Source organism: Hemibagrus wyckioides, linkage group LG16, assembly GCF_019097595.1.
Source record: "Hemibagrus wyckioides isolate EC202008001 linkage group LG16, SWU_Hwy_1.0, whole genome shotgun sequence".
Lineage (NCBI taxonomy): Eukaryota > Metazoa > Chordata > Actinopteri > Siluriformes > Bagridae > Hemibagrus > Hemibagrus wyckioides.
The window spans coordinates 12,157,218-12,301,396 of NC_080725.1; the positions used below are offsets into that span (position 1 = coordinate 12,157,218).

At 40.9% G+C, this 144,179-nt stretch overlaps 4 protein-coding genes across 21 annotated transcripts in view; 3 read left to right on the plus strand and 1 right to left on the minus strand.

Annotated features, from left to right (window-relative positions):
- Positions 1–3,813: 3,813 nt before the first annotated feature.
- myo18aa (myosin XVIIIAa) lies at positions 3,814–69,307 on the minus strand. Of its 8 annotated transcripts, XM_058411221.1 has the most exons (44): positions 50,483–50,614; positions 48,952–49,722; positions 48,245–48,316; positions 46,166–46,237; positions 45,431–45,518; positions 43,999–44,105; positions 43,528–43,704; positions 43,227–43,437; positions 42,853–42,995; positions 42,678–42,778; positions 41,723–41,786; positions 41,487–41,631; positions 40,232–40,243; positions 38,426–38,593; positions 36,288–36,378; positions 35,508–35,703; positions 34,206–34,292; positions 32,672–32,813; positions 32,416–32,575; positions 31,992–32,178; positions 31,702–31,906; positions 31,503–31,612; positions 30,397–30,462; positions 28,425–28,553; positions 23,292–23,435; positions 22,575–22,664; positions 22,261–22,380; positions 21,812–21,926; positions 21,313–21,440; positions 20,633–20,787; positions 19,596–19,719; positions 19,020–19,220; positions 18,810–18,920; positions 18,619–18,723; positions 18,322–18,468; positions 18,053–18,166; positions 15,902–16,018; positions 15,728–15,811; positions 14,056–14,193; positions 13,330–13,515; positions 12,999–13,138; positions 12,375–12,419; positions 7,835–7,957; positions 3,814–5,240 (listed from the first exon to the last, which is right to left on the minus strand). In XM_058411221.1, exons 1-44 carry the CDS (start codon positions 50,597–50,599, stop codon positions 5,117–5,119), a joined length of 6,132 nt encoding a protein of 2,043 aa, XP_058267204.1. In that variant the 5' UTR covers positions 50,600–50,614; the 3' UTR covers positions 3,814–5,116. The 8 variants fall into 8 exon arrangements, with proteins under 8 accessions (XP_058267204.1, XP_058267208.1, XP_058267205.1 ...); XM_058411225.1 differs by lacking the exon at positions 46,166–46,237; XM_058411222.1 differs by lacking the exon at positions 40,232–40,243.
- Positions 69,308–71,781: 2,474 nt separating this feature from the next.
- Positions 71,782–94,096, plus strand: vezf1a (vascular endothelial zinc finger 1a). Of its 4 annotated transcripts, none has more exons than XM_058412337.1 (7): positions 71,782–71,915; positions 82,655–83,430; positions 85,696–85,765; positions 86,403–86,568; positions 87,963–87,998; positions 89,947–89,982; positions 90,504–94,096. In XM_058412337.1, the coding sequence occupies exons 1-7, from the start codon at positions 71,883–71,885 to the stop codon at positions 90,875–90,877; spliced, it is 1,491 nt and encodes a 496-aa protein (XP_058268320.1). In that variant the 5' UTR covers positions 71,782–71,882; the 3' UTR covers positions 90,878–94,096. The 4 variants fall into 4 exon arrangements, with proteins under 4 accessions (XP_058268320.1, XP_058268322.1, XP_058268323.1 ...); XM_058412338.1 differs by having other exon boundaries at positions 71,823–71,915; positions 82,658–83,430; XM_058412339.1 differs by lacking the exon at positions 87,963–87,998.
- Positions 94,097–96,370: 2,274 nt separating this feature from the next.
- cuedc1a (CUE domain containing 1a) lies at positions 96,371–120,909 on the plus strand. Of its 5 annotated transcripts, none has more exons than XM_058410974.1 (12): positions 96,371–96,530; positions 111,303–111,705; positions 111,789–111,986; positions 114,279–114,409; positions 114,829–114,955; positions 115,680–115,878; positions 117,509–117,580; positions 117,817–117,906; positions 118,598–118,691; positions 119,137–119,195; positions 119,282–119,351; positions 120,046–120,909. In XM_058410974.1, coding segments are annotated over exons 2-12 (1,149 nt in total). In that variant the 5' UTR covers positions 96,371–96,530; positions 111,303–111,597; the 3' UTR covers positions 120,047–120,909. The 5 variants fall into 5 exon arrangements, with proteins under 5 accessions (XP_058266957.1, XP_058266956.1, XP_058266958.1 ...); XM_058410973.1 differs by lacking the exon at positions 96,371–96,530 and adding an exon at positions 102,858–103,143; XM_058410975.1 differs by lacking the exon at positions 96,371–96,530 and adding an exon at positions 102,858–103,139.
- A 4,998-nt stretch (positions 120,910–125,907) lies between these two features.
- ksr1a (kinase suppressor of ras 1a) overlaps positions 125,908–144,179 on the plus strand; it is a 29,815-nt gene continuing 11,543 nt past the window's right edge. For 3 of the 4 annotated variants that reach the window (XM_058411703.1, XM_058411704.1, XM_058411705.1), the window contains exons 1-4: positions 125,908–126,322; positions 140,518–140,658; positions 143,018–143,165; positions 143,451–143,931. In XM_058411703.1, the coding sequence (XP_058267686.1) occupies positions 126,173–126,322; positions 140,518–140,658; positions 143,018–143,165; positions 143,451–143,931 (920 nt within the window). In that variant the 5' untranslated portion in view covers positions 125,908–126,172. Of the gene's footprint in view, positions 126,323–137,875; positions 138,349–140,517; positions 140,659–143,017; positions 143,166–143,450; positions 143,932–144,179 lie in introns of those variants that run through there. The other variant, XM_058411706.1, reaches the window with a different exon arrangement.

A 144,179-nucleotide genomic window follows, 5' to 3' on the forward strand; every position in this document is an offset into this window, starting at 1 on the left:
GGGGAGACTAGTTAATTAGCCCTGGGGAGTAGAGCCCCCTTCCAGGAGATAAGCGGCCCGACAGGTATTACTTTAGAAGATTCTGGAAAAGGGTGACGGAGGCTGCTGGGACTTCAGAAGAGACACACATTATTCTAAAAAGTCTGAATATTGTATAGGATCAAATAATGCTTTCAGTATCCACTTCATTAATGCGTTCCTCACTTGCTGGAAATAACTGTCACCTAAATGTCATCTGCTTTTCTCAACAACAGAGTTTTGTATTGCAAGCATGTGCACTGAGTTGGCAGGTTCTGTGGAGGGGAAAAAGAGCAAAGGAAAGCCAGAGAACCATATATCTGGGCTTTTAAGAAACACCCTTAAATTCTCTATTGCTGAGGTAATCACTTTGACATGTGTGAGTACTATATAGCAGGGCTCAACTGGTAGATCATATCAGGATGTGGACCAGGAATAGTGTTTCCAGGGGGCGGGGCTTACTGTAGTAAAGCCAATGAATGTATTTAGGTGGACGAAAACAGTTGCAATATTAGTTGCCTAATATACACAAGTAATGTTAACTAAAAAACCTTAAATAAAACGTGGAGGTTGGCAGATCTGGTGATGCATCAGATGTGATCGTACAGTTGTCCACATACTTTTGGCCATGTAATCAGTGGAAACGTTACTGGAGATCATGTAGAGATGACTCCATCATAGTATCTCACAAGGCTAGTCTTCATCGTCTCAGTTTTGGTTGAGGGCGTGTGGTTTTGTTGGTTTTAAGAAGTGTTCTTTCCTCCTGATATTGCCGCAGAGACTCAACATTAGCGATCGCAGGTGAAGCAATTGCTGTGATGATTAAGCAGAGACTGCCATGGTGAGGCTGATTGTTGTTGTGATTATTCATGTGAAAACACATTACAGGCCTATTCCAATTGGTTATTTATAGAAGTGGTGTTATTAGGACATGTAATGCTTGTTGATTGTTTGGGTACAGGTCTAAGAGTCTCAGTGATGGCCTACATTTAGTAATCAAGAACCTTCTCTTATGTTCCCACTCGAAAGCATTAGCAGGCTGGAGGAAATGCGTAAAACAGGCACGGAGCTGTAAAGAGATGATGAGGAGGAAACATTCACGCTGGAGAGCCACTGAGCCATGTGCTTTAGGGAGCTGAAAATTTCATCAGCTGAAAATTTCATCAGAACGCAGCCGCCTTCTCTCATCTCTCATGCAGAGAAGGAGAATTAATGAGTAATTTCATGATTCCAGCCCTGGCAGTCAAACAAAGAAGAAACAAAGAGACAAAAAGTGAAATCAATATGAGCTGCAAGTCTCCACCCAGCACGGCATCAGAGTGGTTGCCAGAGCGGCAGCCTGGAAATCTGGAACAATTTAGACTTTGTGCATATACAGAACATATTAAAAAATGATTTCCTGAGTCTACAGTCAGATTAGGATGTACGACTAGGTGCTTCCTCTCCTACGAAATCGTTATCGACGCTTCCATCCACTCGGCGTCAGAAGTCACACTGCCTCTTCCACCAGAGCGCATCGCTCATTAGGGTGGAAACAGTATGTGCAAACAAAGCTGAGCTCAAAGCAGTACACAGAGTGCTTTCTGAATTGCAAATGAGAAGTACTTCTTTACCTGCTCGCTGTAGGGCTCGCAGCTCTCCCAGTCACACCGTTCTGACAGGCAGCAGCAGCCTGCCATTACTGAACCCAGTCAGGCCACTTTTCATTCAGCAGTGACCCTGAATTAGCTCTTTCAACTGCCGCTTTTGAGGACCGGCACACATGCAATTTGGACTTGGAGATTAATCACATCTCATGGGTTTTCTATCTTCATTCCCCTCGCTCATCACAAAGCTCTACTTTTTTTTCTTTTTTTTTTTACATTTTCAGCGTACCTGCGCGATACAGAGGTAACGGAAGAAAGCAGCAAAGTGAGGAGCATGATTTTCTCACATCTGTAACAAAAACATATATAACCATCTTGTCATGTACAACCTCTTATCAAACATGTATAGAGTCAATAGCTTTATTAGAGGGACCTGTAAAGCTGTTCATTAAGAGCAATGCATAAATAAAATCATGCAGGTACAGGTAAGGAGCTTCAGTTAATTTCACATCAAACATCAGCATGGGAGGATGATCTAGCCATCTAGGGACTTTGATCGTGACATGGGTGTTGGTGCCAGATTTTTCCAGATATTTTCACACGCCAACAGAATAGTGAGAAACACCTTGATGATGAGAGAGGTCTAATGGCAAGGTTGGACATGGTTCATTGGTGTGGGGAGGTGTGAAAGCATCTCAGGACACACAACATCTAAGCTTTAGACAAATGGACTACAGCAGCAGCAAATCACACCAGGTTCCTCTCCTGTCATCTTAGAACGGGAATCTGAGGGTGAAACTGAAGATTAGTTAGACTGGTGATTTTATTTATTTTCAATCTTCTTTCAAGCAGCTGTTCCTCATACAGTGGTCAGTGTGTGTACATGAGTGTATATGTAAATTGCTACAAAATGCGACTTCACAAAGCGGCCTATTTTTTTTTTGCAGTAGCTGCTTCTTTATTCCCAACCGGCAAATATTTTTGGAGGGCATGTAATAAAGAAGGAAGAGGCTTTTAAGACAACCCTCAGAAGACAGGAAATAAGCTGCATGCCACTCGAGCCATGCAATCCATTAGGAGAGGAGGTTGAGGTCTGGCGCAGATTAAATGCCAGACATCTTTAAATCCTTTTTACTGATCCTCCTGGTAGAAATTGTGTAATCTCTTTGAAATGCAAACTAGGTCAATTCCATTATATTCTGTCAGATAGACATTCCTAATTGGTTGCATCTATTTATTTGAATGTTTAATAACATGTTTTATTCAATAGCCATGTTTTTGAACTAAAGAGCACTAGGGTAGCTGGAATCTTGCTTTTTTTTTCTCTCTTTTTTAACATTTCTTTCTATTTTTTTCCTCTCTCTGGGACTGCAACCCTCCAGAGAGCCTCCTTTGGCTTACAGATATAACAATGGAAAGCTCAGTCTCTCTAAACACAGATATAAAGTATTAACCTTCGTAGGAGTCTGGATTTCTCTTGGTAGTGCTATTTTGTACCAGTTCCTGTAGACACACTGAATACACTACATCACGGGTGAATTTTGGATTTTGATTGGTGTTGACTGTTCTATAATAGCAGCTCTGACATGTTGCAAATTAATAATAATAATAATACCCTCGTTGTCGTTTCTATAGTAACAGCTCTTTCACAGCAACTTGTACAGCAGCCACGCCTCATGAACATGTTAAACACTGTGTATGATCATTGATATGGTCAAGTTTTCGGTAAAGAAATGTTTGTTTAGGAGTTTCCTGTGTCTGTGCTTTAAGTTTTCTAAGCTTATAGCTGGTTTTAACACTGAACTTGTTTTACAGACATTCCACTATGTTCGATGTAATCAAAAAGTGTTGTTCATTATTAAATTAAAATCTAAACGCTAATAATACAGCACCGGATTGCAGTGCATTCTGGGTAAGTTCTTCTCCTGATTTTTTCCACTTCCTCCCTCAGGCTTCCTGTGGGTCATCTAAGAAAGTTCACAGCTAATGAAGTATTTAATTTGGCCTTGAGAAAAGCAATGGGGATTTAAACAAGGGATAAGAGGTTGACAAGGGCGTGTTGCAAACCCCAGGGCTTTGGATTCTCCACTTAATAATTTCTTTTACTCAAAATCAAAGCTCAGGTTCATCTGCACAGCAATGGTGAAAGGAAGTGGTACACTTTTCTTCTGTCATGCAGAAAAAGAAAATATCATTTGACAAGACAATGTAAACAATCACAAATATTTTATTTACAATAAAACTAATCCCAGTATCATTTAATGTTAGATAGATAAGCCTTCTCGAAGATGTATTAAATATTTTCGATATCGCTTCTGGTTTATTGCATAAGCCACTACAGGAGCGGAGACATTGTCATTTCACGCGCTTTCACAATAAAATGTACTGATGCATAGGAAACATGGATGAGGGAAACGAAGCAAAGCTGCACTAACAGCTTGTCCACTCAACACATTATATTTTTCCCCATTTCACGCTTGAGCACACAAAATTACCGGTAATTTGTGCCTGTAACCGGAGTGTGTTTTCATATATACGCTTCTGAACACCTGTCGGTAATTAATATTTGGCAGATTTACAATATTATTAAGAACAAATCCTTATTGCAACAGTTCACATACATGAAGAAGGGCCAGAAATCCGATTAATTCCAGGTAAAACTATATTTCGACGACATCCCAGATATTTTTTGTCAAGTGCATACGTAGGCATCGCATAATACCAAGTCATTAATCAGCATAGAATCCTTAGGCATCATCATAATCCCCAGCAAAAAGAAAAGAGAAAGAGGAAAAGCAATATTTACTAAGATGAGAGACAAAGAGATACACAACTAAATAAGATCTCAGAGCAAGGCTTGATAAGTGAAAAAGATTAAAGGCAAAATTCACAACCTCCACACAGCAGCAGCTTGATGATCCAAAGCAAAATTCTTTTTAAAAAATGCTAAAGATTTCTTTTCTCACAATAAAAATAATAGCGAGCAGGGTTTTTTCCCCTCGGAGGCTGATGATGGTAAGTGTTTCCTATAGAACATGTATTGATCAAGCTAAAAGAGAAAGGTGAGGAGCTTGTAGCGTTGTGAGACAAATCAAAGAATTTGCCACTAAAATAAAAATCAATCATCATATGGATGATTATGATAATCTCTTTACTTTGATCATATATGTGCCTGAGCTTTAGTTTTCTGGTAGCTAGCTTAATAACTGACTTAATTTCCCTGGCTGAGGGAAAGGTCAGTGTGATCGATGTGATGTAGGGTTTAGGGTGAAGAGAAGTTCATAGTGGAAAAGAGGAAGCCTGCAGACTTCGCCTTTTCCTTTTATGTTTATAGATCCTTAATTTAAAACTCCTATAAAATGAAATAACTGTAATGATGTATGCTAGCGTTCTCTTTCGGCTACGTGTGGAAAAGAGGAGTAAAAACATCTAGGTCACGGACTGAGAGTCTGAAGGGGTGAAGATTATTTCCCCCATGGGCATGATCCAGTGCATGTGGTGATGTTTCAGAGCTACGCTGTGGTCTCTGAAAGTCTGGTTTCGCTGTCTCCATCTGCAACAAGGGTCTGCTGGAGCTCTTTCTCCTCATCTTTCTCTTCATCGGTCCGGCTTAGGCGTCTCTTATAGGAAGAGGGGCTGGAGGAAGGAAAGAAACAAACAAAAAAAAAAGATCTTTTAGCTAAGGCGCACTGCAAAATGAGCAATGAAGCATGACCTTTCTGCTCTTGGCTGAAGGTTGAGCGCACACCCACAGTTTTGTCATACAGTCGCATTCGGAAATCAATACAAGCACTGAGTTTGTGCAGTGATTCCCTTCAAAAACAAGCAAGAGATGTTTGTAGGGAAAAAGCCTTCTCCTTACTATTACCACCACTGCACTCATATACTAATAAATATAATTTCTGGTTAATCCTTTTGTTTTACTCTTCCTGAAATGTAAATTGTTTTAACTGTATAGAAGAGTATCATCAGGGAAAAGAGCGTGCATGCTATAGAGGTCTTGGTAAATTAACTTCTTCAGAGCTGTGCTGTTTTGCTGCAGTTGAGTCATTTATCACACCAGCCTTTCACTGGGAATTAGTATGTGCACTCGCACCCACAGAGCTCTCTAAATAAACTGCTTTCTCAGGAAGAAGCGAATAATTAGACGATAACCCCAGGCTTCATGAGGGGACTGAAAAGAACCCATGAAGCAAACCATGCTCTTCAACTCAAAACAAAAGGAACACAGGTCATTAATTTCAATTTCCTCTCAAAGTTAAACTTTAAACACTGTTAAGAGTTCATAGCACAAACTCAGCCTGGAAACCGGTCTCAGGAGCTCTACAGGCATGCCGTGTTATGATTAGTTGTTATAGCAGTGTGAAAACTATCCTATAGTCTGTCAGTAGGCCTGCTGTTGTTGGCTAATGTGTTAGTTTAACACCATGCTGCTCTTCCAGTCACCTGCTGCACCTCCTGTTTTAATCACTATCAGCCCTGTAAAGATACTTCATCATCAGACTGTCCACTTTCTTCTTCTTCTTCTTCTCTTCCTTCTTGCTCGGAGGTCTCTCTCCTGCAAGACCATCTAGCTCTGCATCCTTGTCAGAAACTGGTGCACCTCGACCTGGGCCCTTCTTTATGCTGTTGGAACTCCGGTAAGACACAGCAGAGCTGGAGCTGGAAGACGAGTCGGATGACTCGGATTCAGATGACTCTGACTCGCTTTCCTTCTTCTTTCCTTTCCTGGACCCCTTTTTCCCTTTCTTCTTAGAGCCCTTTCTGCGTTCGTCAGCTGATGAGCTCTCTGATTCCGAGTCTCGGTTCTTCTTCTTTTTGGCTTTGCGGCTGCTGCTTCTGCTGCGAGAGCTAAAACTGCTGGAAGAGCGGGTGTAGTCCAGGGCAGAGCCAGATGCTGAACGCTGAAGTCTAGATGTGCTTCGATGCAGATCAAGATCATCATCATCGTTGTACTGCAGAGAGCTCTTCACACTTTGTATGCTCTTCCTGTCATCCTCCTCTCCTTCTGCTCTCTTCTCTTCATCAGAATCCTCCAGACTGCGGCGTTTGAACTTAATGGGCTTAAAGCTGAGAACTTCATTGATGGCTTTTTCCAGATCGGGGTCCAGGTAGTTGCGGTGGCTGACTGGTTTGATATCTGTGTCATCAAGTGCTTCACCCCCACTGGTGCGGCTCTGGGCAGGGCTTGAAAGGCTTCGGGCTCGAGAGCGAGGACTGTAGGATGAGATTCCACCTTCGCTAAAGGCCACACTCATAGCATCATCGTTGTCTGCAAGGTTAACCCCGAATTCACTAAGCCGGCTGCTACGTGCCAGTGAAGTACGTGAGCTGAGGCTGACACTTCCAGGGCTTCGTCCTCCTGAGCGGCGGCTTAAAACAGGACTGACTGCGGATCCACAGTCACTTCGGGTATCGTCCATCCATGATGTGCTTCGGCGTATACTGTAGCCGCTTACTGTGGAGCTAACATCATTGTCCTGGTCCAGTCCACGCCGCAAGGAAGTCCTGCTTGGTGCCACTGAAGACACGACAGACTCCTTGTCGAACTCCTGGCTATTCTTGGTCCAACGCCGTTCCAGACCTTTCCTAGCTCTGCTGGTGGCTTCTGAGTAAGCCTGAGAGATGACAGAGCCCCGGTCATCTAGGTCATCTCCGGCTTTCTCATTTGATTTGTTCTTAGCTTTGCGGAGTGACGAGCGGTCCGGGGTGTCTGGTTGCTCTTTTAGGGTACTGAAAAGGGAGCTCTCGTCTCCAGTGCCTCCAATGGAATCCTTCAGGTTGGAACGCTTCCTGTAGCTAAGCGTGCTCATCACAGACACTGATCGATTCAGCTCTGTATCTTTGCCATCTTTATACCCTTCTTTCATATCCTGACCTTCTTTACTTTCTTTCCCTTCTTTTATGTCTTTTACATCAGCATTGGCTGCATTAGGATATTTGAGGCTTTGATGAAGGAACAGATGCAGACAGACGGGATACAGGAGGAGAGAAAGATAGAAATCAACACAATAGTGAGTCAGCGTAAAAATGAAAACTGTATAAACGTCACAATTCTGTAAACATCTAGCCATTGGTGTACCCCCTTTAAAACCAGCGCTCCACTGCAATATGCCTTTAGGGAAGTGATAATCATGTGAAATGGCTCCATACCACTCTGTAACCATCATCTCAGGCAAGGAGCCCAACATTATAATTTTAGGCTTAGGAAGAAGGTGATCCATACTGACCTGGGCGCCTTCAAGTTGCCATCATCTGATAAGGTCTTAGTGGAGCCCTTATTTTTTGATATCCAAGATTTCACCCCATCCACACGGTCCTCCACCTCAGAGTCCATATCAGAGTCCTCTCCACTGGGGAATGTCACAAGTTTCAAGCAGTGACAGGAATAAAAGAATAAGGACAGCAGGTTTGTTGGTAACTGGCTAAGACAGGTAGCAATGATAAAAACAATGTCAGAAATGAACATATATAAACGGCAAACCATGCGAACATTACTAATGTGTGGATTAGTGAATCAAATAGTAGGTGGACCTTGGAACATTTTCTCAACTGATATGAAATCAAACCTGGAATGAGGGAACGATTAAGAGTCAAATAATAATAAAGGCCATAATTATAGCGAAATGCAAAATGCCAGTACTGCTTTTTGAGCAGACCTCTTCACTGTAGGAGAAAAAGAGACTATGACAATGACGGAGCTGGACTTTAACGGCATTAACAACTTCCTCTGTTAGATCGGCTGCATAATTGAAAACATTTGCATAATAAAGTCCACTTGTGATTGTGATGCATGAAACAGGAGGCAACATAATGCCACAGGGCTTTGAATATCTTAAAATGGTCCTGCCCATAAATATGAATGTACCTGCGTGTTTCCCTCTCAGCTCTTAAGATGTAAAATAAGTTCGGATGGGAATCTGTCGAGTGAAACGGGTCCAGCCTCTGAACAGAATGCAAATTACCTCTTGAAGGCACAATTAACTATGTTAATGGTTATGTTAATGCTTGTCTGTTTCCCTGCCTGTCTATTTCTAATGATTGTAGCTGAAGCTTGGGTACTGAAGCTGTGCACCTCAGCCCAGTCAATAACACAGAAAATGCATTGCAAAAAGAGCGAGAGAAATGTCGGCCAAGTCATCTCAATTCGTTCTTCTTTCTCTATCACGGACTCATTGACTGGCATTAAAAGCCCATTGCTAAAAGTAAGCAGGAAGACAACACAAGAATTTCAGTATATTATAAATTGGGGATGGAGTGATACTTTTTTTGTTCCAGACCGAGTCCACCTAGATGTTTTTGGGTATTTGTCAATACCAATATTGAAATGAGCAACATACTTAGCATAAATCAATCAGGGACTACAGGGAGAACCTTCTATTTAGCTCTGTTTCTGTTTACATAGAGGCTCACACATGTGCTACTAAGCTTGTCTTCTTCTTTACAAGCTTCATTTTAGCTGAAGTACTTTAGCTAGCTCATTTGAATTGAGTAGGGTTGCAGTAGAGAGTGGGTGTTGGATCACTTCAGAAAAACGCTTGTGTACAGCTGTAGGTAAAGTACACATTTGCTTTTCTTTGCATCATGATCCCTCGTTGTAAATGACCAATAGCAACTTATCTTCGAAAACATCGTACTGGCTAAGAGCTAGTTATTTTCACCTAGACAATTTGTCCTCATCTGGTCAGCATTGGTTGCTGCTTTGTGCTGCTACCAGTGAACTCCTTCAGTTGAGGTTTATGCTTCTGATGTTTTATAAGGTTACTTGATATTTTCACAGGGCACAGTCTACTGTCTGCTATGATTGCAGTCATGAAATAATTCCAGATCAGTCACTTTGTGTCAATATTACACTTGGTAGTGTATTTCTAATTCCTTTCTATTTAATAAGGAAACACTAGCTTTCTTCTTATTATTTTTTCCCAGTTTGACTTCTGAGGTTCTTTCAAGTTTGCTTTTTGGGCAGATTTACGCAATATTAGCATAACAATATTGCACAATACCAATGAAAATCTAATACTGTATGTTCTTGAGGTCTTATCTACGTTATTGTAGACTTGGGAAATAATTTTTCCAAACACAAGCCTATTGTAAAATAAAACAAAGAAAAATAGCAACAATTTACTATTTAGGATTCGACATTAAGCCACTGTGCTTGTACACACTATTACCTCTCACTCTGGTCGAACAAATCCAAATTCTACAGGGGGAATGTTGTTTTTGCCCACCTGCCAACCTTTGTACTTTCTTGCTGCATAGCCTCAAACTGACAAAAAGCTTTATCGAAGGTGTTATTTTATATCTTGGATTATATATGGTGAAAGAAATGTTGCTTGGCGTGTGAACACCTGGCTGTGAGGCTGACTTTATATCTTCATACTCGCTCTAATTTAGCTGTCAGGATCGTTCTTTCCTTTTTCCTGTGGGTGTTTGTATGCATACTGAGCAGTTAGAACGTGCCATATTGTGCTTCTCTGTTTGACAGCATAGACTCCAGAGCTCAAATATTTACATGAGCAACAGTAAAGTGATCAAATAAAGCTACTGTGGAACTGAGCGGAGTTGTTCTCTGGTCAGGTTGGTGCTCAGGTGAGATGTCGTCCCTGTCTGTACACTTCGTCAGTAACAGTTTAAACAGTATGACATTTACTCGAGAAACACGCATCGACTCCTGCACCTGTGGTCAGTTTGTTTTCTGTACATTAGCTCCATGCACAAAATATTAGTTGCCCATGTCATTTGTTTGCTGGTACATGGCTACACTTCTCCTCACATTATTACCAGCAGCAGTGCTGTCAGGTTAGGATTGCACCAGTGTCTTGAGACAGCTCCTGTCAATTTTTTCTACTCTTACACCAATTGCTGTAACTCAGACTGTGGCCTATTTTGGTAATGATTTTTTTTTATTTTTTTTTATTATTATTTAATATCAGCTGTCAAAGATGTTGTAACAGACAATGAATCAATGCTTTGTATCCAACTAATCAGATTCAAGAATTGCTTGAGTATCGTGCTGTATGTGGGAGATTTTGTTTGTCTGGGGAACTTATTATCCTCCCAGAAAATAAAATTCAAATGTGTATGGACATGACACTACCTAATGGAGCACTATTTATGTAATGGCCCTAAATTTGCATCCCAGACCTTAGACCACTGGCGTGGAGCTCACCGGGCTGTGAGCACGGCGCACAAACACACACAGCCACATCACAGTCTGGACATTAATCAGTTATGACAACATCATCCTATTGGTTACATATCTCTGTTCCACCCAATTAGATTTATCATTAAAGCTCCTGTAGAAATTCCCCAAACCAGTCGACATTATTTGTACTGCTCAGTCATCCACAGCCCAACTCCCACACTGCATTATCCTCACACACGCTCTGCATTAATCAAACCACGCAGCTTAAATACGCATTACAGACTCGTAAAAAACATTTCTAGTTAATGATTCATGGTAAGCTCCACTTTTTTCGGTGTGCCATGAGAGCAAAGGCTACGTTTATATTACAAAGTACTTCACAAAACTCTAATGTTTGGATCTGTCTACTCTGATTTGGTAGGTTCCTTCTAGTTTTGCTTGAATAGATTCCCACGTATCAAGTAAATCCCCAAAATGCTTTCACAGAATATAGCCAATACTCTTGCCAATACGTGCTGGTTGTCCCCCCCCCCAGCAGGAGAATCCCATTGATATGTGCATGCACATTAAAGTGAAAGGGAAAATGCTGCATGAATTCTGATCTCACTGATCTCATTCAGGTTACATGGCCACTTCCTGGATCTATCCAATCTGAAAAACGTATATAAAAGTCTGGAAAAAATGAGTTCACATTAAGGCAGAAAGTCAGAATTTGTTTCACTTTGGGAGTGTTAACTTGGCCAAAAATACTCTAGCTTCTAGTTAATATCCCAATTTTCATCCGGGTGGAAGCTTCCTAGGTAGACACAATTCCTGAGTTCTTATAATAAAGCCTGCCTCATTTACATTTTTACATTTCTGGCATTTGGCAGACGCCCTTTTCCAGAGTGACATTTTATCATTTTATACAACTTGACTATACAACAAATTGAGGTTTAAGGGCCCTGCGATTCAAACTAGGCTAGCCTCACAGCCTCATTTGTAAGGCAGTATGAGGACAGCTAACGCTATGGCCCAACCCAACTGATAATACTAATAAATGCTAGTTTTATGCTGGATTGCTACATTTTTAAGTTTCATTTTATATATAGATATATATACACTAGCCAATAATTGGCACATTCCTCTTGCCTCGCATGGCGCTCCTACAAATCATATTTAGAAGCAAATTGATGTCTCTTGACATTTTGATTTGTCTAGAAATCAATTTGTCCATTATTGTTAATATTACCGCTGTGGCATAAAGATAAAGCGACGTGCAGGAGAATTTGTCGGGCATGGCTGGAGCTGACCCTCCACTGCAATCAGTTCATCCAGTTATTTTTATCAGTGCACTGACGGTGTTCAGGAATCAAGAAGTTGTTAAATGCAATGAGGCATAAACATGCTGGCTGAATGGACACGAGGCAGACGTGGCGTGTTTGCAGATTCATGCACATGAGTTAAAATGGCTGATGGATGCTAGACGCTGCTGCTGTTAGCACGTGAAGTGAGTGTTGTAATAATCAAATCTTTACTCTCAACATGCACACTTTTAATACAGGTTTTTTTTTGCCATGCTCATGGGCTGATGTGCAGTAATGTTTGGATGGAGATCAAACAAACGGTATGTTTCAGGTCCTCACTTTTTGTTCTTCCTTTTCTGATACTTTGTCACCATGTCTTGCAAACTGTCGCACACAAAGTAAGGTGGTAAACGACATGAAAATATGAGCTTCAAATCATGGAAGAGGTTAATCATTGTTCATTGTTTCAGAGGTAACCAACAGCATGAAAAATTCTAACCATTTATATATCTTTATTTATTTGTAGGGTCTCTCTAGGTCCTAAATATTTAAGAAAACCTACTGTATGTGGTCTTACGCTGAATATTGTTTATATTAAACACACACTGACTCTGCATAATGTTCTGCTATCTTTAGCTCGAATAGCAGGCTTCTCAGAAGGATACTAAACAAGAGGAAGAAAACAACAACAACAGACACACAGACAACAAGCATGCTCCAGGGACACCATTACACCAGGCTGATACCATAAAAAGGCAGGAAACACTGAGCACATTTAACATACAAGATGGAAAGGGGGAATAAAAACCAAATCAGAGCTTATATGGAAGCATGGCTAAATGTGACGTCATCTAAAAGTTTGTGATTTTATAGGTGATACAAACATCACATCAAAAGATAAAAGGTGCAATACATTAATCTGAGAACTGTAGCAGGACCAATCCCAACCAAGAGCGTACGCACCTATTGATGAGGTCGTCATTGTCGTCACTCTCCATCTCGTCCTCGATGGCGGCTTGCAGGTCGCCGATCCTCTTAAAGGCCAGCTTGAGGTCCGCTTGCAGGCTCTGATTGGCTGCTTCCAGGCTTTCAATGTCCATTGCCTGATGAAACAGGAAGTTCTGTTGTTAGTCATGATTTTTGATATTGGAGTCAGTTCAATAGTGTTCATCAATCTGATTCGATTGCAGCACAGACCGCTTTGTTTTTTTTTATTATGCTAATAAGTTGTCACACAATAATATCTGAAGACAGAATTTCTATCCAGTTTGACAGAATTCCCGTTGTTGCTTACCAGTTCATGCTTTTTGCGGCTGGCCTCAGCCTCCTTCTTCGCCAGCTCGGTCATCTCTTCCTTGAGGTCGCGGGTCTGCCGCTGCATGCGCTTGTTCTGCTCTTTCTCACGGTTCTCAGCGGCTGCGCGCTGGTCCCTCTCCTCAGTCATCTTCTCAAGGTTCTCTTTCAGCCGCGTCACCAGGGCCTGCAGATAAGAAGTCACGAAACACATTGAGAATGAAGAGGCCATTGAATATTGCATCTCACATACAAAGCATTGGCTGGAAGGATATTTTGGTGTGTGGTGGTATAGTGATAAGAAAGTCTAATGTAGTTATACAGCTTATCTGGATAATGTTACAAAGAAAAGAGGAATCATGTCCTAATTAGGGATTCGTGTCATGCAAGCATCAGAGTGAGGAAAGGGACGTGACCCAAAGTTTGAAGGCAGAATAGTATGTTGATAGCATTTTACTGCATCACCAAACAATCACTTAGCTGTAAGCAGACATCATTGGGATATATAAATATTCAATTAGACATTTTTACTCTGACAAAATGTAAGGAAACTTTGTCTCAGAAGATGCTAGAAGCTCAGTGGACAGGTTGTTGAATAAAAGGCTATGGCTCAAGTGTGTTCCTGTAAAAGGTACTGATTTATTTTACTCAGCTGCTTGCTCAATGACTTTCGGATGGCCTACTACCCTATCCACCCACACACATTCACCATCCCTCGCTCTCTCACCTCCAGGCGTTTGATCTGGGTGCGCTCATACTCCAGCTTGGTCTCCAGCTCACGAATCTTGGCTTCCTGCCTGCTGACCAGAGACTTCTCCACCATTGACTGCTCCTGGAACTCCAGCTGGCTCTGTACAGACTGGAGCTGTGTGTAGAAACACCATGCTCTTCATTTCAAGGGTCATCAGACACACACATACACACACACACTTAACAATATCTTGTGTATATCTCAGTATAGTGATCTTTTCAGACCTTATCATATCTTAAGGGGATATGGATTTTTAACCTTCCATCATGTCTAAAGGGAAGTGTTTTTCTGTTCTAAGAACAACATTGTTGGGACGCCAGACACTGTGTTGTAAACTGCAGATTCTGCCATGATTTATTGTCATTCTGGCTAAACTGTGTATAAATCATTTGTCGTGCAGTGACAGTGTGTGTATGTAAACAATGCATGATATACAGCTGTGTGACAAATTTCAGTTAAAAAAAAAAGCCTCTATTATGATGAGTTAAATTTATTTATTTTTGCTGACATAAATTTGGATTCGCTTAGAGAGAAATTCAATATAATCCAACTGATCGCCTTTATCCTGTCATAAAAAAATTTCTATCCTGATGGCCATGGCCTTTTCCAGGATGATCTCGCCCCCATCCACAGGGCATGAGGGTTCACTGTGTGGTTTGATCAGGATGTAAATCATATGCTATGGCCACTTGCCAGATCTCAACATAACTGAACAGAGTTTGGGGACGAATTCTTACAAAGAGTGTTTTTTTCCCCCTTCAATCTCTCACCCAGTTTGGACCCAGGTGAAAAAAGCAGCAATAACTGAGCAGTGGCAAAAGCACCCATCTGTGAATGCTTAATCCTGTGCTTCTCACTTACTGTAGCATTTCATCACATTAAATTGCAGTGTGTCAGAGTCGAGCATCACCTGAACATGTTTTTGACTCAGGTGCTTAGTACCATCATTGACGTTTAACTTTCATTGAGCACCTGCATCATCAGGCACTGCTGTATCACCTTGAGAGCAAAAGTTAAATTCTATTTCTCTCATGGTACAGTGAAAGCTTGGCTTCAGGTCTCTCTTATAAATGAGTAAGTGTTGTCTGTTCTTTTATAAGTACAGAAAAACATGTTACTTGTTTGCACCATAGACAAGCTCGATAGATATTAGGTAGATGATATAATATTTGAGTAATATTTCTATTCAATTTCAGAGTTTTCTTTCAGATCAGCAGTAAGTAAATGAAAGCCAAGCCAGTAACGAAAAACAAAATCTGTACTTTATTTCTGACCTTTTTTAGTTAATACAACCTCTTCTTAAGCTCTTAACCCGTAGCAATTTAAACATGCTTGGAGAACCATTATCACACGTAAGCTCCTTCTGTACATCCAGCGCATAGATTCTATAATTAGGAGCTTTGCATCAGAAAACGACGGGTTTGTTGAGCTCCCGGTTTGGTGTCATTAAAGCAAGCGAAGTTGTGGAGAGCAGCTAATCACTGAACTAGATTTAGATAAAGATCAGAAGATCTAAGCTCTTTAGGGCTATCGTAATGCCTCCGCTGCCACTGAGGCCCGGAGCATGGCTTTGTGCATGATGTTTCTGTTTGAGCCACACAATCTGGATCAGTGCTGTGATTTCAGAAATTCAGCCTTGTTGCAGTACCTTATCTTGGATCTCCTGCTTCTCCTTTGCGACCTCCTCCAGCTGAGCCTGCAGGTCGCTGATCTGAGCCAAGTCCCTCGTCGACTACAATCAAAAACACACACAGACATGTTATTCTGCAAAAGTATTCCAAGGGCTCTAATGTGGAAAGTGAGACAGCAGTCTGTGAGGAACCTGAGCCACAGCTGCCTTGTGCTTCTTCATCAGCTCGTTCATGTCCTCCTGGTCCTCCTCCAGACGCGACTGCAGGTCGTTCTTTTCTCTCTGCAGTCTGCTGACCTGTTCCTCTAGCTGAGATACACGCAGAGGAAAAGAGAGAGAGATTAAATCTCACTGATATCCACCTGCTCTTGAATATAATATCGTTAAGGCGATTTGTAAAGCTGGAATTGATATAGACTTGTAAGAAAGGGTTTTGTGCTTTGTCCCTTTGGAGGAACCCTTAACGGCACTTCATCACATAACCAATACACTGAAAATGACAGTTCATTTCCTGTTCCCCCAAAATACACACACTCACAACACAAGCACACTTCAAATTAGATAGACTGTCCCAAAAGACCAAAAGGAAGGAGCCATAATTAAGTACACCAATTAGCAGCTGTAAGCAGACCAGCATATCGTCCCACAGGAGCACAACTGTCATTTAACTGCCATTATTATAGACACTACTCCAAAGCCACAGAGGAAAATGAAAGTCAGAAATTCTGTAGCATCAAAATGAATGTAATAATAATTAGCTGAGAATAACGGACATGCAACAAACTCTCATTTGTATCTTTCATTTGTGCATGTAATTTTTAAAACGATTATATCACAAGTCTGATTGGTCGGATGGTGTTGATTTTTATAACAGCGGCACGGTAGAATCTGGCAGAAATTCAAATCACAGGTTTCTATTAACCCTAATATATATTATCGTTCTAATTTGCATTGGTTTCTATAGTAACAAATCATTCACAATGACTTGTTTGGCAAACAAGTGCACATGTGGTATTGTGTGAGGAGACATTTTTAGAAGGATTTCCAGTAGTTTTTCCATTACAGAAAATTGGACTGGATTATAATGGATTGGATTATAAACTGCTGGTATACCTTACTTATTTTTTTTGTTGTTGTTGTTTTTACGTTTTAAAGGTACAGTAGTGGTCTTTCGATTGGATGAATTGCTTTTGCACTAAAATGATGTACATATAATTAATATAAGACTTACATAAGAGACACAGTGAACATTTTTGTATTTTTCCTGTTTAAAATACCATGCTTTAGTTCACATTTCTCATTACTAGCAGGTATGCTTCCAATATGGTATCATTGTGTTGTAACATTTTTTATATCTGCTTCCTTTTATATAAATTTGAGCATACACTAGTAGTAAGTGACTCTGGTCATGTGACCATTTATACCACTCGCAATAAATTTCTCATCTGATAATAAGACAACCTTTATTATCAATTTTCTCTATAGTTTGCTCTTTAGAGATTTAGACATCCAAATGTAGGAATGATTGGACTTTTATATAACAGCTACTCATGCTTCTGTTGCGTTCTGATTGTGCAACGGAAATCAATATACACCATCTATAGCTGGGGCGAAGCACTCTGTAAGTGAAAGGAAGGTTAGAGCACACAATGTGCTTTATCATTTTCCTCTGTGGCAGAACTGTGCTTTAAATGTGCCCTTGCTGACTTCCCCTTAGGGGACTCCTCATTACCGGGTTAAAGGTTGCTCCAATGCTTTAACTGGCTCAAAGATGTTTGTTGGATGTCAGAAAAATCTAGTCAACATAGTTATAGATTTTATTTTATTGTATGGTAGAAACGCTTACAATTTGAATCCGTTTCAAGACTGTGATAATTATGAAATATAACAATTAATAATTTATTTGATTAATTGATTATAACCGCATTTTACGTCTTCCTGCAGCTAAAGCCAATAATTTACATCGTCAAAAAGTAAAAATCTTTGCCTGTAAAACACTGCCACTCTTTTAATGACCATGGTTCCACCATTTTGTGGTAAAAAACATGGCAGGACAGAACACAGTAATTACACAGTAATTGCATGTTGTTGGCTCAGGGAAAGACGAGGAGATTACATGCTTTTACTTCACACGTCTTCCCCATAACTGCTCACAATAACCCTACAATAACGGGCCACACGGCTCATCAGAGCACAAAGGCTCTACCTGCTAAAACAAAGGCCACACCCAGCACACACACAAAAATCTTTTCAGCATTAAAATTGCAGAATGCCTATAATCGCAGCTGCAGCAGCTGTGGCTGTATTCTATGGAGTGCCCTTGTGAGCAAAGATATAACTCACCGACATCTTGGCCTTGGAGATGTCCTCCATCTGGATGTGCAGGTCCTCGATCTCCAACTCCATGGACTTGCGAGCTTTCACAGCTGCTGCACAGTTGAACTCTGACTCTTCCAGCTGCCAACACACACAATTAAACATCCACATGAACATACCTGCAAATTGTTCACTTTGCCTTCCCCTTGTCTACCCTTCAATCGTAGACAAAATGCACCCTGAACACTCTTGAGACATCAATTAAAAGTTATAAGTAGTAAAGTGGAACGTGAGACCTGGTTCTTGAGCTGTGAGATCTCTCTCTTGCTTGGCGCGTTGCTCTTCAGGTGATCCAGCATGAGCTGAGCGTCAACCAGCAAGGCCTTGGTGCGCTTCAGATCCTTCTTCAGACGCTTCTCCATCTCCACGTCCCTTTGGCTCACCTGACGAGACAAAACATTTAATCAGTTACGATGTGGTCACTTACAGTCGGATTAGTGTTGCAGTTCAGACCTTAATGTGGGTTTATTAATCATGATTTGTTTGGATGATGCTCTGCTGTGATTGGTTATGAGTCATGTAGTGGGCTGTACCTGGTCCTGAGCATTCAGCAGTTTGCCCTCCAGCTCTCTCCGCTCTCTGAGAACCTTCTGCTTCTCATCATATTCCTCCTCCAATTGCACTTCCATCTGTTTCAGCTGTTGAAACACCAACATGGCTCAACACGAAACCGCAATAGAGTTTATATGTTCAAACACGAGGTTAAAGAGCTGTGACTTATTACCTTCTTACTACATGACTGTCTGATCTCCTCTACATCTTCATCTTTGCTTTCAAGCTCCTTTGAATGCATCTGTCTCAGCCTTTCCATCTCCATCTCCAGACGTAGCTTAGCCTGACCACACACACACACATTCTTGCTGTTTGTCACCTAGTTTCTGGCAGGAGCATTTCATTTACTGTCTCAGTTTGGTCCTTATTCTTTGTTTCCTACCTGCTCCAGCATCTGGATGGTACCAGCCTGTTCATCCAGTTCCTCCTCCTGATCTTTGACCTTTGCCTCAAGGTCACGTAGCTGCTTTTTCAGCTTGGCCAGCGATGCTTCGTCCTTTGACTCCTGAGAGGAGAGATCCTGTAGCTCTGCCTCCAGTTGTTCCAGCTTTACATTCAGCCCACACAGCTCCAGCTCCTTATCCTAGACACACACACACACACAGCCCCAAAGTCTCTATCCGCTTATCTTGTAGTGTTTTGTTTTGTTTTGCACTGAAATTTCACTTAATATTTTAACATGATTTAAATATTGGCACCCTTGGCTTTACTTGCCTCTTTGTGTCTGGATGACGATAGGGACTATATGATGTCGACATGATCACATTTACAGTTTAACATAATTTTATCTATAGGCCACTCAATTTCAGCATTAAGGAAATTAATTGTTGACTAATCAAGAATTGATTTTCTGTTAGAACAACTGTCAGTGAATGGGGAGTGTTATGTGATGGCTCACAGAGGTAACATAGTGAGGCCAAGTCTATGGGATGTGTTACACACACGCACCCCCCCTTACCTGCAGTTGTTGTCTGATTGTAAACACTTCTCCAGTGAACACATCCTTTTCTCTCCCCAGTTTCTCCCGCTGTGTCCTCTCTCTCTGCACTTCATCCTGAGCCTGGTTCAGCTCCAGATCAAACCTATGACACACACACATCTCTTTACCCCATATCCAATAGGACTGAAGCCAAACTGTGAGCCACCAGCCTGATCCTGTGTCTGTGAAATCCTTTAACGACATTCATATAACCTCAACAGATAGAGGCAGAGAAATGTTATGAACACCTTACAATACTTCCTCCATCTACTCTTCTCTATCACTACAGTAGCCATATTTTCTCTGTCTATCCCCTCTCTCTTCTCCTGAAAAATTGGTTTCATGTCAACGCTCATTATCAGTGCTCACATCTGGTGTTAACAGCAGGCTCTTCATTTCAAATTGCACATTGATCATGATCATGGTGTTCTGTTCAAGTGTCCAGTGAGCGTCAAGATGCTCGAGTTTCTCTGAACAGTGAAGAGATGCTCACATGTGACCTCTACTTCCACCTCTCTTTTCATCTCTCAAACAGGTCTTGAGTGGCTCTCGCTGAGCTCCTCAGCTGTAATAAAGGAGCTGTTGTGTATACCCCTTGAAGATGGTCCATGTCAGATTTCAGTCAAATGAGAGGTCCAGGCTTGGTTTAATGTAATCATTTAAAATTTTCCACGTTGGAAAGAGTCATGAACAGAATCAGAAGGGTCATGCCATACACTGTTCTCAAATCTGGAAGCATTCACCCTTCTATTAAAGATTAAAATGAAAAAATAACGGGCTGATGGGTAAAAGGATTATTAGAATACATTGCGTTTTAAATACTTTTAGTTAAATGCAGAAATCGAAGTGTTCTCTAAAATCATGAAGTAACAGTAACATGATCTTTGTTACCATATACTGTGAATTTCTAATAGCACTGCATAGCTAATATACATTATTCATACTGTATCTAGACATACACGTGTGCATTTCCTGAATGAATTTGAAATGAGAGGCTGAACACAGCATGTACTCACTTCCTCTGTTTCTTCTCCAGCTCATGGTTGCGGCTCTGCTGGTTCTCCAGGTGCAGTTTGGTGTCCTGGAGCTCAGCCATTAATCTCTGGCATTTCTTCTTTGCCTGCTGTAGAGCGCGCTGGGTCTCCTCCTGATCAGCCTGCAGGTCAGCAAACTGCACCGAAAGAGAGAAGATGGAGAGACAGAGATGAAAAGAAGCAGCCTCATTTAGAAGAAAAAACTGTATCATGTACATCATGGTACTTGTACTGCTCTGGAATGGATGTTCTTGTGAAAAAATAAAACCTGCACTTTCTTTTTGGAGATGATAAATATTCTGGGTTATATCAAAAAGATACAAGTACATGCCTGTATTCAAAATAAGACGTTACTGACCAGAATGATAAACAATGTTAAGTTGAAAATGACAATGTCAAGTGTGAAGACTGCTGTTGATGCTGTGTATTTGGAAATCTTAAAATGAAATGAATAGGGTATATTATTTTAGGAAATCCCTTACTAATTATTTATAAACCCCGAATTAAATATGAAATAATATATGACGTAAATTGAAATGGGTGTTTGACATAACATTAATGCTGTTCAGAATTTCTTGAGAAAATAAAAAAGCTGGGGTTTTGTCTGTAATTAATGGTTAATGCTGAGGTCTGTTTTAAAATAAAGCACACAGTAACATTACCTTTCTCTCCAAAAGCCTCTTGTTCTGCTGCTCTGCCTCCAACTTGTCTTCAAACTCCTGCTGTAATTTCTTCTTGGTGAAGTCTATTTCTCGGACAGCTCTGTCGTACTTCAGCTTCCACTCACCGCCTGGAACACGTAACCAAATCATGCACAAGTCACATATATAGTCCTGTGCTTTTTTTTTTTTTTTACAGTATGGTAAGTGTCTACTGTGTAAAAGGTGAGGTGATGAAATGTAATTAATTGGACCTAGTTATCATACCGGGTTTTACAATGCAGAGTAGTTAAGGTGAAAACTACAAAGATGGTACAGCAGTATTTGTTGTTTACTTGGAATTTTCTAGATGATCATGTACTTGCATGAAAACCGTGATGCTGTATTTTGGGAAGCTGACTAGTAAGTAATATGAAAATTAATTACCAGGTAAATGTCAGCCTTGAATGTTGAAAAGGAAGATTATAATATACAATTTGAGTACGGAAGTATTCTATTTTACCCGTTTCATCGTCTTCGTCTATCTCGCCGTTAAGCTCAGTTGCTCTGAGAAGCCGTCCCTCCATCACCTCCACCTCCATGCTTCCCATCTGCTTTTTCATTTCATCAAACTTTGTCTGGATTCAGAGCAAAAACATGCACATACACATGAATGCATTATCATTATTATGATATGCATTATACATGATTATGAACAATCATGATGTCTTGTTCACTCCAGCTTGAACAGAATGTTTTTCAAATCTATTTATAATCAATTACATGTGTAGCATACGTGTGATTAAGACAAACAATCGTTTTGTAGCAAAAGAACAGAAAACTTGTCCAAACTCACTTGTAATAGGAGCTTAACTTTATAAACTACTTTTCTTTTTATCATCAACTCTAGAAAAGCTAGTAAGCACCGGGCCACAGTGCAGATGTGAGTCTAATGTATTGCTCAGTCATTACCTGCAGGTCCTTCATGTCCTTCTCCAGACGCAGCCTTTCAGCCGTCTCCGTCTCCAGCAGCTGGGATGCCGACTCACTGGTGTTCCTCTCATCTGAGAGCTCCGTTGATAGCTCTGTGATCTAGAATCAATAACACATTCTCCTTCACTATTCAATTCCCTCTGTCAGTCCTGGTGAAATAAGCAGAACTGCTAAATTTGTATAGGCTAATGAAGGCCCATAAGATCTGGGCACAATAGTGCACAAAAGAAATAATTTTGTCATTAACTCGATTAAAATGGACACGCAGATGGTGTGCGCTAGTTTTTTCTTACCTTGCTCTCCAGTCGATCTGTGTTCAACCTGAGCTCATTCCTCTCCTTCTCCACCTTCTCGAGCTTCGATTTCAATTGCTGGATCTCCTCCTGCAAGTACATAATCACCACGCTGCTAATCAGACTACAAGTAAAACAAAGACTACACAAGACCTTTGACCTGAGATTTTTGTGTGCTGGAAGCAGAAAAATAAAGATCTGCAGATAAGCTTGATTGATCAAAACCATCTCGGTTAACCCTCCGCTCTCTCGCCTACTTACACACGACATTACCACAAACGATAATGGCAGTTCTGTTTAATCATGCGGCTCTGTCTGGGCTCGGATTTTCTGCATTTTAGAAGAGCATACCGCTGGGAAAAGAGCCACAAATGTACACTTTGCCTCATGTCTAGGGTTTTGAGTGCAGATCTGAATCTGGATGTCAAAGAAGTGGAAATCAAAGAGTTGTCTCCTTCTCTCCACCTGATCCGGAAACAAAAGCCGTTAGACCATGTCAACCTGAAATCAAATGCTGAGGGATTCAATGCACGTGTGTGAGAGTGCCTGTGCATCTTTGTAGCCGTCACTAGGGCCGAAAGCTCAGGTTAGACCTGATAGGAAGCTCAAAATAAAGCTTTCAATCTGTGCTGCCGGGCCAGGAGGCAAGACTAATGCTAATAAAGACTGATGAGCAAAAAAGGCTAGGTAGACTGATAGGAAGGTGGACAGACTCACATCTTTGCTTCGAATCTGTTCCTCGCTGAGCTGGACTTCGACGAGAGGACGCACGTTGGTGAAGAGCTTCCACCACGGCCAGTGCTTCACACCTCGGTTCTTCTTGATGTTCTTTTGGATGCAGCGGATGGCCAGGTCCTGGACCTGTTCAGCAAAACATCAGATAGAGAGAGAGAGAGAGAGAGAGAGAGAGAGAGAGGGAGAGAGTATGACAGAATGAGAGTTTGTGGGTGGCTCATGGTTTCACCGAGATCTTTTTTGGTACTGCAGAGGAGGAGATCTTCGATTACTGCAGAAGCACTGCAACATACTCTTATACAAGGGATTCATGAACATTTACACTGGGTATATACATAATGTAAAAAAGCCACAAAATAACAAATTATATGATCCAACATGTTACTACACTACGAGTTATCTTGTACCAACTTGTCCGAACAGTCTGAAAAAAGAAACTGTCCTAAGAGAGATTGTAAACAAACATGCTACTGTATGCAGACTGACCGATACAATAGAAATAACATGATCCTCAGTTAAAAATTGAGACTTTTGTGGTTTTATTCACCCCATTGTCTTCTAGTCTGGTCATTTTCCAGTTCTGTCCCTCTCTAAATCTTTTCATATTGCTGTTCATGCTACATCAAAATACAGCTAAACTCTGGGAGGGAATTGAGGTCATATATATACAGAAGAGGGTATACAACAAAGATGCAGATGATTAGTTAGTTAAAGTATTGACTACCATCCCACTAGACTCTTTAATCCGTATTTTTTTCCTAAGTGCCATTCTTTCTGATACGAGACTATAAAAACCTGCATGGCAACCAAACAATAACATAATAATAGACATAATAAGTGTGTGTTTTGTCTGTGTCTACTTGTTTGTGTGCATCTGAGCTTTATTTTATCAGGACTGTAACAACTGCCAGAAAAAAAAATCCATCAGCTTTTCAACACACACACACACACACACACAAAGGCTGGGAGCTCTTTTGATTAATTAAATCAAGCATCCTGGCAGACAGCTAAGGATTTTGTGGTATTTACATGCGGCTTGTGCATCTGTAGTGGCAACCGGTTTTGTGAAAACCCAATTAAAGCAGCACACTGCTAAGCATCAAGTGGTTTTTGCCCTGAAGGCCACCTGTTTGGCCAATTATAATTTGTCGTGGTATGAGATTCTAGAAACACACACACACTTGAACAGTGAGGTTAAATGACCAAAGTAGCTTGGTGTAGTGAAGTCTCGCAAATAATAAACAAAGCCAACAGCAGCCTAAGCAGATTGCAGGACAGGGCCATGTGTCACTATAATCTAAAGGAACCTGCACAACGGTAAAAAAAAACCTTATAATAATACAAAAAAGTAGCTTCATTCGCACTGGAGAAAGAAAAAAATGTGGTAAGATCTCCTCCCCAGACCTGAGATAAACTTTCTTGGTTACTCCAAGGACAAACAGGTTGTAATCCTTCTATGCCTTATTACAAAGCAAAAAGGCAGAACACAAAAACATGAAATCTGCTGCTTCTTCTCATAACAGATCCGTCAAGAATCAACAACGCTCAACACTTCAAAGCCAATCAACATTCTTCCATAAATCCAACACCAATGTTATCATTTGGCGCTGTTCAAAAGATTGGCTCACAATTTTGTCCCTGCATGCTTAATTGAAGATGGAGGATGCTGGAGATGCGTGCTGGAGCAGGATAATCAAACTGCGTGGATTGAATGACAAATGAGGAGCCACACAAGGGTTTTATAATGCCACGATCCCTTCAAGTGCTTTCTTCTGGAATAGCACTCTCTCAGCTCTGCTTCATGTCGACACACAAAACGAGGGACGCACACCGTCATAATCAATTAACCTCCACTGTTTGTTCTTTTGGATATAAGGCTGTCTTTTGCGCCCTGAATTGACTGACTAGTTACTGGTGTGCTCCAGCAGAATACACAAGAAATACATTGTACATTTCAACCAAATGTTTGCAAACTTTCCAGATAATAACTCGCTGTGGAGTACGAGGCGAACCGCTTAACATATTCAAAGCTTCAAAAAAAAAAAATTTACTTTGCAATTATATTAATTGCATTAGTATTAAGCTTTTCATTTTAGATCATGCTGGAACTAGACATCAAATATATTTATACAGTATTTTAAGTACAGCCTTACAAAAACTTCACATGCTATAATTACTGATATTTGACTACTGAAATTTCTCCATAAGCACCTTTGATATTTTCATAATCATTTTACCAGAATAGGATGTTTGGTGTTACACTAGCACCAAGTTAGTGGTGGTTAACCCTTAGCTAGAGTAGCGCACACACAGACATCGAAATATACCAGATTAGTCGCATTGTCTGCTAAATCAACAATGACAGTGCAAGTCTTGCAGTCAAGAACATATGATGCTGAGAAAAGCTTAGACTGAAGACAATACATTTAAAATATATGCATCATATTCCAATTTCATAGAATTCAACCTCTGAGCCCAAAAGACGTCTTCGTATGTTTGGAGAGCATTAATGAATTAATAATGTCAAGCCTAATACTCAGCTCTAACTAATGTAATAGGTAGACTTGATAGATAAGATAAGATAAGATAAGATAAGATAAGATAAGATAGAACTTTGTTATAAATGTATTCAAAAGTTAAAAAAATTATTCAAAAATATAAATTACATATAAATGAAAAATAAATGAAATATTCTATATATACAAAATGTATGTATAAAAGTACAAAAAAGTTCATGGTTCCTTCCTAACACCAGTATAATAACTGAGATCTTAAACCTATTAGTTCATCCTAACCAGCTCCAGTCATACATACAGCAGTCTTAAATGCCTTCGTCTTCTATAACAGCACACTCAGACTCAGACCGAAGACAGAAGCATCCATCACCATAATGGAAGTGGCTCCACAACGCATCCTTATTCCTGCCTTTTCAAATTTGTAAACCTCCCCCAGGCCAGGCTTACCTTTATGAGGAATGGCCCTGTTCTCTCCCTGAATCTCTATTCCAGCTCCGTGTCCATTATTCACAAGCTACTTACACACTACCGCAAAGGTGAAAGGACACAAAACACATAATAGAAAAATCAATAGTGGGAAAATTACTTACAGAAGAAGAATAAAACTAACATACAAAGAAGTGAATCCTGGGCATGCTCACCCACTGCACAAAACACACTGAAACTGATAACATGCTCTTGTGTAACCGGCGCTACACTGTGGTGTTGCATTTCAGACCCTGCTACACTTTTCAGCTGCAGCAGAACTTTAAACTAATGAAATCTACCAGTTTTACAGGATGAAATTTCAGAAGCACATCGCTAGGCTTTTCAAAATGAAGTGAAAAAAGTCCAGATTGAAAAAGAAATATTTGTTTGCTTTCGATTTTTCTATGTGAAAGTTTATTTTACATAACTATTTCCAAAAATGATCTTAATATAACAATTGTTTGTAACTGGATAAAACGGGGAAAAAAAAACAGCTTGGGATTTCATCCAAAAAATAAAAAGTGCTGGACTTGCGTCTGCATTTATCTAATTTTCTGATGCTTTAGTCCGGTGGCTTTTTGGCATTTGGAATTTAAACAGATGATTTCACACACAGTATTTACTTCTTAAACTCTCAGCATTTCAAAACATCTTTCAAAAAAAGTCCAATTGTTATATAAATCTCCATATAAATTGTTTTTCTCTCTTATTAACATATGCTTAAGAATGATGTCTTTGATGACTGTTGTGTATGATAAAGTTAGAAACATGGTAGAATTGGCAGCAGAGGTTTTCAGTAGGTGTTTACAACAGTAATGGATTAAACCTAATAAAAAAAGGCTTTTCAGAAAAGTCGTGTCCCCTGTGTGGGGGAAAAAGCAGAGGCTGCTGTAATATGATTAATTTAAGTCTAGAGGAAGGGCGTTGCAAACTTTTTGGGGACGTCAGAGCCAGAAACAAAAGGCATGAGAAACAGTGGAGCTTCATTAGGTGAAAAATAAAATAGCTGTAAATGTTAATTAGCTTTAAATGTATCACTTTAATCACAGTCTGATTGTCCAACCCACCTCCATCAGGACCTCCATCAGACAGCCTGTGTTATTGTTTTGAGAAAATCAGTGTTGAACTAGCCTTAGCATACATGATGACCAACCAAGTCAGCGTTCCTGAATAATTCCTAATAGTTATCTACTTTATGGTGAATCATCAGGGTTCACTGCTGATTATTATACTCATGATGAGAGGTCTTGACTGGCCTGGCAGCAGTCCAGAAAAATGCACAGGAACTCAGGATGTGTACATAAGAAGCGAGTGATAAAAGACACCCAGGTGGCATTTTAAAGCTGTAGGTCAATAACAGGGCTGTGTGATGAAGGTCTCTGTTGGAAGATCATTAGAGACCTTCATCAAACATACATTCACAACTATTCCAGATGGATGTTGTAGTCTGGGATCAGAAAGCTGGTAACAGGGATGATTTGAGTTACAAACCTTTTATTATAAAGTGCTCCAGCTCCCAGCATTGCTCTACTGCAACATCAGTACACCAGGTTCGATCTATGGATCAGCTTATTGTGAAATAATATAGATATTAACCTAGTAGCAGGAAAAAAAATAGCTAATGTAAATAGCCAAATTAAAGTAGCTCTTTAGATAGCTAGGCTAGCTCTCCATCTGCTATCCATCCCATACGCTTTATCCATTTATTGTTATGTTTAATACTCTAGAATGTTCGCTTATGTTATAGCAGCTAGAAATGACCGCTCCCTCACATCCTCTTGAAGTTAATAAGACAAAAAATAATGTCTGTTACTAAAAGCCCTCCTCTCTGAAGACTTAAAGTTACAACTGATACAAAGTGCTGACACTGGAGACTCCTTTCACAAAATAAGTGTTTCCTCACAGAAACCTTCACCATTTCAAAGATTGAATGATTTTAGAAAATTAGGGACAGTACACTAATATAGAGCTTGGAGTTGGCACTGCTGTTATTATTCAACACTGTCGGACCAATGAGTTAAAGTTTAAGCCTTTGTTCTTAATATCAGACTTTTGGGCTTTATTGTGTATAAAATCACTGTTTGCCTGTGTGTGTGTGTGTGGTTCATTGTGTTCTTGTTGCGGTGTTTACCTTCCTCTTCTTGAAGGCCTGGCGAGACAGATAACCCCTGCAGGCAGCCTGGAACAACGTGATGTTGCGTTTGGTCTGCTCATCTCTCTGCTCTTCTAGCTTAGCCAAAGTTCCCGCTCTGAAAAACACCTAATACACACAAACACACCGAGTGCATCACTGCACTGTAAACTCTACAATTTACCTCCTGAGTTGCACTTTAACTGAAAATGATGCAATCCTGTTGCAACACAGGCTTATATGTATTGTCATATTCTATTGTTCTTATCAGGGCCTAATGTTATTTTCTTGCCCTGCTTGTGTAACTGCACTGTCTGTATAGAGCTTAATGAAAATCTCCAACTGACTAAGCAAAAAAGAAAAAGAAAGAAAAGAAAAAAGTAATCCATTGTACTGTACACTGACCCAGATATACACAACTGTTCAAAAGTGTAGGATCAGCTGTCAGATTTTATTCAGCACTCATATTTTATTCACTAAACCTTACCAGAGTGCAGATTTATACAATGTTTATATAACAATATATCTTAACAATATCTTCTACAGTGTTCATAACTTCCATTTTCTAGACGACTATTTGGTAAGTTTCCTCAAAGATTCAGCTAGAATTAACTAATCTATTGTGATTTAAATTTACGTACATGAACAATAGTTTCAAATGATTAGAATAGTCATGACGTCCAGTGACTCCAATTGTACATTAAAAGGCATTATGTCTCTTATGATTTTATTTCTTAAAAAATAATACTATTTCTGTTAAATATTAAAACCAGGATGAGATAAATTGTACCCTAGAACACTTTGTACATTCACATAATCACACTGGACACTCAAATGCTGATGTATGTGAACATAAAATCAAGTAAAATACTGTATATTAACGTCCTATAGCATTTGTCCAGCTGGTTTGTCACAGTCATTTACAGATGTCCATCAACCGAAATGCCATTTGAAACAACGCTGTACATACATTAGCATACACAAAACTTTCTGTGCACTTTAAAGTGAATTATAAACATCGTGATTCATAAGCACAGTGTTCAGAGTGATTCACCTCATCATTACAGTCTTCTGAAAAGTCTTAGTGCTTAGTCTTGAGTGCTTTTATCACCTTTTAGAAGATTCTTTTATTCCTGAAAGCCATTAAAAAGTGAAATCTAAAACATGAGTTGTTTTTAACAAACAACAAGAAAAGTTTTAACTGGAAGAAAAGACAAGAATATGAACCATTGCTCAATTCACTGGGAGGGTGTGGTCTAATATTCTAATAAGCATGCTTGATTGACAAGCAGAACTAAATACAACAGTGCAAGCAGAGTGAATACATGTTGTATAAAGTTCCCCAATTACAACAAGTTCTGCTTGCTAGAGTCGCTTTTGCTCGCTTGTTAGCGAAATCAGATTTGCTCGCCGAGTTTTAGGGTTTTGAAGAAGTGCAAACTAGAAGATGCTGTGTGAATGTTAATGAAAATCTCTTAATCTATACCTGCAAGGGGTCTGGTTTTCCCTCTGCACCTGCCAAATAATTAACCGTTCATTCCAAAGTCAATGAATCCGCAATTGTAAGGAAGTGGAGGAAGCTGAGATTGTTTAGGCGCCGCCATGTCTCTGTGTTGTCTCTGCCTCCCTTCCAGTTGATGGGATTAGATCTCTGCTAGGAGACTTCGGGTTTAATTTGTGATTAGCAGGCGAGTGTGTCGGAGCGAGATGCACTTAATAACCCGGTCACCTGGCAATGATGAGCCAAACAATGACTTTGACACAATAGGCAGATGCCTCTTTTGTGTTGCTGTTGGTCGTGTGCACAATTCCGATGCTGATTCACATGAGTAGTGTTTTGTGGCAGTATTTATTTATTTATTCATTCATTCGTTTATTTTTTGCACTACGTAGTTGTCTGTTCTAGCTGTTGCTTCTAGTAAGAAAGGAATAAAAGTCTATGGGTATGATGTGGAGTCGAGCAAGTACTCACCCTGCTCAAGCCCATGTGATAGCTGCTCTTCTCCAGGTCCAGACACTCCAGCAGCTCCTCTACAGCCTGCAAAACACATGAAAATTTTTATATCAGTGCTATCACTTACAATCAAATAGGAGACAATCCAAGCTCTAAACTGAGATCTTGAGGGTCTTGTTTGCTTTCCAAAAATCATTCCAGAGGTTTCCAAACATTTAACTGCTGAATTATACGGTACCTCTGTAGACCAATTTCTGTTTTATGTGATGCTGCGTCTATAAATAAACAGTTAAACAAGACCAAAACTAACCAGAGTTGAGCTGCTTTACAGTCCCCAAGCGTCCTACTAATGCTCAGCTTCAGTGTCATCTCTCTCTCTCTCTCTCTCTCCCTCTCTCCCTCTCTCTCTACTCTCTCAGAGTAGGACAGGTCTTGAGAACGCGATCTGAAAGGCCCCATCTAGATTACAGTGGACGAGGGGGTGGCAGCCAGCAGCACTAAAGCGCCATTGTTCCAGTCTGTTTCCACAGAAACCCATCAGCGAGACGCTGGCACAGGGGAAATCTGCTTCGCGCACTTTTTCGCCTGCTCTCTCCTGCTAAGACTGGCTTTTGTGCTCTCCTCCTTCTTCCCACCGTTTCATTTCTGCGAGGCTTCATCCACAGGGAATTCAAACACAATTGACCTTCCTTTCTCTCACAATTCTTGTCAGGATGGAAAAAAAAAGTCTTCACGCTTATTTTCTGCCACACAAATTCAACAAAGTCGTGCAGCTCGGGAGATTTCAAATAAACCTATAGTTTTGCAAGCGCCAGTCCCACTTTCCTCTGCGAATCGTTAGGTTCAAGATGGCAGCCACATTTTTCAGAGTTGATAATTGCTATAAGATTTTTAGGCCATTTTCCAAGCCCTAAGCCCCAGAGCAATTAATATATTTCTCCTGTCTGCACCCTGTATTGATTCGAGCGGGAAACACAGCTGGGAAAGCTTGATTAAGCCGTCACAATGGGCACGATTAACTCAGCTCTATTTCTCTGTTACAGGGGCACAAAAGTAAGAGATGAGTGCCAGGCTTTGTCTCATTTCCCGTAAGCCTGGAGCACTTTATCCCTCTCGTCACTCACCCTTTTCTCATCCTTTACAATGTAGTTACGGCCAAGCTTTTTGGTCAGGTGTGGAGCCAGGACGTCGAAGCGGCGCCGGAACTCTGAGAACACCATGTGGTCTGGGTAACCTGCGATAAAAAAGGAGGATGGTTCATTTAGTGAAGGAACACAAATATATTAATTTAAACTGAAGTGTGACCCGTGCTTTTCTCCACACCTTGTCTGTAGATGCGGAGAGCGTCTAGCAGTTTGGAGCCCCGGATCTGAGATCTCAGCAAGGACACATCCAGCTGCATGAGGCCTGGATCACAGCTCTCACCCTGGAGCTCAGCAGAGCTGGATCTCTTTACAGCATCCATCTTGGGTAGCAGGCAGTGTACAAAGTGAACCCTTGACCTCCTGACTGTGTCCAGCAGCGCATCCTATAAGAAATCAGATAGCATGAGTGAGCGATATATACATCACCATTCCTGAAGTGACTTTCATCAGTTCAGGCAATATTCTCACCACTTGGAGCTTGATCTGGATGCAGAGGGATTTCTTCTTCACGGCAGCCACGCCGGTGGTGAAGGTCTTCCTCATGCTGGTAGCACGGCGCAGAGCAAGCTGAGAGCCACCCTCCAGCCCAGCAATGGAACCCGACAGCACCGTTGCACTGCTGGAGCGGCCCATAAACAAAGCGCTGATGTTCTTCCTGTTAAATAGTAAGGCGAGGAAATGTAAGTTACTGACTTCACTTAACAGTGATTGCTCCTCAGCCTTTACATACAGACATCAGTATTCATTAGCCAGACTGACTAGAGCCATATTTAATAATCTGAAAGGTTTGTGCTGTAATCAATTAATTACATATTTTTTCTATTGCACTAATTATTAAACACACTTTAAAAACACCTTTGTTCACTCAGGTGTGTGTCCTTATTTGTCTTACTTCTGTGAATTCTGTAGCAGATTCACTGCGTTCTGAGAGGCGGGGTTTTGCTTGACATGGTTCAGCCAACCATGGGTGTCGTACTCCACCCAGTCTGTGCCATGGTTGTGGGCGAGCAGGAAGTGATGCGGTCGCTCACTCTTCAGCAATATTTTGTGGCCTGTAGTAAATCCAAGTATTTATAAGCCTCTGCATATGTTTAAATATGTGTGTGTGTGTGTGTGAGTAAGAGAGAGAGAGAGAGAGAGAGAGAAACCTTTGCTCTCTTCTTCTGCAGGGCCATAGTAGCTAAAGAGTCTCTCCATTAGTGTGTCCTCTGATCCAGCTGGGTGCAAGGCCTCCTCTTCCATCAGCCAGAGCAAACCCCTTGCCTCATCCGTCCTTGATGGTGTTCGCACCTGACAGACAGACAGACAGACAGGCAGGCAGACAGACACACACACACACACATACACACATACATAATTTACTCAAACATGACAGGCTGCACCACAACTCCTTCACTGAAACTAATTGACACAAAGGCCACACCCCCTTTATTGAAACTGACAGGCACATAGGCCACAGACTTCAAAAAAGAAACATTGCGCCAAAGGAAACTTACTTTATAACCTTTAGAAATAAAAGCACTTGAATAAGAAAGTTAAGTTTACCTGACTTTTCCTGATCTGCACTTTATTTGGTGAAGGTGTAAAAGACTAACCGATTCAGAGTCTGCACAGCAAGAAGCCACCTTCCTGCCAGCATGTAATAATCGCCAGTAAAGACTCAGCAAGAGCCCAGCAGGTTATTGACTTATACACACCAATGCACTCTGCTAGAGAGACTCTGCTCACCTGCACACACTCACACTCGCAATGCTCTACTCGCCCTTTCTATACACGAGCATGCTGCAAGCTCATCGCAATAACGTACAACGGAACCAACATTAATAAATTCACAACAGCAAGCTGAATTCAGTTTACCACCATTGAACTTTTAATTTCATGCTTTATTGTACTCTATCCACCATTAAACAACAACAACCCTGTCCAAGCAATTATCATGCTCTTGAGTGCTTTAAAAAGGCGTAAATGGGCCGAGCAGTTTGCCGTGGCGTTCTTGTTCTGAATCAAAGGCGATGCCTGTGAGCAGGGCACTTGCACAATTATTGGAAAAATAGCCTCTGTTTTGTCCCTTTGTCTCGCTTAACTCTGGGTTTAATGGAGGCTACAATAACAAATGCTGATACACGAGATGAAGTGATTAGCCTACATCGATTCTCAATTCAAGCCCTACAGTTCTAACCACAGCATCCCAGTTGAAAAAGATCAGCTTAGACAAGCTAGAATACAGTGGTGGAACATGATGGTTATTGCTGGTCTGGTGATGCTAGCTGAGTAGCACAATCGAGCTAACGTGGTGAAGACAGCTTTATAAAACAGTTATATGATACGCTTGAATCTTCTTTAAGCCGCTTAGGACAGGACCTATACAGAAGGTAGCTAGAGAAAACTGTAACATGTGTTAGAAAGATACATCTTAGACTATAGCAAATATAGGAAAGGCCTTATTAACAACATTGTTTGCTTGATGTTTGTTTTGTTCTCGATTCTGATTGGTCAAAAGTAGCTCAGACAGTCAGTAAGTTTGGGCTATGGGAAAGTTTTCAGGAAGATAACTTTGCAGATTTTGGGTAAAAAGAGAAGATTGTTTTTTTTGCCTTATAAAAATTTAGAGAAAGAAAATAGAGAGTGTAATGGAAAGAGTTTTTTTTACTAGCTATAACGTAACAGAGTGTGTGTCCTTACCAAGGCCTGACTGGACGCCTGGTCTACAGCAGCGACAGACAGCGAGGAACTTGGCTCCATTTCGTCTAAGGTGAGCTCAATGTTTTCCTAAATAGATGCAAAAGCGTGGTTAGTATCCTAAATAATATTTGGTTCTAGACAGAAACATCAAAATGAAGCAGACACAACACACAGCAAACAGAGAACAAGATTACAGATCAAATTTCTGTCATCTATTGAAGGCGTGTTTTGGTTTTCTGGCTGAATGTGGAGACTGCAGTGTTTTATTAACAGCGCTTTTATCACAATGCTGTCAAATTTAGACTGGAGCAGTAACATAACCCTCAGCTGCTTACAGCACTTCACACAGAGGATATACAGAGGCCCAAAAGATTGTTACTTAATTTCTGATGTGTGAAGTCACATCATTCCTTTACATCTTTATGATTCCTTGGTCTCTAAAATGGGGGCATTTACCTGCTGGGAGCATATTTTGTTAGCTTGTGACTTTGTTAGCTCTCTCAGCATGGGGCGAAAAAAATAAAATAACGTATGACAGAAAATTCGGAATTTTCTTCTGCAAGGTGCAAATGTTTTTTACTTTCTTTCTTACAGCACTCGTTTCGTTTTCATTCATATTCTATTTCATTGCTATTCCGTTTCATTTTCTTTGGTCTGTTGCAGTGGCAGTAATTAAAGTTTGATTCATGTACAGAATAAGGTAGCTTTGGTTTCATCCACTGGGATTTGAAGGGTTTGTGAAAACGCTAGACTGTGGTCAATCATGGAGAACAATTCACTAGAGGAGGCGACGACGAGGCTGCTGAAGTTGCTGCTTGCTAGCCAGTATCAACATACTGTAACAGAATAGCAAAATTACTTCTTGAAAGATGGCTGAGCAAGAAGGAGGAAAAACATGGCATGATTGGTTATTTTTTGCTTTATTAAAAGACGATGCTGTAGTTTACTGGAAACTCACTAGCTACATGTGAATAAGAGCAATGTAAATATAAATAAATAAACAAATAAATAAATGGCTTTTTTGTTGTTGTTTTTTGTGCAATAATGTAAGAATGCAAGGACAGGAATATTTCACTGTATGGGAGCATTTGGCAGAACACCATAAAAAAATATCATTATTTTATTTATTTATTTTATTTATTAATTTTTAGATATTTATTATAACTGAAAGACAATAAAATGAAATGCTTCCTTCTGGTTACAAATGGTAAGGCTATTAATAATTATATCTGCACAGGGATGGTAAGTCAGTGTGTGTGTGTGTGTGTGTGTGTGTGTGTGTGTGTATGTGTATGTGTGTACCTCCTTGTAGCGCTCCAGCTCTTGCACAAATGTGCGCTCGTGAAAAAGGGCCTGCAGTCTCTCCTGAGCGTAGTTGTGACAGAGCTCCTCGAAGGTAGCGCCTCTCTCCATCTTGGCCTGCCGTGGATTCTGGGAGCCTGGAGTGTCTACGATCAGCACAGAACACAGCGAGTGCTTCTGCGTGGACTTCAGAGCTCTGAGAGAGACAAAGTGAAACACAGGACATGTAAGACATACTGAAGATTGTGAAAACTCAAACCATTTCTTAATTATAAAAGAAGCCAGACAAATATCTATTACATTAAAAAAGGAAAATTGTTAATCTTGAAAAAGATTTTTTTTTTTCTCTACAGTAATTTTATGTCATTAAAAAAGAGAACTAGCTTATGTTTATCACTCAAGGTTAGGACGGGGATTTAAGCTGTCTCTCTTTATTTTTATTTTATTTTTCAATTATTTGCAGTGTTTTCAGTTTAATAGTAAGAGACGATGTGCTAATTTAAAAAAAAAACAAAGTTATGCTATTCTAAAGGTAAATGTAAACAGAAAGATGAACACAAACACATTAGGAAACAGAAATATCACTGCAGATGTGCCATGTCTTCATTATTTGGAAATGGCCATGTTTAAATTTGGCTGAATAACTATTCTTATAAACTGTTCTCACCATTTTCACTGATAATTTCCTTCTGATTATTGCTGGTGGTTTAATGTGACTCTAAAAATACATCAATAACCAAACAAAAATGCTTTCCCAATCTGAGGTGATGATGGGCTCACCTATTGATGAGGGAGATCAGGAGAGTGAAGATCTCCGAGTATAAACTGGAAGCCATGGCCTCCAAACACTCCATTGCTGTGGCCTTGGACCCTACACCCAGCACACATACACACCGTTTCACTTCTAGACATTTCAACTGTGTGAATGTAAAAGAACCATCCTGAATAATAAATCACAAGTTCCTCAAGGACCGATAAGGATGAGTAGGAACTTGAGCACAATAAAGTAAAGTGGCAGTGGAGAAAGCGCTTTCATCACTATGATGCGTTCGGCATTGACATTAAATCTGAATATGCGCATTGGGGATGGAGTGACTCAGGCTTGTTGAGAGAAATCAGACTGCAGGCGCCCACACGCATTCCTCCTGGTACCCGCTAAGCATTTCTGACATCAGATGAATCTCGCACCTGCAACCAAGACGCAGCCACACATCCAGACACACCCTCAGGAGACATGGGAACGTGTCTGAGAACGCGTAGGCGTGGCCCTGGGCAATAATCCCAGCTCACGCAATCGGAGAGAAATAAACACACTGGCACTTATTCCAAAACTGTAGGAGCGCACGTCACACAACTTCTTGTTTTAACAAAGACGAATGAACACTGTGTATGCTGCAGCCTGCAGAGGGCACATGAGCAAGACTTAAAGAGGATTAGTCTCCTTCCATGCACGTTCAGGTGTGATATATCAATATAAAGAAATTCGGCCTCATGGAGGAAAAAACTCCTGATGAGTAGAAAATGATCACTTCTTCATGGACACAGTGTTCACTAAAACCTAACAAAATAGTGCATTAAGTATGTTTTCCTCTACAGCCCAAACAACTGGAGAGGATTTCTTTTAACTGTCTACTTTTAACACCCAATTTTCTCATCAAAACCTGCTGAACGTGTAATCTTAACCATGAGAAAAACTGTTAAATGTGTCTTTAATACCAACTATTTCCTGGAAGGATCTATTGGGAGTGTAAAAAGAGGAGAGGTGACTATTTCTATCTGGGACAAGGAGTGTTACAGGAACAGGAACTACTGTTTCACAGAATTACATGTAACCTTTTAAATGTTTGGTAAATTGCTGTGGTATAAAATGAATTTAAAAACCTGGAAACAGAATAACACACGACAGATTGTGCTGTAATACGGAAAATAACGCACACCGGGGGGGAGTGCCATGACGTGCAAGTGGAGGGGTATTATTTTCATATAACTGCATGGTCTGGAGTGTTTTATTTCCGCTTATACGACAGCCATTTGCCAACGATTACAACTTACTAACGAACATCATATCGCACATTTAAACAGTTTATAATTCAATACAATGCTGTGGAATGTCTAAAAGATAAGTTTCTGGTCTTTTTCTCACATTTATTCCCTCATCAGCATCTCTCTCTCACTCTCTCTCTCTCACACACACACACGCACAGCCTGTCACTTAATCAAGAAAACTGAGAAAATGGAAAGCGTAACAGAGACTGAGGCATTTACACATAAGACTCCTTCCATAAATGTTAAATAAAAAACTTCTACATATCAAGGACTGTAAGAATAGCTAAATTTAAATCTGTTTATTAGCCTTAGGTTCATTTGAGCGTCCTTTTTACAAACCCCCGTATATGATTTGTTACTACAGAAACCATATTAAGAACAAGTCCATTTATATAAACCCACTGTTCGTGTTTTTTGGTCAGTCTTTAAAATGATTGCAACCCTGGATGCTGACTGTAGAATGGGAGAGGGAAGCTGCAGACTTTATTTATTTTTATGCTGATGGAGTTCACTACCGAGAACAATCAAAGAGATTATAATTATTATTTAGGAGTTATATTATTCTAATTTATTATTATAAACCAAATTCACTGTCTAGTTTTTAATTCATTTTTAACTACATATCTTAGATCTACATTTTTAATGTAATTTGGTTCTGTGGGAGAGAGTTAATGAATAAAAAGCTTTAATGACTATAGTAAATATGATGGTAGGTCTTGCCGTGCTGTGGCTGGTAGAGATCTGTTTACACTAGAGAACTTACTGACATAGAAAAGTAAGGAAATGCTTGAGATTTAGATCAAAGTAAAGAAAAGCCTGGTTCTGTTTCTTTTACTGAATTTGAGAATGGATGTGGTTGTGCTTGTGCTTGCCTGAGCTGTCTCCGGGGTCCTCGGGCCCCGGGCGGACACTGGAGGTTCGTGACAGCGTTCCCTTTGCCTGCGGTTTGAAGATGGATGAGGAGAGCTCTTCCAGAGTGCAGCCCAGGAGATACGCTGCTTTCTGAGCCCATTCGTGTCTGGCAAACTGCTTACGGCCGGCTGAGGAGCACAGAGAGAGAGAGAGAGAGTTATTAATAAAGAAATAAGGATTGATTTTACACTTACTGCATTTTCTATTTACATTTATTCATTTAAGGAGCTTTTACGAAAAGTGGCATGACTGTGAAACAAGAGCCAATGAGATTCAACCAAGTGCCAGCAAACAGAGAGCAGAAATCAACACAGTGTTGATATTATGGATTGTCAGAAAGGAAAAATTATATATAAAAATGATACAAATTCCATCATCATCTCTAGAGCTGTTCGAAAGTCATGTCAGATTTCTTGTTGAAAAGGTTGATTTTTGTTTTGTACCTGATGTTGCTGAAGCTTACATACTAAGCAGCCCGCCTCAAAATATACTGTTTTGCAAAAAAAACGCTGCATTCAAAAAGTGACTACAAAAAAACTCAAGTTGGAATCCAAATTACTTCTAACCTGAATCTGATGCAACAGCAAAGTGACTCCAAACTATCAGTGCAAGAAGAAAGTGATTCCGTGTAGAGATGGAGAAAAGACAGTTTTCAGCCTTGGGACAAAAATCCCTTTTTTTTCTTTTTATAGATAACAGTGTGTCAGTGTCAAAAACCACTCAAGACTGCTTTCACACTAGGTTTTTATTATTTATTTTTTTAAGAAAAGCTCCAACTGGAGATCTTTTTGTGGTGATATGAAAAAATGTGACGTCCGCACTTCGACCATAATAAAACTAACTTCCCAGCCTAGCTTGATATCTATATAAAAAAAAAGTAAGCAATGAGAGGAAAACCACATGTACTTTATGTTTTATTTATTATTTATAAGTTCATTCTTGTGCTCTAGGCATTTTCTCAGGCTCTGTATCCCAGTTTTACGGATTGTGTTCAACATATTCGGATCAACACACTGCCTCAAAATATTCCCTATAGATACCCTATAGATATTATTATCAGTAATGCAGTGTGGCAACTGGGGATGAGGAGGTTGTTTGCCTCGACAGGAAGTCAGAAGAATTTGAAGTTTGTATAGTTAAAGTGGGACGTCAGCTCATGTACCTGTGAATGATTATCATCATTGTGTTCGTTTACTAACGGCACCTTGAGCAGGTCTGCTGAGCACAATAAGCTACTCCACCAAGCTGTCTGAGATAAGTGTGTGAAATTTGTTCACGGTTAAAATGGTTGCTATAAGCTTCTGTTCATTGTTAGCTACTCTATAGTTATCCTGGCAACTGTCCTTGTAGCTGCTGGGAAGTGAACCAAAGTCACAGAGCACTTGTTGGTTAGCCTGAAAAGGCACATGCGCTTTAACATTCTCAAAAAACATCTCTTCAATTTCTCCAAATTGACTTTAATCTGCGAGACTGAAGATCAAACAGCTTGGATAGTAGGGAGGTTTTCCCCCCTCACTGTTTTCTGTTATTCTTACACTCCAGCACACAGATTGTTAACAGAACTATGGAGGAACATCAAACAGAGCAGATAGGCACTTTATCAGCAGCACAAGCCTACTGCTTTCCCTCACTGAGCAAGGATGAAAGTATGAGAAACATGGAAGCCCAACGCCATTAAAATGCTAATAAAGTCTCTGCTATCAGTGATTAAAACACACACATACGCGCACACACACACCACTGAATATACAAGAGAATGCATTTACCTTCATCTGACTCTGGGTTACGGTGCGATGCAGCGCCGGCATGCAACATCAGCATTGTGAGTGAAAAAGAGAGGGGTTAACAAACACACTGCAATTCTACTGGAGAAACAAATCTCAAGAGTTAAGGTTCATGTTAGCATGCAGTCTCTCACACACAAAAACTCTCACACACACACATGCATGTGGAAGTTAAGAAAAGGATACAGGCCTTGTTCTAAACGCATGAGACCCATTAGCGAGCTCATTACCCGAATCTCAGTAGAGCAGTGAGTGATGAGCCGCTCGCTTAATGTCATTATTACCATTATCGCCCACTTGCATTAACCCCGTGTCACACTGCACGAGAGAAGCTGAGGATTCGAAGAGACGCAGGAGTCATGGGGCTCGAGTCAAAACATAGCCAAGTGCCTTTTGAATGACTCTACTGCCACAGAGTGGCTGCATGTGAGAATGCGGCGGGGTGAAAAGTCAAGACATGGCGATTTATTGCATGCTTCATACAACAACAGGAGAAGTTATGAGCCCGGAACAGAATATATGCTGTTTAAAAAAAAAATCGAGGGTGACACTTTTCTATAAAGTCAACATACACACTTATAATGCCTGATAACTATACAGAAGTATATTTAATTACTGCTTGTTGAGACACAAGCATGATTACTCATTAAAACTGATGATGTTCCATTAAACACTTTTCTGAGATTATTGCAATTCAATCAATTCAAATTGTTTTCATTTTGGCTAAAATGTTCATGCATCACTAATCTGGACTCTGTAGAAAGTGTAACAAAATTGAAAAAACGATTAAAAAGAAGAATGAAGCAAAAGTCGAAGTGCAAAAGAACTCTGGAGAGCTCTGACAGACAGAAGAGTGATGGAGACATTCATTACCGCTTTCGTCTATGACCGAGACTGCACAGGGGGGGCAACATTAGACAAAATGAGCGTCAAGCGAGCTACTGAGAATAAACACATCCAGAGCCATTAGTGCTCAGTCAATAATCATTACTGCACTATGGAAAATGTGGGGAGAAATTAGTCAAACCATCTTCAAATCATCTCTCATGCTCATGCCAGTGTAACAACCTCCCGAAAGAGTTGTGACACTGGCGACTCAATAACATACATTCCAACATATTATCCCCTTATCTATGCTTTTCATACAGAGGAAATTGTCTAGATGGACTTGATCTATTTAGATATTACCTTACCAAGATTTAATAAGGCTATAATGTTGAAAACATCCAGCCAGTACCTTTGGTAGCTCCTGCTGCTCCTAGGTGGTAGATGGCACCCAACACCAGCCAGAAGGTTCTCTGCTCCTCTACAGAAATGTTCAACACCTTCATTGCAGCTTGCAGTTTAGCGAACTGCTGAGTGGCCTTTTGTTTCTCTTCAGGCTGTAGAGTTAAAAATGATTAGACAAGATGGAGGGGTGTGTAAAGGTTGGGTAGATGAGTTTCTTGTAGATGAAGTAGATGTAGCTCTTGCCTTGGAGTGAGGCAGGATCCCGAAGGCACTGTTCTCGGCAAAGTGGTTGAAGTGCAGCTCGGTTCTGCAGACACACCGCAGAGGGGTTAAGGAGAGAAACAACCCTGGAACCTAACGTGAATAAGGTTCTAGAGTAGCTCAGATGATAGAAAGGTTACAGTGGGGAGATATATGCCAGGAGTGGAACTATTTAGTCCATAGGAAAAAACACTAGTTGTTAGCTAGGTACCTACTTATGTAATGAAACTGACAAGTTCTCTAAAAACATTTGTACAAGTTCTTTGAAAAACGGTTTTAGCTTCCTGGCGTAAAACACAACTACTGGGAAACATTTCTAAAGAAAAACCTACATTTATAGTTTCTACACAGAACCTTCAAGAGATGCCTTCAGATCCTTGACAGCATGTTAGATTGTTAGATTTACTGCTAATAGTGTAACTTTGTAAAGGGGTTCTACGTTGAAACATTTTTTAAATAGAAATCCTTTGCAGTTGTGTTTTACGTAGAATCTTTAATGGTGATACAAAGAACCCTCAAGGTGAAAGACTTTTATTGTTATATACTTCTTGATTTATCCAAATGTTCTGCTAGAAGCCTCCCATGAAAAGTGAACCCTCTGTTGTAGCATTTTATGCTGATTCTTATGTAAAAGTGTTCTCTAAAATGCATATAGAGATTTCTATTATTCATATAATGTACAAAAACAAGTGTCACCTTTTAATTGGAGAGACAGCGACTCCATGGAATTTTCTCAAAGCAAAATTGTTTGCGATTGCAAGAATGAAAATGTACTTGTGACCCCTATGTTATTAATAATGGGGGACAATCTCAAGAACCCTAGACACAAAGTGGACATTTTCAGTTTGCTCATTTGTGAAAAAACCAACCATCTTGTAAAAAGGACACCGTTTCCTCTTGGACTACCACTGCATAAACTGAATCTGTGGCATCTTACTTGAGAGAGCCATCAGCTCCAGCCATCATGTAATAAAAAACGTTGAATGTGGATTCGCCATCCGGGTGCCGCAACACTCTAGACTTCTCCAGCAACATCGTCTACAGGACGAGAAGATCTTAATGAAATATTTTCTGTCATGATGGTTTGTGCTGAATGATATTCTGATCCGTACCTGGACTGAAGCGGAAGCCACCTGACCAGCCTGGTCAAAGTCCAGAGAAACAATGTGGGAGAAGCGGCTGGCGTTCCCGTTCATGGACGTTCCGCAGTTCCCAAACGCTTCCAAGATGGTGTAGACGGCCTGCCACTTCTCAGCTGGTAGAAATGCACAAAAGACACATTATATTCTTTATGTGCAGCTACCTGTATTCATGTACACTGTATACGAATTTAAGCTGGACTGTGTTTTCATCACCTACTGGTGGGCTATACTTTTCAATATTTATGATAACTACATTCAAAAGGTGGGTAAAGGTCTGACCGGAAACAGCTTAACTAATCCCAGCTGACCTCTGAGGCTAAACCTCCATCCCCTTCCTCCCTCACCTGAGTACACCTTGCTGTTGCTGCCAGCGATGGTCACCAGGTACTGAACCAGATGTTGGCAATTGGTGGTTTTTCCACTGCCGGTTTTCCCTAACAGTATGATGGACTGGTCCTGGCGCGTGGTCAGAAGTTTCCGGTACGCAGCCTGGGCCACGCCGTATATATGGGGGGCTGTGTCTTCTTTGCGGCATCCTTTAAACATGTGCATCACCTGAGAACAGATTAAAAAAAAGATAAATTTCACTTTGTAAGTACAGCAATTTTGTTCACACTCTAACACACCTCATATAGAGACTCTCACCTTCTCTGAGTACATGGATGGTGCACTGACAGGGTTGATGACCACTATGTTAGACCCAGCGTACGTGTGGATGAGGTTTCCTCCATAGCGCTGTCGCAGTGTGTGCATGACGCTGGACTCGTTCAGGTAGAGCAGCGAAGACAAATCCTCCACACGGTCCAAAGAGGGAGGGTTTGCCTTGGAAACAAAGGACGCGACAAACATCCATCAATCCCAAATACAGACAAATATTCACTAACTTACATCTCATCTAATCGTGCAAGAGATAAAAAATGAAGGATCCTGAGTTATATTTCAGTTCACTGTCACACTGTCAATGCTTTGAAAAAAGATCACAATAAAAAAAAGTATTATTTAAAATTTATTTAAAAGTAAGATGCTGCAAAGGTGTTGATTCAGGACAAGATGAGAGAAACACACACACACACAGAGGTGATTTAAGATGATTAAGACCAAGTCCTCATGTCCCACCTTTTCGACATCATCCTCATCCACTTCCAGAAACGTCCCATCATGCTCCAGCCGGATCTTCACCTTTCCCTCTGGAAGACTTCCCTCCTCCGACTTCAACTGGGTCGCTACGGAAACACAAAACCCGCAAAACACAGTCCTGTTGAGAGGGTCTGCAGCTCAGTTTTAGACTTACATGCTTCTCCCGTTCGGCTTTGCAAGTTGAATTGAATTTTTAATGAAACACACCACATTTACAAGCTGGCACTCTGAGCAGCTGGGGCTGGAGCACTTGGGTGTTACATTTATAAAGAGTCTGGAATTTCATGTAATTTAAGGCTCTTAAATTTCATCTGTCAGATTAGGCTTTTGATGCAGCGTTTTTATTCCCCTTGTCAGATTACCGCGGTTTCTCGTAATAGGTCGACAAACCATTTATACCAATTGTATCATCTACACAGGAAAAAGATTTAAATCATCAAAACGTTTAATACATAAAATCTTTCACTAGTATGAAAGCCTGGCTGTTGGACTCACAAGGCCTTTGTTGAATGTTTGGTCCTCAAGACCAGTTTTGTCATAAACCTATGTGAAATTTTACTCGGCCACAGCCTACAAAGACTGAGACATTTCCATGAACAAATACATAGTACCTGCTACAGTACGCAATGTAAATATCTTTCTCTGTAGGTGGAGTTACATACATTTCAAGCATCTATGCTTCAAATTACCCCCATCCAATTATGTTGAAAATATTACAGCATTGGTACTTGTAATGCACAGAAAGTTGTATGAACCAAAACAAATTCAAGTTCTGAACGCATTTCATTTATCTGCTGCATAGGAAATGAATTTGCAATGAATCTTTACATGTACTGCACTACTTCCTGTTGCATTTCTTTAAGAAAAACCTTTTGCAAACTCCCTAAACACCCTCCTTATCACGTGTGCTTTATGTAGCAATGATATTACATAGGATTACGAGTGCTTGTTTGTGCTTCTCTCTCTTGAGGTCAATAAGACAAAAACAAAAAAACAAAACAAACAAACAAACAAAAAAAAGCTTGGCATGTTAGAGAGAAACCAGAAACTGTTGTGAAGTAAGAAACACAAAATGCTGACACTGGAGACTCCTTCCATAAATAAAATAAACATAAAGCAGCACTTCTTTGTTAAATAAAAACCTATTTTAAATTATATGTTTATTATTAACTTTTCGATAACACGGAGCATCCGGCATTATTCTAGCTGCTATTATAGAAAACGATTAAACTCATCACAGTCAAGATTTCTGATGCCAAAACAACTGCTTAATCAGGAGATCAATAATCTGTTTTCTGTGTTTAAAGGTGCAGGCAAAGACGGTAATAGAAATGAAATATTGGAGAACTCAACAAAGCCAGAACATATCATGTGACAAGGTCAAGTTTCAATATGCACAAGGTTTGCTTACCTAAAGAGAAGCCATCTTTGTGAACCAGCCAAACTTTCTCTGTGCCAAACCAGGCTCGTTCTGCAGCTATCTGCTCCTCGCTCTTCACCTGACAGAGACAAATTTAATCAGAGAAAAATCAGGAAACAGTGTGCCGACACACACAACCTTTTACTTACCATGACTGCGACTCACTAATGCAGCACAACACAGTGCTATATGAAGGGGGACAAGCACCAGTTCCACCCCCTGAACTTTAACATTAGACACACACACACACACACATGGCGGATGCATGACTGAAAAAGTGTGAAGTGAAACCGGCAGCAAAGTGCAAAAGTTTGACACTCTGTAGTTGTTCCTCTTTTTGCTAGTCTTCAATATGACTAGCTGGATCTGAATAACACACACTCACAGCCATAATGATGTTCAGATGTTGGTTCAACACCACAAACGAAGTGCATGCTAGGGAAAAGCCTCGTGTTTAACTAAGCAAACTCAAGCTATTGTGTTAAAATAGACACTGTAAACTCTGCAAGCAACTAGAGTGTGATAATGGAGAATCTCCAGAAATCAAGCAGGGATATAGAGAGGATCGAGTTTGTCTGGCCCTCAACAGGTGGCAGAACAACAACCAACCACTCCTCTCAGTATTCCACAATGGAAACGCGTGTGTGTGTGCATGCTACAGTCCGTACTAACTAACACACTCCAGGTTAATACACTGTACGTCATCAGGCACAGCTTTGGCCAGACCTTGTGTGGTAAAGCAGCGGAGTGTGATGCCTGCAGGAAAGCCATGGGGTCTACCTCCACCTTCACCTTCACCTGGGGCAAGATGGTCTTTATGAGCAAGGGCAAATGGCAATGTCAGGAAAGTGAAACACATACACAGCAGAGAGAACGCCTCAGACACAAACAAGGAGCAGGTTTTGGTTAAGACAGCAGTTTGTGCAAGTCATCATTAGCTTCGATAAAAACAGGCAAAAAATCTGCAAAGTGGACATTTTATATTCATTTAGTCATTGATAAAGCACATAAAGCAACTTGTAAGCAACGCAAAGCAAACTGATAGGATGAGTAAAGCTCTGCTGAGGGACAACAGTGGTGTTCTGGCACTCCTGTAATTTGAACTCACAACCTTCAGATCATTAGGACAAAACTGCTGAACTCCCTCAGTTCCAGCACTGGACTTAAAAAAAGACCAGAGGTCTGAGATACTGGGGAACATAAATTATAACAAGGACATTAATTTGGAAAAAGAAAAGGTCATGGATAGACAAAGGTTAAATGTGTGCAGAGAGAGAGAGAGAGAGAGAGAGAGAGAGAGAAAGAAAGAGAGAGAGAGAGAGAGAGAGAGAGAGAGAGAGAGAGAAAGAGAGAGAGAGAGAGAGAGAGAGAGAGAGAGAGCTCTTACAATAGAACAGGACAAAGAACTAAGCAGAATCTACCTGAGAGGAAACACAGCTACTGGATTGAAGTTGCTGCTAGCCACACACACACACACACACACACAAATAAATTTATGGAGTAAAGTGTACATATCACAACATCTGTTTCATTTCTTCTTGAGAATCATGAACAGAGTTTGCCCAGTCTTTAGATAACATATACCCAGGTCCTCATCACAGATTCTCAGTCAAAAAGAAACCTAAGTTAAAAGTAGAAAGCATCTGGTGAATGACAAAAGCCTGAAGGAGGAAAAAGACAATGAGCAGGAATAACGGAAAAGTCAGAAATGATCTGTGTACAAAAACAAGATGGTGGTGGAAATAAAGCATTTGGAAAAAAACATTCCATTCCAGAGGTTTTACTCTTTTAATCCACCATCACTTCCAGAGACAAACAGAAGCCCTTATGAGGAAAAGAGTGAGTTTTTGTTTATTTTATATTGACTTTTATGTTAGAAGAGACTTTCTTTAAATCATGAAAATGTATATAAAATGTATTATAGGCTCAAATCTACACATGTACCAGTCTGCGCAGAAGGAAGTTAATTTAGCTTTCTTTATCTAATTCATATTAAGCAAATATAGATTTTTTCCAGACAATCATTAAAGCAATAAAAAATAAGTATATGAAAGGAAAATCTGAGGATAATGTTTCCACTTTCCCCTTAAGGGCTTCAAATGTCAAAATGGTCCATCTTTTTTGTTGATAGGGAACCTGTTCCTGCCTAATATTTGGTCTGAAAAGCATACATACAGAGCCCCAACAATGCTGAAGCTGCTTCTTTCTAGGTGGTTCTGTGTCCACAATGTACACACCCTCCCACCTTAAAGCCTGATTAACGAGTCCCTGACAACTAATCCACTGCGGGATAATTTTAACATCTGATCTGAACCCGTCTGGTATGAAAGTGGACAGTGAGTTCTGGGAGGTGAAGATGGTGGGGTGTGGTGGAGACAGACAACCCGCTGCGCTGGAAACAAAGCCAGGAGACACACAGGCAAGCTGAGAAGAAAAAGACAAGATGGTAGGTAGAGAGACAGAAAGAGACGGTTACGGGTTTGTCCACAGTGAGGACCTCCTCCAGACGCTTGTGATTCTCCTCAGTGGGGACTAGTGGAGATTTCTGCAGATAGAAGGAATCAGGAAAGAAACCGAGAGAAGAAAGAGGACAGACTTTTTGTTGAGTAGTTACTGTATAACACACTGACTGATATTTCAGTGATGCAACGGCATCTCTAAACAAGAGGAACTTTCATTTTCATACATATTTTGCATTTCATATCTAAACACTCGGTGTACTTTCTTCCATAAATAGCCACCATGTGCTCACTAAATAATAGACACACACACACACACACACACAGCACTAAGACACACACACACCTGTTGACCGACAGCAGTGGCCCCAGAGATAGGCTTCCCAACTGGTGCAGGAGACCGAGAAGCTCCCTTTACCTTCAGAGCAACACAAAACATGATACACACCCAAATGTTCATGAGGAAGTATAAACAGATGAATGTAACACACACACACACATCCACTTGTTTACCAATGAAATAAAAACATGCGACCACAGCATGCACAAAGTGTGGAACTGCACCTGCACTAATTCTCAACAGGCAAAACTCATATAACAGTGCAATATAAATACAAATTTATTTATTTCAAGCTAATATAGGAAGAGCACCAGAAATGCCTTCATGTTCAATGCCACATCCATTTACTTTCCTCCAAAAGCCACGAGTGCACTGTAACACTGTCATAAACTCACATAATTACTTTACATACTTCCCAAAGGTTCTTTGGATGGCTAACCAACCAGTGGTGGAAAGATAATCTACACCATCACAAAATAATCCACATAATAGAAAGTAATAATTGCAAAAATACAATCAGTTGCTTGTTGAGTTAGAATCCCTACCATAGGGTTAAAAAGATTTCCAAAATAGTTCACAAATAACCATGGGCTAACTAAAATCAACAGCTGGCTTTAATCTCATCATTGGTTTAGAATCCATGCCACTGGGTTAATGACACATCAGTCAGGTGAGCTGTGTTAGTGCTTCACAACGTCACATGCCTTCTTTACCTCGGGCTTCCGGACTGCAATAGGTCGCTGAGCAGGAATAAAACCTGCAGGGGGTGCTAAAGGATCCACTTTGGCCCTGGGTATAAACCCTGCCACTGGGGCAAAAGGGTCTCGCTTTGGGGCAGGCACAACAAGTGGTGCTAAGGGGTCTGGCTTAGGAAGTGGACTGAGGCAAGGAGGTGGGGCAGATGGGGTGGATTTAGAGGCTGGGATCAAACCAGGAGGTGGAGCTAATGGGTCTGGTTTAGCTTTTGGGATGGACTCAGTGGATAATTTGATAGGATCTGGTTTAGGGGCAGGATCAAATTCCATAGTAGGGGTGGTGTCTGATTTTGTCACAACAGGGGCGGGGGGAGAGGTGTTATCCTGTTTTGTCTCCTCCACTGGTTTTGGACTTTCTTCAATCTCTTTAGCCTCCCTTCCAGCTCTTGACCGAGCACGGTGATCTTTGGTCCTCCCACGCCCCATAAGGCTGGTGAGCCCAGCAGAGATATCATCATCATGAGAAGCTGAAGTGGGGGCTTTACTGGATTTGGGCACTGAGGTGGCAGTAGAGGCAAGTTTGTTGGGCACAGGAGTAGGTGGAGGTTCCTCTTTAACCCTACTCACCACCCTGCGTGCTTGGCTCAAGCCAGTGATGACGCTATTGCTTCTTGGCTCTGAAGGAGGATCTGAAACCCTGAAGGAGGCTGGAGGATCCCGACTAGTTCCACCACCTCCTCCATCCACCGCAGGCTGAGACTGAGCACTCATGCTGCACTCACTGTCTGACTGCACACACATACATACAAGTTGAGGTAATAAAAAAATTAAAAGATAGCAAAATGAATTTTTTTTAAAATTGCTAAATCAACTGAAAATAATGTTATTTGGCTCTATAATCATGATAGGCATAAACAAGGTAATTTTATGCAGGACCTTTACAGAAGTAATAGTGTCTTGGATATCCATTTAAGACTGACCAAAGAGCTTGATCAAAGTATCTAACAAACGGTAAAAAGATCACAGACTTCAGGCAGCTATTTGTTAGAAGTTATATACTATAAATGTTGCTATTTTCCAGTCAAACCCGGTGATGCTCTCAGGAAAGAAACAAACACTTCCAGCCAAAACACCCATTGTATACGACTACTTTGAGTGGCCTTCCTAAGTTACATCTTAGGTCCTGACTTTTCTGGTCCCTCACTTCACTAATTCAGATATTTACTTATTGCTTTCAACCTTTTTGAATGATAGTACAGACTCAAAAAATATTCCCCAACTCAGTCATCCACATCAAGACAAAAAACAATGCCACAGGCAGCACTGTGGGCACTGCAATGCAACACTGGCTTCAAGCCCTGAAATCTGACTGTCTACAGTCCACCACAGAAGAAACTGGACTATGGCCATCCCATGTGATGCAAACAGCTGAAATACTCCACTTCAAATTTCCAGACATCACTAACCACCAGATCAGCAAGAAAAACAATCCTAATAGTGCGAGATGCGAGAGAATCTCAACCTTCTTTAGCCCTGTCCAGAGACAGACCTTCATATCGATCCTGAAGGTGATAGTGCTGGTCCTCTTCCAGTTTGGAGTAGAATCCATCACTCCTCTGAAGGCAGAAATGTGTCGCACAGGCTCCAGCTCTGAACCCATCTCCATGGAATGCACAAGAACTACCACACACACACACACACACACACACACTAGATCACATGCTCCACACACACCTCCCATTTGTTCTGACCCATCCTGCCTTCAACTATTTCCGTCTAGATCACTGTCCTGCTTTTTTTTGTCTCCTCCCTCGGTCCATTGCCTTCCGTCTTTCCTGAAGTCCCTCCCACTCCTTGTCTAGCCAGGATTGGTGGAAAAAGGAGGGATGGATGGATGTGTCAGCAGACCATGCTGCCCGGCTCAGAGGATCACGTGCACTGATGCTCAGAGGAAAATAAATCCGCTACCACAGAGCATCACTGCAGCAGCAGCAGCAGCATCACTGAGGTGGGTTTAAAGGGGAAAGTATTACAGCAATTCCTTGCTCATCATCTACAGGACCTGTCAATTATTCCCTGTCGATATGGTGATGCTTGAAGATTTGAAGCAGATCCCTCTAATACCTTAGCAAACACATTCCAAAAACATTCTTTAAAAGAGAATAGCTAGCTTTGCTTAATCTTTACAGATAATAAATTTGTATAAGCTTAGAAGAAAAATAATCACAACTACCCTCATCGTACTGAGAATAAAGCCTTAATAATACTCTCCTCCCATTACCCGCATGATCTTTTCCATTAATGCATTCCGATGCACTTCCTTTAAAGAGTGGAAAAACAGAAGCCACTCTAAAAATCTGATTATAGAGTATTCAAGACAGGCAAGCAGCCAAAACAAATGAGAAAGAGCAGCTATGTGCCTAATTCTGCCAACAGCCAACAGACAGGAATAATCCTGCCACACTTCGTACTATGCCATACAATATTATAATAACCTGAGAGCCAGAGTTTCTTCTGGGATTATAAGATCTGTATTATTTAGTCAGACAAAAACATTCGGCCATCTGAAATCTGTGATCTCTAGAACTGTGGTGCTGTAAGTGGGGTCTGTGAAGCCCATACAGTAGGTCAAGTTATCAGTGTTATCAGGAAGCCCTAGACTGTCAAAGGTTTTAGAACACCTACTCTAGGATGTTACCACTTTCACGATAAAAACAAATCCACATTCAGCACTTACATTTGTGCTTTTGGAGCCTGGTGTGTTTTCATCTTTAACCTAGAAAAACGCAGGTGAAAATATTGTAAAGCTTAGACCCAGGCTAATGCTGAATGATTCCAGATATTCAGTGAAACACGATAGGATGACCAGACAATCCTTTTCTGGCACTAAGAAGCTGATCTAAAGCTTAGCAGACATTATCAGATGGGAAATGTCTGTCACAAACAACAACAAGATTGAAAAATGAAAAAAAAAAAAAAAGTCTGATCAATAGAATGTTTAGAAATTAATCCAAAACTGAGGTTTGCCTTCCTCTTCTATCATCAGTAGGTAAGTTAAAGTGTTAAAACACAAACTGAACTTTACACAGTTACAGTTTTATCGCAACAACTATTTAATCCTTTCAAGGAGCTAATGCAGTATGCATGCAGCAACAAGAGCACACACACAAAAAAAAATGCCACTTTCCTTTTTTTCCCAGAATGAAAAGCGTGATGAGAAAGCCATGGAGGCCGCACTGTGGTCATGGGCCGAGCAGCGCAGAGAGAGAAGGGCAGAGAGAGGATAGGAGAGGAAAGAGGATGAAAAAAGGGGGGGGGGCTGGGTAGAAGAGATGGAGCACTGATGGGACAGGTGTTTCACAGCTGGTAGATCCTCACAGTGAAACAGCTGGACAGGTGGGCTATGGAGCGTGGGATGAAATGATCAGCTGGGGAAAGCAGGAGAGAGAAAAATGGAGGAAAATGCAGAATGAGTCACTCAGGAATGCAGCTTGTGGATCATTCACACAGAGTTTGAACTGGTTGGTGAGTGTGTAGACAAGCAGAAGTTCACATAGCCTGAAGGCAATAAAAAAAACTCAGCTTGTATGAGGGTACATGCTCAACTAGCATGAGAAAAAAACACGTAATTTACACGTATGTCTATGTGGAATACACGCAGTTTTTTTGCACATAAACGTTTTTTGCACCTCACTAGGTCTGTAACTTTAAACTCTTGTTTTTTGCACATTACTTATTTGTATTCCTCTAATCTCTGTATTTATTCCTTAAATCTCTGTATTTAGGGGTTTTTTTTTTTGCAATATTTTGTTATTTGTTATATTTTTTTTGTTATATTTTTGAACCCTTAAATTCGGGTATTTTAGTTGTTGTTTTTGTTGTTGTTGTTATATTCCTTCTTATTTTATCTATTACCTGTGCTTGTGGATACTGCTGGAAGCTGTTAATTTCCCTTTGGGATGAATAAAGTATCTATCTATCTATCTATCTATCTATCTATCTATCTATCTATCTATCTATCTATCTAATAGTTCAGTTAGCTTTTACATGTAGTATCTTGTACAGAGGAAGTTTAGATGTTATTTTGTAATTACTCCATTTTTACCAAGCAAATATACATGACATTAGCAAATATAGTCTCAAGATAGATAGATATTTGCATAGAGAGATACAGATAGAAGTTTATATAATGGCACATTGATTGGTTCTTTCCTCTTGAGCAAAAGCAGTTTGCCAACACCAAACATTTTTGATTAATTAAAATCCATTCATTCTCTCTCTCTCTCTCTCTCTCTCTCTCTCTCTCTCTCTCTCTCTCTCACATACACACACTTTTAAAATAAATCTAAAGAAGTTCTATAAAGCTACTGTCAGTGGAGCTGTTAAAGAAAATGAATCAATCCATGCTGACCAGTTAGAAATCAGTTATAGAAATATACTCAATAAATACAATATATATAATACGATACACTGTTATAGACGTATACTGCATACTTGATACAAGCATGTTTTTATTAGCACTCCATATTAATTATAGATAGCAAAACAACAAAGAAAAGTTGAGACAGCAAATATAGCACTATTGAAAGACAATAAGAAGCTACATAAACATGTGTCTGTGATAAATCAAGCTCACGGTGCCACAATAAAAGGTTTGCTGCTTTGTTGACACAGCTGATTTTCTAAAACAAGCCTGATAGTACAGAACAATCTAAACGCCTAAGTCAAACCGGCGATGAAAAGCCTTTCGTTGCTTCCTTCTGTTTAAATTCTTTTCAGAAATGTAAACAGTTTGCATGTGATTATATTGGGGACGGTCAACTCTAAATCAAACGTATGCATTGTTCCTTTAAATAAATCCAGACGATAAAAGCAGGCTGTAAAACAAGACTAGTCAGGGACTAAGGCTGGAATAAGATCATATTAAAACAAAGGAAAAAGTGGTGCTAATAAACATCATTTAGCTAACACATTTTACCTCAAATGATTATTATTATTACTTTTAATCACAATGCATTTTGGCCTTTCTTTCTACATTATTATTTTAATATTTAATAAATAATACTTAGCTTGAGATTTATTTCCCATGTTTTTTGAACTCTTTTATGAAACACTGATGAGGAGAATTACAGGGTTGCCGTGAGGTAAAATGTGATGCACCTTAAAGAGATTTCAAATAAATATATAAATATACACTCTCCTCGATCTGCCTTTATCTCCGGAGCAGAAACAATTCATGCTTGTCTCATACTGGTATAATGACAATAGCTTGCACTTTGTGATGGCAATAATGTGTGTGAAACGCCACAGTATTTAGTATAATGGATTACTGCCTCTTCCTCTGAGTCACTGCAAACTCCATTCAGTCTCTCTATCTCAGGCCTAAAACTTTCATCAGCAGTTTGAGCTTCACTATAAATAGAAAAGAGGCCTTAGTAAAGCCAGTGGAGTCTTATCTACACACACATACACACACAAACACACACACCACGAAGTCTGTCTGATACCATCTCAATCACTCACAGCTACAATCCAGTCGTATTCCCTGCCTCCACGTGGATCCGAGACGGTCCGTGTGTGTTGGGTGGAAGTCCGTGTGTGTCCAGGCTGCTGTGTGTGTGTGACTGTGTTAAGTGAGCTGTGAGGTAAAGTAATGCCGAATACAAGGAGGGAAGGGGGGGAACAGCTGCCACAGCATACTGACAGAGCTAAAAATAACAACCAAACAGCAACATGCCCTCACCACCATCCACTCAAACCATCTAACCCCACCCATGAACCCCTCTTCCTCTAATCTGCTTTCTTGTGACTGACACAGTGTCATAATCTAGAAGGAAAACAATTAAGGACATACTGTTATAGAAAAATAATCACGCTGATGTGGTGAAATGTTACCAAAAAACCACTGTTACCAAAAAAGCTGATCCATTTCCTATAACAGTTTATCCCCAACATGTTTTATTCTGCTTATACTACAGCAAAGAGTACGACCTAAGGTTTTTTATTCAGAAAAGAACAAGTCATACTTTTTTATCCATGTATGATCACTTTAAAGGAACCTCAAATAAACAAGTTAGTCCTGTTATTATGAATTCATTACTTCAGCTATAAACAGACTACTTCTCTGCATTTCACTGACACTGGAGACTCCTTCCATAAATGTTAAACAAACATTTCCTGACAGAAAACCTCACCATCCGTACAGAGGCTTTAGACAGTTTCTATGTTAAATAACACTTTTATAATCTGTTTATTATTATGGTTAGACACTATAAACTAACATGAAAAAATGGATCATATAAAAATTGGGCACATCATCAACCATAACAAATAATATGATCATCAGTTGATTTTTTTTTTTTATTTATTTTCAGGTCTCTTCTGAAATCTATGAGAGTAAAAATAGACAGTACAGAGTTGGAAAATGAGCATGAGGGCATGACAAAAGAGCACCACCAGGGGGCTCCAGCTCACCACCTCATCTTACACACACTTTCTCTACTGTCACAGCAAAATTCAGAACAAATCAAATTCATGTATGGTGGGAGAAACTAAAGTGAGACTTCATGACTGCATAGATAATAAGTGATGCAAAAGTCTGCACAACACACACTGGGCTCTTGGGAAAAGAACTTCTCGATGGGTGTGGTGGATTGAGGGGTGTGGCTATCCCACAAAACTTCACAATAAAAGAACAAGTGTTTATGTACAGCATATGTGTGTGTGTGTGTTTGTTTCATACAGACGTGATGTATACTGTACATCAAACCACCTATCATTTTCCCAAGCCATGTATCTTTATTTGTTCATTTCATTTCAATCATTGTTTTTATTCGACACAAATGAGGCAGTGTTCATAACCAAGCACACATCTGAGCAGTAAAGGGTGTAAAAGATCTCTTTGTTGGCCCTCAGGTAGGTATGGAGGTAAATTTCCAAGCTCCTACCAACCTATAATGATTCATAATAGGAAACAATTACATGAAGCTATGCCTCTTTAATGAGAGGCCTGTTGAGCAACTTTCACAGCAGGTAAGTGACAATTGCAAACACATCAGCACACAATGGCAGACTGAATTCTTGTTCATTCACTAGCTGTTCAAATCAAATTAGGACTTGGGAGCACATGAACAAAATGTTGAACTTAACTCAAAATACAAATTCTCTCAGGATTTTAAGAATACAAATGCAAATAAATACAAATACCAAGCTGCCATTTACTCCATTAGCCCCTATAAACCAGTTACTAAGAAACAACATGTGCTTCATTTAAATGAATTTACTTGTCGTAAATTTCCATTAATCATATTTTTTTAATTATGTATTCATGTAATCATCCATCCACCTCATCTAATCTCATCATCCATCTCCAACATCTCATCTAAATCATCCATTCATCCCATCTTATCCTCCATCAAATCTAATCATCCATCCATTTCATTTATCCGAATCATACATCTCATCCATCAATCGAGGATCAAGCAGCTGTCATAGCTATAGACAGAAGTTCTAGAGACAGAGGAACCAATTTGGACCAAAAGGATTTGTATAAAACACTGTATTGCCAGAACTTAAAATAAATCAATCAAATTCCATTCCCTCACTCCCTCTACAGACTATCACTCATATCAGACATACAGTGAACCTGAAACATGATCAGTCACATTCACAAAGACAACAGTGCTGGAACAAAAGTGTTTCTGTAAACAGTGAAACCGGCATGGCTCTGAAAGCTCTCGCCGTCTCTCTGTTTACAGGTACAGACACATGTCTCACCCACACAGTGTCAGCGGGAAAGCTTTTCAAGAGTATTGGGCGGGCGTACAGTTATATGACATCTCACTCATTTACCTCCAGATTAAACAGACAGGTGGGGCAGATAAAACAAGTAGCCAAGTGAACTGTGCCATAGTAACACATTAACCCACATTAGTCTCAGATCATTAGAATTCATCACGTTTTTTGGATTTGAGACATTCTCTCCTCTTCGGCACCGATCCAAACCCGGCCCGGATACAGCCTGGCACATATGAGACACAGCACATGGTCTGCAGGCAAGCGTGCCACACTAACAGATGGCACAGTGGCTGGGCTGAGGCCTGTGTGAATGACACGCGCGTGACAAGAAATATGGACCGACTCAAAACTGTGACTAGACTGAAGAAAGAGGCTTCGTGGCAAACATGACAGGAAATCGCCTACTGTGACTTTCAGTCATCTGAGTGGCGCAACAATGTGGACAAACAACATGACCATCATTCGTGGTTATAAAGGAAGAGGAAGAGTGGGACTGCACTGAAATGCACTCTGTACTACAGAATGCATAAGCTTGAATAATAATTTTAGAAACTGGGCCCTGAGCATTCACTCTGTTATTAAAAAGTCATACAGTCTACGTGAAGAATAAAACAACTGAGGAGATTTGCTCTTATGGGGAAATAATCAGTGATGTATTATAAAGTCATAATGCTTCTGTTTTGTGGGCGAGGATGTTACAAAAAATATAACGGCTGTGACTCACAAAGTAATCCCAGCTTCCAACTTTTGATAAAAAATTCATTTTATTCTTATTTTATTTATTGTGTAATAATTTAAAAAACATTGAGCATTTTTATTTATGGAACAAAGTGGCAACATGGGAAAGCAGGAAAAGGAGGAGAATTTTCCCATTTTTCCTGAATTCTTCCACATGATGTAAAAATGCAGCATGTGGTCAAATCAGTCAGAATGGTTCGGCTCCGTTTCTGCTTTGGAACAAAGGTGTGTGTGAGAGGAACAATTGTAGAAAATATATTTATATATTTATAATATATTTATATAGACCAAATATTAGCTCATTCTGCCAACTGAAGTCATTAAACCCTGAGCTGAATGTTAATAACTGCAATATAACTCCACACCTTAAGTACAGAGCTTATAAAACACCTGGGATCTGAACTCTGCCCCAGCTAAACCAAACACAAACTGGACTGCCAGGTCACTGGCACAAAATCAGAAGCTCCCATTTGTCCAATCAGGCCATGCTTATCAGTAATCCAGCATGGGCCTTGCTCCTGTCTAACGCCAGGCTCTATTTTCAGCACTTCTGCTTAATCCAGTAAATGCTAATAGTGCGTGATCATCATCATGATTCGGTGAGCAGATGGTGGAACTACTGGAAAATAATCCCATCTGTCTGTCGGAGTCATAAGACAGTCTGTAGTCAGGTGTTTGATGTAAAACTTAATGTAAGATACAAATGATGGAAAAGCTTTGGTCAAAATTAAAATGGGTAATCAAGAAATCATGTCGTTTCTGTCTCGGAAACTGCCCTCACTAGACACTGGTGCGTTCAGAAAAGACGGATAGTTAACTAGCTTGTAAGCAGCAAGAAATAAATGATTCAGCTGGTTCAAGCTACTGTAACACAGTGACAACCAGCTATAAATGTTAGAACTTGAATATACAAAAGAAAAACTGTGCCAATGAGGAGACTGACTACAGGTTTTATTAAAAGTTAGCAACATGACTAGCTACCATAACATTAGCTAGCAATACATACCTATTCTGCACAAATATTTTCAAATAGAACTGGACAGAATCAGTCAGAATGCATTATTTTAATTCATTTAATACAACAAAACAGTTGTAGCACCAAGAAAACCGAGAGTGACAGAAAGATTCAGGAGAATGATGAGAACTTTAGACTTTTTTTCTGTTCTAAAGTAATGAGATGAAACATTCTTGTGCATAACAGGGACCTTTCAGGAGTCAAGGTGTTGTTGAAGCACATCAGGAGTGTGTCTGAGGTAAACTCTTCAACATGGTAGATTTCCAGGAGCTGCTATATGAACAAACGCTTTGATTGATGCTAAAACAAGTTAAAAATTATGATAGGGGTGGAAAAACTGGGCTTCAGTGAAATTATGGGTGCTACATACCCATATGTACCCACACATACCCTTATGTGCTACATAAAATCTGACTTTCTTTGGATGAAACATACCCGATGATCAGATTAAAGTAAGCATACATTATTTTAGTTACAAACCATTAGGGTTTAAAGAAGCTATTTGCTAGAACATCTTGCTATGGGACTCCAGTGACAGGTTCACAAATTCTGAACACCTCCTGCTCCTGTTAGACATAACACTAAACAGGTGTCTTTCTCTGGTGATTATTCACAAACAGCCTCCGGATGTAGCGAGCATGCCTGGTAGAGATAGGCTGAACGAGTTCAGGCTTGCTGGTATGGTGCATTCTTGCACAGAGTTTCATATGACCCTAGGAAAAATGCACGTTTTCCTTAAAAACCACAACGCAGACATGACGCACTGGATCAGCTTAATCCTTCTCGACACACACAGACCACACACAGCTAGAATTCAGCATCACACAGTTCAAAGGTAAACGTGATGTTCAAAATAGGTTGGGCTGTTTATACAAATATATACAAAAATAAGGTGTGATGGTGAACATACAAAATGCAAAACAGGATGGAACGCTGCAGGGAAATGAATTAACATGATTGTTCCATCTTTTCCTGCAGCATAATAAACATGTGGTGACATGTCTTCAATTACATTTTATTTATCTAGTGTTTTGTAGAGTACACATGCAGTCAGCATCAAGAAAAATCTTAAAACAGGAAGTCAAAAGCCATAAGACTTTGTGAACCAGACAGAGGAAATGAATAAATGATTTATATTCTTTTCCGTAACGCTGTTGAATTCTTGATTTTCACTGGTCACCACTCGGCTGCAAGGATTTTTATTCCAGACACTTTAAACAAACTGTAAGATGAATTCTGAAGGATTAATGAAAGGAGTCTCTAGAGTCAGTGCTGTGTAACAGAGAGATGAAACTAATTTGTTTGCATGAAATTTGCATCAAATGTAGTTCATAATAGGAATAAAGCGAAGAGTAAAGAAAAACTATTTTAGACATCTGGCATTGCTGTGACCTGTTTGGATCGATTCCATACTCACCAGTTACACTGATAATTCCATCCAACTCCTGCAAGTACTTATTCTTGACACACTGTTAACAAAAAACTGACTCTTATAAACCGCTAATGAGAAAACAGGGGTATGGTAGCACACAACAGACGAGACTTTGTAAAGAAACATATAGAGGGAATATATAAGAAAGATATAAGAGGGAATAAATAGGCAAACTAATTAAGAAGTAATACAAAAACAGGTACACACAAACAGTTAACAGATAAAGACTGAACCAAAACAGAAAGCAAAACACAAACTTGTCGCTTGTTGCTATGGGAACCATGACGTGAACAGCGAATCAGAGACGCATCATCACAACCATCATTAACTCAAAGTGTTATATTCCTCAGATATAGAAACCTATTAATGACATATACATTAACAATAGAACATTATGCGCAGGACTGAATAGCATGATGAAAGAATTTATTGCAATTAGTTGCCATAACTGATTATTTTATATAGAAATATGTTAATATCTCAAATGTTTCATTAGTAAATAGCACTGGAAATGATTTGCCATGTAAATCCTAGAACTGCAACATTTCAACACATGGGAGATATTTATACTGCTATACAATGTTTTTTTTTTTTTTTGCAATGGTTTAATCTGATATTTAAAGAGAATATATTTATTCTCTAAGGGGAACTGAAATTTGCGCTTAGATTCACACCAGTGAGCACAACTCATATCTCTGGTCAGCTCAGTGAACATGATACAACATGGAGTTTAAAAAAAGCGCTTCTCACTTCCTTACAATCTCAACTTGAAAAATAAATAAATAAATAAAAACAATAACGGAAATACGGATCTGATCAATTTGCACATCATTTAGATTATATTGCATAATGAGTTAATTTCAGAAGACAGTTCTTTCACGCAAAATGACTCTGTCATATATGTGATTGGCTTTGACCCAAATCTCTTCTTCCGCTATCCACAGGAGAGCCATGTTCTCCATCATGTGCCCTCCATCTATGTGGTAAACCAATAACTATGTCTGGACTAACTTCCTGGTCCTGTGGTGAGAAGGAAAAGCAGCCAACATTAAACAGGTCTGAATTCTGTCCTCCCTCCAACACATCCAACACTGGCACCCTGACAGTCAGTAACAGTGCCATGGCAGGAAGCTGAGTGACAGCTTGCAGAAGAGAGAAGATGAAGTGAGAATGATGTGAAGGAGGAGAGCGGCCGGGGTGATTTGGACTCGAACAGAGTGGATGGCTCTGTTCCAGCCAGACAGACAGACACTGCATGCATTTCGCAGCTGGTGTGCAGCCAAGATGGCGCGTTATATAATCAAATCTGATCCGAAAACATAATTAATGGAGGCACTGACAAAGTAGTGATGGAGGAACAGCCAGAGGACAATGACTGGACATAACAGAGTGCCTCCAAAACCAATCAATCACTCAGTCATAACTTAGTGTTATTCTACCCTTTATTGCAGATATTCATTGGATTCATTGGCTGGATCCTGAACCTATCCCAGGGACTCTGGTTACAGAACAGGAAGCCAGGCTGGATGAAACACCAATCTGACATAATAGAGTAATTAGTGGCCATTGAAACATTGCCCTTCATAACATCAATACTTTCAGCTAAATCTGACACACCCTAGCACAAAGTGCAAACATATAGGTATTTGTAGCTATCCTGTGAGCGTTATGCACTCTTCCTGATCAGATTTGATGAGAACTTTATTGTGGACTGTCTTTGGTCGCAGATCATAGCCTGCCGAAGAGCATGGTACATTATGCCATCAATCTCAACTCATAACCAAAGAATTCCTTTAAGATGTGCAATTTTGGCCTGTGATGGCAAAATTTGGCTGAAAAGCCAGCAAGAGTTCACTGCACCATGTGTACAACCCAGAAGCATTATCAAGTTTTTAAGGGTTTAAACTTTTGCACTTTTGCCTCAATAAGACTGTGTGCATTCTTGGACATTTAGACATTTTTGGACACGGTTTTCTAACAGGATGATACAGTAAATATAAAACCAATGAAGTCTGAAAAAGGTCCACAGGGTGAACGTAAAAATGTTACCCTGATATACATACACACAGACACGATGTCTATGATTAGAGACGTCTAATTCAAAGGTAGTCAGCTATCTCAGAGATCACCACTCAGTTTTGCAAGGCTACGTTGGGTGTGGCACTCAAGCACTGGAATTTGTCCTAAGCACAAAGCATGAATGGAAGCTGAAACGTGCAGAAGTCCTCACTGTACACATTAATATAGGTGGAAACCTGAAAACCTGCACGTCCAGTTCGGTGATGATGAAGGGCACGTTTAGTAATGACAGAGAATTCACAAGCTGACAGTTTTGCCTCGAGTTTATGTGGCACTTTTGTTGAACAGACTCATTTCCTGTACTCTCTGACTGAATGTTCTGAACTAGTTTGCTAACACATAAAAATACACAAATTGACACCTTATTAGAATCCAAAACCTCACAAAATAGACCACAGCTGCTGCGATGCATGATCTAGATTTATAAATCGCCTGATCTTTTTATAGTCTTGCTTCTAGGTCAATCCCAAATGCTATCATATTTTCACTCCAGTACTACCACTGTCATGGAGAAATCTGGGACAGTTAGAAGGGCATTGAGGTGGTGCTTTCCTAAGGTGGACCATGTAGAGGGTGAAGCTGCTATCAAATACTATTAAAGGTCTCAAATGGAACTCAAGCTCAAGTTCAAAAGAGCTTCACCATCTTCCCTTCTGTTCGAGCCCTCATCTACTCTCTATTCTGTGTTGTTAAAAGTGCAGCTAAAACCTCAGGGCCTTTGACCTGTAACATATCTCAATCTAAATCCCTCAGATCACAGCTCTCTAGAGCACTAAAAACACACCAGTGTTAGCTAGCTCTGCCTAAACAAGCGAACTGTGAAACATCACAAGCTAAACATGGCCTGGGCCTTTATCTCCACTTCAGGAAGGGAAAAAAAAAATGAGTGCACTGACCGCAGGGACGAGGAAACCCAAGCAGGCCAAGAGCAAGCCACACAGATAATAATAATTATATTATTATTAATATAATACATACATATACACACACATATACATTATATATATATATAGATTCATTACACAAAGACTGATATTTCAAGTGTTTATTTCTTTTAATTTTGATGATTATGGCTTACAGCTAATGAAAACCCAAAACACACTCTAATCAGCTAATGGTCTCTCAGTCTGGTTCAGTAGGCTACACAATCATGGGGAAGACCGCTGACCTGACAGTTGTCCAGAAGCCGATAAGTGACACCCTACACATGGAGGGTAAGACACAAAAGGTCACTGCTAAAGAAGCTGGCTGTTCACAGAGTGCTGTATCCAAGCACATTAAAAGAAAGTTGAACGAAAGGAATCAACCTGGTGGAAAAAGGTGCACTGCACAAACAACAGGGATAACCGCAGCGGATTGTGAAACAAAGCCTATTCAAGAATTTGGGGGAGATTCACAAGGAGTTGACTGCAGCTGGAGTCAGTTCCTTTCCTTGTGTCAAGCCACTCTTGAACCAGAGACAACGTCAGAGGCGTCTTACCTGGGCTAAGGACAAAAAAGAACTGGACTGTTACTCAGCGGGCCAAAGTCCTCTTTCAGATGAAAGTTAATTTTGCATTTCACTTGGAAATCAAGGTCCCAGAGTCTGGAGGAAGAGAGGAGAAGCACAGAATCCAAGCTGCTTGATGTCCAGTGTGAAGTGTCCACAGCCAGTGGTGGTTTGGGGAGCCATGTCATCTGCTGGTGGTGGTCCACTGTGTTTTATCAGGTCCAAGGTCAGCACAGCCGTCTACCAGGAAGTTTTAGAGCACTTCATGCTTCCCTCTGCTGACCAGCTTTATGGAGATGCTGATTTGTGAATTTCCCCTTTGGGATGAATAAAGTGTCTATCCATCCATCCATCCATCTATCTAATTCTCCAGCAGGAAACCTGCCCACACTGCCTAAAGTACTAATACCTGGTTTAAGGACCATGGTATCCATGTGCTTGATTTGCAGGCAAACTCCCCCGACCTAAACCAACAACACAGAAGAGCTGAAGGCCACTATTAGCGCATCCTTGGCTCCTATAACACCTCAGCAGTGGCACAGACTGATCACCTCCATGTCATGCCGTATTGCTGCAGTAATTCATGCAAAGGGAGCCCTGACCAAGTATTGAGTGCTGTACTGAACTTTTTGATGATATTCTAATTTACTGAGATGCACCTGTGTATATATATATGAAAGGGAAACATTAGTTTCTTTATATAAGAAACATTATGAACACTTTAAGCAGTGCAGCACCCTATCATCAGGAGATCAAATCCCACTTGAATGATGACAGGGCTATTCATAGCTGGGAATGAAAAGAGCTAACAATAGACATTCTCTCTGGGTGGGAGGGGCATACTCTCACCCCCTTGTCAATCGAAAAGATACATTAATCAATCGTGTGTGTATGAGCTCAGGTATGCGAACGAGAGTAGACAGCGTTTTTCTCTGGGAGTGTTACTCTGTAGTTTACCTGGTGACCTTCAAACCTCGACCGGTCATGCGATGGGGAGAGTAACTGATGAGTGAGAACTGGCAGGTGACAAAATTGGGAAGAAACTGAAATTGAAGAGACACTGAAGACCAAACAAATCTCAAAAAAAATTGGTAATATTTGTTGATGTTCTCACATTTTAGCAACGTGAAAATTCAGAAGACTTCTCCTTGCAATAGAATTCAGGTGAGGTACGGTTTTTTTTTTTGGTTTGAGGGGACACATTTTAAAAAATTATATTAATACATAAAAATGAACTGAAGCTAATTTATTGTAAATAAGATTTATTACAACAAGTTACAAAAAACAATTTATTAAAAATCAAAAACATTTAAGAATTTGATTTCTATTCCATGTGCAAAAATAAATGTAAACTCAATGAATAAAAATGAAGGTTGTATGTTGCTAACAAACCTTATCAGGTGAGAGAGTGTCTTAGCATATCATGTCAGTAAGAAACTTTGAGGTATTTAGCATACAGCGACCACACCCAGATCACTGATGACCGGCAGATCTCACCAAACTGCTTTTTTACAAGGAAAGGCAGCATATATTTTCATGCAACTGGCCTCAATGCAGCACACAACCATGTAATTGTGAAAACAAAGGCTGAGGTGTCTCCATCAGATGTTTAGCTAGTGCTCAATTCACTCTGCAGTGTCACCACACCTATTACCACAGCTGCATTCCTTACGTCTTGTGAAGGTAAACCATCAGTCCACACAAGGAACTGAACAACCCCCATTACGCACCACACACACATTCCATCTGTGTTTTTAAAGTCCGGCCTGGAGCAAGTATTGACTTTTCAGCCATGTAAAGGATTAAAAACATGTAATCCTCAGACATAGGTTCTGATCTTCTAAAAGAACATCTACAGCCTACAGACTCCAGTACTCAAGATGCTTTAAGGTTTGCAATGTGTTGACCTTTGAATTGAACCAGCAGTTTTATGTGCTCTACATTAAATGTGGTTTACACACCTGGACAATATTATTTGTATAAACTTTGACAACACTGTATGGCTGAATCGTTTAGGGACAGCTGAGCATCAATCCCAGCTGTGTGATTTCATCCAACTGTTACCACTTATCATCTATGGGATCATCTACAATGCCTTTGTATGGTATAGCATTATAATTTCCCTGCAGTGGAACTAAAAGGCCTAAACTTGTTCCAGTGTGAATATGGTTGCCAAGGTTGATGTAAAAGAAGAAGAGTGGCCTGCACAGAACCCTGACCTCAACCCCACTTTTGGGACAAACTAGTTAATTGTTAATTGCAAGCCAAGCCTCCTTGTCAAACATCACAAATGTTCTGAATGAAAAATCCCCATATCCATTGTCCACAACCTGGACTGGAGGTCATTATAACTAACAGCAAAGGCTGGGGCTAGTTCCATAGTAATGCCCAGTGAATATGTATTACACTCTTTAACACCATTAGACTCAGTTAAGAAGTAACTTTAGACATAGGTGTTTTCATATCTAGTTCTACGTAAAGGTCTTGGCTTTTACTTCCTCAATTGTGAGGCCACCTTCACTTTCAATCTCATGTGCATTCTGTTTGCCACAATTCCCTCCAATGTAGTATCGTTGTAGTGTTAAAGACAGGGATATACCTGCTTGGAAGAGTTTGAGCTTGTGTGAGAAAGCAAGCTAAACAGAGCAGCCCAGATATTTAAATTAGGTCATGCTTCTTCCTGGACCTGAATGCAGCGTGAAACAGTGCCACAGTGTAACAGGGGAATAAGGCAGAGAAGGGATGTGTAAAAATAATAATAATAATGTGTGGTATATAGCCTTTTTCCATTTGATTGATGAAATCACAAATTCCATATTAACTGCACACATTTCAGACAGTTTAGAGGACATGCCGTCCTACTTGGGTCACAGGTGTCTGTAAGGTTGGACTGTAAATCATCCGGAAGTGGCCGTGTAAAACTGTAGATCCCAGAGAAGGGGAAGGGTTAATTCCCTCAAGGTGCATCTGTGCTGCCTTGCTGAAACTCAACACTGATGCTATCATGAACACCACTCTGGACTAACAAAGGCCTTTTTTTAAGTCTACCTAGCCACAAAATACAACATCATCCTCACATAGAATCACTTAAACGACAGCTCACTGATGATTGCTTAATAAATTCAAGTGCAAACAACCTGCACACACACGCATCTCTTCAAAGTCATATCAGTACCAAAAAAAACAAAAGCCAAGAGATCACTACGCTGTAACATGAATCCTGGCTCTGAGCTTCATCTGCAACTGAAACAATAAAGTGGAGTCACTTCTGAAGTGTGCTGCAAGGAGCAGAGTGATAGAATTCTTAGTCTAGAATTTGTAGTTGTCTTACTGTTTTGGCAAATGATATGTGAGAAAGAAGCAAACTCAACAGCTTAAAATCAAATGTCGTATATAGAGAAATGGACAAAGTTATAAAGGAATAAACCACTCAATAGTAAAAGACAAACATCATGGCAGTCGCAGAACACTTCATTCAGTTCATTCAGTTTCAGTAACTTGGGAATCAAGAACCTGCTCTGGCATCACAGGATGCAAAGCAGGAATATACCCTGGATGGGATGCAAGCCCATTCCAAATCATCACACATTCATACCTAGGCACATTTTGGAATAGCCAATCCATCTAGAGTAGTGGTAGGAAACCCATTCAAACACCAGCACCAGAGGGTATCTGGACCCCAGGGTTGAGCGCCAAACTGTGTAACTGTAAGGCACCAAAACTAAACTTTGACAAATGTCAGAAAAGTTCTGAATCTCAAAGACATCAAGCCACAGTTCCACCTTAACATAGAAAGTAAATGTTTTCTTACCTCACAGGCATCACTACGCACTTCTGCACGGTTTCTTAACCAACATTGGCTAAGCTCGCTCAGCTCCACAATGGGCTGCACCTTCAGGCAGACAGTCTCTCCTGACTGCCGGATCATCTCCACAATCTCATCCCTGTTCTTATTCTCCACGTTCATCCCATTGATCTCCACCAGACGGTCTCCTGGCACCAGGCCCAGAGCCACATCCTTGCTGCCAGCACCAGGCTCAGCAAAGTGGACCACACGTCGGTAGACTGAGCCATCAGGTTTTTGGTCCAGCATGGTGGTGCGCCGCAGAGAAAATCCAAAGTCGCCCGTTTTGCGCCGCTGGAGTTCCAGCTCTCTGGGTTCTCGAACCTCAGGAGGCATGACAGCAGGTAAGCACAGGTCTGCTGGAAACATCTTATCTACTAATAAGGGTATCTGGACCTGCTTGAGTGGGGCCCGACGGTGGGAGATGTATTTGGGCATATGATTAAAGACCTTGGGCTCAACTTGTGGAGAAGGAGTGGCAGAGTTTGGCCCTGATGAGACCGAGCCTTCAGAAGGACTCTCCTCCTTACTCTTCTGAGAGAAGGACAAGCGTTTTATAAGCTTCACCACAGGGGAGTCCTGCTTTGTCAGAGATTCAGGTTTAGAGGCTTGCTCTCTAAAGGAGAACCTCTGAACATCCTGCAAAGTCTCCCATTTATTGTTGTCACTGGAGCTAGTGGTGCTTATATGGCCCACATCCAGGAGCAAGCTGCTTCTGTTGTTCATCCTCTCAGAAGTCAGGTCCATCAAAGTAAGCTCTGGGTTGTTTACCACTTGGATTGGAATAGGGTCAGAAATCTCCAACTTGGCCCTAGATTCTCTCTTGGATCCACCACGCTGTAGGTTGAAGAATCCACGTCGCACACCTACCTCCTCCAGGCTCTTCAGCTCAGCCTGGGACATTCTCTCTTTTTTGTCCTTCTTCTCTTTTTTGTCCTTCTTCGACCCATCCTTCTCCCTGTCTTTTTTAATCAGGTTAAACATGCTTGGCTGCAGACTGCACCAAACCAACAGAGCTGTTCAAGAAAATCACAGCTGTATTTCATTCATTTCAATAAAACCTCCATCCTTTGACACGGCAGCCAGAGAAGCTGGAACGTCCATCAGTCTTTAGGTCTTGTGGAGAGAAAGAAGTAGAACAACAAAGAATAAAATCAAGCTCAAATCCAAAACAATTGAGTTATATAGCGTCAGAAATCACAGCTCATAAAAATTACTCAGGGACAATTATGAGGTAACAATTTGTCAAGTTTCCAAACAAACAAACATTACACGCGCAAATCGCTGAGAGTATGTGCAAGTAAAACCGCCCATTTTGTGACGTTGCACATTCCCATTGGCTGACACTTACCTTTAATGGCAGGTAGCCTACAAGGGCGAAATTATATTTTAAATGACAAATTCTACACTTGTTATTATTATTATTATTATTACTTTGTGGAAAATAAACTATAGAACGGTAATCCATGTGAGATAAAACAACGTATGTTTGCATGAATCTGATGTATAACCGAGTAAATAAGAAATCAAGCACGAAGGTCTATAGGAGCATTTCCGGAAGTAGTTTAACGCCTCTGGGATTAACCAAAGTTTAGTGCAAATGCTAAATAATGTTACACCTACACTTTAATAAAACCTAAGAAGGTAAACTGTATAGAGGTGAATCTCGTGTAGGACAATCCTTCCTGCACTTACATTACTGTCGCATTTCTTCATATAGTTTTTTTAAAGTCCTGACAGTCCAAAGCTCGCGCTCAACGATTTCTCTAATGCTCTCATCCATTAGACCAATTCTAGCACCTGACACCTAGATCATGTCAGCTCTGAAAAGTGGAAAGGAAAGGTTATAAAAGACTCACCGCTCCGGTGCTGTGCCTGTAGAAATAGGACAGAGTGCGCGTGCCTGCGCGCGCGACTGTGAGTATGCGCGCGTGCGGGTGTGTGTATGTGTGCGCTAAAGCTGCTCGAGAGCTTCTACACCTAGTAGCGAGAACACACTTCAGAAGGGGTTTAATTGCAGGTAGGACGCACTGGGTGCTCGAACCCCTGCTGGCCGCTTTATTTGCTCCTTGGTGTAAATGACCGGCACGTAATAAAAACTGTTGAACACTTTTGTAACTTTCTCTCTCTCATATAGAAGTAATTACCCCGTTCCCTCAGTCAGTGATATTGCCTAAATAAATAAGCCGAATCACCTCTCGTATAATTTAAAATAGTCATATAAATAGAAACCAATCAGAAACACTTTTTCCTTGAATTAATAATGATATCTTTTTTTCTTTACATAATTAATCAATGAGCTTAACCAAGAGTTGCCTTAAAATAATAAACACTACTTGGTCAGATATGCAATCCTACACTCCTATAAAACAAGCTTCTTTAAGGATTTTTCAAATGGTCCTTTATACAATCAAGTGTTTACAGCTTCCTACAAAAGTTCCAGCTTGGAACCCACAGACGAACAGCTAAACACTCATATAATTACACTATACGAGTGTTAGAGCATTTATTAAAGGGAATTCAACACGTCTGAAATTAAAAGCTTTTTAAAACGTTGCTAAACCTTAATATTTAAGGAGAAAGACTTTCATTGGTTGCTTTTTCTTCGTGTGCCCTAAAAGACTTCTAGTTTCCCAAGCATCTAGCAAAACGTATTTGTATAAGACATGTTTGTGTCCACTGCATGATTTTGCGCCTACATTTACTCTGCTTCACGTGCCTTCAATAGTTTCTCTAATTGGGAGATGCATTATGTTGACTAAACATACATTTAACATAATACATTTAAATAAAACGCATTTAATTTAATGTAAACTTTAGGGCACAGTGCAGTTCTACTTTCCACCAATGTCTCCAGATGGTCATACTGGTGGAAAGTGTGCTACTGTTGGATTATGTTCATTAGTATGTGCACAGCGCCCTCTACTGACATAATTTATAGTGCGCAAGACCAACTATTGAGGGGGAAAAAGTGCACCAGGCTTCATGATGGTCACCATCATAGGTTTTAAATCTTATCTGCACAGGGCCAGTGTGGCTACAGGTTTTCATTACAACCAAATTGGAGGAAATTTGATATATGAGACGAAGGTGATCAGGTTTGGCTCCTGCTTAGTTGGAATGAAAACCTGCAGGCACACTAGACCTTTGTGAACAATAATGAAGATTGATTTATGACTGAATATAATAATCAAATATAAACGTGAAAGACATATTAATGATGTATCACCCATTTTTCACATTCATAGAAGTCACTATTTGTGAAATTCACACTTTCACCTTAGAAACAAATAAATTATAGTTATGGGTGTGAATGTTGAAAGAGATTTATTCTGTTTTCATTGTATTTTATCCATGGCAAGCTGATGGTGATAAGATTCACCTGTACCTGCCCATGAATGCCAAAGGTTTTAGTGTATTTAAGTGGTACGGCAGGCAGCATTGCTACCTAACAGCTCCAGGTGTCTGGTTTTATCCTGAGTTCACTGTTCCTCCGGTTTCTTCCTAGCTCCCAAAAACATGTCGGTGGATTGGCTATAATACACTGCTCTTAGGTTTATTTGAGTGTGAATGTGTGCATGATCTGGAGTCCAATCCTGGGAGTATTCTCCCACTTTACACCCAGTGTTTCCAGGATAAGCTCTAGATCCACTGCATCCCTGACAAGGATAAAGTGGTTACTCAAAGTGAGTGGGAGTGTGTTTTTATAAGCACGCATTTCATTTCCAGATGCTCTGTTCCCAAGGTAGGATTGATTTTCCAGATATTATGTTTTCCTGTTCAGGCTGTGTTAGAGAACTAAACATGGGACTGTCTGAAAAAAAAAAAAAACCCATCAGCTTTAACCCTTAGTGTCTTAAGTCTGCATTAATATTATAACTGAATGCATACTTTTACCAAAATATTTTTCAAAATGTTTTAGACTTTTTGTTTGTTTGTTTCAGGTCTGTAAAGATGTGCCCATTAATTCTTTTTCTCTCCCTTTTTTCCCCAGACTTTCCATACCTGCACAAGAACTTTGGACAGAAAAGTGAGAGACTGATAAGTGCACATGAAGTAAAGGGGACTTTCACTCGCTTGAATTTCTGTAAATTTAATTCTGTAAAGTCCACGACCTTGATTTTACGAAGCAAAAGACAAGGTGAGAAATGAGAACTCATCACGTTCATAATCAGCGGTCTCGCGCCAGCGCCGTGCAATGGATCAACTTCTTGCCTTTTTTTTCCCCTAACGTCCCAGAAAAGTATAACGCACTGTGTGAAAGGGGGTGTCTCGAAGGAATCAAGGCCAATCCTCTATCACAACAGACTCATTTATATACATTTAAAACAATTTTTGTTATAACATAACAACTGATACACAATGAATCCCTGTTTAGATATTTTTCACTAATGCCAAACTTTCGCTGCGTTCTAACCCCGAGCCCCCACCCCCCTCTTGTAATCTCTGAAATGGTTCGGCCCTGGGGTTACAGGAAGTTGTAGCAGCTGCCATGTTGAGCTGCTTTGTTGTAGATTTCTTGTAGGTTTTCCAGCAGATTTTTTAAAGTGTGGCAATGGAGCCGAGCTGGAGTACCTTCCTGTTTCAGGTAAGGAAACTCTGGGATGCTTTGGGAATGAAACAGATGGTTAAGCAGAGATTTAAGGCGCTAGCTTCCTGAGTTTAAGTTTGATTAGGAAAAGATAGATTTGAAGCAGAGCAATCCAAGCAAAACAATGGTGCATCAAATCCCGGGCTTCCAGCTGTGAGGACGGGCATGACGCTGGGAGAAAACCGCTTGCTTATTATTATTATTATTGTTGTTGTTGTTTTTAAAGATCTCGTTGTTGTTTTGCACTTTCTGGACAGGGCTTAGATGAGAAACGAAACGCGAATTCTGTGATCATAAGCGCATCCAAAGCAGCATGGATCTCAGACCTCGCCTCCTCGCTGGAGTTTTTTCCCCTCCGCTTGATTAGTTTTGTTAGATAAACATCAGACTTATTCATCAGAACTGCAGATATGTGGGTTATGAGTCGGGATCGGTGCACGGTAGAAATGTGATCTAACTGAGTTGGCGCAAATCAGACTGCTGAATGCAGACAAGTTGAGCGCTGGGAACTTTTCCCTCTATTCACTACAGAGCAAACCGCGGGATCCGGGATTTTAGGCGATGCTCAGGAAGCGGTGTTTTTTTTTTTTTTTTTTAAGGCCGTGTTTCTTTTAACCTTTTAAGGTTTTTTTATGGTTCCAGTTGGGTTTTGTAACCGTTAACTACTTATGAAGGCTTCACTTGTTTCCACTTATTGGTTTTGTTGGCTGGTGCGCGAGCCGATTCACCTGAGACTGAACACTGCTACTGTTGATTTATAAAGTTAGCTCTCTCTCATTTATTTAACCTCATAAGGCGCACTTGTTCATTGTCCACGGATTTGCCAGGCTCACGTGTTGAACCCTGGGTTTAAAAAAAGAAAAGAAAAGAAAGAAAAGTCCGCCAAATCGAGCTACAAGCTAGCACTATTGTTAACTATTTTGTTACAAATATACGTTTTTTTTTTTTTTGTGACGAACTAACTTGCATTTACTCTCTTATACTCACCCTTTCATACTAAACTTTTTATATCTTGTCTGTCGATTACTTTCACGCTCACATTGTAGTAAGAAGTGTGTATTTTAATCAGCTGTTTGCATTGTGATCGATTACCGTTATTCACAAAATGTCTCGTGAGCTGAACCTGTGTGGGTGTGTGTGTGTGGGGGGGTGGATTCACGTGCAACTCAGGATGTTTTTATTCAAAGAAATTACATTAAATACCAAATTTCATCAATTTATTTAATAAAAGTGTTCAAAGCATTCAACATTATTTAGGTTTGGCTTCTAGTTTAGCTTTGAAACGTAGTCGTTTTTCCCCATGTAGCGTTCTTCATGTATCATGTAACCTCAGTTCTCACCTTTATTACATTGTTTACTAACTGGTTGTTACAAGTGTGTGTTAACTAACAAGGTTTTGACCTTTTTTGTTTTCATGAACTCTGAAAAAGTCTCTGGATGATGTTTTCTCTCGCATTGTTTCTTAATTTTAGCTTTATTTTGAAGTTAAATGTAGGTTGTATGTAACGTGAGAGTGCGTATGCACTGTGGTCAAGCTAGCTACAAGCTAGTCCACTGTTAGCCAACTAGTTTGTTACTAGTATGCTAACAAACAAGGTTTTGGTGAAAATAAATCATGTTATTACCTCAAAAAAAAGCCAAAAAACATCTATAATGTTACTTAAAGTATTTACACAATAAATAAAACAGGTTTCAGCTAAATGTTGAGTTTTAGTTTTGTTTTTAGACACTCTTCAGAAGAAACTGTTTTCTCTAAATGTCTTTTGAGCTCAGATGGTAGTTTATTAAATTATGTAGAACTCTGTATAGCGTTTGGTATGTTTCTGTCTGGTTATTACTAATAATTTACAATGAAACTGTGTAACCATATTGTTCATATTTTATTAACATGTACGCTGAATATTTTATGAGAATCTGGGGAATGAATCATTTAAATTTGGGAAAAGCCAATGAAGGGTTTGATTATCTGATCCAAGACGTTGGTTCCACTCTCTGGTTACCCAGAAGAGGATGTGTTTCCTTTTGAGTCTGGTTCTTTTCATGGTTTCTTTGTCACGTTTTCTCGGAGTTTTTTTCTTTCCATTATCACCTCAAGCTTGTTCATCTACACGATTTCTTTCAAGGTGTTTTGTGAGGAAAGTCTGTTGTTAAAAGCACAATTCTAACAGTTTATTGAAGTGTTTAGCAATTATGTGTCACAGATGTTCCACAACATTAAAAAATACACTTTTATCTTTAACACATAACTTGTAAGAATTAGGAAAGTGCTGTGAAGAAAAAGGAACAAAACACACATCAGGACATTTTGTTCTAGGAGAATAATCAACTTTGGAGCCATAACGATAACAATGCTGTCTTTTTCGGGCCTCGCCACATTGATTTATTTTAAAAGCACTACTCTAATGTGTTATGATGTGCTGCTGTTGTCTTATTTTCCAGAAGCTTAAAATAATACCTTGACCTGATTTTCTGTTGTTGTGCTCAGGAAAATCTATTAGAACCAATCCAGCTTTTCTTATCACAATATATGATCTGGTCTTGAGTCTGGAGTTGGTGATGCACAGGAATAGAATTTTCCAAAGATGCTTTAAGGATCCCTGCCAAGACTGACTCACAGGGTACTTACTGTCCTTGATCCAGTTACTTTAGGAAAGCACGTTAGGAAATCGAGCCCTGTTACGTGCCTGGTGTTTTCAGCTCTTACCATGTGTGAAGTGAAGAGGAAGCAAAGCTGTTAGTTGGGGTCGTGTCACTGATTACTTTACCTTTGGCCCTTGGAATCAGTTGCCTGTGATTTCAGTTTGATGGTACTGCATGTATCTTTTTGCATTATACTGGAGAAATTCCAGGCTTACTTTACGCAAGTGGCCAAGTCAGTTGGTACAGAGTACCCATAATGCAATGGAATAAAAAGCATGGGATTATATACATTTTATACTGAATTATATTTATTTCTTCCCCTCTTGTTTCATCTTCACCTTGTTGGATGTCCACTACGATGAACCTGAAGCAGTTTAATCTCTGCTATGTAGCACATGCCTGTACGTGTGTGCATGCTTTTTCTTCTTAATATTATATTCCCTCATGCATGCTCTCCCTCATGCACACTTTGAACAGTGGATCTGATTATTGAAGTTCAAATGCATATCCTGAGGCCATGCTTCTTATTTAGCTCCTCTCGGCTTTGAAGTAGACGCTGTAATCGAGGCTGGTTTGCTCTACTGTATCCACCGCCATGCTGAGGAAGTGCAGCTGGCACCTGCTAATTAGCACATGGCGATTTTTGGTTGGTGGCAAACTCTGTTTCGGGTTGCCGCTCCAACCAAATTCAGGATTAAGCAACCGTAGAGGTTCGTCTCTTCCCGGGAGCTGAGAGGCGTTGTGATGAGGCTGCGTTTGGAGTCTACCATGAGAGAACGTGGCTGCGTTTGGAGTCCCTCTGTGGGAATGAAAGTTCAGGGGTTAATGCTACAGTGCACACTGACTTCAGCAGAAGCTGCTGTCATGATTTCTCGTTAGGGTGACGGATGTGTAATTCATTGACTTCTGTGGAAGTTATAAAGAAGATAAGAAGAGTTTATATATTTCAAGGCCAAGCTCGCCAACTTTCAAGAGATCACAACAGTGCATGTTTGGTGTGGTGATGGATCACAACATGATATTGTGATAAACCACATCAGATTTTAGATATCATTTCCAAGTGCTTTCTAGGCTACTAAAGATTCAGGAATGATGTATGTGTTTGTACCGTCTCAGTACATTTCCTGCTACTTGAAAAGGAACTTGTGATCAGTAGATGATGAACAGTGCATTGGTGCACATCTGGAGTTTTCTGGAGAAGAGTAGAGGAGAATGAGAGTAAGTGGGAAAGAGGGAGAGCGAGGGAATGAATTTCATTTGGTGGCCCTTTCATGTGAACGGTGGTGTGCGACAGGCATTGTGCGACTGCTGAGAGAGTGGAAGTACATGTAATCCCTTTATTACTCAGCTGAAGTGAAGCGAGGAGGGAGAGCTGAGCTGGCCCGGTTAGCGTGACAATCCCAGAACTACCAGCATCATGTGATTCATGCTTTTCTCTCTCTTGCTCTCGTGCTGTGTTCTCGGGTTCTATAGTAACATCTCGCACAGGAATGTATATGATGGATGCTTCATGAAAACGGGATTTTTGTGAGGCGTCTCGTGGTCATCAGTCGTTTTGTTTTGTTAACCTGAAATAAGAAAAAGAAAGCCTGTTAAGGGAACGGCATTTTATGTAAGTGATGATAACTAACCTGTTTCACGGACGTTCCACAGCTTTAAAAGTAAGCATGAACGGATAACACGTGTCAGCCAATGCAACAGCGTCTGCTTGCTATTTTGCTAGCTGTCTTATAGCTACCCCTAGTGATACAAGAGACACCTTAAGGCAGTATTTTTGTTGTCCCCCCGATGTGAATAAAATCCACCAGATAGAAAGCTCCTTCAATGAAGGGGAAAGGACGCCTTACTTGCTTTTGATAGTGCTTAACTTTACATTATCTTAATTTTAGCTTTGGTGTGCGAGATGCCAAGAAATGGAGCTGCTCTCATTTCTATCCACCACTAAATTTGCCTGCTAAGGATTTTCTTGTTAGCGGTATTAGCACCCCTGGCTCTTTTCTGGGGAATGATAAACGGCTCGGACGCACCTGTTTTTCAGTCGTCTTGTGGCTTGGATGCTTTCCATCACCCCCTGATCTTTACACACCTGCATTTCCTTCTCCACTTCTATCCACTGTAGGATGTCACTCAGGCATCAGAGCAATGAGGCGAGAACGTGCACAATCTTGTTTTCTGAGAAGAATATGGCCTTTGATAGAACGCATGAAAAAGCCGCTGGTCGCAGGCCAGCTTTAGTCACTGGGAAGGAAGGAGCCGATTAATGAGTCAGACTACAAAATAACATTTATTCAAGATGAGCTCATGCGGGGTAAAACTACACGGAACTGTGAGAAAGTTGCTACAAATCAAACTTGCTGTGTTAATAGGCAGATTGTACAGTCTGCTCTCCTTCACCCAGAAGGCTGCTTTTGTCGAGTGTAACCCCCCCTTTCCTCCATTCCGCATTTCTCTTGTTTCCTTTCAAATTCAAATTTGCACAAGTTTTGCTCAAAAATGAATTAGCATGTGCTGCAGCGTTCAGACTAGCCCCTATTGTCAAGTAGCAGCTTTTATTAAAAAAAAAAAAAAATCCTGCTGCTTCTTGAGCTCAGCTCCCTCTAGAACGTTATTTACGTTGGAGTGACCTCAGCCTTCAGATCTGATTTGGATCAAATCTGTCAGAGCGGCGTGAAGGCGAAGTGGGCTGCAGTCGTTGCAACTCTGTCTGCAACACACACACACACACACACATCTGATATGATGTGCATAACATTTTTCCGACATGGGAAAGTCATGACTGAGGGATTTGCACATTCCGTTTTCTCTCCATCACTGGCTAGTTTTTCTTTAAGCTAGCTTCATATACTAGCTTCAATAAACGACTTTATTTATAGCTGTTATAACCTTTGCATTAACAGGCAACAAATTGCTTGGATGTTACACAAGTGTATGTGACTCTACATGGATTTAAAAAAATAATAATTGTTGTCATAAAACACTTTGGGATGTTCTGTTATAGGAAAATAATCAGATATTGGTTTGTAACCGCGACTCTACACAACACACTGCTGATTTATTATTATCATTTTTTTTGTTTTTACTGTAACTGCATGCCCCATTATATTTCTTATATTTCTTAAGCGGCTGGGAAAGGAAATCTGGACAGTTTTTCATCATCATCATCCAGTAGTCACTTTTCGTGCTGCAGAGTCGGTTTGCTTCTCAAGCTTATTGATATAAAGTAAAACTCTGCAGTAGCCTGATATTGCCCGGGCAGGTGTAGAGACAGTAGGGTGGTTTGGGGTGATGATTCTCTTCTCACCCCCTCCTTTCTCTTCACCGCACTATACACACTATAGACACACTAAACACAAGTTCCCAGGTTCCCCTGCATCTGTGAGCCAGGCTTCGGCGTCTCACCGAGGGGTGTGTATGGAGAAATGCAGCGCCTCTGACCATGAATAGAGGAACCAAATCAGCGGAGACTCTCATACAAAGACCTCCCGCCGGGCCCTGAGTGCATCACTGCGCGGATTTGGGGGGGAAAGCAACAATGGAGCAGATGAAATAAGGAGGAGAATGTTAGGGGAATTCATTTTTCTTCTCTTTCTCTGTCGTCTTTTCTCTCCCCCCACCCTTTTCCTCCGTCGCCGTCTCTGTCGGATGGATGGCTGAACCCGAATGCTAAGGGTCAGGTGTTTAACCCTAGGCTTTGGCGCTTGCGGAAGAGAGTGTGCGTCTTAATTGCAGTACTCGGTTTTCCCAGAGTCCTCTGATGTAACCCCTATATACTATATACTTAACACTGTTTATAGTTGTTTATGATGATATTCAGTTCATAATAATCTTATTTTAGGTGGGGGAGAAAATCATGTTCCTATTTAGGGAGGACAGATTTACTGTTCCTGACATTTGGAAAGCAACCCTTCCCATTTTAAAGGAAAATGACAGATGTCCTTTTCAGAGAAAACGCTCTCATAATTATTTTGATCAGACTTTGATTTGTATTTTCAAACTTATTTTCACTTATTTGTTATGTTTTGTTATGGCCTGCATGTCTCCAGAATAAAATTAAGATTGTTTGTTTATTGCGTCTGAGAGGCCGTTATCCAGCGGCTGCGGCCATAATGCCGATTAAGAAGCGATTGTTACCGTGGCTGGACCCTGATGTGCGCTGGTCCTGGCTCATTTGGGATGCTCCATTGAACAACAATAGCGCAAGGAGCTCAGCGCTCGCTCCCTCCGGCGCCGTCCCCTCCCCACTATTGTCCCGACGCGTCGTCTGCAGTCATAATAATTATTATAATTATTCCTTTTATTTACATAGCGCTTTTCTCACACTCGAGCTTGCGTTACAGTTACAGGGGAAAAACAGTCAAGAAGGCTAATACGACATGATTATAGCTTCCAGAGATGAAGGTAGCTTTTCAAGGTAGGTTCTCTGCTGGGTGTCAAAAGAGGACGTGAAATCTGGCGGGAACACAAAAGTACCGTAGCAACACGACTGCAGCTAGAATATTACACCCAACATTCAACATGTGTCTGGCTTATACACTCTTTTGGATTTGTTTAACAAGCTGGAAGGATCAGTTAGAGAGCAGGATATGTTTGAATACATCGTGAGGGATGCTAGCTAGCTAACTCATTTCTGACTTAGCAAAATGCTGCTAGTTAGAAGTAAAATCACATCACCGCTAACCATGAGCTAGATTGTGAGTTAGCAAAGATTGGCCCAATCGTCATTGTTGTAAATAAATTCCAGACATCAGATGTGCAGCGTACGAATATGAACCTTGCATCATAGCGCGGCCGTGACACACTCGTTTTCCTACGCATCTATTGATTCTACTTCAAATTACTTGGTTTATATCTTATCATGTCAGCACCTTCGCAGGAAATTGTAATAACGAACTTACTTAAACGTGTGTTATTATAAACAAATTAGTAAACATGTATTTGTTTCTATGTATTGTGGTGTTTTCTGTATGGTGACCTGTGGAAGGAGTCTCCAGTGTCAGCGCCATAACCCGGTTTGTGTTTTGACCGTTTTATAGCTACTACAGAATAAAAGCTAGCCAGAAGTAACTCGAAAAGAATAAAAGCTGCTTGAGTTGGTAGATTGTTGTGGTATAATCACTTCTGGATGAACACAGGTTAAACGCTTCAGGATGTGTGATGGAGTGTGAGCAGTAAGTTTGTTTCGTGTTATTTTTCCTATGACAGCACATCTCCAGATGCTTTCGTTCCTTACATGCAGTACGTAGATGACATGATGAGAGCCATAATGTGGTAACGGGACCATTAAACTCTCCCAAATGTGCTATTGTGGTCTGTGAGCGTCCTGACCAATCTCACACACTGCACTCTGGTTGTTTGGATGATTCATGTCATTTACGTGATCCTTCCCACAGAATCTTGGTCAAAACTTTCATGAACAGATTTTGAGTATGATGAACGTCATGGTTTCAGTGTCCTGGAGTCGTTATGGCATCTCCTTTAGTCCCAGCCTGTGGGTTATTATAAGCGACAGCCTGTGTGTTCTGGGTTTAAGTTCGCATCTTGCATTGAAGAGGAATGTATGCTGTGGCTGTGGCCTGTGGTTCTCCGATGTCGGCCTCACACAGGTTTTCCCCTTGGCCATGTAATCAGAAGCATGCTGCAGGCCACACAGTGACCGGGGCAGTGCTCTGATGGACATTCCTTCCCCCCTCTCTTTCACTGCTACCATAAACAAACCTCTCCACTTTTGGGTCAAAAGGGCCTTGGCCTTAATTTCCTCCAGCCACAGATCTTTTCCTCCCCCAGCACCCGAGGGCGGATCACTTGCTCCGAAGTGTCTCACCTCAGTCTCGGCGTTTTAGCTCTGAACTCATTCTCGCCAGAGGCAGTCTTGGCTCCAAGCCTCGCTCCACATGAGTCGGCTAGTTTTGAGGTCACATGACCTGCCGCGGCATTATAGCAGGATGGATCTGTTTACGCTGGACGGATTTAGAAGCCCCAGTGGCACCGGGTTGTTTTCGAGACGTCCGGATTTAGGGGTTTTGTTTTTGCCCCTCACCCATCGGGTTTTCTGCTTACCCTATCTGCTGTGGTCGCTTCGCGGTTCCTCACAGCGTTTCATTTAAGCAGTCTGGTGATTCACCCAACCGCTTGAGTCAGTCCTGAGAATTTCCAGACTTTATCCAAAATCTGTCACATCTGTGTTTGTGCAACTGACCTGAATAGAGAGATCTTTAAAGGTTCTCTGAGTTAAAGGACTGTCCTTGTTAATAAAGACTTTTCGCTCATTGTCTCATCTTGTATATGAATGTTACCGGAATGCGGCTGGGATGAGTCACCCGCTATTTTTTTTTTCCCGCCGTCTCGCTTGTTCTCTCGCTTGCTCATTCACTCTTTCGCTCACTTTCTCCTTTACTCATTCACACTCTCTCCCTCACATCGAGCTGCGATCCAGCAGGTGGGAAGCAGACAGAGCGGCTTGTATTTAATCTCTAAAGGCTCTCTCTCTCTCTTTCTCTCTCTCGCTCTCTCTCTCTGGCTCATTCACTCTTGCTCACTCGCTCATTCACACACTTTCCCTCCGGCTGGTCCGCTCTGCCCGTTTCCCACCTTTGAGAATTGCTGCTCAGAGCCGCGTGTGTTTAATCTCCGATCGCTTTTCAGCCACAATAGACCACATCGTGCCATTCTCCACTGTGCTTTATTTAAAGACTCGCTTCACACAAAACACACAAAATGGGAAGAGAGATCAGGTAGGCAACAACCTACACAATATGACAAGAGTTTACAATCATGTCTCAAAGCATAATGGGTACTGGGTGAATCCACTGATGATGCTTTGTCATTAAAATGGATGTTGTGCCACTGAACTCCTTTATGTCTGCTCTTTCTTGGCAAATGTTGGAAAATGTAAAGCATCACCGAAATTTTTACAATATCATCCACCACTGAGACAGCTTTATTATTATTATTATTATTATTTATTATTATTATTATTATTATTATTATTATTATTACATTTAATTTTGACCCATAATCCACATAGCTCCATCATTAAAACCAGATCAAAGAGTACGTTTCCCTTTAAATTCTCAAATTTGTAAGCTAGTAGAAATGACATGCTTTTTAGTGTCCAAAACGAACTTCTTTAAATGATAAGTGACAAATTAATGAGACCTGAGCCAACAAAACCACCCTCCGTGCACGTTGTGGTATATCCCACACAGGCCTGGAATTGTCCCATTGCACTGAACATCATTCTTCCAAGAAGATTTTTTTCCTCAGACTTTAATGGAGAGCGCTTTCAAACCGTATCTCCAAAATCTCTCATAGCTCTATCGTCTCCTAGCTGTTCACTTGTTTTGTGAGCTGATTACTGAAAACATGATTTGAATCAAAGCATTCAGCGATACCCTCGTGGGCGGGATCATCCCGTAATAGACCACACCGACCAGGATAGAACCGTTTTCCTGTTGGTTAAAGTTGATCAGAGAGAGGGACTTTGTATTGATATGACTTCAGGGTAAAACGGCACCCGACCTTTTCCTGAACACACACACCGCGTCAGCAGCATTTAAAGTTTGTCACCTGCGAGAGGCCATGTTTAGTCTGCGCTCGTCAGCCGAGCCAATCCTGAAACATAAACCAGGCGTGATTCATTTCCTGTCTGGCTACTTGGTCTCAGTCATCTTCTGTGTGTGTTTGTGTGTGTGTGTGTGTGTGTGTGGCTGATTACCAAACAGAATGAGGCTTTTGTAAGAGGAAGTCACCATGAGCAGTACCTAAGTACTGAGCATCTTATTATGCCCTGAATAATATGCATGCGGGGAAACCCGGGGTTCACGTTTTCCTCACTGCTCTTTAAAGTTCCTGCCATCATTTCCCCTTCTGTCAGCATGTTCTGCTACTCTTCAGCTTCTCACTGCACTGATGACTCATTTCCTTTCAGAAATGTCCAGGACGTGGCTCATGTAGTTTTATTAGGAATGTGCCAAACATCTGAGCTTGCTAATAATGTATTTAAAACAAATGTATTTTGTTCATATTAACTGGGTGGAAAAAAAACAGTTGCACACTGGCAGTATTTATATTAAAACCCTTCTGTGTCTTGCCTCCAGCAGGCCAATGATGCCCTGCACCACCAGCATCAGGTGGGCCCAAACAGCCTGCTGCCGCTGCTTAACGCCGGCACCGAGCCGCAGGACCAGAAGCCCATCATGCCCATCCAGCTGGATCAGAAGCCCCCAGTGAGCTCCGCTGACCTCCTGAAGGACAGCATGGGCAGCGTGACGGGCGCTGGAGGAGGAGGGGGAGGAGGGGGCCACGGTGGTGGAGGAGGAGGCATAGGAGCACCGATGCCCATAATAAAGAAAGAACCCAAAAGCAAAACGCCGTTCATCTGCGGTTACTGCAACAAGGCCTTCCGAGATAGCTACCACTTGCGACGGCACGAGTCGTGTCACACCGGGGTCAAGATGGTGTCGCGACCTAAAAAGACAGCACAGACCACGGCGCCCACCATGGTGCCACTGCTCTCAAGCATGACACGAGAAAACAACGCTAACCCCTCCTACATCCTCACTACAGCCGCCACGTCGGCCTCGGGGGTCATGGTGCCGACCTCCACGGTTGCTGGGTGCCAGCCGAGCGCGCCCAAAAAGCCAGCCAAGCCTGTGAAGAAGAACCACGGGTGCGAGATGTGCGGCAAGGCCTTCCGTGATGTCTACCACCTGAACAGGCACAAGCTGTCTCACTCGGACGAGAAGCCGTTCGAGTGCCCGATCTGCCAGCAGCGATTCAAGAGGAAAGACCGCATGACCTATCACGTGCGCTCGCATGATGGCGGCGTGCACAAGCCCTACGTCTGCTCCGTTTGTGGGAAGGGCTTCTCCAGGTATGTCATCCAAGTCTCTAAAAACTAGACATAACATAGTGATTTAAAAACTTGTAGTAAAGCAGAAATTTATGATAAACAATATCGAAACCGCTTAGAGACTCGGCCATCATCGTTATGTTTTGATAGAATGCTGGGTTTTTTATTTATTTATTTTTTTTTTTAACTTTTCACAAGCGAATGTCACAAGATTAATAGTGAAAAAATTAGAAGGAAAGACAGAGAACAGAGACAATTTTATCGTTATTATAATATGTTAATTGTCCTTCAGGTTCCAGAAAGTTCTCTGTTGTTAGCTCCATAGCTTTCAGATTATTCTTCCTGTTTAGTTTGCTACAGTTCAGGATATTATCTATCAAGCTAGCTAGCTTTCAGAATATTCTTTGTTGTTAACTACATATCTTTGTCACTTTTTGGCTAGCTTAGGAAATCTTATCAGCTAGCTAGCCATCAGATTTATCATCAGGTTATCTGAATATCTATTGATTAATAGCTAATTGGCTTGATACTGTGATTGTTTACTGTCTACTGCTAATTAATTGCTTCATAAGAAACTAGCACAAGATATATTCCTATAAGTCCAGACTGAGTTTAAAATAATTACAACAATTTATCAAAAACTGTTATCTGTTCTCACTCGCTCAGGCACATGGGAGTTTGTTAGCTAGCTAGCTAGTCTGGTTTTGGTATCTTGCTAGCTCTGCTTTGTTTCTCACTTGTGTTATCAAGCTAGCAGCTTAATCCCAAAAATAGATTTTTCTCTCGTTTTGTTTTTGCTCTTGGTGTAAGGGGACTGAGGTAATGTTGCTAACTGCCAGGCTACTATTAGGGTGAATAGCTAAATTCTTATCATTATTAGAATTAAAGTGAGATGTTTTACCTCAGAAATAAAAACAGGATTCTTCAGTTACAGGTTTTCTCTCAGTTAGTAGGTTAATCCTGGATATTTTACCTCAGAAATGTATTAATGAGGCACAGCGCCTGTATTTCCTCTCGTTTTATTATAGTTAATGAAGGCGGTTCTGAAAGCTACACTGATTTGATCGCTGTACTTTAACTAATTAAGACTAATTGGGTAACGTATAGAGTGTTAATTAAGTAAAACTTTTCAATGGAAGGAAAACATCTAAATGGTTTAAGGCTTGTTTAACGTAGCACTTTGAGTCTTCTTACTCTGTGTGTGTGTGTGTGTGTGTGTGTGTGTGTGTGTGTGTGTGTGATTTTTATGTTTGGTGGCCTAATCCGGCAGAACGGGATGATGTCAGTGGTTTTTAATACTCGGTTGTGAAATACGTGTACAAAGACGTAGCCTGCTCCACCATCTGCTCCTCCATATGACGTTAACATTGTCTAGCTCCCGCTGATTTATCTCTGCAGCCGGCTGATTTATAACCACAGTGAATAGTTGTGACTGGCTGCTTTTGTGCGCCTCAGCACGCGGCGGGCCCTACCATCACGGCTCGAGGGGGGGAGGGGGCCGAGGCTGGCTGCTTTGATTCCCCTAGATTCATTCAGCCTACCAATGCAGTCCCGAGAGATTTTGGAAAAGAAAAGGAGGGGGGTTTGTAATAAAAAACTCCGGTGACACATGAGTCTGGGATTTCCTCTTGCTCACCACCACCACAGTCCCTGTAGATGTGCGATTGTGGCTGCTTTAAGAGCGCGCTGCATCACTCCTCTATTTCCAGGCAGCGTGCGTCAGAACGGCTCCCTCCTCGTCCCGTTCCAGCTCACGGCACTGCGTGACTAATAATCTGAGGATTAATTTCAGGGTGAGCAATGCGATTCGAGAAGAAAGGGAGCCATTTTTAGCACGCCAACTGTTCAGTAGCATTCAAACGCACCTCGTAGGACGTTTCGTTGCTGGCTCAGAAATCTTCACGATAATAGCAGCCCAGCAGGCCAGGGTCAGAGAGCAGCAACAGGAGGCTGTTTATATCTTTCTTTAGTTATTTAAGAGTATGTAGCACATAGACTAATAACGAGCGGCACTGGGGGGGAGGGACACCGATTCTGGTTCAGCGCATCCTTAAAGATCCCACTTAAATCCTCTCTTTTTCTGAATTGCAAACGTCATTTAAACACAACGATGTAATCATTAAAACCAAGCAAGTTTCAGATTTGCTTTAGTCATACGAGATGTTGAAGACCTCAGCTAGGATTTCACTAAACACTTACTGTAATAGATCTGTCCATTATATCTGATGACCTCATTGACTCCCTTCCTGTTTTTTCTTTTCGTTTCTTTTTTTTTTCCTTCCTCAGGCCTGATCATCTCAGCTGCCACGTCAAACATGTGCATTCCTCAGAGAGGCCGTTTAAATGCCAAGTAACGGTATGACCTCAGCATCATGTCAACATTCACACTAACTTTCTTTCTTCAAAGCTTGTGTCCTAGTTTTGGGGCTTTTCGAAAATGATTTGCGTGTCATTTTATATTATATCAGAATCAGAAAAGATCCATGCATACGTTTTACAGAAGGGTGGCGAAAACAGGGCTTTCTCATGCTTTTGGTGAGTGGGAGGCCTTTATTTTTTGCTCCAGTGCCTTACTCCATCAGTCCAGAGACGAGCAGCAGTGCAGATCAATACGAATTTCCTCCGAGTGAGCGCCTTTTTCCAATAGTGAAACTTTTTTAAAATCTTGATGGGTGTGGTCTCCTTCAAGATGACTCCACCCACATCCACAGGGCCTGAGTGCTCACTGAATGATTTGATGAGGATGAAAAAGTCATGAATTAGACATCGTGGCCTTCCCGAGGTTTCAGCCCATTTGAACAGATTTTGGGGTGATGTTTGCTACAGCTCCATCATCACAACACCAGCTGAAAAACCTCTTTAGCAATGCTGGTGTTTATCGAACCTGTACAGTAGTGTGCTTTACTTTATATAGAGATGGATAAACGTTAATAGCCATTAAGAGTGAAGATGAACCACGCTCCATTTTTAAGTAATGTTCTTCACGTCTTCAGGCCTGCACATCAGCCTTCGCCACCAAAGACAGACTGCGCTCTCACATGATCCGCCACGAGGGCAAGGTCACGTGTAACATCTGCGGCAAGATGCTCAGCGCCGCCTACATTACCAGCCACTTAAAGACGCACGGCCAGACCAACTTCAACAACTCCTGCAACAAAGGTATGTGTGCCGCCTTTTTCGCTAGTGTTGTAGCACATCTCAGAGTGTAAGAGCGATCGGGGCGGCTGATCAGTGGCAACTTGAGTACGGCTGCTGGGTCATATGACCATGCAATGCACTTTTATTAAACATAAACGTGGGTCATTGGATTGGTTTGTGCCACATCTTTATTTTTTTTAATTTATAGTGGAAGAAGTATCTCCTCCTCCTCCTCCTCCAACCCTTTTTTTTGTCTATAACACTACACACTCTGTCAATTTTTTACTCATGACAAAATAATTTTATATAATAATAATAAATAAATTAAATAATAATATTTTTTTTCTTCCTGATTGGGAGTGAAAGTTGTCAAAAATGATCACTGGATTTTTTTTTTTTTTTTTTAGTCATATGGCCTTTTAAATGAACTGATCAGCTGTCCTAATCTGAGGTAGTGAAATCTACTGCTACTAATCTTCACCTTCATCCTGACATAGCTTAGTTTCCATGTTCTTCCAGTTGTGTGTCTCCTAGAAAGTTTATTTTTTTTGGAGCTCTCTCGATCCTTTTCTCTCTCGGCTTGGCAGTGACCATCATGGGCTGTTTGGTGTCTCGATTAACCGCGTTAAACGTAGAGAGAGGTAGCCAAGCAAGCAAGTTTAAACCGTCCTGTGTTTAGGGAATAGATTATCTGAAGGGTTCTGTTCATTAGGGTACAGATGATGTACAGCGCTTTGTGAGATTTTATTCTCTCTCTCTCTCTCTCTCTCTCTCTCTCTCTCTCTCTCTCTCTGTTATGCTGTACACCAGTGTGTGTAGTTTAGTTTTCTTCTTTTATCCCATATCATATTAGTTCATTCTGTCTGTCCTCATTGTACCAAACCTGCATCTTTTGACTCTGCGGGTTGCTTTGAATCTTATAACAGAAATGTAGATATTCGTCTTAGTGATACGTGCTGGTGATGTGTTTCGATCTAGCTGGACACCAGGCCCGTGTTATACGCTCGCGTTGACTAAAATAGGACCTGCTCAGCAGCGTGTACAAGTTTAGCTGGCTATAAATCTCTAATCCACGTCCACCAGCCCGTCTTCTGGGATGCTACGGTAATTGGTTGTAGCAGTGGATCAGTGTGACTCATTCATAACAACCAGAAAACTTCCTATCATGCTATTCTTTATTTATTCCACACACATCGTTAGTTTCCAATTAGTGAGCGTTCGTATCTCGTCTCTACATCGCTAGCTGACTGAATGCATAGTGAGCCACTTTAAATAAAAAAGAGCCACTCCACCTCCGGGCCCAAGCCTGGCGGAGTGTGTGATGTGAGGTTGTGGAGTGGGACGTCACCGAGACTCCCAACCACAGGCGTGGCCACCTGGCCATCGTAACACTCTGTGTCTGTATTTCTGAATAGGAGACTGGCAGTGGAACTCCTCAGGGCTGCAAAAAGGTAAACATGGAGATTCCTATGATGATGATGATGATTATGATGATGATGATTTTTATTTGTATGACGTTATTTTTTTGGAGCTCTCTCGATCCTTTTCTCTCTCGGCTTGGCAGTGACCATCATGGCCTGTTTGGTATCTCGATTAACTGCATTAAACTCAGAGAGAGAGGTAGCCAAGCCGATTGTAGGCACAGGATCCGAGCTAGTGGCTGCTTATAGAACAGCATTCAAACTGGTGATAGTTATTTACACACATTTTTGTTGCATATGTAATGCAGTACTTTCGATTTTGTTTTGTTCAAGCAAGTTTAAACCGTCCTGAGGGAATAGATGATCTGAAGCGTTCTGATTATTAGGGTACAGATGATGTTGAAGATGAAGGAACATGATGTTGAAGATGAAAAGGCGTAACTGTAAACTGTAGCGTTTATTTAGAAACATTATTCAGGTCAGGTTTTGTCCATTTTAATTGACAGTAGCAAAATCCTCCACTTTGACCAAGGACAAAAATATGTTTTGGTTTGAAATATTAAATATTAGCTATGATCAGTCCCTGCATTTATGGAGTTTTGGGTTGGTTGGTTGGTTGATTGATTATTGTGGCCAAAAATGCTTGATTTTGCTACATAATTCTTTCCCCCCAAAAAAATTACAATTCAGCTGAATACATGTTATGACATCAGGTGAATCTTCTCTGCTCAGATCTCCAGAAAATCTGTGTCATTTTCAGTTATAACCTCATTCTTATACGTATAGTATTAGAAATTAATGTAACACCATCTGGGATAAATTTCTTTAGACACCTCTGAATATCCAGGAGGAGGAAGTGAACTAAATCTGCTGATAATGTGCTTCTGTGTTCATTCCTAACTCCATTTTTCTTCTCCTTTGGATTTGAGCGAAGGTTAAATTTATTTATTTACTTTAATTTAATCTTGCTGTGCTCATCAGCTGCGGAAAGTGAAACAGATTTCATAGCCAATTTAATGTTGGAGCTACTTTGTTGTCATGAAGACAGTTGAATTCTCGAGTCTGATTGGTCAGAACGTGTTGGTTAATTTACTATAACAGTAGCCCTGACAGCAGTGATGTTTTCTGTTGAAGGACTCTCCAGTGTCTGTAAGTCTTGAGGACAGAAGAGTTTGTTCTTCAAGTCTGGAGAGTGATGAGCTGAAGAGAGGCTGGTGATGAAACAACCTGCTGTTGCTCATGCAAGCAATAACAGGAAGTGACTTCATGAACAAGCGTTAAACAGACGTCTAAGAATAGCACCACAAAGCGCTTTGTGAGATTTTTCTCTCTCTCTCTCTCTCTGTTATGCTGTACACCAGTGTGTGTAGTTTAGTTTTCTTCTTTTATCCCATATCATATTAGTTCATTCTGTCTGTCCTCATTGTACCAAACCTGCATCTTTTGACTCTGCGGGTTGCTTTGAATCTTATAACAGAAATGTAGATATTCGTCTTAGTGATACGTGCTGGTGATGTGTTTCGATCTAGCTGGACACCAGGCCCGTGTTATACGCTCGCGTTGACTAAAATAGGACCTGCTCGGCAGCGTGTACAAGTTTAGCTGGCTATAAATCTCTAATCCACGTCCACCAGCCCGTCTTCCCGGATGCTACGTTAATTGGTTGTAGCACCAATGGTTGTAGTGGATCAGTGTGACTCGTTCATAACAACCAGAAAACTTCCTATCATGCTATTCTTTATTTATTCCACACACATCGTTAGTTTCCAATTAGTGAGCGTTCGTATCTCGTCTCTACATCGCTAGCTGACTGAATGCATAGTGAGCCACTTTAAATAAAAAAGAGCCACTCCACCTCCGGGCCCAAGCCTGGCGGAGTGTGTGATGTGAGGTTGTGGAGTGGGACGTCACCGAGACTCCCAACCACAGGCGTGGCCACCTGGCCATCGTAACACTCTGTGTCTGTATTTCTGAATAGGAGACTGGCAGTGGAACTCCTCAGGGCTGCAAAAAGGTAAACATGGAGATTCCTATGATGATGATGATGATGATGATGATGATTTTTATTTGTATAACGTTTCTCTCAAATCCAGGTTGACTTTGTTAATTACTCACACGCTACAGACACAGTAGATGGCAATTGAATTAAAAATAATAATAAGAGCTGGATTATCTGTAATATTATTATTTATCTAACACCATAGACATCACAGGGTCAGATGAAATGGTAAAGATGAAATGGTGGCTGATTATGTAGGGAGATTAATCTTACAAAGCACTTGTTCTTTTCACTGATTTGTTTTTTGGTAAATAAAATAAAACAATAAATTTTAATTGTAACAGAAAAATCACTACAAATTCCATTAACTGGCCATATTATTATTCTGAATTTAAAAAAAATAAAAATAAACCCACATTATTCAGACACGTCTCTATATGCAACACGGCATCTGATTTTATTTTTAATTAATAGGATTTTTAGGCGAAGTGATTGACGCACCCCATTGACGGTTCTTCTTGTTTTTGTTATTTCAGACAACACTGACGTGTGCCATTCGGGCTCAGTCACGCCCGTCACGGTGTCTGTGCCCGCCACTACGCCGATGAGCCGCGCCAACGCCAGCACGGCCGTGACCATCGGCGCTCAGATGAACCTGAGCACCACGGTAAACACGGTGAACATCACATCAGCGCCAGTGAGCCTGCAGCACCCGGTCACCATCACCGGCCCAGTGAACATCGCCTCGGTCAACATCCCAGCCACGGCGTCGCCCATGAACATCGCCCATCCGGTTGCCATCACCACGCCCATGCCCATGAACATCGCCGCGCCTCTCAACATCGCCATGCGGCCCATGGAGAGCATGCCCTTCCTCTCGCAGGTCCTGCCTTCCTCGCCGCCATGGTGAACCGCACCCCAGCTTCATTAACCTGATTCTCCCAACCAGCTGACTCCGCCCCCTTCCCTCAGCCAGCGAGTGTTTACTCTACTCTTGTGGCTCGGTCCTACAGCCACATCACAACAGCGCTGCAACCATGATGGAGTTTTATACCCAGTTTTTGTGAAGGATTTCTTACCTAGATTTGATTCATTCGAGATGAATATTTAGCGACACTGAGCACGCAGACCTCGCTGCAAGGTTTTTCAAAGACAAATGCAATAAGTGCTGATTTTTTTAAAAAATATATATATATATATTATTTTTTTTTCTTTCCCAGAACATTGGGATTTCTTTTTACATTGTTTAGCTGTAGCCTGCTAATCAGTATTTAATATTTTTGCGAGTTGTAAAGGGATAAAGGCTTTTTACTGAGTGAGAGGGAGGTGGTTGGTTTTTTTTAAATGTTTTACAGAGAAGGCTTGCTGATTTATCATTCAAGGTACGGAAACTGTATGTTATTGTACAGTTGCGTATGCTGGTGTTTGTGTTTTAACCGACTACAATTTTTTATTTTATTTTTTTGTTTTTTCCTTTCCTTCGGCGGTGGTGTTCCTGGCACTGACTCATGACTGTTATTTTTTTTCCTGCTCTGTTTATTAAGGATGGCTGGAGTGTGCTTTGTTTACTCGATCGTCAGCAGTTAGGATTCACTTTCTTTTTTCTTTTTTCTTTTTAATCAGGAACAGATAGAGTAAAGATTCTTGCACTGAAAGCATATCCCTCGTGTACAACACCAGTATTATCAAAGATCAAACATCGGGGAATCAGCCTGGACAGAACCGGGCCGGTTTGAGACTGGCGAAAGCTGCACCTCAAAAGTTCGAGTTCACTTTGATTTGGACTGAATTTCTGTCGAAAAACTAGTAGGTAGTGTTTTATACCATTGTTTTTAATCTTACCATGAACTTCATTTAGTTTTTTTTTCCCCTTTCTTTTAATAAGGGCCCTGTTAAGAGGAATTTTCTGCTCAGGAAACCCAGTAAACTACTTTTATATTTTATTTGAATAATAATATCCAGCATCCTGGACTTCTCATTTTGTAAATATTTATTTCTTCACACACCCTTTTTCCCTCATGATGATGGAGGGATAAACCAAGCAACTGATCTCACCGTCCATTTTTAATGGAACTCTTCCATCATGGTCCTTGATGAGAAATCAGACTCCTTGCCTTGCCTCATGCACATGTGCGATTTGAAGCGCGCCTTCATCGACTTTCCACCCTCTCGAGTGGCCACTTGCAGCGAAGGCAATGTCATTAAAGCTATTTCCTGTATGCTGGATTCCTAATGAACTACTGTGCTACTCGAACAAGCCAAGGTACTCGAGCCGACCTCTGAGTTTCCGAAGAAGACGCCGTATTAGCTGCTTGTGGCAGACAGCCAGCGCTTCCTCACTACACACTGCTTCAGAAACAAAGACGTGAACTTGCTTCAGTCAGTCGAATACATCTTGCTCTAAACATGTACTAGTTTTTAAAAATCAAGTCTTCCCAGCTACAGGGAAGCACCAACAACCAATCAGATTACAAGCTTTAAAAGCTGTGGGCAGAGCTTCTAATTCTAGTAATGAATTCCATCGTGTACAGATGGGCATATTGGCTACATTACTATGTGAATGTGGTACATTTAATTTTTTATTATTATTAAACGTTGGTCACGTTTCCAAACAACGCAATTGCAATTCGGATTCCCTCTAAAGTCCACGAGGTCACTTCACTAGCTGCATCGTCAACATGGTTGCTAGGCAACAAATGGTGATCATTTGTTACACATTGTTCCAAGAGTCATGACAGTCTTGTTCATGTAGTCGTTAGGTCTTTAGTTAGTTACTGGAGCACTCGATTGATGTGACGGACAGAGAAGACGTACGCGTGTGTGTAAAGGCGGGTTTCATCTCCACATTAAGTTCGCTGAGGCCTATAGGAATCTCCAAGTCTCCCGGATTGAAACAATGGCGATGGAGTTTCCATTAAAGGGAAGTCAACCAGGGCGTGTTTACAAACTGGACGTTAGTGAGAACAATTTTTTGTTTTTGGTTTTTTTTTGCTCTCAGTCAGATCATATTTTGATTCAGGAGACTGGCGACTCAAACATGCTTTATAGGAGACGAGTCCTGATCGCTGGGGACCACTACGAGGGTTTGGAGCCCTGCCAATGTGAGTCTAGGTACACTGTGTGAACCACTAACGGTGCACAGCTCTGTGTTAGTATTTTTTTTTTTTCTTTTCCATTTGAACTTATTTTGCAACTCGCTCCAGGACACTGAGTGTGGACTTGGTGCAGAGATGACACTAATTTAGGAGGTTTTTCTTTGTACGGTATTGATCAGTAGTTTCAGGCATGTGCCGAGAATCGGTTTTACGATAAAATGCAATAATCACATGCACAATATTCTCATCGTTCTCGTCGACATGTCACAACACCATCCGTTCACGAGCCTATATAAAGGCGGCGTCTTGTGGGTCAAGTTTACAAAAATTCAACAAAAGTTCTCTGCCTTAATCAGTCGCTGTAAACTGTAAGAAAGAAGAGTTTAGAGAAATGAAACAGCGGCACATGCCTGAGTGTAACCCTGAAGTGGAAACTGATATCAAAACGCAGGAGGAATTACATTCACACGTCAACCAAAAAATAAATAAATAAATTCACCACATGCAGGTGAGGGTTATTTTCTTAGTTCTCTTTGGTTTTTATTTTTTTGTATTATTTTATTATTATTATTATTATTATTATTATTATTATTATTATTATTTTTACAGATTTCATTTGTTGCCTCGTTTTTATTTGCCAAGTCCGCACCAGTTTTGAGGTCTTGAACTCTGAGTTGATGTGTGTATGAATGGAGTCGTTCTTGGCTCCTGCATGAGCTGAACACTTTGGGAAACCCCTGTGAAGAAGGCAGTTGAATGTATATCTTTGTACAAAACACGGTTTAGCTCTGAGGACGTGGTAGTTACCGTACAAATAGAGACGCGAGTGACGGAGACGCGAGATAACCTTTTATAAGAACCTTTTTATTAGAACATTAACAACAGTAATTTTTTTTTTTGTATATATATGAAGACTAGGCTTTCTGATTAGCAGAAAGAGGAAACATTCCTACATTTTTTTTAAATGTATGTTTGTCAGAAAGAGTTATGTAAACATGCCCAATGTTTTATGTGCCTTTTATTTGGGTTGTCTAAATAAAAGAAAAGGATAAAACATGATATTTGTGTGTGTGTCAGTGTCATTGTGGGGTCATTTAATGAGTCAGTCTTCCAGATAAAAGAATGTGAGAGAGGAATGCACCACTTCCAGCCGGATTATTCAGCATCAGCAGTCCAGTGGAAGGAACCTGGAGAACCCACAGCAAGCGCAACATTGTTGTAGAACCTGAATGCAACACAGACAGTAACCTGAGCTCAGGATCAAACCAGGAAGGTTCTACACCACTGAACGTCAGATAAAAGATCTGGTGAAAAAAAGACATCATCATTTTGGAGTAAGGGTGTACAAACTTCTGCACTCGACTGTTTTAAACCATCACACTATGCTAATGTTACATCCTTGGCTGGTTATATTAAAGAAGAGAAAGTGTGTGTAAATGAGGTTTCTGCTCGGTTCCTGTCGGTACCCCAGACGGCCATTTTGGCCATCCCGCCTGGATGAGGTGCTCTGAGTACTGACCTTTGATCTGAATTGCACCAGATATCTTGCTAATGTATTCCACATGGAGTAATCACAAGCCTAAAAGGTCATGGACATAACAGCGGAAATTCAATCCCCATAACGGTCAAAGCGATAGGACCAGGCAGTGGCACACCACCATGGACTAAAAACTAAGGTTAAGGGTTAAGGCAGTGGCTGGAAACAGAGTCTATTCTTTAATCTTTTATTCATAGGGCTCCATCTGGTGTCTCCATCTTCCCTTCCCCCACTGGATTTACCGGATTGGATCTAGAGGCTCAAGGTTTTTTTTTTTCCACATTACAATCCAAACATCTCTGAGAAAGCGGTTTGTAGCAGACAGAGTGTATGAACAAAGCCCTGTGTTCAACCTTCTTCCACACATGGTGGAAACTGTGACTAGATTGTATCGTCATCTACTACACCGACGTCAGTATATCATCACGTCATCCACACTTTTAATCAGTGTTTATGACGATTCTCCCATATTTATGCCATTAAAACGCGCAAGCTTGGGCGTGTGTATGTATATGTGTGTTTCCAGATAAATGCGTGGCTAATTCCGTATGTCTTGGTCTAATCAGTGGGATGTTTGGTACAGTCGTTCTGTGTGTGTGTGTGTGTGTGTGTGTGTGTGAGAGAGAGAGAGAGAGTGTGTGTGTGTGTGAGTGTGTGTGTGTGTCACTCTAATCTCTGGGCCAGAGCAGGTGCTTTGGTTTGAGCTCTTTTGTTTCAGCCACTTTTTCTCGGGACAGGGATAAAGAGGGCGGGGTCACGTGACCCGTGTGCACAATACCGCTGTGCGCCATCTGCGCAGCGCAATAAACTGATCAAACACACCGGGCAGCTGCGCGCGCTCTCGACGCGCCGCGCCTTTATTATAATCTCTCTCTCTCTCTCTCTCTCTCTCTCTCACTTTCACACACACACACACACACACTACTGACACGTTTACTGGGCCTCACTACGCGTTAAAGGAAAAATAGTTTACTTAGTTATTCGGTTAGTAGTGGTCTAGTTATACTTTTCATACCTACGTGGAGTCTCTGCGCGTGCAAATAAAATAATTTAAACTTAAATATAAAAAATATATACATATTATTTTAAACAAAATATAAACTCCATTTTGGGGAAAATATTTTTTACACAAAATCTGCAATCTGAATGGAATAAACACTTTAATTATTGCTACATGATTCATGAATCTAAAAATAAATCTAAATATACATTGAAAGTGTCGTAATAAATCAATGACCGATTCATTTATTACATGCCATATTGGTTCACATGACGCATTTATTATCACGTCCTTATATTCCAGGTGATTCATTTATTACGGCATGTAATTAGATTCCACGCGATTCATTTATATCCACACGCGCGACCCCCTCTACCCCCCACCCACCCCCGCCCCTTCTCCCCCTACGTGACTCGTTCATGTTCACGCGTAATTAGATTCCATCCCTTTTCACGTCGTCACATTATTCACATGATATCACGCGTGCAATGAGGGCGAATGTGCATGAAACGTCCAGTTCCCGGAGCACAGCGGAGTGAAATGCACCTTCGATGACGTCATCACATGCCCAGCGTGTTATTACGTAGGACCGGATGCTGAGATGTGGGTCAGGTGTGTAAGCGCGGGAAAACACTAAAATATGCCGTGAGATGCACTGAGCTCGTGTATCCGCTAGGATGCTCTCCAGCTCTTAGTGTGCATAGTGCTGCATCTTCTCCTCCTCCTCGTCCTCCTCCTCCGCCCTGACCAAACCTGCGCTCCAACACTCTCTCTCTCACTCTCTCTCTCTCACTCTCTCACACACACATACACAGCAGGGTGTTCAAGCAAGAGGAAGCGTCTTCCCGGTGTTTTTATCTCCTCTGCTCTGTCTGGGGGCTGCTTCTCCATTGTAAATGAGGATGCACCGGAATTGCGCGCGCTTCACCTGGTAAGCACGACTTTGTGGTGCGGTCATGATGCATGTGTGCTTGACGCTCTCTAAACCTCATGCATTAGATTAATGAAAATCTACTGGTGGATCAAGTCTGACGGATTTGATCACAAACGTCTGCTTCCTTCCCACAAAAGTGCACTTCTTAGAAAGGATTCTGCAGCCTGCGTAGTGCACTAGACGATCCAAAAAACGAGCTATTTGGGATGGAACCACAGTGTCATGGCTTGTTCTGTATCGTATGTAAGGAAATAAGGCCGGCAAATCATACCTAATATTTACCTGCGACATGTAGTGGCTTTATTTTTAAGAGTGTTCTAGTTTACTGTTTGATTTTTTTGTGCGATTTGGGTTTAAATCCATGTGTTTGAATAATAACAATAATAATAAAATCTGACCCTGAAGACTGAGGGGATGAGAGAGAGAGAGACTGTTGCTTTACTGTACATGTAAATCCTGGGAATTTAACATTTTTATTAATGTTATCTCAAGCAGAAAAATGTTGGAGGACATTTCAAGCATAAAAAGCTCTGAAGTAAATATTATTGAAAATGGTTTAATGATGAGCCTCAGATTTGCTGAGGATCTGAGAAATTTTGAGATTTGTTAATTAAATAGTTAAAGAGGTCCCTGTGGGGTGGGGTGGGGTAGTGTGGGTGTGGGTGATTAAGAGCCACTGTGTACCATTAATTAACCAAAAAATCTTCCCAATTTTCCTATATGCCAGCTTGTGAAAATCTTTTTAATTTGTTTTTAAATGAATGAATACATTCTAAAAAAATATGAGGTATACGGCACTCTAGGTGAATTTCCCATGTGAATTCCGGAAAACACACGTAGATTCATCAGAGTTAATGATGTGTGAACCCTCCTGAAAAAACGAGTGAAGCAAAAGACGTGAGAAGTTTCTGAACATCCGAACACGTGTGCGTTTCATGTGGGAATTGTCATTATTCACCTCTGAAGTTCTTGCTGTCTTTATTCTGAAGAGGTCCACGATGGATTTTAGCTATAAACATAAAGTTTTAAATATTTTTCAATGTATAATAATTACATTAAGTAGCAGTATGATCTGTATTTTTGACTGTGATTTATACTTTTTTTTTTTTTTAATCTGTTTATTTGCTTTACTTTTCCAGATGACGGGGTTTGATTAACTTTTATTTGGTTGTTTGTTTATTTATTTTCATTACATTTATACTTTATTGGAATTTTTAGACCTAATTTTTGATATTTTCTGTTTATAGTTTTTTACATTATAGTTTAACTGGGTTTTTTTAAAGATGTGGATTAATTCATGTTTTATCTATACATTATTTTCCTGTATATTTTAAATATATTTTCCCCAAAAAAGGTTTCAGTAATGGTGGTATCAAGTCTCCTCGAGTGTAAAAACATCTTGAATATAGACAAACTTGTCTAGAACACCCCACTGAAAAAATGACAGTAAACAATTATAGGATTATTAAAACATTTTTCTAGACATTTTTACAGATTTAAGGTTTTTATATCAATCCACTATAACATTATGACCACTGACAGGTGAAGTGAGTAACACTGATTATCTCCTCATCATGGCACCTGTTAGTGGGTGGGATATATTAGGCAGCAAGTGAACATTTTGCCCTCAAAGTTGATGTGTTAAAAGCAGGAAAAATGGGCAAGAGTAAGGATTTGAGCGAGTTTGACAAGGGCCAAATTGTGATGGCTAGATGACTGGATCAGAGCATCTCCAAAACTGCAGCTCTTGTGGGGTGTTCCCGGTCTGCAGTGGTCAGTATCTATCAGAAGTGGTCCAAGGAAGGGACAGTGGTGAACTGGCGACAGGGTCATGGGCGGCCAAGGCTCAGTGATGCACGTGGGGAGTGAAGGCTGGCCCGTGTGATCCGATCCAACAGACTGTAGCTCAAATTGCTTAAGAAGTTAATGCTGGTTCTGATAGAAAGGTGTCAGAATACACAGTGCATGATGGGTCAGCGCTGTTTTGGGAGCAAACGGGGGGACCAACACAATATTAGGCCAGTGGTTATAATGATATGCCTAATCTGTGTATTTTCTGTTTTTAGATCACTGTAGTCTTGTTTTTGGAAACCGTGTGTAAAAATATAGCCATTTCACCCAGGATGAATATTTTCCTCACATTTTGCACACACACACACACACACACACACCTTAGTGCTACTGGAGGCATGATTTCACTGCACTTGTCCCACATGATTAATTGATCCTCCTCAGCCTGGATCATATTCGGTGAGCTGACACTCATCTGTAAGCTGCTCACGCTATGCCACAGGTGTCTCGGCTGGAGGTGGACAGCCTCTAACGTCCATGAGGGTGTCTGGAATGAACTCAGTTGTGTTTTTATGGTACATGAGATCAGAGCGCAGGGTTCCAGTAAAGATGATGACTTGAGTTATGGATTTTATCATCATGTTGTGGCTCTCAGTTGGGCCTCCTGTTGAGTTTTAACGTCAAACCATGACCCTGTTTGCCTCATGCCCACAAGGATTCTGGGATTGCTACTGCTATAGAAATGTCCTTTCTTGCATGAAACATCTGATTGTTTCTTGAAAAGTCCCACTGAACCCAGTTTCTCTGCATGATGTGTTTTAAACACATCCATACACACATTTAATCATGTTTAATTCCTAATCCAAATATTTAAATCTCTCTCAAATATGGAGCCCTGTCTTATCACTAACCTCCTTGATGCTTGCCATTTCTTTTTTAAGTGCACCGGAATTAGTCACATTGCTGTGCACATGTGCGTTAGCAGAGGTATGTGGAGGCTGCATGGTTACCATGGTGTTCATTTGTGATGATGTTCCCAATGCCGGATGTAGTTATTTATTCAAAGATATTTTTGCCTGGTTGTTATTTTTTCCCAGCATTAGTCATGATTACATTTATACACAATTATATTAAAGTACGACTGAATTCTCATTCAGAGAGCGCCAGGTTCAGTGCGATTCTAACTCAAACAATCACTTTGTACAGCCAGGCTGTGCAGAAAAGCGTCTCAGAACACACAACATGGATGGAATACAACAGCAGAAGGGCATGTTTTGTCAGATAGGAACAGGAGTCTGAGGCTTCAATGGGCACAAGATCAACTGAGGATTTTGAAAAGGCCAGGCCATGTTTTTCAACTTGAACTGTGCTCATGATGCTCACATTTTTTGCCTGAATCTGATATATGGTGTCTTATGAACATTAACTGAAGCTCTCGATCTGTATCTTAATTGTTTTATTAATTGCACTGCTTCCACATGATTGGCTGATTGGATAATTGCATGAATACTGAAACTAATCACTAAAACCGTATTAAAATGAACAGCTTAAATTGTACATGGACAAAACCATAAATGGACAAAACCATAAATGGACAATGCTATAAATGAGCAAAGCAATAAATGGGCAAAGCCATTACAAATGGAAAAAGCCATTTGTTTTATGAGTTTTCACAGTAGACATCTATAAAGATGAAAACAGAAACATCAGGTAGTTTTGCTAGGTAGCTTATAAGACCCCCCCAGAACCAAATTAGCCCAACACCGGGGAAAATATTTGGGTCAGTGTTCTACATTTCCAGTATAGCACATACTGAATGTATCTCATTCCTCAGACCCTTTAGACAGTGCGATCCACAGGGTTTGTCGTGTCTTTCTCTCTTCCATGCAGACCTGAGAGAAATCTTTCCAGCCAGGTTTCTGAGAGGAAATCTCTGTACTATATAACCACTCTCGAGTCTGTAATTATGTGGGCTGGTTCTGTACATGTGTGTGTTCTCATACTCGCTATGCTAGAAAGCAATCTTGCGCTCTGTGACCCAGATTATCTCCATTATGCATGTCGTGCTGCTCATTATTAGCTTTTAGCAATGAGCGCTAATTGCATGCTGCTAGCACACGAAGATAAAGCGTCTGGGAACGGGGAAAAAGTCCTGGAAGAACACCCTGTCCTCGTTCTGCCCCCTCTTCTCTTCTTTTCGTTTCCTTCCTCATCTTTCCTTTCTCTCTCCGGTCTGAAGCAGGTCAGAAACAAGGGCATTCTCCTGTCTGAGGTCAGCCTGCTAACAACTTTCGGTTCCAGTGCACGCTCGGCTATGTGCACGTTCTCATCGTTTCTAATTTTGCCATCACAATAGAGTCATTGTAGCAGCAGAAAACAGACACACACCTCTTTCAGTGAAGGACATAATCACTTTGAAAGAATTTAATTTTGTTTCCTGTGCGTCTCGGGAAAATAGACTATTGTTTCTGCTAAAGCTGAATATCTGAACCGGAGCTACAGCTACATGGCGACTTAATCCGTCTTTTGAATAGCAAAGAAATTTAATTTTCTCTTTAAAGTCAAGTGTTTCAGCAGCACACACACACACACACACACAGAGGATGTCACTTCCTGTCTCAACAAATAATAATTTAAGTAAGAATTATTTAAAACACTCGTGGGACATGTAACAAAGCTGGCTACTGGTCCCACCCACATAAAATATATTATTCCTCTTTTATCAAACAAAAAATAAATCCCTCAGTATAGATTTACAGTATTTCTATTTAAATAAACTTTAAAAACTATTTAAAGTTTTCAAATAATATGCTTTGGAGCCTAAGAACTTCTGAGTTGACGTGGTGATTGGACCCATAAATGGAATAAGATCAATAAAGTGAAACAAAAAAAATGATAAACTTTTTTATCCAATTCCATCTACATTGATGCTTAAAATAATCAGCTCCTGTTATCATTTACCTTATAGCAGCTATAAACGTCCGTAAACTTTTTCTCTTTTGAAGTTAATAATGCAAAATAGTTTTTGTCAAAGATAAAGTTCCAGTTTTGCAGATGACTCTTACAGACTCCTTCCAAATATGATAAATAAACAACTCACCAAAAAAACCCTCTGTGTGTATAATCTGATTGGCTATGTTGTGAATGTCGCATTGAGTTTGTTGCGCTGGAAGTCGTTCAGACTCTCGTGTGTGCTGGACTTCTGCTTGGACGATATGTTTTGTGATATTTGTGTGTTTCCGACTGACTGCTAACAATGAAATTCTCAGTAAATTTGCATTAAATCTAGGTTTCGTAGCTAGGCACGGGACTCAGTGCTAGGTTGTGTATTATATTATAATCATAAACTAGCCGTATGTGTATTTTGTGCTTGCATGTGAGTTGTTATGCCTCATTGTGTCATGCTGTAGTTACTTTTAAGGCCTAATGTTAAACTTCAAGCTTTCTAGATGTGCCTCTGCTCCTATCTGTGTTGGGTTTTTATCTGAAACCAGAGATTTTATGCCATGATCCATCAGTCACTGAACCACAAAGTTAAAAAATTTAAGGCATTGCATTGGGAAGAGATGGATGTTAAAGGGGTTCCCTTAATCCAGACTTGTGTTCAGCTTTAGGCTGATGGCCGTGTGGTGATGCAGCGCATACTGAATCTGTCAGACTCTACAATCTGGCCGCTTGGATCTCCATCTCGTCTTTATGCCTTCTCACTCTGCCAGTCTGAGACGTGTCTGATTTTGGCAGTCACGTCTTCCTTGAAGACTAATAGGATTTTGTTTACGTTGGTTTGTTAATAGCAGAGCTGCTGTGTGATTCATGCCAGCCTGGCACTTTCATTCAGTGCTGAGGAGAAAGATTTACATGAAAGATTTATTCCTTTCTACCGATGAAGTGCTGCTTGTGACCGGCCATAACTTCACTGAATATATAGACCTTCAACTCATGCCAGATCCATTAATATTCCTTTGCTGGATCGAGATATCTGGAGTGTTTAAAAGTTGATGGAGCCATAACTTGATACCTGATAAGTTTTTTATTTGCTTACAATACAGTAGGACACTACACTTCACCTGAGTTCTAATCATTTTCTCTACACTTTCATTTAATGTAGTGAAGTGAAGTCGAATCCTCAGATATTTTACACGCAGTCTTGCCAATTTTTTGTAATCTTTATTTCTCGCTTGTTCCCGGCTGCTGTTTGGATTATTTTACCGCCATTAAAATAAAGTAAAAGCAATAAAGTATTTTGTGATCTATTTGGTCAAGATATTGATCTGCTAATGTGATAATACGTGATATCATGCAATCTGACAGATCTTTCTCTCATCCTTATCGCCTTTTTGATTGGGTCCAACTTTTTTCCAAGGTACATCATCAGCGCTACTCTATTCATGCATTAATCCGCCTTGCCTCAGGCTTTCGGGTTGTGCAGCAGCATGCATTTGAAATCAGTTTTGCCCTAAATCCTCTTCTTTTATGCACAGTCCCTGAGCAGAGGACCCATAATCCTTAATGAATCAATTAGTCCGAGAGTCAACGGCACGCATCAGACAGGCATCTGGACCGACAGACGGAGGGGTTGCCATAGTGATGTACAGTGCCGTTAAGCTCTGATTACATTTGCACGAGCGAGAACTGAGAACTCAGAGCCATAATTGAGGAAATTGGGACGCAAACAACACACACGGGACAACAAACACATGCTTCTGCTCGTATCCTGAGCGAAATAAGAGAGCTTCTCATTTGAGCGCTGGTGGGATCTGCTGATCTGTAGCAGCCTGGGATATACGACTGAGTCCTGCTCCATCACCCTTCACAGTAGGTGTGTTTACTTGCAGACATTTTGAATGAATTCAATCTGACCACAGATTCCTGAGAGTGCTGTTTCATCCATGTGTGTGTTACATATGTTCAGAGCTAAACTTCTGCACAGATGTGAGATGTAAATGAACATGAGCATAAGGTCTTCTTGAATCAGACTGAGAACATTTGAGCGTTTATGTTGCTAGTTTTTCAGATCTGTACCACCCCTATTAATCCGATCGAACTAAAATTCATATTACCTTCTCAATCCGATCAAGGTATCAATCCCATTCCTAACAGATTATTTGTTTGCATGTAAAGGGACCTAGTGAGAACTTGTACAGTGTGTACATGTGTGTTCTGGACCACTCGTCTTTAAAGCGTTCCTCAGGTGTTTGCTTTAAAAACAAGTGTTTTTCTTTGTTGTTGTTGCTTTCAACAAGTTTGTTGAAGGTGGTCCCCTTTCCAAGTGCCCTATGTATGCACCGTTACTTCAGATTAGATTGGACATTCACACGTATTCTCTCTCCAATCAACTCCTCAAGATGGAGCTGCGTGTTTTATAGAGCTGGATTGAGCTGCTTGAGCATTACCTCTGGATGACGTCTGTCATGTACAACACTGTAAGTCATTCATAAATCCGTCCTCTCAGGGAGCTCATGCCTGTAATCAGGCTCTATAAAGGGATAGAGAGTGACGTAACTATCTCCATCCTGTACATATGTTCATATGAATTAAATTCAGATGTTTAAAACCCAGCCGCTGATGTTCTGTTAATAACGAGAGCTGAAATCTTCCGGCCGTTTCCAGCCCATGTGTGGGTTTTCATGTGAAATACTGCATACTGCAAGGACATGCTGCATGAAATCTGACCGGTAGTTTGTCCACCAAGGGCTCGTTGACATAATCATGGCAGTTTGATCCTCTGCAGTGGCTCTTTTTTCCAGTTAGGTCACTTGCATTGAATCATTTATCTTCATGGCACAGTGGAGCCTTTGGGCAGCTGCTGCTCTAGCCACAGCTTAGAGACGAGCAGGAGGGAACTTTCACCGCTTCGATTTCAGGTAAAATGGAGCTTGGCTGTATTTCAACAGCGTTCTTGTTTCGTCCTTCTTTCTCCTTATGAACAGAACAGAACAGAAGAATAATCTCCAAGCGCCGAGGGAGCGATTGAGACGTTAAGGTGGACGTAATCCTGATCTACAGCCCTAAGCTTCTAAAACCACGTTACACCTTCATTAGCTGTCTATGTTGCAGCACAGCACATTTACATCCTATTCTGATACAGAAAGATTGCATTTTTTCCTGTAAAAAGGAAATACGAGCTCTTAGGAAGGTTGACTGTGTGCCATAGCCGGTCCTGTAGGCTCCCCTGGTGACTGTAACATTTATTGATTTTCCAATCTGGGAGAATGAATGCGTAAAGGCTTGAACATGTTGCTGGTAAAGCTTGGACTCGATGCTTCCTCGTTCCAAATCCGAAGCATTAGAGAACAGTCAGAGCTGTGAGGTGCAGGAGACGAGAGAATAACTCACAGCACGTTCATTAGTCCAGTAATCAGTACACAGGGGTCATTATAGAGCTGAGGGACAAACAGCATGGTAAAATCCTTAATCAAAAGATACACAAGACAGTAAACACAAGGAGCTGGGAACAGAGATATGATGAAGACGTCAAGAAAACAACTGAATTCCTTCCCTGTTCACTACAGAGTGCACGGTTCAGTCTGCAGCCGAATGTTGTGCCAAATTTAATGAGTAGATAATTCACTATTTTATTACCCACAATGCACCATAAATCCAGTGTTTATCCTGTGATGCACGCTACAACCATTACTTTCAGACTACATTGTTATATAGAAATGTACACCGCCTGTCCAAAAAAAAAGTCACCACCTGGATTTAACTAAGCAAATAGGTAAGAGCCCCCCATTGGATAATTACTGCATGGATGATTATGTTTCAGCTGGCAACAAGTTATTTAACCTTCACTGATGCAAGGAGTAGCTTCTCATTTCTTAAACAGCCATGTTGGAAGACACATCCTGTGGTCGTGGAAAAGATGTTAATCGGGTCAAAATATTGGCCTGCATCAAGCAAAATAAAAAGAAAACAACCAAGAAGATTGCTGAAACTACTAAACTTGGGTTAAGAACTGTCCAACGCATTATTAAAAACTGGAAGGATAGTGGGGAACCATCATCTTCGAGGAAGAAATGTGGACGGAAAAAAAATCGTGATTGGTGATCACTTAAACGTTTGGTGAAATCAAATCGTTAAAAACAACAGTAGAACTCACGGCTATGGTTAATAGAGAAAGTAAGAGCATTTCCACATGCACAATACGAAGGGAACTCAAGGGACTGGGACTAAAAAGCTGTGTAGCCTTAAGAGAACCACTTATCAGTGAGGCTAATCGGAAATAAAAGGCTTCAATTTGCTAGGGAGCATAAAGATTGGATTCTGGAGCAATGAAAGAAGGTCATGTGGTCTGATGAGTCCAGATTTACCCTGTTCCAGAGTGATGGGCACATCAGGGTAAGAAGATAGGTGGTTGAAGTGCTGCACCCATCATGCCTAGTGCCTACTGTACAAGCCTGTGGGGGCAGTGCTATGATCTGGAGTTGCTGCAGTTGGTCAGGTCTAGGTTCAGCAACGTTATGTGCCCAAAGAATGACTACCTGAAGACACTGAATGACCAGGTTATTCCATCAATGGATTTTTTCTTCCCTGATGGCACGGGCATATTCCAAGATGACAATGCCAGGATTCATCGGGCTCAAACTGTGAAAGAGGGTTGGGATTCAGGGAGCATGAGACATCATTTTCACACATGGATTGGCCACCACAGCGTCCAGACCTTAACCCCACTGAGAATCTTTGGGATGTGCTGGAGAAGACTTTGCGCAGAGGTCCGTCTCTCCCATCATCAATACAAGATCTTGGCGAAAAATTAATGCAACTCTTGAAGGGAATAAATGTTGTGACATTGCAGAAGCTTATCGAAATGATGCCATGGCGAATGCGTGCCGTAATTAAAGCTAAAGGCAGTCTAACAAAATATCAGAGCGTGTAACTTTTTTCTCGGACGGACAGATGAAAGCTGTCACTGATTCATTAAATCTAGGCTTAAAGCAACCCTAGGACACATGTAAATACCTTTTTACTGAAATATTAGTGATTTGCTGAGTGACTCTGCTGCCAGTTTGTCGGTTGGTGCTTCATGTTATTCCTGTAAGATGTTAGCTTCTCGGCTACTGTGTTAATGATCCATCGAGGCATCGTCAGCCCAGTTACTGCGCTGTGTTCAGAAATCTGCTCTCCCACGTTACGGTCAACAATCTGTTTTTCTTATCGGCTCCTAAAACGAAAGAGCAAGAGCTTCATTTTGTCGCTCGTGTTGATCTTTAAGGCTGATGTGAATATTTAGTTAATGTTTTAATGCCAGTTTGTACATTTAAGGACTTTATATGCATCTTGAAGGCTTTAACACTAAAATGACTAAATTAGCATTAGTAATAATCATTCCTATAGTTATAATATTCTATTCTATTCTATTCTATTTAGGTGCATTTGTATAATTTTTTTCATAATTTGAGGGAAATTTGTGTAAAAATTACACCATCTATTAAAAATTATTTATTAATTTAGTTACAAATTTATTTACTTATTTAAGCTGTTGATAATATGAATATATTAATTCGCACTGCTGTAATAATTTCAGTAAAAGGACAAAGCAACAATAAAAAAAATAAAATCACCCAGTAAAGGGATTTCTATCTAAAACATTTTCACTGGTTACAGAAAACTCTGTAGGGTTTCTGTGATTGAAGCATTAAAAAGCAGGTTCTATATTGAATCTTTTAGTGTTTCCACATGTATGAAGCGTCCAGTAGAAGCCTTTAATGTTTGTATAGAGTCGTGTCTTCTGCTGTGACACACAGGAATACACACAGAAACCAGAAGTTAAACAGGGGAATAACGTGAAACAGGTGTGTGTGATCTGTAGTGACACGGTCATGTGATATGCTGGGGCTGATGGGTAATGTAGAGGTTCAATGACACTGATGACGGTTTGATATGAAACTCATTCAGCTTGGATTTTTTTTCTTCGAGACAAAATGAGGACAGCGATCGTGCAATGGCCAGAGAGTAAACGTTGAAGGGTCAGTGGGGACAGAACAGGGGCGTGGCTAAGATTCCAGACAGTCAAGCTTCATTAGCAAACAATCTTGTTGTTTCATGTTGTGTTTTGGCCCCAAGCGATGGAATCAAAGCTGTGGACGCTGTGTGTTTTATTTTCTGTTCCAGAAATCTGTTCTGTAATGACTTTCTCTTTCCGTTAACCGTAGCAGCTTCAGAACGGAATGAAAACAGTTTTTCATGGCCGCCGCTGCAGGCTAGTCATTAGTGATATGACTGGAGCCTGAAGGCGACGTGCGGTGTAATGGCTGAACATCGCTTCAGGACTGATGTTCTTCTTTAGATGAATCTGCAACATATATATCTATGATCTGACGGCCAGAGTTCCATCTTTTCGAAACAGATTTAATAAAATTGTCTTCAGATGAGATGAATAACTAGCTAAACTTCCTGCATGGTTTAAAAAAAAGTTCCCACCTGAACAAAATCACCTGTTCTACTTTTCACATACTGGCAGGAATTGTTATTTTGCGGCTAAGAGGCTTCTTAAAAGAGACAAGAATACGATTGATGCGTTTTTTCTTAGCAATATTTTACTTCTGACTTTGATCCTTGGAGCTTCTGAATCTTCACAGCGATGGACTCGAGTGCATGAAAGCTGCGAGACCTGAGCAAAAGGGCTTTTTTTTTTTTACCTGCAGCAGATTCGAGTGAGCTCATCACATTGCGCTGCTAAGTTTAGATCGCTCTAGTTATTTTTGCAGCGTCTCCACACTTTGTTCTTTATGAGGATGTTTAAGCTTGAGTGTGATTTTAGGGCAGTCGTGATGCTGGTGTCTCCCTGTACCTCATTAAAGAGGAACTTTAGTACTTTTCAGCCTCACACACTGTCATTGCCATACCTCAGAGACGGGTTTAAAACATGGTTTTAGATGAAACTCGCTTATGGTTTAAACTAAAAGTGTCCACCACGTACAGGACAGATTTTACAAAGTTTTTTTTTTTTTAACTTTATTTTTATACATTGAAACAAATTACAAACAATGAACTGGACATCCCTTGACAATAGCAGTGACTTGAATAAATAACCAAAAATACGATGAGCAGATGGGAAATCACCAAATAAATAAATAAATTTATTTATTAATTATTAAAAGTAGTTATTATAATTATTATTTTCCATTCCATTCCATCCAATCTATTCTCGGGTCACGGGGAGCCTGTGCCTATCTCAGGCGTCATCGGGCATCAAGGCAGGATACACCCTGGACAAAGTGCCAACCCATCGCAGGGCACACACACCCATGCAATCACACACTACGGGCAATTTAGAGACTTCAATCAGCCTAGAAGCATGTCTTTGGACTGTGAGAGGAAACCGGAGCACCCGGAGGAAACCCACCAAGCACGGGGAGAACATGCAAACTCCACACACAGTAAACGGGAGCGAGACTCAAACCCAGGACGCTGGAGGTGTTCCTTATCGATCAGTTCATTTTCAGTGCATCAAGATATATAATAGTAGGTGTCCACCTTCGTATGAAAATGTCCAGGTTCAGTTAGGGTAGGGCAGTCAAATATTCTATTTTATAAGTATATTTACGTTGACTGGGCCATTTTTAGAGGGTGTGGCTTCAGCCGGTTAATTGTTATGGTTTTTTGTGCACTTAATAATGTAGAATATATCTATATGCAGAATCAAAGCTTTTTTTAAAAAAAAAAGAAATACCAGTCTTGGTCATTTTTGTGATTAGTGATTAGTGACTTCTGTTGCTTGTTCTTGTTCTTGTGTTTTTTGGTTCTGTCTCTGCCTCTGGTTAATTATCCTACTGTGTTCACCTGTTTTGTGTTACTCCTCAGTTTAATTTCTCTTGCCGTTTATACAGTGCATGATTTTTCTAAACATCATTTCTGTCATTTTTCCTGACACTTTTCTACCTTTTTTTTTTATTTATAAATATATTTTGTGTGCTACGATGGACTTTACATCACATTTTTATTTACATTACTAAATGACGTTTTGGATTTGCTCTCATAAAGTAAGCACTGTGTTTACGCACATTTACTAACTCTAATTTACACAAAGGGAAGAATTTGTCACTGATTGGTTATCGGACCCAGCGCAATGTTTTTATGAAATAAACAACCAGTAAAAATGAAATGAAAGTGGTGATGAAATTTACATCTGTAAGATGGTTATGAAGCACTGTGTATACCTGCTACATCTTTTTAAATGTGCTGCTAGTAAGAACCTACTAATATTCTGTAAGATATGGATAGAAATCTTGATTATTCGCCTCGTAATGATGTTTGAGGCTTGATCTCTTTTCTTACTTTCACAGAAAGACCAACTGACGATGTTTGTATGGATTTCGTTAATAAACGTTCTAGTATTGCGTTATAAATGTGTTATAAATGCACTATGTGAACCCCCTTTAAATAAATTGCTAGAAAATGTACATGAAAATGAACGAAGCTTGAGACAGACCTGTAACTGAGGTCACTGGGAATTTGTGTTGTAATGACACGTATTTTTCATGATGAAATTTTACCCTTTAGACGTCTATTTAGATGTGAGTTTCAAGTCTTTTCCTTCTGCTCTCTGTGTAAATCTGCTAGAGATTTGGGAGAGTTTCTGTGAGATGCAGCTCTCGAAGCAGTAGATTTGGAATCTACTTTCAGATTTTGTCTCCAAGTTCGATTCCATCCGCTGTACCTCTCTCTCTATAATTTTCATTTCCACTTTCCAGAGAGGTTTTTTTAGTCTTTTCAGCAGTTTGATCTCTGTGTGTGAAACGGTCCGAAACGGTCAGAGATTATGGTTGCTCTGTGTGGGCTGTGAAGTGACGTGTTAAATCCAGCACCGAGAGTCGAGTTAAAGATGCAGACAGAGAACAGCCAGCTTTTTGAGGTCACAGTGCAGCCGGCAGAGAGCACCTCCTCTTCCTCTTCCTCTTCGTCCTCCTCCTAGCGCCGACCCACGCCACGTTCCCACTCAGAAATACAAGCGTTGCTATGGAAACAGGAAACAGGGATGGCTGGAGACGTAATCAGGACAGACAGAGATTGCGCTGAAGAGGGCTCCCCTCCTGCAGAATGCCTCACGCAGCTCAGAATGTGTCTGCTTTATGTCTCACATGTATGCCCATACTCGTCCATTTCCTCCTTCACTTCCTGCTGCCCGTGAGCCACGAGTCCAGCCTTTTGTAGCCACATCCAGGCAGTCGGATTGCACTGATTTTCTGTACTGTTACCTAGACAATCCGTCCTGATCACCCTGCTCTGTGAGATTACTTTCATTCGAGGTTGTGTGATGGTGGAATTTTGGTTTGACCCAAATCCGTCACAGCGTTCCAGCATGAGCCGGAGCCTCATACAAATAAATAAATAAATAAATAAATCCAGGAATCTCAACCCACATTTTCAAAGGTATCTACCCAGCATCAGGAAAACCTCCCAAGATCCCAGGATTCTCGCAGAATTTCAAAAATATATTAACGTCAAGTAGGCTGACTGATGCCAAATGTAGGAGCTGTTCAGAGCAAATCTACTGGAAAGCTGTCAAATCTCCTACAGAATGTTAAACATTCAAGTCATTTAACGCTCATTAAATTTGATACGTCACTTCTAAGTGGTGTAATGCCAGCCAGCAGAAAGTTACTGTTACCATGGCAACGACAAACATTATTCCTACCTCATTGCAGTTTTTTTTTTCCACACTGTACTTTTTATATTTATAGTTGCTTTATTTATGGTAATATTTCTTGATGTAAGAATTTACAAAAGTACAAAATATAGAGTTATTTTAGCAATTTGTAGACATTTTGAAGTGTCCTCTCTAGACGTGTGGTCAATTATTGACTATATATCAATTTTTTGTTCATTTTTAAATACAAAATGTTTGTTTATTATGTAAGAAAAGTCATTATTGTTATGTAGATTCATTATTATTATTATTATTATTATTATTATTATTATTATTATTATTATTATTATTATTATTATTATTTCTCCTCATGCTGTCTTGTGTTGCAGATCATCAGGAAATGCCCTGGGTGACCAGCTGACTCAGTGTTAACCTCCTGACTCCAGTCTGAGAAGGTCACCGTTGACACTAACGCGTTTAAACAGTGTGTGGATGCTGCTGGGGTCAGAAGGCAGCAGCAGACACAAACACGGTCCATGCTGTGGTCTCCCGGTGTCCTGCTGTCCCACCGTGCGAGTGCCATGACAGGATAACGGAGGCGTGGTCAGGGGTGGGAGCAGCTCTAGAGGTGTGGTCACTGGGAGAGTGGGCGGAGCTCCTGAAGGCACAGTCTGACAGCCGTAGATGATGACCAGCCTGTTCCGGCGTAGTGCCAGTAGCAACGGCAGTCACAGCTCCAGGGCTAGCAGCAATGGAGGATCCGAGCTCAATAACAGCAAGTCTTCTCGACAGGTGCTGCTGAGACTCATTTGACTCGATATGCTCAAACATTCTAAAAGATCCTAATTTTTTAAAACATTTTTTTTTTACTGTAGCATGTCCGACGGCTGGAGTTCAACCAGGCCATGGACGACTTCAAGACCATGTTTCCGAGCATGGACCATGAGGTAATTGAATGTGTCCTGAGGGCCAACAACGGGGCTGTGGACTCCACCATCGACCAGCTCCTGCAGATGAGTTTGGACGGACACTCAGACGACAGCTCTGACTCAGAGGACAGCATTCCCCCAGAGGTAAGAGGACAAAGACGACGAATCTCACTAAGTGCAGTGCACTTCAAAATGCTGCCATTTTACAGACTTTATTAATTCTAGCAAAATTCTGTTCTACATGAAGAATCACGGATTAGATTTTTATCACCTCAAAGCTGATCATTTCCTCCAGCAGCAAGTCCTGTAGTTTTTAAATCCTCATGTTTCTGCTCTCAGTCATGTTAGAGCAGCTACAAACAAATCCCTCATCAGTGTCTCTTTTTTCTTTCTCTTATACAGCTTGTCATGTCACTGAGAAACCACGAAAATATATAAATCCATAAATCTCCTCTCTTTGGTAGGAATGTTTAAATTACAGCTTTAATTCTAAGAATTAAGACAAAAATCAACATCTAAATCAACATCTCCTTGCAGGAAAGAATGTACATGAAGGTGATTTGTCTTATGCCTGGAATGTTCTCAGGGCTTTTGTTAGAAGAGCTTTCGGACCAATCAGATTCAAGAGTTCAGCTTTGGAAAGTACTTCACATCTCCTGCTGAAGTCTCAGTCTCTCAGCTTCACTTCTTGTTAGTGTCTTTGTGTTTCCTTTCTTAATTATCGCTAATGGTTTCTGATGTTTTCGGATTATTACGTGTCTTTCATGTTCATATTTTTATGCGTTTATACAATTTTCTTGTACAAAAAAACATCATCTTATATCACATCATTTTACAAAGCAGTTCCTGTGAAAAAGTGAAACTTCTGCCTTTTGGTTTCTCCGAAGTTCTTGGAACTACAGCAGCTACTGAAGAGCATCCAAAAATCTGTCTGAATATGTAGAAATTTCAGTGCAGCATCTTTTTTCGGTCTGGCTTTGGCTCCTGACGTTTTGAGTGAGATTAAGTCAGTAAAAAACCCGATCGGACGCACAGGCAGCCAGCAGCGTTTCTCCTTTGTGTCTGCAGCATGCAGCTGTGGAGCCGCTGCCCTGAATAACTAGCAGCCCTGATGCTCTGACGCTCTGATGCCTGGGGCAGGAGTGTGTATATATCTGTGTGTGTGTGTGTGTGTGTGTGTGTGTCTCAGTGAAGAGAACTGCTTGACCCAGTTTGCTCGGCAAGGTCCTGAAGATCGTGCACAGAGCTTTGAAGGCTCAAGACAAGATCCGTTCCCTTCTCCACCACGCTGATCTCCTTAAACATCATCAACCGGAGCAGACATGCCCTCAGGAGCAGCTCTGATCCAGCTGCACTTCACACGTCCAGTGACCTGCCTGCTTTGATGGACTCTGGGAAAATGAAAACGCACGGGCGTTTATATAGACGTGGGAGGTTTTCTATTAAAAATGCATTATGTCGATATCAGCGATCGATCCTCAAGCGCGGCTTTGTGCCGAGATCAAAGGAAAGCTCCAGATGCTGCACAGGAAAGATTTTGATTTTCTGTTGTTATGGTTTTAGGAGAGGATCCATGCTGCCTCCCTGTAGATGTAGACCCAAGAGAGGAAGAAAGAGTGAATATTATCACTTTAATGAAAATAGGCAACACTTTAAAAATTGCATTGGGAAGCAAAAATGTGTACATCAGGAATGAAAAGAAAAACGAAAAGGGCATTATTACTCCTACAGAGGTGTTTATTTTCCTATAATAGCAGAATAATTAGGTGTTTTATTCCTCTTATGCCACAGCAACCTATTGAAGTACAGCACATCATGTTCTTTATCATATCCTTTAACTTTTTTAAAACACAAATCCTAAACATTACACCTTTCATTACACCTCACTCAGCGAGCAAAAACGTTTGTGCCCCAGTCGATGTGCAGCGTTTATTTTTAGTTAACCATCTTATTTAACTCAGCTGAGATTTAGCTGAAAATCAGATTTTAAAATTTAAAAAATGTAAAAACATTACAAAATTAAAATAAAATAAAGAAATTTGAAAAAATGTTAATTAATAATAATAATAATAATAATAATAATAATAATAATAATAATAATAATAATAATAATAATATAAACATTTTTTAAAATACTTTAAATAATTTGTTTCAAGCAAATAGTCATCATTTATTTTAGTATCCATAAAGTGTTTTCACGCAGAAAATTAAGGAAAATGCAACATTCTGTCTCAGCATTATTTATTTACTCTTTAAGGCTTTGTTGCTTGTCTAAGGGTACAAAAAGACATTTCACTTTTTCTCAGGAGCAGAGATTCCCTTCGTTACCCAGGGAACCTTAAAAGAACATTTGAAGAATGTTTTTTTTTTCTAAATAAAAGAGAACTGATAGTGTGTCTGTCTTGCTCATGCGTGTGATTGTTTTCTCTTCCGCAGATCTTGGAAAGGACTTTAGAGCCGGACAGCTCGGATGAAGAGCCCCCACCTGTTTACTCTCCACCCTCCTACGAGATGCACATATATGACAGGAAGCACCCGGCTGACGTGCCACCGTTTCCGCCACCCAGGCAAGAGGAGAACCGTGTGGTTGATCTGACGACGTGTGAACCTCATGTAGACCTTTTCTTGGTTCTAGAAGACCTTGAAGGTTTCTCTGTCATTAACAGAGCCTCCCAATAAAGCCCTTATTAAAGAACCTGTTTTTTCTAGGAGAGTATGATTAATTGTTTGCTTGTTGGTTGGTTCATCTTCACGAGGCATTTTATCTGCTTATTTCTCCACCTGCTGCACATCTCACGTCACTGCAGCTTCACAAGATACCCTTCATTTTCATTCTGGACACCAAATCAAAACCTTAATCCTCACAAACACAAACACAAACACAGACACAAACACAGCAAGCCTGGAAGAGCGTGATTAGATGATCAGACAAAATCGCCTTGTCTTAAGGAGTGGCCATGATTTATTTATTTATTTTACACACTAGGTTTGACGCCAATCCTCCAACCGGGCATCGTCAAGTCGGCAGCTACAGGAACTGGAACCCTCCGTTACTAGGCAACCTCCCTGATGACTTCCTGAGGATTCTGCCCCAGCAGCTCGACAGTCTGCAGGTAGATTTATGGAGCTTTGTGCTCAAGTGATAATGGATGGGGAACTTTTCTAATCGCTCACACGCAGGAGACGGCTGCCATGTGGGTATGAGAATGATCAAGTCAGCAGCTCGGGGGATTGAGTCGATGTGCCTTCAATGAGTTTACATTCAATTGTAGTTTCATTTCCTTCATAGCATAAGATATTGCAATGTCTCTAAAGCCATTTTGGATTTTAAAGCAATGCAGTTTTAAGGATACATAACTTTTATCTTTAATTATTCGTAAACACCAAAGATTATAAGAAATTCCCCTTTTGTTATTCTGTGTTCTTTGTCATAGCACAAATCTTTTAATAATATTTTCTCTTAAGGTTCTTTTGATAAAACCTGCCAAATGTGGAGTGATTCAGATAAACAGTCTAAGAGAAGCTTAAAGGGGAAAAAAAGGACACCTTGCATATTATGCAAATGTGTCTATGTAAGTGGGAAGAGCTAAACGAAACAAATTTGACATTTGTGTATTTTTGTATGACATTAATGAAAAATGAGACTCTTACACTGCAGTAAAGGGAAAAAAAACATCCGAAAGAGTCATTTTAAACATTTTATACTGCAGCCTGTTCAGACGGAGTGTATACCCCGACACCCAGATTTTCTCCAACATGGTCTCCTTATTAAATGACACACTGATCCTGAAGGTGTGCTTGTCATTGCTGATTTATTCCTGTCTTCCCCATTGAAAGCGTTCTCAGAGCAGCCTGTCCCAGCCTTCCTCGTCGTCATCGTCCTCGCTGTCCTCTCTGACGCAGTACTCGGCCTCGGAGCAGGACAGGAAGCTGAAGCAGTACCTGGAGGACGAGCGCATCGCTCTTTTTCTGCAGAACGAAGAGTTCATGAGGGAGCTGCAGCGCAACCGTGACTTCCTCATTGCTCTGGAGAGAGGTGGAGACACACACACACACACACACACACACACACACACATACACACATACACACACACAAACACACACTTACTATCTTTATTAGAGAAATGAGCTTCTACTAACACAGTTATGAATGTGAATACGTTATCTAACTCTAAAACTTCACTGTGACAAAAAGGAAATGTTCTATTACTCTATTACTTTATTTAAAAGACAAAAAGAAAAAGAAAATTTAAAAAAGCAATTTTCCTTGTGGAAACCAGGCAAATGTCTCTACAAGTTCACAACTGTCAGATATTCCTGTCCTTGTAGAGACATCCAACCACAATATAAACACACACACACACACACAGAGAGAGAGAGAGAGAAATGGAGTGCTACGAGAGGGAGAGAGAGAGAAACATGAAGAGAGAGAGAGAGAGAGAGAGAGAGAGAGAGAGAGAGAGAGAAATGGAGTGCTACCGAGAGGGAGAGAGAGAGAAACATGAAGAGAGAGAGAGAGAGAGAGAGAGAGAAATGGAGTGATACCGAGAGGGAGAGAGAGAGAGAGAGAGAGAGAGAGAGAGAGAGAGAGAGAAATGGAGTGACACAGAGAGGGAGGGAGAGAGAGAGAGAGAGAGAGAAATGGAGTGACACAGAGAGGGAGGGAGAGAGAGAGACATGAAGAGAGAGAGAAAGAGACATGAAGAGAGCGATATAGAGAGAGAGAGAGAGAGAGGGAGGGAGGGAGGGAGGGAGGGAGGGAGGGATGGATGGATGGATGGATGGATAGATAGATAGATAGATAGATAGATAGATAGATAGATAGATAGATAGATAGATAGATAGATAGATAGATAGATAGATAGATAGATAGATAGATAGATAGATAGATAAGTGGTTAAGGCCCTGGGTCATTGACTGGAAGATTGGGGCTCAATCCCCAGCACCGCCAAGCTGCCATTGTTGGGCCCTTGAGCAAGACCCCCAGCCCACCCTGCTCCAGGGGCGCTGTATCATGACTGACCCTGCGCTCTGACCCCAACCCCCAAGGATGGGATATGTGAAGAAAGAATTTCACTCTGCAGTTATATATATATATGACAAATAAAGACAACAACTTGACTTAATAGATAACAGAATTGTTGACATTGTCTCTGTGGAATATTTGCAGTAACACAGAGCAGATTGCACTACACAGAATTAGGGGCACTTGGCTTGCACATTGTGCCACATCACATCACCCCTTCTGCCCCCAGGCTTGTTACTGTTTGTTTATTTATTTCTTTTTATTTTTAATTAATTCATTCATTTATTTATTTATATTATGTTTTCTGCAGTAGCACAGACTCACTGTTTCACATCCTGACCACCCAAAGCACCTGTTTTTCATCCTCCTCACTATTTCATGCTTTCTTTTGTTTCTGATAATCCTGAGATTTTAGTGCACCTTCACTCACGCGATGTTTCTACTCTGCTGCTGGCTGCGTGAAGGTGATGATATCCACCGTGTCATGTTCCTCAGCTCGCTCCTTCATGTGCCCTTCCTGCCTCCTGCTCCCAGGGTCTCAGTATAAGAGCTGCACCTGTTGAGACATGATCACTCCATCACTTGATTGCCCCTCCCCCTCCCACACCGTCATCTCACGCTGGCTCTTTATGTTGTAGATCGTCAGAGGTTTGAGTCTCTGAAACCCCAGCGCTCTCATTCATCCGCTTGCATGGAGAGTTCCACTGAAGGTACATTCATCAGCTCCACTGCACCTCCTGAACTCTGCTGATCTCAGACCTGTGTGTGTGTGTGTGTGTGTGTGTGTGTGTGTTTATTTATTATGATTAATTCTGGAGTGTAATAGTGGGGCGGGTTTGGATTGATGCCAACAGCTTCCAGGTACAATATCAGGTCTGATTGTACAGACAGTTTTAATTAGTTATCCTACTAATACATATATGTGTGTGTGTGTGTGATTCTGCAGGTGATCACAACGCGTCAGGCTCTGAGGAAGCCTGCACCTCCATCTCAGATGATGCCTTGTTCCGTGACAAACTCAAGCACATGGGCAAATGTAAGGCAACACACACACACACACACACACACAACACACACACACACCCAGACAAATAACTAATTCTTATTTTGGTTCATTTGGCCGCAGAGCCTTTTATTACACATTTAATTGACTTTAGTTTCTGAATCTAGAGAAAGCGTGCTACTGTAATTCCTATAGCTTGATTACTGTGTCTATAACACACACACACACACACCTGGCTCCTTCTTTGTCTGCTCACAGTCTGCTAATTTGTCTCGCTGTATTGAATTGCAAATGACGGTGACGCCTAGCCGAATGTAATCAAACAGCTACATTTATTAATGGACCGCATCAGACTCTTCTTCTGTCTCCTCAGAGCCGTCAGCAGCATCAGCAGCATTGTACACAACCATAAACAATGACTTACACAACCCTGAAAAGCCAGGAGCACCTTTGTTTTCTCCATACGAAGCATTTTATTGCCCTTTAGGAGATGAAATAAAATGAAAATTACTATTTACTATTGTATTATGCATTCTAGGAAAAAAAAAACTATGTTAAAATGAAAGGTATTATTTCTCAAATATAATCAGAAGACTTAAAACATGTGCACAATGTTCTGGATGTTTCTGAAAGGAGAATTAAAATTGCTGTGCTCAAAAAATATGTTTTAACCCAACTGCTTCTAGCCAACAATGCGGCTTGTTCTTTCTGTCATGTTTTACAGCTACAAGGAAGAAGCTTTTCGAAATCGCCAAATCTTTCTCTGAAAAAACTCGTCGGAGGAAGACCAAAAAGAGGGCTCTCCTCAAGCATCAGTCGTATCCTCCTGCAATGCCGAGCATAACCTTTGCCCCGTCCGTCTTCCTTCTCACTCTGCATCTCGTTAGCATCATTACTGATTTCCTTAGCTATTTAGCTAACAAACATTTCACTGGAAAAAGTCTTGGGCAAGGATAGAAACGACGGAAGAAGGAAGTGATGAAGGAGAAAGACAAGGACGGAATGGATTATAGACAGCTGTAAAAATACATTCAGAGCTTAAATAAAGTAGTTGAGAACAAACAGAGAAACATGATCACAAGTCAAACAAAAGGTAGTGAAGGATAGACAGTAGAGCTGAGGGTTTAAAAATACACACAAGTCCAAAAAGCACATCATTAAATAATAAAATCGAATCAAATATAGTCTGTAGGCTGCAGGTCCCCAAAAAACTGCTTTCAGCACATCTGGTGCTTCCTGTATATTCCATAACCATGGTGTCAGACTCGCCACTGCAGCCTCCACTGCCAACCTTCTGGAGGATGTAGAGGGACTTCCAGCAGGCAAGCACCAGCTTCGCTTCCCCTCATTTCAGAATGAAATAGTCCTTGATCTGAGCTCTGTTCCTAATGCTGTTTAATGTGTACAGACGATGAAGGCAAGCTCAGGAGATCCAGCGCTCAGGAAAAGGACGAGTCGAACAAGGAAGTGGCGTCATGGTGAGAGTGATGTAAAAGCAGCTACATACACCGCAAAATGTTGGAGCATGGCTGTGGGAGATCAGAAACTGACGATCAGACATTAGTGAGATCAGACACTGGTGGTCTGTTCCAGTTCATCCTGAAGTTGATCAGTAGGGTCAGAGTCAGGGCTCTGTGCAAGACACCCAAATTCTTCTACTCAAACTAAATGTCTTCATGGAGCTTTGCTTTGTGCACAGGGACATTGTCATGCTACAGAATAACAACATGCTACTGGAATAACTCACAGACCCAAACACTGTTCAGTTCCAGCGAAGGGAAATTGTAATTCTACAACATACGAAGATGTCTTGTACAGTTCTGTGCTTCCAAATTTGAAGAACTATGTATGGGTGTGATGATAAGAGGTGCACTTACTTTCAGCCAAATAGCGTAGGGCAACTCAGATATGGTGTAAACATATTTGCTGTGAAACTGCTAACTTAGTTGTTTTGTTTTTTTTTTGGAAAGAAAGGCATCAGATTTCAACTGGTTAAAAAAGCTTTATGCATGGCTCTGAGTATAATGCCCCCTGGTGGAATACCAGAGACTAGCACTCTCTTTTAAAAACAAACAAATCAGAAAATCATTAAAGAAAAACTCTTTCAGCATCGAATTTATAAATGTACATCTGATACCCATTGGCTTAGTTGTGTGTCCATTTCTGTTCCAGACTTTTTCTCATGATTGCTCCTGCTGTTCTCCTGATGGTGGGACGAGCCTCACTTCGATCCCCCCTTTGCCATCTGGAGTCTGTGTGGGCCATGGAGCCGCGTTCTCGCCATGCGCCCTCATCTGGAAGGCACTTAGGTTCACATCAGCGAGCTGGAAACCTGGAAACGTTGATCTACTTAGGACTTCACATTGTCTTCACCCGAATCATGAAATCATCACGTGTTATCAGACCTGTTAATATTATCTTATCTGTATTTTTTTTTTTTTTTAGACTAGGGCTGACTTGCAGCTAATTTCAGATTGAATATCATGCGCAGGTGGAGTTGGGGATGTTCAGAGGGAGCTGACGTGCTGCTCGGTGACACTCAGGACTCCACACACAAGCACAAACTCCACCATGTACAACACAGCCACCGTTTCAGCCGCGTTCTGTCTGACAAAAACTCAGGAGCGTGTCAGACCGGTGCGGCTTCGTGTAGAAAATCTGTTGTTTTTATCATGTATATTAACTGCAGTATCTCGTAGCTGTTTGTTTTAGCTCGATCACCTCCTCTACACCTCCTTCAATCAGATCCCCAGTTCCAACTTACCAGTGAAGCATAAATATTAGAATAAATGATTGCACACGATAAGGCTGAATGTTTTCCAGTTGAATCTGGCGGGATGGGACCTGAGAGGCATCACTGTGTCCCTCATTGAAGTAAAGATCGTTGTCTGTCATTCATCTTTCCATTGCACTTACTGTGCAGGATGCTGCCTCTTTGTACAGATCACTGACTTTGATCCATATCACTCTTTCTTACTTCAATTCAATTAAATTATATTAAATTAAATCCAATTAAATGATTCTTTGAAAAGCAAATCAGCATCTCTGTCTTTTTCTTTCCTCCTCTCTACTGCCAAATGATAATTATTGTGATGAGTCATTTCCAGGAAGTAAGCAGATGCACGTTGTTTTTGTACTGTAATGTCCTGCTGCTCCGAATCCGAGCTATTTATGGCTGTTTTCGTGTTTGTCCATGTGTGGCTATTTATCTTTGGTTGCACAAAAATCACGTCATCATATCATCTCTGGTTCAGGTCTGGATTCCGGCACTTCCTTGCATTGTGCTTGCTTCCTGTCTTCCTCTCAGATGTGATAGATTATTTAAAGGAACAGTTTGATAAGAAATATAAACCTGTAAAGTCCTATAAGGAGGGAGAAACTCCATATAAAACTTTGGGATGAACCAGGAGCTGTGAAGACTGTGATAAGGATAAGACGGTTATAAAATGAATGAATGACAACACACCTAATTCAACTAATCAGCTAATTAACACACCTTCCTGTATACACCTTGGTGTGCTGGAGTTGGAAAAACACTCAGATGTTCAAAATTCTCTACATTTACATTTATGGCATTTGACAGACACCCTTTTCCAGAGCAACTTGCATTTTATCTCATTTTCATACAACTAAGCAATTGAGGTTTGAGGGCCTTGCTCAACAGTGACAGCTTGGTGGATCTGGGATTTGAACTCACAATCTTTCAAGCAGTAGTCCAACACCTTAACACCTGTGATCTTATCTATGCAGTGTTTGGGAGGCAGAGCTTTATAGAGCCATTAAACGGAAGTGATGTATTTGTATGAATTCAAATATTCATTTTTAACCCCCTAACTAAACCTTCAAGAGTGTCAGGAATTGGAACCAAGTCTTCACTGACGTGCAATAACCTAAATGTCCAGTAGATGGCATTGGAGACCAAGGTGTAAACACAAAACTTCCTTTTAATAAAAGCCATTAACAGCAGCTACAGATTTGCATTAGCTCAACCATTCCCGAATTGATGTAAGGGTAGATTGGTCTCTGGTCTCACTTTTGAGTTACTTTGGACTGCTGAATCAGTGCATGTAATGTAATGTAGGCTAATGTAATAGATTAAATATGACTCCATGGCTTTTCCTCATCTCAGGCTGTGTCCCAGACACAAGGACTAAATGGGCATTCCTGGGTGAAGGGGGCGTGTTTTTCTTTAATCTCTTGGTGGGTCCCCCCAAGTATAGGAATATCTGTGCTGTTGTTGGTTTAATTGTGGTGCCTAATAATAATCCTTGTCTATAGTTTGTAATATATACAAATGCTTCCATATATGTACAAATTGCTCTATTCAAAGGTAGTTGAAAAGTAATTTATCTTAGAATTGTTTGGCTGCTGTTTATGATATTTTCAGGGTCAGAAATAAGCTCCACCTCCAGACCCAGAACTGGTCATCACTTACCAGGTATGTGTTTTCGGTGGAACGAGTTCAGAGAGATGGAAGTAAGGTGACTGTTTTCATCAAAGGCAGCAAATATATATATATATATATATATATATATATATATATATATATATATATATATATATATATATATATATATATACATACTGCTCCTTTAATTTCATGTTCACAAGTCTTTATTAGTGAGAATAGTTCTTTTTCACTTAGATTTGAGTTTGGAATGCTTGGAGGGGTTTTATGAATTAAAATGTTAGCTGGCTGCAAAAATGTATGTAATTGTTTTGTGTAGTTGCTAAGCAGTGTAGCCGAGGTGCATGGGGAATCTCACAAAGCAGCTCAGGTGCTGTCAGTCATCAGGGGACAATCATGTTCCTCTCAATCCAATTTACTCTGATGTGGCAGGTAGAGATTCCTGCAGCTTGAGTTACAGGATCCTCAGCCGGTGAAGGATGGGGCGGATTTAGGCCCGCTCCTGTACGACAGAGTTTCTAAGACGAATTCATTTTTGATGTCGTGTTGTGAGAGCGATCGGAATGCAGCATACGAAACATGGCCTCGTGAGGTTTCCTGTTGCGGTAATTGGATTGGGAGTCTCACGGCTTTTGGCCTGCACTCAGCCTCAGGAGGGAAAGTGAGGTGAGGAAACCCCCCTCAGTGCTGTCTCTGTAGGCAAGCAGCAACTCCCTGCTGATGCTAACGTCTCTTCTGAAGCCCGTGCAGGACATCTCACACACTGGAGAGGTGAGAGAACTAGCAAGAATGCCATTCGGTTTGGTTTGGGTCTGTTGTCTGTTACGTAAGCTGGATGCCATCTGCCACTTCAGGACAAAACTTCATTTGGCTACCAACTAATTTATTATATAACGGTTTCTAGTGAGGTACAATTGCCACAGTTGTTATTATCTGTACAACTCAACGCCAGACCTCCTTTCCTGAAGACAGTAGCATCTTCCAATCTCTGAAACAGACTAGTGTAGAAAATACAGTGCTGTTCTGTACATCATAAATCTGTAGGTTCTGCATGCTGCATGTCTGCACTTTACAAAGCCTCATCAGTTCATCAGACACTTTTTTAATTATTATTATTTATGAGACTCTTTTCGCTGCTATGCCACACAATAGTTTACAGTCCTTTCCAGGCAGAAGTGTTGTCCTTTGTGTGTATTTATTGTCCTGCACTTTGTTGTGTATTTGCACTTTATGTAGTCATGTGTTACACCATGGTGCTGGAGAAACGACATTTCAGTCCAAAGCTGTACAGGGGACTGACAATTTTGAAAAACTTTGCAAAAAGAGATATATTTTGTCATTGTGCTCCATCACACTGGCTCATCATTGATCATTTATCTATTACAGCACACTCCCAAGTGTTGTATTCCTCTTATTTGACATTAATAATTTATGTTTGATCCTTTTCTATTTACATCGAATGCTGTAGAACATCAAAAGTAGTAGTTAGTATCTGTAATTGCTTCTGTTATAGCAGAAAAATACTTAAATAAGTTAAAAAGCAAAAAAAGAAACGCATCTTGTCATGCTACTGTGAAACCACAAACACTTTCCTCTGTCTCTGACTGCTACAAAGTGCTGACACTAGACACACTTTCAGAAAATGTTACATCAACATCTCCTTACAGAAACCTCCACCAAATCCCTTCTACTGAAGAAACGATAACATGTAATAATGAGGATGTTATTATAAACATGTGACTGAGAGTCAGAAATATTGTCAGTACTGCTGAAAAAAATCCAAAGCTCTGTGGTATAATGAGAGCAGTGTTTACGTATAATTCAGACACGTGAGAGATAAAGTCTGCAGTCAGTACTCCAGCATGCTTGGATCAACCTGACAATATTTAAGTTGCTTTTTACTTTGCTGCTTTTTATAGTTGTGCTTATAGTGTATGCGTATACTTCGTACCAAGTATACAAGCTGAAATAACGGAGGCTGAGAGGAAGCGGGATTAGGCTGGAGACACACAGTCAGTATAGGACAGATGGAGTGGGTGCAGAGCTCAGAGAATGACTCAGCGCTGAGATGGGAGTGTTTAACATGGAAGAACATCACACCTTCGTGAGCATGAGAAATATTTGCGATGGCTGGTCCATCAACACATCCAGAGCCCCCAGCCTCCCTCCATGTTCCATCTCCTCACACCTCAAAGTGGAATTTGTATATTTGCATGTAAGCTGATCAGCGAGTTGCAAATTTTCAAGAGAGTATGGAGTGATGTGTTGAGTGTGAGGCTTGACGGGTGTTGTGAGGTGTGTGTCATGGTATTTCTGGGGGGAAAAGGGGAGGAGGGGTGAATCCCCAAAACAAGTCCTCGTTACCACTTATGTTAATATAGCAGCTATAAACAGTTGTTTCCTCATCATCCTGCCTTTCTTCCTGCCTATTCAGGTTAAGAAGACAAAAAAAGCAGCTTAAACTTCACTGTTCTATCAGAAAATGACTGCCGACTGTTACACTGGAGACTTACTACTTAAAGAAGAGTTCACTATATCAACAATGGCATGTGATTTTAAATCAGTTAATAAGTTGCACTTCTGACAGATCTGAATTGATCATGAATTTAGCATTCCTGTAGTCTAACTCTGTTTTCTCAATAATGATGCAGCAAAACAAATAATGTATGTTTAATTCCTCGTCCTTTAACGAGGTGCCAACTTTACCGAGGTTTCCGCAATTTCTCCTGCTGAGGCTAAAACTCTGTAGTCAGTCTACTTTTGTATAAACAGAACTTTTACACAGGCATTAAATATGGTTAGTCTGGGCCCTTTGCCACTGATCCAAAAGTGATGTGTGTGTGTGTGTGTGTCTTAATTTAGACTATGCCATGAAAAGTAATAAATATTTAAATAATATATGACTTAAATTTTAATACTAATGCTAATAAAAGGACGGTTAACACTAATTAACAGACTATCTAACAAAATTTTAGGCATTTCAGGAAAATGTAACATTACACATTAGCTAACTATAGCAAGACGACGCTAGTGTCTTGTTACATGCATTAAAACATTATGTTGTGTTTAGCTTTGTGGGCAAATAAATAACTTGTTAAAAGTCTTAAAACGTTTTAGGTCTGTAACATTGCCTTATATTTTTATATTTTATATATAATTAGCTAAATTGCTATGTTGCCATGTGGAGAGAGTGTTGCAGCTATAGAAGGTTTTGTAGCAGAAACTTTTCACTGTGTTTAGAATTGTAGCTAGCTGGATAACGTTTCATATTTTTGTTATGACTTTAATTGTAGAACTGTAGCATTTTATCTAATTGGGCAACCTTATTAGGGCTGTTCATTTGCCTTATGAGTTATTGGCTAGCTCCGCCTTCATTAACATGCTAATAGGTGGATTGAAAATGCGAAATTGGCTCTAGGTTCGAACAAGGGAGTGAATGAACGATCACACTGCTGTGAATAACCCGTAAGAAAGGCTTATATAATGTTGATTTAACACTAATGAGAATGGTCTGTTAGGTACGCTTGAAAATTCTAAGGTGTAAGAAATCAGCCATTTTTGTTTTGGTCCGTGGCACTGCATTTCCCAGTATGCACCGCGCCCTTGCGACGTTTCTCACAGCTGACTGACGGACAGGGGGGAAAAAGCGCCCAGCAGCCTAACGGGAGAGGCTGCCGGGGAGAGAGGGACAGGAGGACAGTCCGCGGAGGACAGTGCACGGATCTAGCGGAACCACAAACGGCGGGATTGGACCTGGCAAACCGGAGCATCGTCACCCCGCCGCGACGCCGCCCTCTCTCTCTGCTCGAGCTGAAGTGCGTGCGGCGCGCCTGCGGTGGCGCATTCGCGCGTTCGTGTGGTGTGTCCGCGGTGCGTACCTCGCCGTGCCCGATGCCGAGCGATGGAGGCGGCGAGGCGGCGCTGCGCCAGTGCGAGCTCCTCCAGAACATGATCGACATCTCGCTGTCCAGCCTGCAGGGCCTGCGCACAAAGTGCGCCGCCAGCAACGACCTCACGCAGCATGAGATCCGCACGCTGGAGGTAACGCAGAAATAACGCATGCATGCACGCGCAGGGGGAGGGAGGGGGGTACCTAAGACTACCTAAAAGTAGCCACCTATCTTTCTTGCATGAGGCTGTCAGTTGCATTCGCATCCGTCCTTTTTATTTATTTATTTATTTATTTATTTATTTTTGGTGTGCACACTTTGCGTTTGTGGATTCTCGCGCGCGCAAGATGGACCGTGCATCCTGACGGTATAGACTGGAAAGATGCTTGTGCACTACGTGCACGTGCACTAATGTACAGAAATAGCAACTACTGCACAAGGTTAAGTGAGGCTCCCACAGATTGTAGGGATGCATGCATCAACACCTTTTGTTGTTGTTGTTGTTGTTGACAAAAGACTGATATCAGAACCTAATGCTGATCTAGTACTGAAATCCAAAAAAAACACACATTTCTCTGCATGCTCTTGTTGCCAAGTTTTGAAAGGCACCACAAGCAGGATGGATATGTACATGTGTTGTGTCAATCAGATCCATTTACAGACACATTTACAGTGTCAAATCCATTTGCTTTGTATTCAAGTGATCCAGAACAAACAGAACATCCCAAATACATGTTACCACATGCATTATGGGATACATGCATGCACGCACACTCCGCATCAGCATGCACTAATTCTTAGGTGAGAATTTTGTCTTGAATCTTTTTATTTATTTATTTTTTTAATCCAGACACTGTGTAGCACCAGACTGCGCACATCACCATGCACCCCTGCAACATTCTGTCTGCGTTGTATTTTTGCTCGCTGGCACAAGCATAAGCTGTGTGAAACTGTAAGCGTTTTTGGGAACGTTGCTTCTGCAGTATGGTTTTTATGCCACTTCAGGGCCAAGATGTGAGCTGAAATGTCTTTAAAATCTCAGTTCTGTTGTCCTGATGTGTGAGAAACGAAAGCTATTAATCATAGCGTTTCAGGAGAGATGTGTGTGAGATACTGTGAAGTATCACAAAAATGCATCAGTTTTTATTTTTGAAATGCAAGTGAAGGTTGTGCAGTGTGTGTGTGTGTGTGGCCTATATATTGCGTGCAAGCGTTGACTTCATTAGATTGATTTCTTAATAAATTTTCCATTTAAGTAGCAGTGGGTGAAGAGGGATCCTGTGGTGATCATGTTATGAACGTCACAACAGACTGTACATCTTCTGTGCTTTAGCTCACGCAGAGTACAGTCCTGTTTATGACGCTCAATCATGTCGTCACATTCTGTATGGGATTCGCTTTCCTTTTTGAATAAGGGGGTTAATAAATGCTTGATTTGATTCAGATTCATTCTTCACTCAGCCAGAGAGTCTGAGTTTTGACCCTTCTGGTAGCCTACATTCTTCTATACTTTGTGTATATAATTTTTGTTTATAAGACAAATGTGCAGTTTACAATCGAGTGCGGCTCGAGTCTCAGTCTCATCATCATAGTCAGAAAAGAAGATTTCGCTAAAACGTCAGATTTTATTTTCATGTCTATGCAACTTGTTTAAGCAGATTGTAGTCAATTCATTTGTGATTCAGCATCCATAAATTCTATCCATCATAAAGTGACGTTATGAAAGATTCATACAAATTCAAACAAGTGGCAGCATTTTAAAAGCATTTCAAATTATTCTGATGACATCAAATTGGAGTTTTCATCTTGAACCCTGTCCTTAAAACCCGAGCTTTGTAACCTGACTCATGTGAATCGTTATGGTATTTCGTTGAATCATCCGTAGATGATTCCTCAGCAGTGGCTCTTTAGCAGGTATGGCATTTGAACTCACAACCCTCAGTCTCTAGCTCAGACTCTGGGTCTTGACTACTGAGCTGCTCTTTATTTATTCGTGAAATTCTGGCTGTCGTGTGACCCTGAGATTCTGTGCAGTAGCAGATGAACGTGGTTTGAGTTTAGCGACAACGTGCAGGTTTCTGGCGAATGTGTGATGCCTCTCCGTTAGCGAACAAACGCTCAGATTCTTTACAAGGCTGTTTTCAACTAAAAAAACATTTCCTTTTGTTTTGTTCTTTAGAGTAAATCCTTTTTTATACCATTGAGGAAAAAAGTGTTGCTTTTTGAAAACTGTTTTTAATCTCACATGATCTGAAGAATTCCATAACGGCAGCATTTACTGTCATGCTGTTTCCTGTTTAAAATTTATCCTTGATTGTGAAACAAGACAAAAAAAAGCAAGAACACTAAAGTGTGACAGTGATGAAATGGTTAGGGCTCTGATACCCAGCGCACGCTGCTTTCTATCATTGGGGATTTTGGTCAGAACTTTAGAACATTGTTTTCAGAATGTCCCCGTTAATGTGGACCAGGCCTGAATTTCCACCTCTTCGTAGAGAACGATGGAACCTGAGTCATGGCATTAAGAATGACCGTGACTGGGTTTTTATTTTTTTGCGCTATTTTTGTAATAATGTCTCAACTCTGTGGCTGTTCTGATCATCAGATACACAACATATACATAATATATTGCACGCTGAAGTTATTTGTGATCTAAGTAACTAGGAGCTGATTAGATGTTAAAACGTTTCTGTTTCTAGTGTTCTCATGACTACTGGTGTAGTAATACTTCAGCCATGTCTGCTTACACTGCCGGCATTTCATTACCATATCAGCTCAGTAATCTAGCACCTTCACTTCAGCTAGAGTCTTGTGTTATGAAACTGTAATATCAGCACTTGCCTACTCACACTATTTTAGTACCATGAACTGAACGGCCACTTTCAGTTCTGCTTCCTGTCAGAACAGGAAATTTGGCCATGCTCCCCTCTGACTGTAGTCCAAGGCCTTCTTTTGGGCCCTTTCACAACTTCCTGAAGTGTCAGGGTCGTGACTATTGAGGAATTGCCCCATCAGCTTCCTCTTTAAGCCTGTGTGAGGCCGTTTTGCTGATCAGGCCATTTTCCTCTTGCTCTCTGCAGGCTAGTCATAGTACAGCGTGACTGCAGGGTAGCTCTCGCTTCATTTACAGGTACAGACCTCATTAGCATATGAAGCAATTTTTTTTTAAATGTCTTGCCAGGACAAACAGAAACAGAGCGAGGTGGCCAGGTCTGATCAGTGCTACATATAAAATGCTGAGTGATTTCTCAAATAAGACGAACAGAGACATGTACCAGGTCATGACAAGCGTCTAGAGTAATAATGTTACGTATCAGCAGTGAAAACCAGCAGGTAGAGCAGCCGAGTCTCCCGTCAGGATACAGAGAGAAACCGAGTGGACGCGTGAGGGCCGTTCAGGGAGGACTGAGTGGAGCTCGTCGACTCTCGCTGAGTGTAACAGGCTCTAACCGCTCTGTTAATTCCTGCGTTGAATAAGCACAGCTGAAGTGGTTGTCACACTCCAGATGCCCTCCTCCCACCTGTCTCTCATCACCACCTGCACTTCAGCACAGTTAAAAGAGGCTTGAACTCACATTAGATACTCACCAAAAAGCCCTTTGTTATTCCACTTCAGGCCTTTTTTCTCACACTTCACTGTACTTGTGAGTGGACGATGAAATACTGTGAGGTGGTGCTTCAGATTGTATGCACTGACTCCCTGATTGCAGCCGCGTGCCAGCCTCGCACCTCAGATGTCCCTCCTGCATTACTGGTCTAGCATAAACATCTCCACGGGGCTCCATCTCTTGGGTTTTGTTGGATTTTAAGAAGTCGAAAAAACATCTGATTTTTTTTGCTTGTTGGATCTAATCATGTTCATCCAAAGCCTGCCAACTACTCCATTGTGTGTATTTCCCATGATGCATCCTACTCAAGTCTGTACTCAGCCCGTGGACCATTTCAGCATGAAGATGAGATGAACTGCATTAAAAATCATTGCTATGATTATGCAGAAATTATGAACTTTCAGATGATTCAACATCATAGACAAATGGTTATTTATTCAAAAGTACAAACCAGAAATCGGTAAACCATGTCATTTATCAAATATACAAACCCAAAATAATAACTCAAATAATAACCGGGTTCGAAAACTGTAACACAAATAATAGCTTAAATATACAGAACCCACTTAGTAAGCCAGGTAACAGATAAGGCAGAAAAAGTCCCAATAATTATTGAAACATACAGAATCCAAATAAATAACTCAAAAATACAGAATCCAATTTATAATTCAAATAAATAACTCAAATAATGCCGCACCAAATAATAACCCGAAGCATGACTCAAATATGCAGGCCGCAAATAATAATCCAAATAATTACTCAAATATACAGGCTAAATAATAACTTAAATAAATAAGCCCCAATTTGGAACTCAAATAAACACAATCCAGACAATCCAAACAATCCAAACTTGGACAGAGAAGCCCAGATTTATAGTTCAAATATACTGACCCCAGAGTAGAGCTAAAGTCATTACTCAAGTTTAGTCATTACAGGGAAATAGCTCATAGGATTTAGTAAAATTTATTTTACTTAGCCATTTGATTGTATCTGTGAATCCTCAGTTTGCCAGAATGCTTGTCTTTGTCTGTTTAATAATTGTGAGAAGTCTCTTGCTCTATAACCTCAATAGTGCTTTTCTTTCATCCAGCAGTTTATATTAAAACTGTCAGTACTTTGTTTTACTGTTAAATGTTATCACGTATTAATAGCTCACACTATCATGAGTTTGAGTATTATATTGGATAATAAATGCCATAATACCATGCAGAAGCAATACAAGGAGGAAACTACATGATAGATTTTATCAGAATAATATTTAAAAAATCTTGGTTCTCCCATAAGTATCTAGCTAATAGATTACGGATATAATAAGAGTGTTACTGCTGTTTTGTAATCACTGTGTGAAGTTGTAATGTTCATGATTATATAAGAGCCATGATTGTTCTGCTGTTACAATAAAGCCAATTTGGTGTGGGAGTCGACGGAGGAGTCGTGTGAGCCGGTTCCTGTGGGGAGGACGTGGCTTTGTGTCTCGATGCGTCTCTGAAAACCGACTTCCTCCATCACAGACAAACAAAGAGACACAATTAGGCTTTTTTAAGAAACAAGGAGAAGAGAAACTTAGCAGCGTTTGCCGATTTCACCCTCACGGGCCCTGCTTTGGAAAAAGAGTGTTACAGAGCGCTGTGCTATTATGGCTGCTTCTATATTTGGCTCGTCTTTCGTCCCCCCGCCTGGTGTTTTCAGGGGTTGATTGTTAAATAAGAAAATGACGTGTGATGCGCGAAGAGGCCGGCCCGGGTGAGAGGGTGGGAGGAAAGGGGAGGGATTGAGACGAGAAGAAACCAACCAGATGTTTAAAAGGGATGGGTCTCCCAGTAGGCTGTGTGTGTTTTCAGGGAGAGAAAGGAGGGGGTACAGCTGAGCAGGTGATTGCAGTAACAACATCCCCCCAACACACAGCATCCCCTCCCTCTTTTCCTCTGTGAGGAGATCTATTTTTTCCCCTGCCATGCTATATTGGACTCGCACTGCTGCGGACGGATAAATCGGGAGAGGGCCGTGTTGTCAAAGCGAGCTTATTTTTTCAGTTGCTCTGTGGCGCCTGTGCCAAATTCAGATCATAAGATCAGATCCGGGGACTGTCTCCGATCTACGTGGCTAGAAGGTCGTGTTGTTTGGGAAGCAGTTCAAAGCTCAGGTCTGCCTCAGAGCAACAGGGAAGGGGATCATCCATATGTTAAGTCGTTGTAGACCGAGCGGCTTTGTGTAGGAGTTATTAGAGCATAAAGTCTCGCAGTGTGACATTAGGAGACCCCTGATTAGTGGAAGCCCCTTCAGCGATGCTCACACACTCCCTACTGCGATGACAAAGACCATAGAAAAGTTAACCGTCGCTTCAGACCGTGTCCTGCTCAGTAGGATAGGAGTCATGCTCCAAAACAAGCATTACTACACTCAATACTGTCAAAATCAATACATTCAATACTGATATCACTCAGAATTATTAGAGCTTTTCTACTTGGGATATATTTTAAATGAACAGCTTAACAGCTTTTTGAACAGATATTAACATGCTGACTCAAACATCTTATTCGATCCATAGTAACAGGTCATTAATAGGAAACTTGTATAGATGATGCATCACATGAGCTAAAGGTAATAATAAACAACAATAAAAACACGTTATTTAACAACAGCATCATGCAAATGTGGAAATGTTCTGTCATTCCATATGGAGCCTCGAAAAAGAAGTCTTCAATAACCGAAGTTTTATCTTTTTGCTAGAAAGGCCTGCTGTCACTCTTAGCCATTTTGTCTAGGTGTACTGCATTGTGATGGGTTGTTAAAGCTAATATTTGCATGGAGAACGCGTGACTTAATGCTCAGTTTCAAATAAAAACCAGAAAAATCAAGCTATTCTCACTAACATGATTGTCAAATATGTTTCATTATCTGAGGTAAAAACAGGAAGCTGAAATGCTAGATTTGGTTCTAGCATTTCAGCGGTTCTAAATACGATACGATGCGAAAAATGGCTGACTTTGTCTTTGTGATTAATAAACAGGTTCCACGAGACAGGTGCAGTTCCACAGCATCAAATTAAGTTGTTTCAAAGCATCTCATTTGTTATTCAAAACTCTTGTCTCGCACCTCACCTCAGTGTAGCTATATTACTTTAAGTGGGCGGAGTTTTCTCATCATGCAAGTAAATTGTGCCCTTTGCTGCTTTATTAGCTGTGCAGCGCTAATCATTCGTCCTCAGATCTGAGCCTGTTTAATCACAATCAGCTAGCCCTCAAATGTTTGTTAGCATGTTAACACGGAGAAGACCCAAAAGCCTCAAACATCACTTCATGTCACATCCCTTTACCTCCCAGCTCCTGAAGACAATTCAGTTGAAACTAGCATCAGTTTGCTAACACGCTTCAGCTGATGCGATTGGTTACATTGCTGTTGATTTCCAGGGCATTGTAAATAAATTATTCTTGTGAATAAATAAATAAGTTATTAAGTAAACACTAAATATATATAAATAAATATTAAAATAAAAAAAAATTCTATATACAGTTAGACTTAAGTTTGCTAGTTAAAGTCAGGTATTCTAGCATGCCTTTTTTTTGCAAGGTTCATATTTATATTTAATCACTGTACTGTGTGTGTGTGTGCGTGTGTGTGTGTGTTTTTACTTAAAACTGCTTAAAAATAATGTGTGTGGTCTGGGATACTTTTTTGTGATTTGAGACCGATATTGTGTGGCTTAGCAAAGGCAGCTTCATAAAGTTGCTAACTGAAATTGCTAATAAACATGCTAATCAGAAATACTGTCTCATAAATAGTATATAAATTGTGTCCTAACCTGTTTTTTTTATGGTTGTAGTAAATATGATCATGATATTGTTTTACGTCTTACTGTTTTCATTCGTGTCTGTCTGGAAAAACATCTTCAGCGTGATGGTTTACTAGCATGTTAGCTAGGTTTATTATGTTAGCTCTTGTATGAAAATGCTGTTTTATTTGCTGCAGTTTTGTCCTCCAGCTTTGTTGGATTTGGTGAACAGAATCAGGGGGTTGTGGAAAAGCTTAAATGCAGTTACATATAGGTCTGATTACTGATGGTAACTCCTCACTCGTTATCATTATCCTTATTATCGCTTACCTCAGGAATGAATCACTGTCGTTTCATTTCACTGTCGATACCAAGAGTTTGATTATTTCTGCGTTAAAAATAAACATCACTAGTGCAAAGCTTGTATTTGTATTTGTATTTGATATGTAGTCAGTTTTTAGCCTCCCTGCAGCTCCAATGAGCCGGGCGTGGCCGTGCCCTTTAGCCGTCCGTCATGTGTGCGGACGTCACAGACGTGTTGCCATGGTAGCGTCGCGCGTGTGTTTACCTCCTTCTGCACGGGCAGCATGATGTTGCCATAACACACGGATCCAGTGACGCAGCTCTTCAGCTCTGCCTTTTTGTTCTAGATTAGCAAGTGTACATTCCCACCCCCGTCCACATCAGAGCCTGCTGGAGCTCAAACGCTTCTGTAGTGGATTGTGTTTACAGAGAGGAAAAAAATGTGCATGATGAATCTCAGGACTCAGAGAGGATAGTTAGTCCTGATTTATTTATTTATTTTTAATTTGCAACACTTTTTTAAGCAAGACTAAATAGTGCTAATGGCGAAGCTGTGGCATGATGACCAGGCTCTGGTAGAGATATGGGTCTAATACTGGTGTTGTGTCCAGTCGCTTCAGCTGAGACGTTTTCTGTCTGTGGGAAAATCCCACTCAGGGGGGAAAAAAAACGCCACCGAAGGCCCCTGAGTTGGGGTTGCTAGGAAACCTAATGTCATACTCGCACCGACGTATTGTTCTCTGCGCTAGCTGTGTGATTCCCTAACTACCTGCAGTGTGTATGTGTGTGTGTCAGGCACTGAAGACCCTGACTGCCCATGTAGCAGAACACCTCGATACCAAAAACCAGTGACTCTTTTTAGCTAATCTGGATAACACGAGTCTCCTTGGCTTCCATGTCTGGATGAAGGGGAGTGAGGGGGTGTTGGGGGGGGCAGAACTCTAGGTGGGTGTTAGTAGGACTATTTGTGGCTACTGTGGGCTCAGCACAACAAGTTTGCATCCTTTGTCCAATGATATACAGAGAGAAAAAATGAGATAGCGAGGGTAAAACATATGAGTAGCTAATTTGGCATAGACGCTGCTCGTTCAACGCTAACCGCCATAGCCACACATTTTAACTTTATTTATATTTGAAAAGCTTTTCCTGGACACATGGCTGGGAACCTGATGTTCTTGTTTATGTGGTTTGACTGGACACTAGGTCTTCCACTCTACCTATTGTTAATCCAAAGAAAAAAAAACATGAATCTGTCTTCTTCATATCACACACTGGACAAACCCCAAAGTCAATGTTAGTGGAGATAGGCTGAGGGAAAACGAGAGGAGGCAGAACTGGGTGTTGTTTTGCTTTTTTTGGAGCCACGAGCTTGTTTGACCGCAGCCCACTCTGACCCGTGGCTGTGGGGGAGGATTGGTATCTCTACATGTTGACTTAAAGCTTCACTTCTCTTGTCATTGTATTTGGCATCATTCAGATTTTTGGACTTTGGAATAAAAAAAAAAGTGTGAGCGTGACTGGAGGAGGAAGTTATTTACTGATCTGACCACCTGCAGGTCCATGTGAGGAGATTAAGCTACACGAAGCCTCTTAAATGTTGGCAGTTAACACAAAGCCTTCTTGCTCTCTCATACACACAGTCCTCGATATTCCTGCATTCACACTTCTCTCGTTTAGTAAGTGAGCCATAACACAGACGCTGAGATGAGATGCTCTTGACCTTGTGGTTCTGTACTTTAGCACTGCTCTTTTATTAGCATACCGAAGTCAAAAGCTTGTGAAAAAAAAAAAAAAAATCCTCCTTTTCGATGTGTCACAACTTGCATCTTTTTGCTGACTGGAACTGAAAGAAAATGAATATCTTGGGAGCGAGGCCATGATTATCCACCGCAAGATTAACATTTAGTTGCTAGAGTATTAGCTATGATAGCTAGTTTGTCCGAGTTTTATGCAACTTTTCCCTCCACATGCTTTTTTCCAGTCTGAGAGGCTCGCTCAGTCTTTTTTGTTAGCCGTAGCCTCACACCCAAGGACGCGAACGGAATATGGAATGAAAGTGTAGCATGTGAGTGAATGAGTTGTAAAAAGCCCTTGACACTTTTTTTGCTTGAAAGATGCTGGTTTCTGAGGTGAAATATCTGCTAAAAGATCTAATAAAGTGCAGGACTTTTTGTCAGCTAGATTTTATCCTTTTTTTGAGTAAAAGTAAGGATTGACGCAACGATGGTTAAACTTTCGCTAGCATGACTCCCACAAGGGGCGTGTCTGAGGTACAGAGCTGTTCGTTTTCTGCTGTAAGCCGTTTGTGCTGCTAAACCTAAACTTCCTGATCATATTTCACGATAAAAAGAGGAAGTTTTATCGTCAGAAAAGGAGCGACTATGGGCTTGATTACGTGTTTACTACATCTCACATAATATAAGCAGTGTTTTAGGATAAGCGGAATAGCCTTTTACAGATTTCTTTCTTATGTTGTCTGTTGAATGTGTTGTTTATCGAATTTATCAAGCATTGTATGACTGATACGGTGTGATACGCTTTGTGTGTTACACCACAAATTAGCTGTAAATCTATGCTAATGCAAATCCAGGCTGTATTTATAGTCTGCTTGTTTGCTTCCTGGTTTAGTCCTAGTTTTTGAGTCTGGTTAGTTAGTTGATTTGTAATGATGGATTTGGTTGCTGCCAGGGTTTTGGCCTGTGTTTAATCCAAATTGTTTTGTTTTTAATTATTTTTATTAAGATTTATTTTTTGTAAACACCAAAGTTTGGCCCTTCTATGTTTAAATACTGTAGAACTTTTTTTAAGCACAGTTATATATGAATGGCTGAGCACATTAAAGAAAAAAGATGAAGGTGTGATAGATAAAGAGTATGACTCTTTGAGTCATGAGTCTATGAGTCTGCTGCTAAACACGCTTGGAGGAGAGCCCTAACTGCTGTCATTTCTATACAGGAAACTAACACACACTCAACCGGCTCGTCTAATCCCATGCTGCCGTATTTTAGGGATTCAGGCTGCGAAACCTCAGAAAAAAGTTTTATAGTAAAAACTGTAGCATTTGTGCCAACCTTCATGTCGTACTGTAACTTAAGCTCAAGCTCAGGTGGTCTGTCCATTTGGGAAAACGTTCCAGCAGTGTGTACAGTAGAAGAAGGTTCTAGATACAGATTGTTGAGTTCGGATTTTTCTCTGTGATGGCGTGATGGTCTCAGCCTGGCTGGAAGCCTCCGGCGCTGGCGTCCGAATCCACGCTGCGCTCATTAAGGCTGAGATTAGAGGAGGCTGGCTGGCAGGTGGGTGGAGGTGTGAAAAGGATGACTGACTTTATGGCTGCCAGCCTCCTGGTAACAGAGCTGGTCTGTGCGTCAGCGATGTGCCTGCCTGGTCTCCCTCTGAAAGGACCAGACTCAACAGGCCAGTCTTCATCCTCCTGTTCCTCCTCCTCCTCCTCCTCCTCCTCCTCCTTCTGTTCTTTAACGTTACTCCCTTTAACCCCTCCAACCCTCGTCCTCCCTGCGTCATCAGTTGCTGCAGCTTGGCTGAAACGTTTGCACAACCTGTTCTCCTTAAAAAATGCAGCAAGAGAGGGTTTCTTTTCGTTTGCCCCACAACACCCCCCCTCCTTTTTTATTTTACAGTTTACAGATTGTTCAATTTTGTGATTTATTATTATTTTATATTCACATAACCCAAGGTTTTGGTAATACATATACAGTTATGCAGCCTGTGTAGCCAGTAAAGAGAAAATAATGAGACATGCGCAAAATTTTGTGCCCCCATGTTCAGATTGCATGTTTTCTCCATTTTGTAAATTGAAAAATTAACAACTTTTGTACATTTCTGAATTCTGGTGCACAATTATTGTTGACTAGTTACAGTAAGTTCTACCATAAGGTGTGCGCAAAAGTTTTGGCACCCATTTGTTGGGTGAAACACCAGTCTTGTAATTTAATTCTCTCTGAAGCTCTCTGAACAGAATTACAACCAGCAAAGCATGATTTGTATACTGGTGCCAGTATTTTTTGCACAAAACTTTAGATGCTCCTTTATCTGAAAAGATTTAGTCAGATGACAGATCCATCTCTCTCTCTCTCTCTCTCTCTCTCTCGCTCTCGCTCTCTCACTCTCTCGCTCTGGTCAGCATTCTGCACTCTCTGGAAAATTCCTCTTGTGCTGGCCGACGCTGTTTTGTTTGCAGAGGAATCGGAGGGGAGCTGCCTCACAGAGCACTCCCTCCCATGTCACGTTTTGTTATTCAAAAAGATCCTGACACGTCGCCAGGGTAGGGAGGGAGGAAAGAAAAAAAGGCATCCTGCGAATCTCCAGGCAGACAGATAGAGGCCTGGAGGAGAGAATAGCCATGAGGAAACGAGGCCTGACGCAGCCATGTGTTAGCCTCGCTATGAACTCGCGAGTGCTGATGTCACTTGCTGCGACGCTCTGATGACACCCGGTTGCCATGGCAGCAGTGCAGACGCCCCCCGAGAGGAGGTATGCTTGCTGTGCGCTTCCATATAATAACAGCTATTTATATCTGTTTGACGGGCCTGTTTGCTGGAGGGGAAATAAGCAGGGATTGTGGGGGAGAGATTCAGTCAGATGGCATGTTCACTGCACCGGGGCAGAGAGCCAAGTGCAGTGGCATGATGTAGATTAGACAGAATCATGCAATAGGCTTGATTTGGATGGAGCCGTTCTTTTTTTTTTTTTATACATTTACATTTATTCATTCGGCAGATGGTTTTATCCAAAGCGACTTAGAAGCGAGGCAGAATCCGATCCAATTATAGAGCTTGCATAAGCACATAATTGAGGGTTAAGAGTGTTGATCAAACCCTCAGCAGTGGCTCTCTGAGAGCTACAAACCTTCCAGTGACAAGCCAAGACCTTAACCACTATGCTCTAATTCACACCTTTTTCCCCTCTCAGTCATCTAGTCACTCAATCAACACATTTGATGTCTGGACTTCTTCAGTTCTCTTATCTTGTTTACCTAAAATCTCAACCCCAAAATCTCAACCCCAGATCTTCAGTGACGTCTCATTGACGCGATGATTTGGTTTAGTGTAATCTTTAAACGTGGACCGTGTCACTGACCGCTCTAGTGTTATGCGCACAGCTCCCGTGTTGGTCAGTTGCCAAGTCCCACCTGCTAGCTAGATGTCCCCAGTCACACCACAGCTGAAGGGTGAAGACCAGCACGTGCCTCCTCTCAGACATGTGAACACACTCACAGCTCATGCTACATCACAGACGCCCACGAGTGTGTAGTGTCACTGTGATGCACAGGGGGGACAGTAATGCTGTGTCAGAAAATACCCGAGTTTGAGTTTCTGTTTATTTTTTTTAAAGTGAGATTGCATAAATATGATTTTCCACAGCACTGTTCGCCTTAAACAACCTTTGACTGACTTTCGAACCCACTTTTTACTGTGTGTTTTAAGTTTGCATGTAGAGGCCCAGTTTTATTTTTGGCCTCCGCATGCACACTGTTTTGCGTTCTGACCTCTAAAACAATGGTTCACACAAATACCTTAATACATCTGTGTATAATTAGCTCCAGCTCATTAGCGCTGTGGCAATTATCCTTTCGCATGCTCACTGAGCGCAAACGTTTGTGTGGCACGACAAAGATGGAAAAGAAAGTCCGTAAAGTCCCGCTATGTAAGGACGTCTCCTCACCAGCATGTCTGAGGCTCTCGGGACTCGCGAGCTCTCAAAAGCCTTCGCCGAACTCAGCAGAATATTAGGAGGAGATGGCGTGTTCTGATTGGGTGAAGCCTGGCCTGCAGCCTGCGGCCGTCTGATCCTGAGTCAGCTCTTAGTCCGGCATGTCCTTGGCAAGACAGCGGAATGTGGTTTGCATCATTGCATGTTTACAGACAGTCGAGAACATGCGGAAATGATCAGTTGATTACGTCTGATTTGAAGACACACAAAAAACTAGTCTTAACGTTTTCAGTAAAGACATTTCTAGTGGACTATTCTGAAAAATAGATCAGGATACTTGCGATTTTAACAATGCAACTTTGCTGAGGCTGAAATGCACACCACACATAAAATGTTGTTTTCATGTTATATATATATGAAAATGTACATTAGTGTTATTTTCCTATACCCACATGTCTCTGGTGTTTTATTCCTCACAAAATAAAGCATAAACTTTACCGTTAATGTATCAACAGTAGAAAGTAGATGCACTTATGATAAATGATGCTGGTTTAGATGTTGAATAAATAATGAACAGCTGCATTAAAGCGGTGTCTTCCATTCAGAACTGTCTCAAGCCGTTCACGTGAAGCAGTTTAAGGTGAAACTATGAATTATTTCATTTATTCATCCCTAACATGTAACATGTCATCACAGGTTATTGCTCATTTATGTTCCTGCGGTAAATGAACATTATTGTAAAATATAATCCTAATATTTATCACTGTTTACTTTAAAGCTCTGAAGTTCAATAGCTCAGTCATAGTGAGCAAAGATTTCTCTAAATGGATACGTCTCATCCTTTCTGACCCATGTGATTACTGCCGTAAATTAATAATGGCTTCCACATATGTGTCCAAATCCAAAAAAAGCAGCTTTAAGAATTTTTCCCTTCTGCTACCCCTCCCCTACCCCTCCCTCCTGTGCCTGGTTCTTTGTCGCCCCCTGCAGGTAAAGCTCATGAAGTACATCTGCAAGCAGCTGCAGTGCAAGCTGAAGGTTCCAGAGACCGAGCGACCGCAGGCCCTGGACACGTACCCGCGCCTAGGGGACTGGCTACGTACCGTCAGCCTGAGAGCCGAACTCATAGCGGTAAAGCGCAGACACGCAGTGTCACGGATGTGGAACTTTGCAGTTTTAATGAGGGTGCATGTGAAGCTTCCTTTATAAAACTTCAAACGAACAGCTCTGTCCATCACATGTCTTACGCAGGGTGCTGCTGTCCAGTACACAGTGCTTCTGACTCTGACCATGTGAAAGACACATGATAGTGTTAGTATTACCAACACCCATGTAATGACTTCTCAGACAGAACCTCTTAGTCTGAGTGTTTCAGAGCTTAGTCAGCGTAGCACAAACAGATAACTCAAATTGGCCATTCGCACGCCAATTTAGCGTGCATGTGACACACCACGCTGTCACCCCGACCTCACAGACCGGCTCGTATCACGCCACTGTGTTCTCTGTGATTTTTAAAGTTCAGGACTGAACTTAGTAACTGACTAAATGCTTCTGAGACTTTACAACCAATATATAGCCCTAAGGGTGCACAAACTTTTTGTCCTATATGTTTTTATGCAATGTGAGTAAGTCATTTTGTATATCATTTATATTTGGCGTGACTAGCGATTGACTCTCTAATATTATTAGCAGTAGTAATAGTATAATTAGTAGTAGTAGCAGCAATAATAGGATTAGTAGTGATAATAGTAGTAGAAACCATCAAATAGTAAAAATAATAACGGTAGTAGAGGTTATAGTAATATAGTAGTGAAACAGCAGTATAATAGTGGTAGTAGCAATAGTTTATAGTAGTATTAGTAGTAATATAGTACTAATATACTAGTAGTAGTACTAGCAGTCATACAGTATTAGTAGTAGTAGTAATAATATTAATGACTGGATTAGTACTAGTTGTAGTTACATGATAATGGTAGTGGTATCATAGTAGTAATACACTGTTAGAAGTAGTTTTATACTTATAGTCATACACTCTTAGTAGCAGTAATAGTAGCAGTACTAGTAGTCATACACTATTAGTTATAGAATTAATGTTACTACTAGTAGTGGTAATATAATAGTAGCACTAGTAGTAGTAGGGATATGATAGTAGTAGTGGTGAAGTTGATAGAGTTTGAAGATGTGATCTGTACTTGGGAAAGAACTCTAATACAGTTGAATGCATTGAATTATTTTTAAAATTGCAGTATTTATTGTAAACGGTATTCAATTCAAAATAAGAGTAAAATATGAACTCCATATCTGTCACTCTATACAGATTGGAGTTCTGAATAGCTAGTTCCATTGGCATAGACGTTTCTGAGCCTGTGTTAATAAAGCAACACTCCAGGAGCTTTGGTGCGACTGCCTCTTCTCTGCCACTCGTACAGGTCCATAATGAGGTAATCGGATCATCGGCTAGGCTTAATTAGTCTAAGAGGTCACATGATGTGGGGATTTGAAGAGGCAGAGAGAGAGAGAGAGAGAGATATGGAGAAATTCATTTGCATTAAGCCTCTCAAAGAAAACAATGACCATCAGGTGATGAGGCACTCGACTTTTTTATCCTTCCACATGCCAGTTCACATTAAACAGGCAGGCTATGACACAGTGACACTGTTAATACCGTAGTGACTATATGCTAAAGATATTTCATCACAATTGCCCTCTCACCCAGGAGAGTCAGTATTCACAAATTCAAAGTTTACTATCTATATGATTTCTAGCTTTCAAGCTCAATTCTGTTTACATAATAAGGGAGGCGTGGTCTGGGGTGTGGAATAATACAAAACTTATACCAAAAAAATGAACTGTTCCAGTCTAAGACCTCTTTCACTGTAATGTTACATGTTTTGTTGTTTTGTTTAATTTTATATAAGCCATTAAGTCCCAGTGTGTCCTAAACCAGTTTTTAGGCCTTAAATGAATAAATCAAATTAATCAAATGACTCAAACCCAAAATCAATAACTCAAATGATTTAAAGAAATAAAACACTAACACATATGGCTCAAATAATGGGCATGGCGCAAAGCCCTAAAATCCAGAACTCAAATGACTCAAATAACGCAAATGACTCAAATAATTCAAATGTCTCAAAGCCTTAAATCAATAAGTGAACTGATAACTCAAATGACAAATTGTCCATTGTTTCTGTGTGTGTGTGTGTGTGTGTGTATGTGTGCGTGCTTCCATCTGAACGAAGGTAAACCTTTAGTATTAGCATTAATACAACCAGCTGGATCATATAACCATAACAGCCTGATTGACAGTGGATATATAAACTCTATCTGTATACAGTGTGTTCACACTACAGAGCTACAGACTGTGGTGTGTGTGTGTGTGTGTGAGAGAGAGAGAGAGAGTGTGAGTGTGTGGGAGTGTGTTTGTACTGTGGATTCTCTCACCAGCCCTGCTGTCTGTTCTGTTCTCTCCACGTCTCTTGCTGCGTAGGTGCTGCCTGTGAAGTTGTCGTTGGATGCCTTGCTGCAGATGCCCGGTGCTCAGGTGCGAGAGACTATGAGGAGCCTGGGAGCCACTGCGGAGGAGTGCGTTCGGCTCTGCGCTGCCCTCGCCTGCTTAAAGAGCGCCACCGAATCAGGTGGGCGTCCTGTTTGGTCTGGCAGCTCGCTCCAGATAGCGGGAGTCTAGTTTTAATTTGGAAATGAGTAAATCCCAGATGTAGAAAGTGCACAGAACATTTGCCTTGGTAAAGCGTCAACAAAATGCTTTGGATAAAAAAGTATATATAATGTACAAAGCATGGACCTGCATTTTTACCATAGAGCTGATAAGTTTATGATTTGGTCGGTCAGAAGGTGTTGGTTAATAGTGCAGGGTGAAAACAGGAAGGTCTTCAGAGTTAACTGTGGCTTTTTATTCTCAGGAGAGTGTAGTGAAGATGGAGGCTGCTGGTTTTCTGAGCCCTCTCGACGAGACAGCGGAGGACTAACCCCAGCAGACCAGATCCCTTTACTTGGAAGTCTAACACGCCCTCATAGCCCCTCCCCTCTTGCTCGGCCTCCTACCACGCCCACTACACCCACCGTGCCCACCACACCTCTCATCCCATGCCTTCACTCACGCCATCTTCCACCCAACCCCGAGGCCCACATCTACCACGGCTATGCAGAGAGCTTGACAGACCCCAGTCCATATTATTCATCCTGGCCTGTCCGTGTTCATGGACACTCCTCCACCCCACCCATAACTCCGCCCTCAAAGCGGAGGCACCGCCTGAAGCCACCCTGTACGCCGCCTCCACCATCACGCAAGGTACTCCACGTCCTGCCCAACATCACCCTGACACGCAGCAAGAGCCACGAGAGCCAATTGGGACACCGCATTGAGGACACGCCCACCAGCAAGTAGGTCACTTCCTGTTTTGGTAGGCCGTGCAATAAATGATTCAACAATTGAATAATGTTGGAAACAATTATGGGATACAACATATATTCTGATATTTCTTACACACAATATTGTTATCCAGGACATTTCAAAATATCGTCACCACTCATCCAGTCCATTAGCGAGGCAGAAAACTAGCTGTCTCCTAATGTCCAATATATAACAACCTACCACATTTCCTGTTCACTGCAGACTGTTCCATAATTCT

What these genes read in the sequence shown, in the direction of transcription:
- cuedc1a (XM_058410974.1), top strand. Translation starts at nt 111,598, where the DNA reads ATGATGACCAGCCTGTTCCGGCGTAGTGCCAGTAGCAACGGCAGTCAC. An exon ending in AGCAGCTCGACAGTCTGCAG is followed by an intron (nt 114,956 to 115,679) that starts GTAGATTTATGG and finishes CCCCATTGAAAG; the next exon opens with CGTTCTCAGAGCAGCCTGTC. An exon ending in ACTCAAGCACATGGGCAAAT is followed by an intron (nt 117,907 to 118,597) that starts GTAAGGCAACAC and finishes CATGTTTTACAG; the next exon opens with CTACAAGGAAGAAGCTTTTC.
- vezf1a (XM_058412337.1), top strand. Translation starts at nt 71,883, where the DNA reads ATGGAGCCGAGCTGGAGTACCTTCCTGTTTCAG. An exon ending in CGTTTAAATGCCAAGTAACG is followed by an intron (nt 85,766 to 86,402) that starts GTATGACCTCAG and finishes TCACGTCTTCAG; the next exon opens with GCCTGCACATCAGCCTTCGC. An exon ending in CTCCTCAGGGCTGCAAAAAG is followed by an intron (nt 89,983 to 90,503) that starts GTAAACATGGAG and finishes TTGTTATTTCAG; the next exon opens with ACAACACTGACGTGTGCCAT.
- myo18aa (XM_058411221.1), bottom strand. Translation starts at nt 50,599, where the DNA reads ATGGAGATGGGTTCAGAGCTGGAGCCTGTGCGACACATTTCTGCCTTC. An exon ending in CCGCTGCTTTACCACACAAG is followed by an intron (nt 45,519 to 46,165) that starts GTCTGGCCAAAG and finishes TGTCTCTGTCAG; the next exon opens with GTGAAGAGCGAGGAGCAGAT. An exon ending in GCCGCAAAAAGCATGAACTG is followed by an intron (nt 13,139 to 13,329) that starts GTAAGCAACAAC and finishes CTGTTTCATCAG; the next exon opens with GCAATGGACATTGAAAGCCT.